The sequence below is a fragment of the Aquarana catesbeiana genome, linkage group LG10 (assembly GCF_042186555.1).
Source record: "Aquarana catesbeiana isolate 2022-GZ linkage group LG10, ASM4218655v1, whole genome shotgun sequence".
Taxonomy (NCBI): Eukaryota; Metazoa; Chordata; class Amphibia; order Anura; family Ranidae; genus Aquarana; species Aquarana catesbeiana.
Genome location: NC_133333.1, coordinates 27,609,561 through 27,753,739, shown reverse-complemented (window position 1 = coordinate 27,753,739; position 144,179 = coordinate 27,609,561). Strand labels below are relative to the sequence as shown.

The window sequence follows — 144,179 nt, the reverse complement described above, 5'->3', positions numbered from 1 at the left end:
CCTCAGATTTAAATTGTGGACAACTGTCAACTACTGAATTAATTAAATCATCTGTAATATCACTAAATTAAAGGGAAGCTAAACCTTCCTATGATTTTCAGCCAAGGAAGTTGCCATCTTGGCCTCTGTTTGATCTTTACCTGCCATGGTGCTGCACATGTGATCAGTTATGTCTCCATCCATTTGATGGTTTGACAGTTTGGTTGAGAGCACAACCAATGTGACAGTTACATTCTCAGCACCTGCTGGGAATGTAACTGTATTTTGAAACTGTTAAATCAATGAGTTTAGTTCCGCTTTAATAGGATATCTGTGATATCATGCAACTTCTAATATTACTGTTGACTCTGCTATATCTGCCTTAAAGGGAATACTTATTTTTTTCTTTTTATATACGTGAATATGATCATGCTAATAAAAAAATATTATTATTATTGAGGCATCTTATTGTTTTAAAAGCTTTGTTTATACTTCTCAACCCTTTATGGTGAACCTTTCAGTAACATCACAGGTAATGTACAGTATCATTTATCATTAAAAAGCTGTTAGATGACCCTTCCTAAATTGAGATGATGATATCTACCTACAACCACCCAAGACTTCCAGGCAGGAAGACCAAGTAAACTGAACTTTCATGGCCTTGCTTGTTCTAGTACCTGTGAGGTCAGAAAATAAAACCTGGCTTGCAGTAACTGGCTCTATTCTTCACAAAGGTGTTCAGTCGGGTTGAGGTTAGGGCTCTGTGCAGGACACTCAAGGTTCTCCACACCAAACTCATCAAACCATGTCTTTATAAAGCAGGGGCTGACCACAGGGACACAGTCTTTCAGGAACAGTAAAGGGCCTTCACCATGGTGTTAGAAGGTTGGCACACAGGTGTCTAAAATGTCTTGCTCTAGATGGGTATGCAGATGGTTTTGGTCATATAGTGTACTTTGCATACATGTCTGCAGCAGGCATTGGTCACCCAACCAAAACAAATGAAAAAGGTACATTTTTTTAAATTTAGGTTTTCATCTATGTGAAGTGGAAACAAGTTAAATACAAAATGGATACACGGAACAACAATGCCCAAAGAGACTTTGAAATTGATACAAAATGATTACATTTTATTAAAGATACATATCTTAAAAAGATTCAAATCTAAAATACTGGACACCTCAGCAATGATACACATGAAATAGAAGTAGTTTCATAAATTTTAACACTGCACATAGTCCATAAGAATGGCGTTCTTGTACATATCTCCCAACACGTTTCGTGAGACAACACTCGCTTCCTCAGGAGAAGTAAAAACTCATATATCTGCAGAGAGAAACCAGGTCATTAGAAATGAGAGAGAGAGAGATAACGAAAATAAAAAGGGGGGAACCATAGATGTACTTATTGGTTCAAGTAAGATATCCAGAAACAACACATGCTGGATATTGGTTCAAACAGTAAAATATGACATGACCCCAACAAACCCAAAAAAAGGGGGGTGCCAACTGATCCACACCGTCCTATCCGGGAGTTGTGAAAAGGGGGACAAAGCCCAAATACAAAATGATCTGATTGAGCAACCAGATATCAAATGATGAAAAACAGTGCATTCTTTTATATATTACATAGAATCAAGAATATGTTGAATCAAGAGACCCGTAAATTAAATTAAAAACAATAGTTGAAGTAGTATTAAACCAAAAAGCAAACATTTATTATATTGACGCTTACCAATTCTTAGATGTGATGGGTGCATTTGTTTTCTTTTTTTAGGCTTTCTTCTCTTTATTTTCATCTACTGATTCAGCCAGCAAGTCTGTTGTTTTTCAAAAGCACAAGCTATCCAGCAGAATGTATTGGTTTACATGGATGAGGCAAACCTTTTACCACTGGCAAGGGTGGTTAAAATGATCAGCTTTTATTTATTCATGCAAAACCTTTATCATAAAAAGAAAAAAAAAATGTTTGGGACACCTATCAGCAAAAGTAGGCAGGCATAGGACACACCCCTGGCCACGCCCCCTTAAAGGAGAATTGTACAAAAAAACAAGGTTGGTTAAACCCACAGGTGTTTTTTTTTACCACTACTATTCCTTTATATTGACTTTTGGAATTACAAATGCAGCAACTTAGAAATTAGATGAAAGGTTTAGCGCTGGAAAACACTTTTTAATAGACAAAAAGTGCATTTTCTATACATCTCTATATATCAGACCAAAATGAAAGACAAATGAGGAGGAATGAGGGACAGAGGTACATTGCTCCAAATCAGGGACAGTTGTAGCTATACAGGGGGTGTGTTACTGGCCAGATCACCAGGTGAAAACAGAGAGGGGAAAAAGCATAAAAAAGAAAACTAATGCAGCCACCACATCTAATGATTGGTAAGCTGCAATATATTACATTTATGGTTTTGGGTTTAATACAGTTTAGCCTCTGACAGCAGGAGCCAAGGTCTAAAGAGAAGACAAATATGGACCCAAGAAACTATTGGTGGTGCAGATTCAGAAATAATAAAATTGTGGGTAAATTGCATAAAAAAAAATTGCAGATTGCAAGAAATGACATATTACGTTGTAGTGGCAAAAATGGTATATAAGGTGTACATAGAAAAATTGCATTAACCACTTGCCGACCGCTCGTCAGCACAATGGCCTAACGATTTCCCTGTTCTGCCTAACGACATGACAGAGATCTACTGCTCCCTGTCATCGGGAGCAGCGATCGCTGTCTTGTCAGTGGTAGCCCATCCCCCCCACAGTTAGAATCACTCCCTAGGACACACTTAACCCCTTAATCGCCCCCTAGTGTTTAACCCCTTTCCTGCTAGTGTCATTTACACCCTAATCAATGCATTTTTATAGCACTGATCGCTGTATAAATGACAATGGTCCCAAAATAGTGTCAAAAGTGTCCGATGTGTCCGCCAAAATGTCGCAGTCCCGATAAAAATTGCAGATCGCCGCCATTACTAATAAAAAAATTAATAATAAATATGCCATAAAACTATCCCCTACTTTGTAGACGCTATAACTTTTGCGCAAACCAATCAATATACGCTTATTGCGATTTTTTTTTACCAAAAATATGTAGAAGAATACATATCAGCCTAAACTGAGGAAAAAAAATGTTTTTATATATATTTTTTGGGGATATTTATTATAGCAAAAAGTAAAAAATATTGCTTTTTTTTCTAAATTGTCTTTTTTTGTTTATAGCGCAAAAAATAAAAACTGCAGGGGTGATCAAATACCACCAAAAGAAAGCTCTATTTAAGGGGGAAAAAAGGACGTGAATTTTGTTTTGGTGTAACGTCGCACGACCGCGCAATTGTCAAAGCTAACGCAGTGCCGAGTCGCAAAAAGTGCTCTGGTCAGGAAGGGCGTAAAATCTTCCGGGGCTGAAGCGGTTAATGCGTCAAGCAGTGGGTGGCGCAGGACTTCTTATATGCTATGGTCGCTGCAACATAATAAATAATTGTCACAATCTGCAACTTTTTTTTACTACAATTTTGCTTATAATGAAAGTCAGGTAAATGGCATTTTAGAAGAGAAAGGTCAGCTATGGCTGCCATCAATATTAGGTTCATGCATACTGTATATGAACACATGTAGACTTACCACTAGGGGGAGCTCTCTGCTCCACTATAGTCATTTATTTCTAGCTTCATAAATCATATCTAAACCCAAAAAGGTATTTATTGCAGTTTACAAGTCCTTATTGGTAGTGGCTGCATTCATTTTAATTTTTCAGGATTCCCCCATTTATTTTCACCCGATAACACTGCAAATAACACATTTCCCCTTTCTGACTCTCTATGCTCATTTCTTCATTGTACCTATGAAGAGAGCCATGCTTGTTCCGCAGGGTGGACCTCAAACATGTCCCCCTTTCTTCATCTCCATCATTATATGGTTGATGAAACTACTAGTCCACACAAGAAAAATGACGGTATTTGTCGTTTTAGTTCATTTTAAACGAGGTGACAAGAAAACTACATTTCTGGCAGGATCATCTATATTCTGTACTTGCTGGAATTAAATTTAGGCTAAAAAAAGAAAACTAATTCAGCCACTGCATCTAAGAACTGGTGAGCTACAATATAATAACATTTTAGTTTCGGGTTTAATACAGTCCAACATTTTTTCTCTAAGGTATTAAACCCAAAATTAAACAATTATTATATTGCAGCTTACCAGTTCTTAGATGTGATGGCCACATTTGTTTTCTTAAAAACAATTTTTTTTAAGTTAAACGTTCTTTTTTTTAAGTTTTAAGCTTTCTTTCTTCTCTTTTCATCTGGTGATTCAGCCAGCAACTCTGCTGTTTTTCTAAAGTTCAAGCTCTCCAGCAGAATCTATCAGTTTACAGGGATGAGACAAACCATTTAACACAGGCAGGGGTGATTAAAATGATCAGCTTTTATTTATTTTTGTAAAAAAATGTTTGCTGAAACTGCTTATAAAGTGTGATCTGGCATTTTGCTTCAATGTGTCAGTGTATCTAAATTTGCTAGTACATCTGCTAGTACATCTAACACACCCCTCCCTCTAGACTGCCAATGCTGTTGTCCAAATGTGCCCCCTGTGCTCCTTCATCCAGAGTTGTGTCTCACTACAGGAGGTGTGTTACTGGCCAGATGTTTTCACCAGGTGAAAACAGAGGAAACAAAGCCAGAGAAAAGAAAACTAATGCAGCCACCACATCTAATGATTGGTCAGCTGCAATATATTACATTTTTGATTTGGGGTTTAATACCATTTGACCACTTCAGCTCTGGAAGGTTTACCCCCCCTTCATGACCAGGCCTTTTTTTGCGATACGGCACTGCGTTACTTTAACTGACAATTGCGCGGTCGTGCAACGCTGTACCCAAATAAAACTGAAGTTCTTTTTTCCCCACAAATAGAGCTTTTTTTTGGTCGCATTTGATCACCTCTGTGGTTTTTATTTTTTGCGCTACAAACAAAAAAAGACAATTTTAAAAAACAAATACAATATTTTTTTACTTTCTGCTATAAAACATATGCAATAAAAAAATGTAAAAAAATCTTATTTCTTCATCAATTTAGGCCAATATATATTCTGCTACATATTTTTGGTAAAACAAAAATCCCAATAAGCGTATATTGATTGGTTTGTGCAAAGTTATAGCATCTACAAACTATGGGACATTTGTATGTTATTTTTTGTATGTTATTTTATTTATTTATTTTTTTACTAGTAATGGTGGCAATCAGTGACTTATAGCAGGACTGCGATATTGCGGCGGACAAATCTGACACTTTTGACACTTTTTTGGGGGCCAGTGACACTAATACAGTGATCAGTGCTAGAAATATGCACTGTCACTGTACTAATGGCACTGGCTGGGAAGGGGTTAATGTCAGGGGTAATCAAAGGGTTAAATGTGTGGCTAAGGAGTGCTTACTACCTGTGTGGGAGGTGCTTGTACTATGGGAAGACAGAGGTTTGTGTTCCTACTTTGTAGAAACATAAGATCACTACCTTTCCCTCTCACAGAACGGCGGTCTGCCTTGTGCCTTGTTTATATTGGCAGACCGCCGTTCTGCCTCTCTCGGGAACAATCGGTGGGTCCTGGCAGACATTGAGTCTGCCAGAACCGCTGATTGGCTCCCGTTTTGTCCAATCACAGTGGGAGCGGGTCGCGGGCATCGCGCTTGCACGCCCCAGACCTGGAAGTGTCTTAACAATTGATATTTGCCGGCTTTGCCGGTGGTCAGGAGTAAGCCGGGTCAGGATCAGAGGTCAAACACAGGAATCAGGAAACAAACACACAGAAGCTGAAAACCAAACAGCCCATAATGTAGCTTGTTTCAATAGCCCGCACTTGCGCCCCTATGCCCACATCCATGCACATCTGCCTCGGCCAGTTGCTGGTCTGTGCATGTGCATATGTATGCACCAGGACACTTTATCTGCGCTATGGACCTGATTTCCCTGACAGTATGATTCTCCTTTAAGGGGGCGGGGCAGGGGGGTGTGTCCTATGCCTACACACTTTTGCTAATAGGTGTTCCTCATTCCCATCAGCTTCCAGGATTTTTGTCAAAGCTTAATTGAACAAACTGAAGTTGGAAGCTGATTGGCTACCATGCACAGCCACACCAGATTTTGTACTGCACTGTTTAAGTTAATCATCCCTATGGTGACAATAGGGTAGGAATTCTTTTCACCTCTTATGCCCTGTACACACGATCGGACTTTCTGGCAGACTAGGTCCAACGGTCTTCCTGACGGACTTACGGCGGACTTACGATGGACTTTCCGGACGAACGGACTTGTCTACACATGACCGGACTTTCCGGCAGACTAGGTCGGCCGGTCTTCCCGATGGACTTTCGACAGAGTTTCGGCGGACTTCTGAATGAACGGACTTGCCCACACATGGACTAAAGTCCGTTCATTTTGAACGTGATGAGGTATGACGGGACTAGAAAAGGAAGTCAATCTCGCGAGATTGACACCTTGCGAGCCCCGTCCCAGAGCATACCAGGCCCTTAGGTCTGGTATGGATTTTAAGGGGAACCCCCTACGCCAAAAAAACAGCGTGGGGGTCCCCCCAAAATCCATACCAGACCCTTATCCGAGCACGCAGCCCGGACGGTCAGGAAAGGGGGTGGGGACGAGTGAGCGCCCCCCCTCCCGAACCATACCAGGCCGCATGCCCTCAACATGGGGGGGTGGGTGCTTTGGGGGAGGGGGGCGCTTTTCGCCCCCCCCACCCCAAAGCACCTTGTCCCCATGTTGATGAGGAAAAGGGCCTCTTCCCGACAACTCTGGCCGTTGGTTGTCGGGACCGCGGGCAGGGAGCTTATCGGAATCCGGGAGCCCCCAGATCCCGGCCCCCACCCTATGTGAATGAGTATGGGTTACATCATACCCCTACCCATTCACCTGGGGGAAAAAAGTGTCAATAAAAAAACATACTACACAGGTTTTTAAAGTAATTTATGAGGCAGCTCCGGGGGTCTCTTCCGACTTCTCCGCTCTCTCTGGTTCTTCTCCCGCTCTCTGGTTCTCCCGCTCTCCGGCCTCTTCTCCCAGTGTCCGGCTCTTCTTCTGCTCTTCTTCTCCGGTTCTTCTGCCAGGCTTCTCCACTATCTTCTGCTCTTTTGCTAGCGGTGGCCCAGTCTTCTCCATCGTCTTGTGCCCTCTTCTCTTCTTCCGATGTTGACACGACGCTGTAGAAATGGGGTAGTACTAAGTAATACCAAAAAGGCGGGCTTTTTAGTCTAAGAAACAATGGAGAAGAGACATACTATAAACAATCAAATTCATTAAGATAAACAAAAGTAGATAAAATATAGCATATATGCATCTAAGCTTTAGTGCAGTGAGCCCTTGTGCGTCTACGCGTTTCGCCGTTAGGCTTCTTCAGGACACAACCAAGGTTCAAAGACGAAAACAGATAAGAGAATGTGTTTCTCTATCTTAATTTGGGATATAGTATCATATATACCCACGGTGGGATGAGCGATGCATATAAAGATTATGAATAGATCGTATAGAGCTGACCCGGTGCCCTGGGACTGTGACATCATAAGGGGCGGGGTCTCCGGATGACATCACCCGGTGACCACGCCCCATGCCTATATAAGTCATTGTGCACCGCTCACACAGCATTACAGCGGGAGAGAGCGTCGTGTCAATATCGGAAGAAGAGAAGAGGGAACAAGACAACAGAGAAGACCGGGCAACCGCTAGCAAAAGAGCAGAAGATAGCGGAGAAGCCCAGCAGAAGAGGGAGAAGGGGCCGGAGAGCGGGAGAACCAGAGAGTGAGAGAAGAACCGGAGAGAGCGGAGAAGTCGGAAGAGACCCCCGAAGTTGGAAGAAGAACCCCGGAGCTGCCTAATAAATTACTTTAAAAACCTGTGTAGTGTGTTTTTTTATTGACACTTTTTTCCCCCAGGTGAATGGGTAGGGGTACGATGTACCCCAAAATCATTCACATAGGGTGGGGGGCCGGGATCTGGGGGCTCCCAGGTTCCGATAAGCCCTCCGCCCACAGACCCCGACAACCAAGGGCCAGGGTTGTCGGGAAGAGGCCCTTGTCCTCATCAACATGAGTACAAGGTGCTTTGGGGTCAGGGGGGCCACAGGGCGCCCCCCTCCCCCAAAGCACCCACCCCCCATGTTGAGGGCATGGTACGGTTCAGGAGGGGGGGTGCTCGCTCGTCCCCACCACCTTTCCTGACTGGCCGGGCTGCGTGCTCAGATAAGAGTCTGGTATGGATTTTGGGGGACCCCCACGCCGTTTTTTCGGAGTAGGGGGTTCCCCTTTAAATCCATACTAGACCTAAGGGACATTGTCGCCTCTCTCTCGCGCTTGCTGCAATAGGAAAATGTGTTTTTCCTATTGCAGCGAGCATGAGATGTACAGTACCTTGTCACCGAGAACCAGCGCGATAGGATCGCGCTGGAAACATTCTCATGGGCAGGTGCTGTAGCTGCCCTAGTGTCGTATTTGGTCCATCGGACCAGCATACAGACGAACAGGCTTCCCGATAGGAACTGGGTCCGGCGCAGTTCTGGCGGGAAGATTTGAAACATTTTTCCATCTGATTTTCGACCGAAAAGGTCCGTCAGAAGTCCGATGAAGCCCACACACGGTCGGATTGTCCGCCGGATTCGGTCCGTCGGACCAGTCCGGTGGAAAAGTCCACTCATGTGTACGCGGCATTAGGAGCACTAATGAGTGGATGAGTTACTGTAGGCTCTAGATTTTACATATTTAGAAGTGTAGGGAAATCTATATGTCCCCACTGTATATATATATATATATATATATATATATATATATATATATATATATATATACAGTGAGGACGGAAAGTATTCAGACCCCCTTAAATTTTTCACTCTTTGTTATATTGCAGCCATTTGCTAAAATCATTTAAGTTCATTTTTTCTTTTTTTCCTCATTAATGTACACACAGCACCCCATATTGACAGAAAAACACAGAATTGTTGACATTTTTGCAGATTTATTAAAAAAGAAAAACTGAAATATCACATGGTCCTAAGTATTCAGACCCTTTGCTCAGTATTTAGTAGAAGCCCCCTTTTGATCTAATACAGCCATGAGTCTTTTTGGGAAAGATGCAACAAGTTTTTCACACCTGGATTTGGGGATCCTCTGTTATTCCTCCTTGCAGATCCTCTCCAGTTCTGTCAGGTTGGATGGTAAACGTTGGTGGACAGCCATTTTTAGGTCTCTCCAGAGATGCTCAATTGGGTTTAAGTCAGGGCTCTGGCTGGGCCATTCAAGAACAGTCATGGAGTTGTTGTGAAGCCACTCCTTCGTTATTTTAGCTGTGTGCTTAGGGTCATTGTCTTGTTGGAAGGTAAACCTTCGGCCCAGTGTGAGGCCCTGAGCACTCTGGAGAAGGTTTTCGTCCAGGATATCTCTGTACTTGGCCGCATTCATCTTTCCCTCTATTGCAACCAGTCGTCCTGTCCCTGCAACTGAAAAACACCCCCACAGCATGATGCTGCCACCACCATGCTTCACTGTTGGGACTGTATTGGACAGGTGATGAGCAGTGCCTGGTTTTCTCCCCACATACTGCTTAGAATTAAGGCCAAAAAGTTCTATCTTGGTCTCATCAGACCAGAGAATCTTATTTCTCACCATCTTGGAGTTCTTCAGGTGTTTTTTAGAAAACTCCATGCAGGCTTTCATGTGTCTTGCACTGAGGAGAGGCTTCCGTCCGGCCACTCTGCCATAAAGCCCCGACTGGTGGAGGGCTGCAGCGATGGTTGACTTTCTACAACTTTCTCCCATCTCCCGACTGCATCTCTGGAGCTCAGCCACAGTGATCTTTGGGTTCTTCTTTACCTCTCTCACCAAGGCTCTTCTCCCCCAATAGCTCAGTTTAGCCGGACGGCCAGCTCTAGGAAGGGTTCTGGTCGTCCCAAACGTCTTCCATTTAAGGATTATGGAGGCCACTGTGCTCTTAGGAACCTTAAGTGCAGCAGAAATTTTTTTGTAACCTTGGCCAGATCTGTGCCTTGCCACCATTCTGTCTCTGAGCTCTTCAGGCAGTTCCTTTGACCTCATGATTCTCATTTGCTCTGACATGCACTGTGAGCTGTAAGGTCTTATATAGACAGATGTGTGGCTTTCCTAATCAAGTCCAATCAGTATAATCAAATACAGCTGGACTCAAATGAAGGCGTAGAACCCTCTCAAGGAGGATCAGAAAAAATGGACAGCACCTGAGTTAAATATATGAGTGTCACAGCAAAGGGTCTGAATACTTAGGATCATGTGATATTTCAGTCTTTCTTTTTTAATAAATCTGCAAAAATGTCAACAATTCTGTGTTTTTCTGTCAATATGGGGTGCTGTGTGTACATTAATGAAGAAAAAAATGAACCTAAATGATTTTAGCAAATGACTGCAATATAACAAAGAGTGAAAAATGTAAGGGGGTCTGAATACTTTCCATCCCCACTGTATATATATATATATATATATATATATATATATATATACACAGTATCTCACAAAAGTGAGTACACCCCTCACATTATTGTAAATATTTTATTAGCTTTTTTAGCAACAAGGCAGTGGTTGTCTTGGAGGTGTGTTTGGGGGCGTTATCATGTTGGAATACTTCCCTGCGGCCCAGTCCCTGAACAGAGGGGATCATGCTTTGCTTCATTATGTCACAGTACATGTTGGCATTCATGGTTCCCTCAATGAACTGTAGCTCCCCAGTGCCGGCAGCACTCATGCAGCCCCAGACCATGACACTCCCACCACCATGCTTGACTGTAGACAAGACACACTTGTCTTTGTACTCCTCACCTGGTTGCAGCCACACACGCTTGACGCCATCTGAACCAAATCAGTTTACCTTGGTCTCATCAGACCACAGGACATGGTTCCAGTAATCCATGTCCTTAGTCTGCTTGTCTTCAGCAAACTGTTTGCGGGCTTTCTTGTGCAACATCTTTAGAAGAGGCTTCCTTCTGGGACAACAGCCATGCAGACCAATTTGATGCAGTGTGCGGCGTATGGTCTGAGAACTGACAGGCTGACCTCCCACCTCTTCAACCTCTGCAGCAATGCTGGCAGCACTCATACGTCTATTTCCCAAAGACAACCTCTGGATATGACGCTGAGCACATGCACTCAACGTCTTTGGTCAACCATGGCGAGGCCTGTTCTGAGTGGAACCTGTCCTGTTAAACCTCTGTATGGTCTTGGCCACTGCGCTGCAGCTCAGTTTCAGGGTCTTGGCAATCTTCTTATAGCCTAGGCTCTAGGATCCTCAGAGAGTTCTTTGCCATGTGGTGCAATGTTGAACTTCCAGTGACCAGTATGAGTGAGTGAAATCAATAACACCAAATTTAACATACCTGCTCCCCATTCACACCTGGGACCTTCTAGCACTAACGAGTCACATGACACCGAGGAGGGAAAATGGCTAATTGGGCCCAATTTGGACATTTTCACTTAGGGGTGTACTCACTTTTGTTGCCAGCGGTTTAGACATTAATGGCTGTGTGTTGAGTTATTTTGAGGGGACAGAAAATTTACACTGTTATACAAGCTGTACACTCACTACTTTACATTGTAGCAAAGTGTCATTTCTTCACTGTTGTCACATGAAAAGATATAATAAAATATTTATAAAAATGTGAGGGATGTACTCACTTTTGTGAGATACTATATATATATATAGCTATATATAGATATATCTATATATAGCTATATATAGATATATATATATATATATATATATATATATATATATATATATATATATATATATATATATATATATATATATATATATATCTATATATAGATATATATAGATATATATAGATATATATATCTATATATAGATATATATAGAGATATATATAGATAAATATATATACAAAACATACAAGGTTGCAGTATAGAGAGACAAAATGTATTGCCTAAGAGCAGTATTGCAACATTTCAGGCAACACTTTATGTTTTTGTTTATTGTTTTGGTGATCTTCAGGGACCCTGGTTACACTCAAAGAAAGCTGTATATTCTAGTACTGTCCATCTTTATGAACATTATATTTTATATAAATAATGTACAGGATGCCAAGGAGCGGTCCAGGCAGAAAATGTACATCTCTTTGGGGTTGTGGGCCCTTCCAGGGTGAAGACATTGTTGAGTACTTAAGGGTTGTTACCCATGCAAGATGAGGGGTGCTGGAGTAGTTGGAGAGGAGAGGAGTGGCTGGCAGTTCAAATTCGGGACCCAGAGTTCAGAGGCTCTGGGATACTTTGAGTGGGAAAGAGCCTCCAATCTCCTTGATTACAGAGATTTTGGTCCCAAAAGGGTTAATCAACCTGCAGAGAATGCTTGAAGAGCAGCAAGGAGGAGTCAGCAAGGGGAGTGTGAGGCAGTTCACAGCCTTTGAGATAAGGTCCATAAAGACACGCATGAGCGAGTTTGGGGTGGAGGAACTTGACTGGCCTGACCTCGACTCGGGCCTTCTTATCCAACATCAGTGCCTGACCTCACAAATGGTGGGCCAACTCAATATTGAGCCCCATGGACTAATGCCCCGTACACACGATCAGAATTTCCGACGAGAAATGTTCAATGTGAGCTTGTTGTCGGAAAGTCCGACCGTGTGTATGCTCCATCGAACATTTGCTGTCGGAATTTCCGCACACAAATGTTTGGGAGCTGGTTGTCAAATTTTCTGACATCAAAACTTGTTGTCGGAAAGTCCGATCGTGCGTGTGCGGCATAAGACTGGGATGTCATTAAAATTCATGTGTGTGTAAAGGTCCCAATACTTTTGACAATATAGTATATATATACTGTATATGTAGCGCTGGTAGATTTACAATCTACCGCAGATTAGGTAAATTTAGTAAATTGTGTGTTAGGAAGGTTAAAAGTTCGCCTCTGTTCCAGCTTGGCTGACGTTGTGCGTGCTTCCGTGCTGACCAGTAGGTGTCGCTGTTGCCACTGGTCAGGGTTGGAGAGGCAACGTGTTGAAGTGTATAGATGCTCCTCTGTCTCGGAGACATGCTCGGTGGAGGTGGTCCTCCCAGTTGCATTCTGGGAAGAAGGTATTTATGGGACAGACGTCATGTTTTAGGGTCGTTTTTCAGCCACCTGCTGGCCCTCCTGGCCGACAGGTATGCGTTAAGGAGCTACCTCGTGGTCCTCCGATCGGGAGGCCCACGATGCTGCGGCGCAGGGGTGGGTCCAGAGTCTTGTCTGGGGCCTACCACCGTGGCCGAGGAATGGTCCTGAGCTGTTGGTCCTGTGTGACGAAGCTGGGCAGCCGAGGAGATCCCAGTGGAGGACCGTCTTGGAGAGATCACGCGGTGAGCTGGTCTATAGAGGGGCCTGGTGACTCGGCTGGAGGACGTATCCAAAAGAAGTAACTATACAGCATAGTGTTGCCGGTTCGGCTTAAAGGTTCAAGCACTGTGACCGACTTTCACTGCAGAAAAATCAGATACATCCTGTGGCAGAGGATCGTATGGATTTACCCCCCAAACAAGTCTGTGGCAGAGACTTTCGATTCGTGCTGCGTGCTGGCTGCTAGACCGGTGAGAGAGGCCTATCCAGACGAGCAAGGAGTGTGTCCCACAAGGGGAGCGCATTCCACCTAATTATCTGAATTCTACCAGAACATTTGCCGCTAAGATTCTATAAGAAAATATTTGAGTTTCTCCTGAAAGTTTCCTTTCCCGCCTCTTTCCTGCTACTTCCTAAAGTTTGTCTGTTCAATAAAGCATTGAAAACGTACTCCAGTGTTGGTGCGTGTGTCGTCCAACGGAACCCTAGACCCGGTGTCGGTGAAACAGAGGGAAGCAAGGTGAAGGTAACAGACCCGCTTAAACCAGCAGCTCCACCGTGAGTTAGTGCTACATATATAATTTATTTTATATTTTTATTGGAAGCAAGCGTTGCTTGTTGCTTTGTTTTTCTTAGGGCAGAAAACTTCAAGGTGAAGTTTCATGCACAAGGAAAACAAAGTCCACCATTCAAACACATGAAAGTTTGCCTTTAGACAGCTAAAACCAGTTGCTATTACAGATACGTTTTTGAATTCCAAATGTAACAACATGGAGGTACTTGGCCTTTCCTCATGTCGCACACTTTACAGTCTGTAAAGAGCTGGAAATTTTCATATAACGTAATTTGTTCCCCACTATCAGATGGTCAGTTTGGATAAAGGAAGTAAAGGCTTCTGCAGCTCCCCACAGCTCTGCACATTTCCTGCTAGGGGTTCTCCTTTTTACACAACCGCTGTTAGCAGTGATTAGACTACGAGGTGTTCCAACTCCAAACCTAGCATGCAAAAGTTGTTTGCATTTGAGATCAGTTTGGAGTTGGTTTGAAGAGAGTTTTAGAAACTTTGTAACTCTTTCTTCTTAGATCAAAGAGATAAACTTCTGTGTGTAAATGTAGGAAGTTTAACCACTTAAAGTCTAAACCTTTTTCTGACACTCAAGCGCAATTTGTTGGGAAAAAATACACTTCAATGACTTTTTTAAAAAAAATGAAACAGTAAAGTTAGCCCATTTTTTTGTTTAATGTGAAAGATGATGTTACACCTCGAGAATCCTGATCTATCTTCTAAGCAAAAAAATCGTGATTCTCATTTTAGCCAGAATCGTGCAGCTCAGCGAAGCTGGCCCCCCTACAATCAGCACAAATAAAAACTCAAGTGTGTTTCTTTAGTGCTACGTTTGTGCTGTTTTATGCCGTAAAAATTTACATTTGTGCTGCTTTTATTTTTAAGATATTAGCAATTGTTTTTTCCAGACTGTGACATCACCTAGCCCCCCTACAACACCCAAATGACACAAAACTGGTCCCGTTGGTTAGTGCTACGTTTGTGCTGTTTTGTGCTGCTAAAAATTCCGTTCTATCTTTTATCGTTTTTGCGTTATTAATGATTTATTAAAGGTCACCAAAGGTCAGTCAGCCCCCCAACAATGCCCAAATGACGCAAAACTGGTCTCGTTGGTTAGTGCTATGTTTGTGCTGTTTTGTGCTGCTAACATTTCCGTTCTATCTTTTATCGTTTTTGCGTTATTAATGATTTATTAAAGGTCACCAAAGGTCAGTCAGCCCCCCTACAACGCCCAAATGACACGAAACTGGTCTCGTTGGTTAGTGCTACGTTTGTGCTGGTTTGTGCTGCTAAAATTTTTATTTGTGCTGTTATGGTTTTTAAGTTATAACAGTTTATTTTTTTTTCAAACCCCACTCACTTTGCTAACCCTACAATCAGCACAAATAAAAACTCAAGTGTGTTTCTTTAGTGCTGCATTTGTGCTGTTTTGTGCTGCTAAAATTTCCGTTCTACCTGTTATCGTTTTTGCGTTATTAGTGATTTATTAAAGGTCACCAAAAGTCAGTCAGCCCCCCTACAACACCCAAATGACACAAAACTGGTCTCGTTGGTTAGTGCTACGTTTGTGCTGTTTTGTGCTGCTAAAAATTCTGTTCTATCTTTTATAGTTTTTGCGTTATTAATGATTTATTAAAGGTCACCAAAGGTCAGTCAGCCCCCCTACAACGCCCAAATGACACAAAACTGGTCCCGTTGGTTAGTGCTACGTTTGTGCTGTTTTGTGCTGCTAACATTTCCGTTCTATCTATTATCGTTTTTGCGTTATTAATGATTTATTAAAGGTCACCAAAGGTCACTCAGCCCCCCTATAATGCCCAAATGACACAAAACTGGTCTCGTTGGTTAGTGCTATGTTTGTGCTGTTTTGTGCTGCTAAAATTTCCGTTCTATCTTTTATCATTTTCGTGTTATTAATGATTTATTAACGGTCACCAAAGGTCAGTCAGCCCCCCTACAACGCCCAAATGAGACGAAACTGGTCTCGTTGGTTAGTGCTACGTTTGTGCTGGTTTGTGCTGCTAAAATTTTTATTTGTGCTGTTATGGTTTTTAAGTTATAACAGTTTTTTTTTTTTTTCAAACCCCACTCACTTTGCCCACCCTACAATCAGCACAAATAAAAACTCAAGTGTGTTTCTTTAGTGCTACATTTGTGCTGTTTTGTGCTGCTAAAATTTCCGTTCTACCTTTTATCATTTTTGCGTTATTAATGATTTATTAAAGGTCACCAAAGGTCAGTCAGCCCCCCTACAACGCCCAAATGACACAAAACTGGTCTCGTTGGTTAGTGCTACGTTTGTGCTGTTTTGTGCTGCTAACATTTCCGCTCTATCTATTATCGTTTTTGCGTTATTAATGATTTATTAAAGGTCACCAAAGGTCACTCAGCCCCCCTATAATGCCCAAATGACACAAAACTGGTCTCGTTGGTTAGTGCTACGTTTGTGCTGTTTTGTGCTGCTAAAAATTCCGTTCTATCTTTTATCGTTTTCTCATTATTAATGATTTATTAAAGGTCACCAAAGGTCAGTCAGCCCCCCTACAACGCCCAAATGACACGAAACTGGTCTCGTTGGTTAGTGCTACGTTTGTGCTGGTTTGTGCTGCTAAAATTTTTATTTGTGCTGTTATGGTTTTTAAGTTATAACAGTTTTTTTTTTTTTTCAAACCCCACTCACTTTGCCCACCCTACAATCAGCACAAATAAAAACTCAAGTGTGTTTCTTTAGTGCTACATTTGTGCTGTTTTGTGCTGCTAAAATTTCTGTCCTACCTTTTATCGTTTTTGCGTTATTAATGATTTATTAAAGGTCACCGAAGGTCACTCAGTCCCCCTACAACACCCAAATGACACAAAACTGGTCTCGTTGGTTAGTGCTATGTTTGTGCTCTTTTGTGCTGCTAAAATTTCCGTTCTATCTTTTATCGTTTTCGCGTTATTAATGATTTATTAAAGGTCACCAAAAGTCAGTCAGCCCCCCTACAACACCCAAATGACACAAAACTGGTCTCGTTGGTTAGTGCCTCATTTGTGCTGGTTTGTGCTGCTAAAATTTTTATTTGTACTTTTATGGTTTTTTAGTTATAACAGCTTGTTTTTATATTTGTGCTTTTTTGTGTCATAATAATAAAAATTCGTGCTGCTTTTATTTTTAAGATAATAGCAATTTGTTTTTTCCAGATGATGACATCACCCCGCTCTCCTGTCACATACCTGGTTAGTGAGCTCCTGGTTAGAAAGCAGCTATGGGAGCACAGTGAGGTATGAGTGCCTGTGATCAGTCCAGTAGACTGCGTGGTGGAAGCAGTCAGCAGGTGGATGTGGCGGCAGAACCAGCTGGTGGCAGATGAGCTGGCACTGAGCTTGGTTGGTGGCAGACTGTGGGTAAGCAGCTGGAAGCAGGAGACAGATGAGACTTTGCTGGGCTGAAGAGCTGTAGCAGGCTGGATGAGTAGGATGCAGGGTCAGATGAGCCGGGTCCATAATGGCCAGGCAGATCAGGCATAGACGGCACACAACAGGATAGTCGGGTCACAAACCAAGTCAGCAACAGGAGGTAGATCAGGCAAGAAGAGAAGGCAGAAGCAGAATCCAGAGACAAGCCAAGGTCAGGGCTGGTAGCAGTCAAACGGAGGTCAGGAGCAAGCTGGGTTAGGATCAGAGGTCAAACACAGGAATCAGGAATGAACACACAGAAGCGGCACACCAAATTGCAGCCTGTTTAAATAGTCTGTCTGGTGCCAGCATTGGTGACAGGCTCACGCTCATCTGCCCAGCCAGTTGCCAGTCTGCGCATGCGCATTTGTATGTACAGGGAGACATCATTTGTGCTATGCGAAAGCCTTCCCTGACACCCCCTACAGCAGCCAAACAAAATGAAAACGGGCTGGTTGGTTAGTGCCACGTTTGTGTTGATTTGTGCCTATTTACTTTCCATTCTGTGACGGCGTCTCTTCGTCTGACGGCTCTTAAATAACTGGGTGGCCCCGCCCCCTCTGACGCACGGGACATGACGGGACTTCCCTGTGGCATTCCCCGTGACATCACAGGGAAGTCCCGTCAAGTCACCGTGCGTCAGAGGGGGCGGGGTCACCGGGTGGCCCCGCCCCCCGTTATTTAAGAGCCGTTAGACGAAGAGATGCCGTCACACAGCGGCGTCACTCAGCCCAGCAAGGTCTCATCTGTCTCCTGCTTCCAGCTGCTTACCCACAGTCTGCCACCAGCCAAGCTCAGTGCCAGCTCATCTGCCACCAGCTGGTTCTGCCGCCACATCCACCTGCTGACTGCTGCCACCACGCAGTCTACTGGACTGATCACAGGCACTCATACCTCACTGTGCTCCCATGGCTGCTTTCTAACCAGGAGCTCACTAACCAGGTACGTGACAGGAGAGCAGGGTGATGTCATCATCTGGAAAAAAACTAATTGCTATTATCTTAAAAAAAAAGCAGCACAAATTTTTATTATGACACAAAAAAAGCACAAATATAAAAACAAGCTGTTATAACTAAAAAACCATAACAGCACAAATAAAATTTTTAGCAGCACAAACCAGCACAAATGAGGCACTAACCAACGAGACCAGTTTTGTGTCATTTGAGTGTAGTAGGGGGGCTGAGTGACCTTTGGTGACCTTTAATAAATCATTAATAACGCAAAAACGATAAAAAGTAGGACAGAAATTTTAGCAGCACAAAACAGCACAAATGTAGCACTAAAGAAACACACTTGAGTTTTTATTTGTGCTGATTGTAGGGTGGGCAAAGTGAGTGGGGTTTGAAAAAAAAAACTGTTATAACTTAAAAACCATAACAGCACAAATAAAAATTTTAGCAGCACAAACCAGCACAAACGTAGCACTAACCAACGAGACCAGTTTCGTGTCATTTGGGCATTGTTGGGGGGCTGACTGACCTTTGGTGACCTTTAATAAATCATTAATAACGAGAAAACGATAAAAGATAGAACGGAAATTTTAGCAGCACAAAACAGCACAAACGTAGCACTAACCAACGAGACCAGTTTTGTGTCATTTGGGCATTATAGGGGGGCTGAGTGACCTTTGGTGACCTTTAATAAATCATTAATAACGCAAAAACGATAATAGATAGAACGGAAATGTTAGCAGCACAAAACAGCACAAACGTAGCACTAACCAACGAGACCAGTTTTGTGTCATTTGGGCGTTGTAGGGGGGCTGACTGACCTTTGGTGACCTTTAATAAATCATTAATAACGCAAAAACGATAAAAGGTAGAACGGAAATTTTAGCAGCACAAAACAGCACAAATGTAGCACTAAAGAAACACACTTGAGTTTTTATTTGTGCTGATTGTAGGGTGGGCAAAGTGAGTGGGGTTTGAAAAAAAAAAAAAAACTGTTATAACTTAAAAATCATAACAGCACAAATAAAAATTTTAGCAGCACAAACCAGCACAAACGTAGCACTAACCAACGAGACCAGTTTTGTGTCATTTGGGTGTTGTAGGGGGGCTGACTGACCTTTGGTGACCGTTAATAAATCATTAATAACACGAAAATGATAAAAGATAGAACGGAAATTTTAGCAGCACAAAACAGCACAAACGTAGCACTAACCAACGAGACCAGTTTTGTGTCATTTGGGCATTATAGGGGGGCTGAGTGACCTTTGGTGACCTTTAATAAATCATTAATAACGCAAAAACGATAATAGATAGAACGGAAATGTTAGCAGCACAAAACAGCACAAACGTAGCACTAACCAACGAGACCAGTTTTGTGTCATTTGGGCGTTGTAGGGGGGCTGACTGACCTTTGGTGACCTTTAATAAATCATTAATACCGCAAAAACGATAAAAGATAGAACAGAATTTTTAGCAGCACAAAACAGCACAAACGTAGCACTAACCAACGAGACCAGTTTTGTATCATTTGGGTGTTGTAGGGGGGCTGACTGACTTTTGGTGACCTTTAATAAATCATTAATAACGCAAAAACGATAACAGGTAGAACGGAAATTTTAGCAGCACAAAACAGCACAAACGTAGCACTAACCAACGAGACCAGTTTTGTGTCATTTGGGAGTTGTAGGGGGGCTAGGTGATGTCATAGTCTGGAAAAAACAATTGCTAATATCTTAAAAATAAAAGCAGCACAAATGTAAATTTTTACGGCACAAAACAGCACAAACGTAGCACTAAAGAAACACACTTGAGTTTTTATTTGTGCTGATTGTAGGGGGGCCAGCTTCGCTGAGCTGAATCGTGCAGCTCTAATTTTATTATATCTTTTCATGTGACAACACTGAAGAAATGACACTTTGCTACAATGTAGAGTAGTGAGTGTACAGCTTGTATAACAGTGTAAATTTGCTGTTTCCTCAAAATAACTCAACACACAGCCATTAATGTCTAAACCGCTGGCAACAAAAGTGAGTACACCCCTAAGTGAAAATGTCCAAATTGGGAAAATTAGCCATTTTCCCTCCCTGGTGTCATGTGACTCATTAGGGTTACAAGGTCTCAGGTGTGAATGGGGAGCAGGTGTGTTAAATTTGGTGTGATAGCTCTCACTCTCTCATACTGGTCACTGGAGATGCAACTTGGCACCTCATGGCAAAGAACTCTCTGAGGATCTGAAAAAAAGAATTTTTGCTCTACATAAAGATGGCCTAGGCTATAAGAAGATTGCCAAGACCCTAAAACTAGGCTGTAGCACAGTGGCCAATACCATGCAGTGGTTTAACAGCACAGGTTCCACTCAGAACAGGCCTTGCCATAGTCGACCAAAGAAGTTGAGTGCACGTGCTCAGCGTCATATCCAGAGGTTGTCTTTGGGAAATAGATGTATGAGTGCTGCCAGCATTGCTGCAGAGGTTGAAGAGGTGGGCGGTCAGCCTGTCAGTGCTCAGACCATATGCCGCATACTGCATCAAATTGGTCTGCATGGCTGTCGTCCCAGAAGGAAGCCTCTTCTAAAGATGATGCACAAGAAAGCCCACAAACAGTTTGCTGAAGGCAAGCAGACTAAGGACATGGATTACTGGAACCATGTCCTGTGGTCTGATGAGACCAAGATAAACTCATTTGGTTCAGATCAGGGCCGTCTTTAAGGCAGGGCAAAAGGGGCAGCTGCCCTGGGCCCTGTCATTGTTGTGGGGTCCAAAGCAGCTGCCTCATACTTGCCAACTATCCCAGTTTAAATTCCCTTGTTCCTTGAAGTTTTAGTCCTGTGCTGTGTCCCGATATCTCAGTGTGAAGTGCTGCTATGAAAGCTGCCCAGCTCTGCCCTATTGTGTACAGATGACTCACCTGCAGACCCTGTGTTTACATGTAAATAACAGTCAATCATATGTAAATAAGGGAAGCATTCATATGTAAATAGCTGAAGCTGGCGGCATTGATATGTAAATAAAGGTGGCATTCGTATGTATATCATGCCCCCCTGCAGTAGGGAGAAGATGTGCTGTAACCTATAGCAACCAATCAGTGAGCAGGATTACTGTACAGTAATCTCTAGCAACCAATCAACAAGCAGAAATCATGTGCTGTACCCTCTAGCAACCAGTTAGTAAGCGGTAATGATATGCTGTAACCTTGGAGAGCAAAATTGCATGGGGGGGCCCCAAGAAAATTTTTGCCCAGGGTCCAATCAATATTAAAGACGGCCCTGATTCAGATAGTGTCAAGCGTGTGTGGTGGCAACCAGGTGAGGAGTACAAGGACAAGTGTGTCTTGCCTACAGTCAAGCATGGTGGTGGGAGTGTCAGGGTCTGGGGCTGCATGAGTGCTGCCGACACTGGGGAGCTACAATTCATTGCGGGAACCATGAATGCCAACATGTACTGTGATATACTGAAGCAGAGCATGATCCCCTCCCTTCGGAGACTGGGCCGCAGGGCAGTATTCCAACATGATAACGACCCCAAACACACCTCCAAGACGACCACTGCCTTGCTAAAGAAGCTGAGGGTAAAGGTGATGGACTTGCCAAGCATGTCTCCAGCCCAAAACCCTATTGAGCATCTGTGGGGCATCCTCAAACGGAAGGTGTAGGAGCTCAAGGTCTCTAACATCCACCAGCTCTGTGATGTCGTCATGGAGGAGGGGAAGAGGACTCCAGTGGCAACCTGTGAAGCTCTGGTGAACTCCATGCCCAAGAGGGTTAAAGGGGTTGTAAAGGTAAAAATTTTTTCACCTTAATGCATTCTATGCATTAAGGTGAAAAAACTTTTGACAGTACCGCCGCCCCCAGGCCCCCCGTTTTACTTACCTGACGCCTCGAATCTTCGCTCCTCGTCCTCGTCAGCTTCATTGCAGCTCAGCCTGGTCGCTGATTGGCTGCAGTGGATGGATTGAAAGCAGCGCAGCCATTGGCTCGCGCTGCTGTCAATCACATCCGATGACGCGGCGCGCCGGGGGGCGGGGTCGAGTGATACAGCGAGCGGCTATAGCCGCCGGCTGTATCACGGGAGCGCGCCCGCAAGCACTCACCACCGTGCGAGGGAGCTCGCATGAAGGTGGTAAATGCTTGCGGGGAGGAGCTGAAACAGACGCCGAGGGACCCCAGAAGACCAGGTTCGGGGCCACTCTGTGCAGAACGAGCTGCACAGTGAAGGTAAGTATAACATGTTTGTTATTTTAAAAAAAAAAAAAAAAATAACTTTACAACCCCTTTAAGGCAGTGCTGGAAAATAATGGTGGTCACACAAAATATAGACACTTTGGGCCCAATTTGGACATTTTCACTTAGGGGTGTACTCACTTTTGTTGCCAGCGGTTTAGACATTAATGGCTGTGTGTTGAGTTATTTTGAGGGGACAGCAAATTTACACTGTTATACAAGCTGTACACTCACTACTTTACATTGTAGACAAGTGTCATTTCTTCAGTGTTGTCACATGAAAAGATATAATAAAATATTTACAAAAATGTGAGGGGTGTACTCACTCTTGTGAGATACTGTATATATATATATATATATATATATATATATATATATATGTGTGTGTGTGTGTGTGTGTGTTCTTTACAGTCTGATCCAGGGCTTTTTTTCAGGGGGAACTTGGTGGAACTCAGTTCCACCACCTCTGGCTCAGACCCTTTATTGCCTGCTCACCACAATCACTTGTAAACACAGAAGCATGGTTTCTGTGTTTACAAGTGACAGCTCTGCACTCTGTATGTAATGCAGTCCTGGTATTTAATGCCCCTTAAGACCCTCCTACTGTTTTCGTGAAATTTGACTGAACACACCCACTATTTGATGTGATTTGGAGGGTGTGTGTAGGGGGAGGGGTTTTGTGGGGCCGTGGTTAAGTTCCAGCACCTATTGTTTGAGAAAAAAAGCCCTGGTCTGATCACTATAGAGTCCCCACCTTGACACCAATCTGAGGCCTTTTTTTTCAATTGTTGAATGATAGGCTGTGGAGTAAGCATGATTTGGCTAAGAGCCCTTGCACACTGGGGCAGGGGGCGGCGTCGGCGGTAAAACGCCGCTATTATTAGCGGCGTTTTACCGTCGGTATGCGGCCGCTAGCGGGGCGGTTTTACCCCCCGCTAGCGGCCGAGAAAGGGTTAAATACCACCGCAAAGCGCCTCTGCAGAGGCGCTTTGCCGGCGGTATAGCCGCGCCGTCCCATTGATTTCAATGGGCAGGAGCGGTAAAGGAGCGGTATACACACCGCTCCTTCACCGCTCCGAAGATGCTGCTGGCAGGACTTTTTTACCGTCCTGCCAGCGCATCGCTCCAGTGTGCAAGCCCTCGGGGCTTTCACACTGGAATACAAGCAGTGGCACTTTCGGGGCGGTTTGCAGGCGCTATTATTAGCGCAATAGCGCCTGCAAACCGCCCCAGTGTGCAAGGGCTCTAATGGTACAGTTGCCAATTTGTGTATTCTTATGGAATCATTCATTTTCTTGATGTTGTCAAATCGTTTATTTAGATTGTGTTTTCTTCAAAACAGTTCTAAAGTACCAGCGGTTATACTCCCCGAAGAAGCCCTTTGGGGCGAAACATGTTGGGAATATTAATGTTGGTGCCGCTGTAAAAACAAAGAATCATAAGATCATGTCATTATGAAAATTGATTTTAAAATGATTTTTTTAGTTTTTGAATTCAATAAAATGTGTACAGTTTTTAACAGAATACTGGTTTGTGTGAGCACCTCAAAAGTCCCAGACTAACTTCCCTTTATATAGTAGCAATTTATATTTTCTTACAGCTGGTTGCATTGCCTTGATACAAAAAAATACAAATAAAAAATGAATATAGTAGTACTGAATTTTTTTCACACATTATTTCAGGCATTGTATATCCTGTATACAAAGTCGTTTAAATGGGTGTGATGTGACATGTAGGAAAACGGACGTCCAAAATATCACTGTTTTAATATGGGAGGGTGGAGGTATCAATACAGAAATAACAGTTTCATTGATTTCTCAATGAATATATATTTATTTGGTATTTAAGTCTCCTTAATCCTTAATACCTCTCTTTTTTATGGTCTTTCCCATTGTTTTTTGGGTTGTTTTTTTTGCAGAAGAATTCCCGCACCTGCCTACAAGTGTGCTGCTTTTCCTTTCAAAGTCCAATCACAGGCTGGGAGAATGACAAGACCTCGAGTTTTTACTGAAGTGCAGCAGAGAAAAATCGGGTCTACCAAAATCCTGTGCAGTGTGGCACAACTTTGTAAACCTCAAACTGCATAGACAGATGTAAAAATCCTTTGGCAGATCTGATAATTAACCACCTCTTTCCCACGCTATAGCCGAAAGCCGAAAGATGGCTACAGTGTGGGCTGACATTGCTGGGAGATCTTCTATAGATGTGCTCCTGCAATCGCACTTCCCGCTTCTATCAATGCCACCCACACTATATTGACAAAAGCATTGGGACACCTGCCTTTACACACACATGAACTTTAATGGCATCCCAGTCTTAGTCCGTAGGGTTCAATATTGAGTTGGCCCATCCTTTGCTGCTATAACAGCTTCAACTCTTCTGGGAAGGCTGTCCACAAGGTTTAGGAGTGTGTCTATGGGAATGTTTGACCATTCTTCCAGAAGAGCATTTGTCAGGTCAAGCACTGATGTGGGACAAGAAGGCCCGACTTGCAGTCTCCGCTCGAATTCATCCCAAAGATTTTCTATCAGGTTGAGGTCAGGACTCTGTGCAGGCCAGTCAAGTTCCTCTACCCCAAACTTGCTCATCCATGTGTTTATGAACCTTGCTTTGTGCACTGGTGCGCTGTCTTGTTGGAACAGGAAGGGCCCATCCCCAAATTGTTCCCACAAAGTTGGGAGCATGAAACTGTCCAAAATTTCTTGGTATGCTGACGTTTTTACTGGAACTAAGGGGCCAAGCCCAATCCCTGAAATACAACCCCACACCATAATCCCCCCTCCACTAAATGATTTGGACCAGTGCACAAAGCAAGGTCCATAAAAACATGGATGAGCGAGTTTGGGGTGGAGGAAGTTGACTGGCCTGCACAGAGTTCTGACCTCAACCCGATCAAACACTTTTGGGATAAATTAGAGCGGAGACAGTGAACCAGGCCTTTTTGTTTAACATCAGTGCCTGATCTCACAAATGCGCGTCTGGAAGAATGGTCAAACATTCCCATAGACACACTCCTAAACCTTGTGGACAGCCTTCCCAGAAGAGTTGAAGCTGCTTTAGCTACAAAGGGTGGGCCGACTCAATATTGAACCCTACAGACTAAGACTGGGATTCCATTGAAGTTCATGTGCGTGTATAGGCAGTTGTCCCAATACTTTTGACAATATAGTGTATCAGTGCAGCCTCAACAGTGCCCCATCAGTGAAGGAGAAAAATTACTTATTTAGAAATTTTTATAACAGAAACTAAGAAAAATATTTTTTTTTTTCAAAATTTTTGGTATTTTTTTCGTTTGTTTAGCAAAAATAAAAACCCAGTGGTGATGAAATACCACCAAAAGAAAGCTCTATCTTTCTCAAAAAAATGATAAAAAATGTTATTTGGGTACAGTGTAGCATGACCGCACAATTGTCTTTCAAAGTGCAACAGCACTGAAAGCTGAAAATTGGCCTGAGCAGGAAGGGGGTGAAAGTGCCCGGTAGGCAAGTGGTTAAGCAACTGGAACCAGAAGGATGAGCAACGCTTTCCGTCTGTCATTACCAATGAATCAACTGTCAATATATTGTTGTCCTCTCACCCAATGAAAGTCAACGCCCCGTACACACGAGCGGACTTTTCGGCAACAAAAGTCCGACGGCCATTCCGGCGGACTTTCGTCAGACTTTTGACGGACTTTTGAACGAACGGACTTGCCTACACACGATCACACCAAAGTCCGACGGATTTGTACGTGATGACGTATGACCGGACTAAAATAAGGAAGTTGATAGCCAGTAGCCAATAGCTGCCCTTTAGTCCGTCGGACTAGCATACAAACGAGTGGATTATTCGACCGGACTTGAGTCCGTCGGAAAGATTTGAAGCATGTTTCAAATCTAAAGTCCGTCAGATTTTCAACTGGAAAAGTCCACTGAAGGTCCGATGATGCCCACGCACGATCGGATTGTCTGCCGGACTCGGTCCGTCGGACCAGTCCGGTCAAAAAGTACTCTCGTGTGTACGCTGCATAACTTCTTCCTCTGCTATTTTTAACTTGTATTTAAATTGTGAAATGCAGGGGTAAGCTTACAAAGCGGAAGTACTGCACTTTACACTGTAAATATACAGTATATACAGTGGGGAGGGAAAGTATTCAGACCCCCTTACATTTTTCACTCTTTGTTATATTGCAGCCATTTGCTAAAATCATTTAAGTTCATTTTTTTTCCTCATTAATATACACACAGCACCCCATATTGACAGAAAAACACAGAATTGTTGACATTTTTGCAGATTTATTAAAAAAGAAAAACTGAAATATCACATGGTCCTAAGTATTCAGACCCATTGCTGTGACACTCATATATTTAACTCAGGTGCTGTCCATTTCTTCTGATCATCCTTGAGATGGTTCTACACCTTCATTTGAGTCCAGCTGTGTTTGATTATACTGATTGGACTTGATTAGGAAAGCCACACACCTGTCTATATAAGACCTTACAGCTCACAGTGCATGTCAGAGCAAATGAGAATCATGAGGTCAAAGGAACTGCCTGAAGAGCTCAGAGACAGAATTGTGGCAAGGCACAGATCTGGCCAAGGTTACGAAAAAATTTCTGCTGCACTTAAGGTTCCTAAGAGCACAGTGGCCTCCATAATCCTTAAATGGAAGACGTTTGCGACGACCAGAACCCTTCCTAGAGCTGGCCGTCCGGCCAAACTGAGCTATCGGGGGAGAAGAGCCTTGGTGAGAGAGGTAAAGAAGAACCCAAAGATCACTGTGGCTGAGCTCCAGAGATGCAGTTGGGAGATGGGAGAAAGTTGTAGAAAGTCAACCATCACTGCAGCCCTCCACCAGCCGGGATTTATGGCAGAGTGGCCCGACGGAAGCCTCTCCCCAGTGCAAGACACATGAAAGCCCGCATGGAGCTTGCTAAAAAACACCTGAAGGACTCCAAGATGGTGAGAAATAAGATTCTCTGGTCTGATGAGACCAAGATAGAACTTTTTGGCCTTAATTCTAAGCGGTATATGTGGAGAAAACCAGGCACTGCTCATCACCTGTCCAATACAGTCCCAACAGTGAAGCATGGTGGTGGCAGCATCATGCTGTGGGGGTGATTTTCAGCTGCAGGGACAGAACGACTGGTTGCAATCGAGGGAAAGATGAATGCGGCCAAGTACAGGGATATCCAGGACGAAAACCTTCTCCAGAGTGCTCAGGACCTCAGACTGGGCCAAAGGTTTACTTTCCAACAAGACAATGACCCTAAGCACACAGCTAAAATAACAAAGGAGTGGCTTCACAACAACTCCGTGACTGTTCTTGAATGGCCCAGCCAGAGCCCGGACTTAAACCCAATTGAGCATCTCTGGAGAGACCTAAAAATGGCTGTCCACCAACGTTTACCATCCAACCTGACAGAACTGGAGAGGATCTGTAAGGAGGAATGGCAGAGGATCCCCAAATCCAGGTGTGAAAAACTTGTTGCATCTTTCCAAAAAAGACTCATGGCTAGAGATGAGCTTCGTGTTCGACTCGAACATCGCCTGTTTGGTCGTTCGCCGAATTGCGAACGATATGGGCCGTTCGCGCCAAATTCGAGTGGCGCATCACAGCCCATAATTCACTGCGGCATCGCAGTGCATTGCTGGCTGATGATTGGCCAAGCATGCACTATGACCCGCATGCTTGGCCAATCACAGCGCCGTCTGAACAGAGAGCCGTAATTGGCCAAAGCCAAGGAGGCTTTGGCCAATTATGGCTCAGGGGGTTTAGTACACACCCCACACTATATAAGGCCCTGTGTACTGTGTTCAGGCGTTCAGATAGAGAGAGAGTGAGAGAGACAGACAGACAGACAGACAGTGTCATTTGATTTAAGTTAGATAGAGAAGGCAGGTCGAGTCAGTTAGCTGCAGTTACAGTGTATTGTGTATATATACATGCATCCCAGGTGTTGTGTATATATATATATATATATATATATATATATATATATATATATATATTTACATTTATGTAGCACTAACTCTCGGTGGAGCTGCTGGTTTAAGCAAGTCTGTTACCTTCACCTTGCTTCCCTCTGTTTCACCGGCACCGGGTCTAGGGATTCCGTTGAGTTTACTTCTGGACGACACACACACCAACATTGGAGTACGTTTTCAATGCTTTATTAAACAGACAAACTTTAGGAAGTAGCAGGAAAGAGGCGGAAAAGGAAACTTTCAGGAGAAACTCAAATATCTTCTTGTAGAATCTTAGCGACAAATGTCCTGGTAGAATTCAGATAATTAGGTGGAATGGGCTCCCCTCATGGGACACACTCCTTGCTCGTCTGGATAGGCCTCTCTCACCAGTCTAGCAGCCAGTACGAAGCACGAATAAAAAGTCTCTGCCACAGACTTGTTTGGGGGGATAAATCCGTACGATCCTCTGCCACAGGATGTATCAGATTTTCTGCAGTGAAAGTCAGTCACAGTGCCTGAACCTTTAAGCTGAACCGGCAACACTATGCTGTATAGTTACTTCTTTTGGATACGTCCTCCAACCGAGTCACCAGGCCCCTCTATAGACTAGCTCACCATGTGATCTCTCCGAGACGGGTCCTCCCCTGGCATCTCCTCGGCTGTCCAGCTTCATCACACAGGACCGACAGCTCAGGACCATTCCTCGGCCGCGGTGGTGGGCCCCAGACAAACCTCTGGACCCACCCCTGCACCACAGCATCGTGGGCCTCCCGATCGAAGGACCACGAGGTAGCTCCTTAACACATACCTGTCGGCCAGGAGGGCCAGCAGGTGGCTGTAAAACGAACCCTAGAACATGGCGTCTATCCTATAAATACCCACTTCCCAGAATGCAACTCGGAGGACCACCTCCACCGAGCTTGTCTCCGAGACAGAGGAGCATCTATACACTTCAACACGTTACTTTTCCAACACTGACTAAATTTACCTAACATGCGGTAGATTGTAAATCTACCAGCGCTATATATATATATATATATATATATATATATATATATATATGTGCAAAATAATAGTATATATAAACAATAAAGTGTACACACACTACAAACAGCGCTATTGTTGAACAAAAACATATAAATAAAAATCATGCGGCCAACTACGCACAAAAGTGATTAAACAGAGAGGTATAGAGTCTGTGAAGTGATCAGGAAAATGTCCATAAGTGATAATACAGCTGAATCATAGTGTGCGCCTTCCACCGGTCAGTAGGACTTCACCCTGTGTTGACACTCTCCCCCTAGGGGGTCAAACTCACCAAATATGCAAGTTAAAAAAGCCTCCAAGAGAAAAAGGATTCCTTAGCACATCTCTCTCAGTACCACTCCAGGGGGTTCAGGGGGGGTCACAACTCCAAACAGATAGATGACAAAAAAGAGAGTATGCACATAGCGTAATTCTGTTTATTAAGATGAACCCCACAATCTTCACAAAACACCCCTCAACCAATAAACGTACAAAATAAAAGCAGTCAATCAAGCAAACAGAAGTATCGCGTATCACCGTTCAGAAGATCAGCCGACTCGGTATCCAGGAGAACAGATCACTTCCTGGTTTGTGGATCAGGCTGAGGTGGAACGCATACCTCACTTCCGGCGTCGTGTAAGCCACGCTCTGACGCGTTTCGTCATATCCTGACTTCGACAGAGGGCGTGGCTACACGACGTAGTGAGAGGTTTATATCGCCCAACCCACTCCAAGTCACCAATCACAGAGCATCAGGCCCGACGTCAGGCGCACGACGTCAGCCAGGGTACTCAGCGGCGGCTCAGCACTAGGAGAAGAGGGGGGCGTACTCAACCTCACTGCACAAAATGACAGTGCTGATGTGTCAGGATCCATGAGCGATCACTCATCTCATGATCCCACACAAAGCACACGTCTATGGAATCATCAGCCGGCATGCGTAATGTTAAACAAACGGATGCCGCTGCAGTTAATTAAAATAAACATAATTACATGCATTATAAAAGCAATATCAATGGTAAGTTCCTAATGGTGCAACCAATGCTTGTAATGATATTAGCAAGCACAAACCGTTGGGCAGTATGCATTAAAAAACACACCCTTATAAAGGGGTATATAGGTCAAATTTAAACCAACTAATAATAAACTAACAAGTGTTTAAAAATATACATAAATAAACATATATCATAACAACATGTCACACACATAAGTGTTAAACATCACCTTGGGGGTCATAATAGAAATTGACATTATAAATAAATGAATAACACAGGTTAAGAGACTCTATTCAGAAGATAGCCATTGCTCATCTAATAGACACTGTCATCTTAAAATTACTAAAAAATAGTAAAAAAATTTTTTTAAAAAGTTAATTTAAGCATCACTGATAAAGCAATTGATGTCTAGGTCAACATTTAACCCCTTTGGCGTTAAAGAGTCCACCAAAAATATCCACTGGGTCTCTCTTTGTGAGAGATCCCGGACCAGATTGGAACCCCTCCATTTGGGCTTAAGATGGTCAATACCCCAAAACTTAAGACCTGACGGGTCCTGATTGTGCATGAGCTTAAAATGGAGAGACACGTTGTGGTCTTTAAAGCCCAGTTTGATATTGGCTATATGCTCTGCAATCCTTATTCTCAGAAGCCTTTTTGTGCGTCCAATATAAATCAGACCGCACGGGCATTGCAGAGCATAGACCACATGTGAGGTATTGCATGTGATGAATTCGCCAATAGCGAATTCCCTACCATTGGAAGTCGACACGAAATTTTCAACGGCCCTCAGGGGCCTGCTGACCTCTCTGCATGCCCGACATCTTCTGCAACTAAAAAAACCTTTCCTATCCCAGAAAGTGGGCAACCTGGACGGAGGGTCAAGTACTTTCTGCACTATTTTGTCAGCAAAGCTAAGCGACCTTCTATAGATAAATTTGGGTCTAGGTGGCAAGACAGAGTGTAGAGTTTTATCCATCAACAATACATGCCAGTGGGCCGAAATGATGCCTTCCACCTCCCTATACTGGGAGTGGAATTCTGAAATAAAGCTCCATTCGTGACTTTCTCTAGCCACTGGACGTGGGGCTTCATCCAGTAAAGCAGATCTTGGTTGTTTCCTGATCACTTCACAGACTCTATACCTCTCTGTTTAATCACTTTTGTGCGTAGTTGGCCGCATGATTTTTATTTATATGTTTTTGTTCAACAATAGCGCTGTTTGTAGTGTGTGTACACTTTATTGTTTATATATACTATTATTTTGCAATCTTATGTCCTTTTAAAACGGCTGCTGCTTTTTGGAACACTTAGTAGATAAGCTGAGTGTTTATACCTACCTCATTCTCTAGTTCTACTCTCTTACCTTTGGGCATTAATCTATCCATTTGGCGCTGAGTGGTGTGCTGCAGGCCCGAGCAAACCCTCCCTTTCATATATATATATATATATATATATATATATATATATATATATATATATATATATATATATATATGTATATATTAGGGATGAGCCGAACACCCCCCGGTTCGGTTCGGACCGAAAATTCGCACGAACATTAGAACCCCATTGACGTCTATGGGACTCGAACGTTCGAAATCAAAAGTGCTCATTTTAAAGGCTAATTTGCATGGTATTGTCCTAAAAGGGTTTGGGGACCCGGGTCCTGCCCCAGGGGACATGTATCAATGCAAAAAAAACTTTTAAAAACGTCCGTTTTTCCGGGAGCAGTGATTTTAATGATGCTTAAAGTAAAAAAAAAAAAAGTGAAATATTCCTTTAAATATCGTACCTGGGGGGTGTCTATAGTATGCCTGTAAAGTGGCTCGTGTTTCCCGTGTTTAGAACAGTCCCTGCACAAAATGTCATTTTTAAAGGAAAAAATCTCATTTAAAACTGCTTGCGGCTTTAATGTAACGTCGGGTCCTGGCAATATGGATGAAAATCAGTGAGACAAACGGCATGGGTACCCCCCAGTCCATTACCAGGCCCTTTGGGTCTTGTATGGATATTAAGGGGAACCCAAATTAAAATAAGGAAAGGTGTGGGGCCACCAGGCCCTATATACTGTGAACAGCAGTATACAGGCGGTGCAAACAAGACAGGGACTGTAGGTTTGTTGTTAAGTAGAATCTGTTTGTAATTTTGAACGGGTACATTTTTAACGTGTTTAGCTCCAGCCAAAAAATCTTTTTTAAGCTTTTTGGAAAACATAGGGAAGGGTTATCACACCTGTGACATTTGTTTTGCTGTCTGTCCTCCTCTTCAGAAGATTTCACCTCACTTTTTGTCCCAATGACAAATGTTTTTTGAAAATTTGGGTTTTTTTGTGGAACAAGGATTGGAAAGCATCAGTGGAAAGGAGAAATGTTTTTCCCATATTAACTCTTACCGGAGAGAATTTCCCTTCCTAGGGGTAGATTTCATCTCACTTCCTGTTGTCTCCTTCCGTTTGCAAGTAGGAGTCGTTTGTAAGTTAGATGTTTGAAAGTAGGGGCCTGCCCTATATACTCAGCAGAAATTTGGGCCTTAGGTGTTGTTGTGGCCACAACACTGTAAGCCCTCACAGGGCCCTGCTGTGAAATATTAGATCAAGAATTGTAATTACATGCCCCTGTTGAACAGGGGCAGAAAAATTGGGCCTTTGGTGGTGGTGGTGGTGCTGGTGCCACAACACAGTAAGTCCTCACTCGCTCTTGGTGGGCGCAGAAATGGGCCCTGCTGTGAAATATTAGATCAAGAATTGTAATTACATGCCCCTGTTGAACAAGGGCAGAAAAAATGGGCCTTTGGTGGTGGTGGTGCTGGTGCCACAACACTGAAAGTCCTCACTCGCTCTTGGTGGGTGCAGAAATGGGCCCTGCTGTGAAATATTAGATCAAGAATTGTAATTACATGCCCCTGTTGAACAGGGGCTGAAAAATTAGGCCTTAGGCACTGGTGCTGGTGCCACAACACTGCAACCCCTCACAGACACTCTAGTTGGAACGCAGGAATGAGCCCTGCTGCAAAGTATTGCATCAAAAATTGTAATTACACGCCCCTGTTAAACAGGGGCTGAAAAATTGGGCCTTAGGCACTGGTGCTGGTGCCACAACACTGCAACCCCTCACAGATACTCTAATTGGAACGCAGAAATGAGCCCTGCTGCAAAGTATTGCATCAAAAATTGTAATTACACGCCCCTGTTAAGCAGGGGCTGAAAAATTGGGCTTTAGGCACTGGTGCTGGTGCCACAACACTGCAAACCCTCACAGATACTCTAGTTGGAATGCAGAAATGAGCCCTGCTGCAAAGTATTGCATCAAAAATTGTAATTACAGGCCCCTGTTAAACAGGGGCTGAAAAATTGGGCCTTAGGCACTAATGTTCTTACAAGCTATCAGCGTGATGATTGAGGAGGAAGAGGATAATTACTCAGGGATAGTCACTCAGCATCAGCATAGGCAGTTCTTTGAAGGGATCTGAGATTTCAAAAAAAATTATTCGGTTACATCAGCATCAGGTGCTTGGTAGCTGGTGGTGATCCAAGACTGATTCATTTTTATGAAGGTCAGTCAGAGAAGACAGAGTTGGTGGAGAGATGCACCCTGTGATCGGTTACAAAGCCTCCAGCAGCACTGAATGTGCGTTCCGAAAGAACGCTGGATACAGGACAGGCCAGTAGCTCAATTGCATACTGTGCAAGCTCTGGCCAGTGATCCATCCTCAAGACCCAGTAACTCAGAGGATTTTCGGTGGGAAAGGTGTTCAAGTCAGATCTTGCCCCTAGGTATTCCTGCACCATGTAAAACAGACGCTGGCGATGGTTGCTGGAACCGATCATACCTTGGGGCTGCGGACCAAAAAATTGTCTGAACGCATCGGTCAGACGGCCACCTTCTCCACCGCTCCTTCTTTGACTGACCGAAGCCTCAGCAACACGTTGTCCAGAAACAGGAGTTTGTAACCTCCCAGTCTCTGGGAACGCGTTGCACAGACCTTTCTGCAAGGCCTCCCGAAGATGTTTCATCCTCTGCTCCCTCTGCGATGGCAAGATAAGGTCCACAACCTTACCCTTGTAACGTGGATCAAGGAGGGTTGCCAGCCAGTATTGGTCCTTCTCCTTGATACCACAAATACGAGGATCCTTACGCAGGCTTTGCAGGATCAGGGAGGCCATGCAGCGTAGGTTTGCTGAGGCATTCGGTCCGGAGTCCTCTGGGTCACTAAGGACGACATGGTCCGCAGCCACCTCCTCCCAGCCATGTACAAGTCCATGTGTTTCTTGGGACTGATCCCTTAAAGACTGCTGCTGATGCTGAGTGCCAGGCTCCACCTCCATACTGACACAATCTTCCTCCTCCTCCTCCTCCTCCTCCTCCTCCTCTTCCTGTGTGATCGGCGGGCACGCAGGAACACTGTCTGCATAAAGGGGGCCTTGAGAGCTAAGGAAGTCCTCCTCTTCCTGCCTCTGTTCTGCCTCAAGTGCCCTGTCCATTATTCCACGCAGCGTGTGCTCCAACAGGTAGACAAGGGGGACAGTGTCACTGATGCATGCACTGTCACTGCTTACCATCCTCGTGGCCTCCTCAAATGGTGACAGGACAGTGCATGCATCCCTGATCATGGCCCACTGGCGTGGGGAAAAAAACAAGCTCCCCTGACCCTGTCCTGGTGCCAGAGTCGCACAGGTACTCATTGATGGCCCTCTACTGCGTGTGCAGCCGCTGCAGCATGGCCAACGTTGAGTTCCACCTGGTGGGCATGTCACAGATTAGGCAGTTTTTGGGCAGGTTAAACCCTTTTTGGAGGTTCGCCAGCCGAGCACTGGCATTATATGACCGTCGGAAATGCACACAGACTTTCCTGGCCTGCCTCAGGACATCCTGTAAGCCCGGGTACCTGCCCAAGAACCGCTGCACCACCAAGTTAAGGACGTGAGCCAAACAGGGCACATGGGTCATTTGTCCCTGTCGGAGGGCAGAGAGGAGGTTGGTGCCATTGTCGCAAACCACCATTCCTGCCTTAAGTTGGCATGGTGTCAACCACCTCTGAACCTGCCCCTGCAGAGCTGACAGAACCTCTGCCCCAGTGTGGCTCCTGTCCCCCAAGCACACCAGCTCAAGCACCGCATGGCATCTTTTGGCCTGCGTACTTGCGTAGCCCCTTGAACGGCTACGGATCACTGCTGGTTCCGAGGACAAAGCACAGGAAGAGGCCATGGAGGAAGAAGAATAGGAGGGGGTGGAGGAGAGAGGTGTGTCACAATCATTAGCATTTTGGAGGCGTGGTGGCGGAACAACCTCCAACACTACTGCACCTTGTCCTGCATCCTTCCCAGCTGCCAGCAGAGTCACCCAATGCGCTGTGAAACTTAGGTAACGTCCCTGTCCATGCCTGCTGGACCATGAGTCAGCGGTAATATGCACCTTACCGCTGACCGCCCTGTCCAGCGAGGCATGGACATTGCCTTCCACATGCCGGTAGAGAGCCGGAATCGCCTTCCGTGAGAAAAAGTGGCGTTTGGGTACCTGCCACTGAGGAACCGCACATTCCACAAACTCACGGAAGGGGGCAGAGTCTACCAACTGAAAAGGCAGCAGTTGAAGTGCTAGCAATTTTGCCAAGCTAGCATTCAACCGCTGGGCATGTGAATGGCTGGGAGCAAACTTCTTTCAGCGGTGCAGCAGCTGGGGCAGGGAAATTTGCCTGGTACAATCTGATGTCGGTGTACCAAAAGCAGATTGCCCACAAGTACTTGGCTGTGACACACCTAATTCTACACCTTCATTCCTCTCAGTGCAGGTCTCAGAGAGGACTGAAGGTATAGTGGGGCTTTGGCCAATTACAGCTCTCTCTACTGACGGCGCTGTGATTGGGTTCGACTCGAACACGAAGCTCATCCCTAATATATATATACTGTATTCAGTTTAGCTAGAACTTGTTCTTCTCTTCCTAATATACTGACAGGCAGGCAGGTGTTTTTATAGTATTTCCAGCTACTGTACTGCAGCATATATTAGTCTGACCTACAGTATAGCAACCTGTAGCCAGTTGCTTGTGTAGGATCATTGAAGTATTTCCATCTATTGTACTGTGTATCTTGCACAGTCTGACCTACAGTATAGCAACCTGCAGCCAGTTGCTTCTGTAGGCTCATTGAAGTATTTCCATCTACTTTACTGTGCGCCCTGCACAGTCTGACCTACAGTATAGCAACCTGCAGCCAGTTGCTTGTGTAGGCTCATTGAAGTATTTACAGCTACTTTACTGTGCACCCTGCACAGTCTGACCTACAGTATAGCAACCTGCAGCCAGTTGCTTGTGTAGGCTCATTAAGGTATTTACAGCTACTTTACTGTGCACCCTGCACAGTCTGAGCTACAGTATAGCAACCTGCAGCCAGTTGCTTGTGTAGGCTCATTGAAGTATTTCCATCTACTTTACTGTGCACCCTGCACAGTCTGACCTACAGTATAGCAACCTGCAGCCAGTTGCTTGTGTAGGCTCATTGAAGTATTTAAAACTACTTTACTGTGCACCCTGCACAGTCCGAGCTACAGTATAGCAACCTGCAGCCAGTTGCTTGTGTAGGCTAATTGAAGTATTTCCATCTGCTTTACTGTGCACCCTGCACAGTCTGAGCTACAGTATAGCAACCTGCAGCCAGTTGTTTGTGTAGGCTCATTGAAGTATTTCCATCTGCTTTACCGTGCACCCTGCACAGTTTGAGCTACAGTATAGCAACCTGCAACCAGTTGCTTGTGTAGGCTCATTGAAGTATTTACAGCTACTTTACTGTGCACCCTGCACAGTCTGACCTACAGTATAGCAACCTGCAGCCAGTTGCTTGTGTAGGCTCATTGAAGTATTTCCATCTACTTTACTGTGCACCCTGCACAGTCTGACCTACAGTATAGCAACCTGCAGCCAGTTGCTTGTGTAGGCTCATTGAAGTATTTCCAGTTACTGTACTGTGCACCCTGCACAGTCCGAGCTACAGTATAGCAACCTGCAGCCAGTTGCTTGTGTAGGCTAATTGAAGTATTTCCATCTGCTTTACTGTGCACCCTGCACAGTCTGAGCTACAGTATAGCAACCTGCAGCCAGTTGCTTGTGTAGGCTCATTGAGGTATTTACAGCTACTTTACTGTGCACCCTGCACAGTCTGAGCTACAGTATAGCAACCTGCAGCCAGTTGCTTGTGTAGGCTCATTGAAGTATTTCCATCTACTTTACTGTGCACCCTGCACAGTCTGACCTACAGTATAGCAACCTGCAGCCAGTTGCTTGTGTAGGCTCATTGAAGTATTTACAACTACTTTACTGTGCACCCTGCACAGTCTGACCTACAGAATAGCAACCTGCAGCCAGTTGTTTGTGTAGGCTCATTGAAGTATTTCCATCTGCTTTACTGTGCACCCTGCACAGTTTGAGCTACAGTATAGCAACCTGCAACCAGTTGCTTGTGTAGGCTCATTGAAGTATTTACAGCTACTTTACTGTGCACCCTGCACAGTCTGACCTACAGTATAGCAACCTGCAGCCAGTTGCTTGTGTAGGCTCATTGAAGTATTTCCATCTACTTTACTGTGCACCCTGCACAGTCTGACCTACAGTATAGCAACCTGCAGCCAGTTGCTTGTGTAGGCTCATTGAAGTATTTCCAGTTACTGTACTGTGTACCCTGCACAGTTGCACCTACATTATATACCTGAAGAAGTGCAGGGGTTATCATTCTAATAATACTACAGGCAGGCAGTAGATTCTGCTAGCTGCAGTATAATCGGTATATATATATATATATATATATATATATATATATATATATATATATATATCCCAGTTTTGTGCAGCTCACTGTAGGCCAATAGTATGTCTGGAATGCCAACAAGGAGAGGCAGACAGTCACAAGCCAATAAAAGAGGACAAGCAGGCTCTGTGTCTAGAGGAGACGGTGCATCCTCATCAGCACGTGGCTGTGGGAAAAGCTTGGCCTTTTTTTCGGCAGCTGGCCGTGTTGAGCCGCAACATGCGGAAGACTTGGTCAGTGGATGACCAAGCCATCCTCATCCTCCTCATCCTCTCTCACCCAGGCTCAGGGTACTTTGTCTGGCAAAGCAGCTGCCAACGCTGCCAACGCGGCCTCTTCCCTCGGCTCAGTGGCATCAGTGACTCCTTCCCTAGCCCCACCATGTCCTGCTGATGAGTCCCTCGAACTGTTTGACCACAGTGTTGGGTACATGCTCCAGGAGGATGCCCAGCGTTTAGAAGGCTCTGATGATGATACTGAGCTAGATGAAGGCAGTAACGTAAGCACGGACAGAGGGGTTGCCCAAGAAGGACAGCAATCTGGCAGTCATGTTCCCCCTGCTGCAGCATACTGCCAGGTTTGCTCCAGTGATGAGGAGGGAGGGGATGATGAGGTCACTGACTCAACGTGGGTGCCTGATAGGAGAGAAGAGGAGGAGGAGGAGGCACATCACCAACGAGGCAGGATGCCCTCCAGGGGCAGCACACTGACTGCATCACACCTCAGAGCTCCGCATGTGCAGGGCACTGCTGTCTCTGCGCGTTATTCCAAAAGTTCTTTGGTGTGGGCCTTTTTTGAGATGAGTGCATCAGATGGCACTGCTGCTATTTGCAACATATGTCTCAAGAGTATCTCGCATGGCCAAAACATCTCCCGCTTAGGCACCACATGCTTGACCAGACATATGTTGACCTGCCATGCAGTTTGTTGGCAAGCGCACCTAAAAGACCCACACCAAAAAACAAAGAGGACCTCTCCTTACTCCTCATCAGCTGGGATCTCCAACCCCACTATACCTTCAGTCCTCTCTGAGACCTGCACTGAGAGGAATGAAGGTGTAGAATTAGGTGTGTCACAGCCAAGTCCTTGAGGGCAATCTGCTATCGGTACACCAACGTCAGATTGTACCAGGCAAATTTCCCTGCCCCAGCTGCTGCACTGCAAAAAGAAGTTCGCCCCCAGCCATCCACATGCCCAGCGGTTGAATGCTAGCTTGGCAAAATTTCTAGCACTTCAACTGCTACCTTTTCAGTTGGTAGACTCTGCCCCCTTCCGTGAGTTTGTGGAATGTGCGGTTCCTCAGTGGCTGGTTCCCAAACGCCACTTTTTCTCACGGAAGGCGATTCCGGCTCTCTACTGGCATGTGGAAGGCAATGTCTTGGCCTCCCTGGACAGGGCGGTCAGCGGTAAGGTGCATATTACCGCTGACTCATGGTCCAGCAGGCATGGACAGGGACGTTACCTAGGTTTCACAGCTCATTGGGTGACTCTGCTGGCAGCTGGGAAGGATGCAGGACAAGGTGCAGTAGTGTTGGAGGTTGTTCCACCACCACGCCTCAAAAATGCCACTACTAGTAATTCTGACACACCCCCTCCTCTTCTTCTTCCTCCATGGCCTCTTCCTGTGCTTTGTCCTCGGAACCAGCGGTGCTCTGTAGGAATTCAATGGGCTACTCAAGTATGCCAAAAGATGCCATGCGGTGCTTGAGCTGGTGTGCTTGCGGTACAGGAGCCACACTGGGGCAGAGGTTCTGTCAGCTCTGCAGGGGCAGGTTCAGAGGTGGTTGACGCCATGCCAACTTAAGGCAGGAATGGTGGTTTGTGACAATGGCACCAACCTCCTCTCCGCCCTCCGACAAGGACAAATGACCCATGTGCCCTGTTTGGCTCACGTCCTTAACTTGGTGGTGCGGCAGTTCTTGGACAGGTACCCGGGCTTACAGGATGTCCTGAGGCAGGCCAGGAAAGTCTGTGTGCATTTCTGCCGGTCATATAATGGCAGTGCTCGGCTGGCAGACCTACAAAAGGAATTTAACCTGCCCAAGAACCGCCTAATCTGTGACATGCCCACCAGGTGGAACTTAACATTGGCCATGCTGCAGCGGCTACACACGCAGCAGAGGGCCATCAATGTGTACCTGTGCAACTATGGCACCAGGACAGGGTCAGGGGAGCTTGTTTTTTTTTTCCCCACGCCAGTGGGCCATGATCAGGGATGCATGCACTGTCCTGTCACCATTTGAGGAGGCCACGAGGATGGTGAGCAGTGACAGTGCATGCATCAGTGACACTGTCCCCCTTGTCCACCTGTTGGAGCACACGCTGCATGGAATAATGGACAGAGCACTTGAGGCAGAACAGAGGCAGGAAGAGGAGGACTTCCTTAGCTCTCAAGGCCCCCTTTATCCAGACAGTGTTTCTGCGTGCCCGCCAATCACACAGGAAGAGGACGAAGAGGAGGAGGAGGATTGTGTCAGTATGGAGGTCGAGCTTGGCACTCAGCATCAGCAGCAGTCATTAAGGGATCATTTACAGTCCCAAGAAACACATGGACTTGTACGTGGCTGGGAGGAGGTGGCTGCGGATCATGTCGTCCTTAGTGACCCAGAGGACTCCAGACCGAATGCCTCAGCAAACCTACGCTGCATGGCCTCCCTGATCCTGCAAAGCCTGCGGAAGGATCCCCGTATTCGTGGTATCAAGGAGAAGGACCAATACTGGCTGGCAACCCTCCTTGATCCACGTTACAAGGTTAAGGTTGCGGACCTTATCTTGCTGTCGCAGAGGGAGCAGAGGATGAAACATCTTTGGGAGGCCTTGCAGAAAGGTCTGTGCAACGCGTTCCCAGAGACTGGGAGGTTACAAACTCCTGTTTCTGGACAACGTGTTGCTGAGGCTTCGGTCAGTCAAAGAAGGAGCGGTGGAGAAGGTGGCCGTCTGACCAATGCGTTCAGACAATTTTTAGTCCGCAGCCCCAAGGTATGATCGGTTCCAGCAACCATCACCAGCGTCTGTTTTACAGGGTGCAGGAATACCTAGGGGCAAGATATGACTTGGACACCTTTCCCACCGAAAATCCTCTGGGTTACTGGGTCTTGAGGATGGATCACTGGCCAGAGCTTGCACAGTATGCAATTGAGTTACCTGCCTGTTCTGCATCCAGCGTTCTTTCGGAACGCACATTCAGTGCTGCTGGAGGCTTTGTAACCGATCACAGGGTGCGCCTGTCCACCGTCTCGGTCGATCGACTGACCTTCATAAAAATGAATCAGTCTTGGATCACCATCAGCTACCAAGCACCTGATGCTGATTTAACCGAATAATTTTTTTTGAAATGTCAGATCCCTTCAAGACTGCCTATGCTGATGCTGAGTGACTATCCTGTTATGCTGAGTGACTATCCTCTTCCTCCTCAATGATCATGCTGATAGCTTGTAAGAACATTTTTGGTTCTGGGCGCCCCCACCAGTGGTTAAGGCCCAATTTTTCAGCCCCTGTTTAACAGGGGCGTGTAATTACAATTTTTGATGCAATTCCTTGCAGCAGGGCTAGTTCCTGCACTCAACTAGAGTATCTGTGAGGGGTTGCAGTGTTGTGGCACCAGCACCAGTGCCTAAGGCCCAATTTTTCAGCCCCTGTTTAACAGGGGCGTGTAATTACAATTTTTGATGCAATTCTTTGCAGCAGGGCTAGTTCCTGCGCTCCAACTAGAGTATCTGTAAGGGGTTGCAGTGTTGTGGCACCAGCACCAGTGTATAAGGCTCAATTTTTCAGCCCCTGTTTAACAGGGGCGTGTAATTACAATTTTTGATGCAATTCTTTGCAGCAGGACTAGTTCCTGCGCTCCAACTAGAGTATCTGTGAGGGGTTCCAGTGTTGTGGCACCAGCACCAGTGCCTAAGGCCCAATTTTTCAGCCCCTGTTCAACAGGGACATGTAATTATAATCCTTGATCTAATATTTCACAGCAGGGCCCGTTCCAACGCCCACCAAGAGTAACTGTGAGGACTTACAGTGTTGTGGCACCACCACCACCACCACTAAAGGCCCAATTTTTCTGCCCCTGTTAAACAGGGGCATGTAATTACAATTCTTGATCTAATATTTCACAGCAGGGCCCTGTGAGGGCTTACAGTGTTGTGGCAACACCAACACCTAAGGCCACAATTTCTGCAGAGTATATAGGGCAAGCCCCTACTTTCAAACATCCAACTTACAAACGACTCCTACTTGCAAACGGAAGGGGACAACAGGAAGTGAGATGAAATCTACCCCTAGGAAGGGAAATTCTCTCCTGTAAGAGTTAATATGGGAAAAACTTTTCTCCTTTCCACTGATGCTTTATCAACAATCCTTGTTTCACTAAAAAAACCCACATTTTCAAAAAACATTTGCCATTGGTACAAAAAGTGAGGTGAAATCTTCTGAAGAGGAGCACAGACAGCAAAACAAATGTCACAGGGGTGATAACCCTTCCCTATGTTTTCCGAAAAGCTTAAAATAGATTTTTTGTCTGGAGCTAAACACGTTAAAAATGTACCAGTTCAAAATTACAAACAGATTCTACTTAACAACAAACCTACAGTCCCTGTCTTGTTTGCACCGCCTGTATACTGCTGTTCAGAGTATATAGGGCCTGGGGGCCCCACACCTTTCCTTCCTTAATTTGGGTACGGGGTTCCCCTTAATATCCATACAAGACCCAAAGGGCCTGGTAATGGACTGGGGGGTACCCATGCCGTTTGTCTCACTGATTTTTATCCATATTGCCAGGACCCGACATTACGTTAAAGCCGCAAGCAGTTTTAAATGACTTTTATTCCTTTAAAAATGTCATTTTGTGCAGGAACTGTTCTAAGCACGGGAAACACGCGCCACTTTACAGGCATACTATAGACATACCCCAGGTAAAGGAATATTTCACTTTTTTTTTTACTTTAAGCATCATACCCTTTCATGACTAAGCCTATTTTTGAAATTTGGTGTTTACAAGTTAAAATCCATATTTTTTGCTAGAAAATTACTTAGAACCCCCAAAAATTATATATATATATTTTTTAGCAGAGAATCTAGAGAATAAAATGGAGGTTGTTGCAATATTTTATATCACACGATATTTGTGCAGCGGTGTTTTAAACGCAAATTTTTGGAAAAGGGACACTTCCATGAATTTTAGAAAATCCAAACAGTAAAGTTACCCCAATTTTTTTGTATAATGTGAAAGATGATGTTACGCCGAGTAAATAGATACCAAACATGTCACACTTTATAATTGCACGCACTCGTGGAATGGCGACAAACTATGGTAGCTATGAATTTCCATAGGCGACGCTTTAAATTTTTTTTACGGTTACCAGGTTAGAGTTACAGAGGAGGTCTAGGGCTAGAATTATTGCTCTCGCTCTGACAATCGCGGCGATACCTCACGTGTAATTTGAACACTGTTTACATATGCGGGTGCGACTTCCGTATGCGTTTTCTTTGCTGCGCAAGCTCACAAGGACAGGGGCGCTTTAAAATTTTTTTTTCTTTTTTTCTTTATTTTATTTATTTTTATACTTATAAATTGTGTTAAAAAAAAAAATGTTTTTTTTTTTACTTTTATTGCTGTCACAAGGAATGTAAACATCCCTTGTGACAGTAATAGGTGGTGACAGGTACTCTTTCTAAAAGACCCCCGATCCCTCCTCTGCACTTCAAAGTATTCAGATCGCCGAAAACGGCGATTCTGAATACTGTATATTTTTTAAAATTTGGCGCCATTGGCAGCCGAGTAAACGGGAAGTGACGTCGCTTCCCCGTTTACATTGAGAAGGCTGGAACGAAGCCGCCCACAGCTTCGTTCCAGCCCGCCCACAGCCGCTGGAGGCAGCCGATTGGACACCGGGCCTCCCGATCGCACGGGATGCCCGGTAAGAGCGGCGGGAGGGGGGGCGTCCCCTCCCGCTCCTCCGGTATAACAGCTGAGCGGCTTTTAGCCGCATCGGTTGTTATATACGGATAGCCGATCTCCCGCTCGAAACAACGGTACCGGGATGATGCCTGCAGCTGCAGGCATCATCCCGGTATAACCCCCGAAAGCCGAGTACGCACATCTGCGTACGGTCGGCGGGAAGGGGTTAAAATCACTGCTCCCGAAAAAAACGGACGTTTTTAAAACTTTTTTTTGCATTGATACATGTCCCCTGGGGCAGGACCCGGGTCCCCAAACACTTTTTAGGACAATACCATGCAAATTAGCCTTTAAAATGAGCACTTTCGATTTCGAACGTTTGAGTCCCATAGATGTCAATGGGGTTGTAACGTTCGTGCAAATTTTTGGTCCGTTCGCAGGTTCTGGTGCGAACCGAACAGGGGGGTGTTCGGCTCATCCCTACTCATGGCTATATTAAATCAAAAGGGTGCTTCTATTAAATACTGAGCAAAGGGTCTAAATACTTAGGACCATGTGATATTTCAGTTTTTCTTTTTTAATAAATCTGCAAAAATTTCAATAATTGTGTTTTTCTGTCAATATGGGGTATGGGGTGTTGTGTGTACATTAACCACTTAACAACCGGCCCATAGCCGAATGACGGCTACAGGGCGGTTTCTTAACTCTGGGAGGGTGTACAGTGACGCCCTCCCAGAATTCCGCTCTCGCGCGCCCCCTGGGGCGTGCACCCGAGAACATCCTTGACCGCCGGGTACAGAGGACCGGCGCATCACGGATCACGGAGCGATCACATGTAAACAAACCGGCGTCATGTCATGACGCCGGTTCCTCTCTCCCCTCTGTGTACCGATCGGTACAGAGGGGGAGGGATCGGATGGCAGCAGCGCTGTGGGCTGGATGTGTAGTGCCCACAAAGCTGCTGCTCAGTGACATGTGCAGTCACATCCATCCATCCATCCATTCATGCTCAGCCATCCCTCCATGCTCAGAAATACCCTGTGCAAAACTGCAATTCCCTGTGCAATACTCTGCAATACCCTGTGCAATACTGTGCAATACCCCGCAATACCTTGCAATACCCCGCAATACCTTGCAATACCCTGCAATACTCTGCAATACTCTGCAATACCCTGCAATACCCTGCAATACTCTGCAATACTCTGCAATACCCTGCAATACCCCACAATACCCTGCAATACTCTGCAATATCCCGCAATACCCAGCAATACCCTGCAATACTCTGCAATACCCTGCAATACCCTGCAATACCCAGCAATACCCTGCAATACCCTGCAATACTCTGCAATACCCTGCAATACCCTGCAATACTCCGCAATACTCTGCAATACTCTACAATACCCTGCAATACCCAGCAATACCCTGCAATACTCTGCAATACCCTGCAATACCCTGCAATACTCTGCAATACCCAGCAATACCCTGCAATACTCTGCAATACAACGCCATACCCAGCCATACCCAGCCATACTCTGCCATACCCAGCCATACTCTGCCATACCCAGCCATACTCTACCATACTCTGCCATGCTCAGCCATACTCTGCCATACTCTGCCATGCTCATCCATACTCGGCCATGCTCTGCCATGCTCAGCCATACTCGGCTTCTGTATGTGGCCAGGCTGTGGAAGTCTCACACATGTGGTATCGCCGTACTCAGGAGGAGAAGGAGAATCTATTTTGGGGTGTCATTTTTGGTATGTACATGCTTTGTGTTAGAAACATTGTATAAATGGACAATTTTGTGTTTAAAAAAAATGCGTATTAACCACTTCCTGCCCGCCATCATATGACGTCCTTCACTTTGTGCGGGGATATCTGAATGATGCCTGCAGCTACAGGCATCATTCAGATATCAGCTTTTTCAGCCAGCGATTCCCTACACCATAAGGATGATCATAGCAGCTGTTCCACTGCTTGATCATTCTTACGGGAGGCGAGAGGGGACGTCCCCCCCCTCCCGCCACCCATGCTTCCCGCCATGCTTCTACCGACTCACCGCTACGATCAAAGCCAGGATCGTTTTTTTCTTTTTTATTATTTCCGGCTTCCCAGCCTAGAGGTGAGATGTGGGGTCTTATTGACCCCATATCTCACTGTAAAGAGGACCTGTCATGCCATACTCCTATTAAAAGGGATGTTTACATTCCTTGTAATAGGAATAAAAGTGATCAAAACATATTTTTTTGGGGGAAAAAAGTGTCAAACTAAAATAAATAAAGTAAAATGAACAATAAAAAAAAAAAAAAAATTTAAAGCGCTCCTGTCCCTGTGTGCTCGCATGCAGAAGCGAACGCATACATAAGTCCTGCCCACATATGAAAGCGGTGTTCAAACCACACATGTGAGGTATTGCTGCGATCGGCAGAGCAAGAGCAATAATTTTGGCCGTAGACCTCCTCTGTAACTCAAAACATGTAACCAGTAAAAAATGTTAAACCGTCGCCTATGGGGATTTTTAAGTAGCGAAGTTTGGCGCCATTCCACGAGCGAGTGCAATTTTGAAGGGTGACATGTTAGGTATCTATTTACTCGGAATAACTTTATCTTTCACATTATGCAGAAACATTGGGCTAACTTTACTGTTTTGTTTTTTTTTAAGCACAAAACTGTTTTTTTTTTAAAAAAACGCATTCGAAAAATTGCTGCGCAAATACCGTGCAAGATAAAAAGTTGCAATGACCGCCATTGTATTCTCTAGGGTCTTTGCTAAAAAACATATATAATGTTTTGGGGTTTTATGTAATTTTCTAGCAAATAAATGATGATTTTTACATGTAGGAGAGAAATGTCAGAATTGGCCTGGGTGCTCCAGAACACCCGAAGGTGCTCCCTGCATGTTGGGTCTCTGTATGTGGCCACGCTGTGTAAAAGTCTCACACATGTGGTATCCCCGTACTCAGAAGTAATAGCAGAATGTGTTTTGGGGTGTAATTTGTGGTATGCATATGCGGTGTGTGAGAAATAACCTGCTAATATCACAATTTTGTGAAAAAAAAAAAAAAAGAAAAAAAAAATCTTGATTTTGCTAAGAATTGTGAGAAAAAAGCTTTTGGACCCTATAACTTTCACAAAGACCAAATAATATACACCAATTTGTACTTATTTTTACCAAAGATATGTAGCAGTATAAATTTTGGCCAAAATTTATGAAGAAAAATTACTAATATGCTAAATTTTATAAGCGAAACAAAGCGAATTTTCAGTCTCTTTTCTTTTATAGCACAAAAAAATAAAAAACCCAGCGGTGATTAAATACCACTAAAAGAAGGCTCTATTTGTGTGAAATAAGGACAAAAAATTCATATAGGTACAGTGTTGCATGACTGAGTAATTGTCATTCAAAATGTGAGAGCACCGAAAGCTGAAAATTGGTCTGGTTATTAAGGGGGTTTAAGTGCCCAGTGTTCAAGTGGTTAATGAGGACAAAAAAATGAACTTAAATGATTTTAGCAAATGGCTGCAATATAACAAAGAGTGAAACATTTAAGGGGGTCTGAATACTTTCCGTCCCCACTGTGTGTATATATATATATATATAGACTCTCCTTCTACCGGTCTAACTTCTGCTTCCTGTTTAATCTCGTACGGAAGAAAAAGAAGCAGAGTATAAAAAACCTCAACGAATGAATTAAATTAAATGGAATGATCAATAAAGGAAGAAACGAAACAGAAGGCATGGACATTTATGGAAAGAATTGTGGAAGAGAAGACCACGTTGAACAATAGCAGGTAATGTGACATATAGAACATAATATTTTATAAAAGAGCAGTATACCATCTTGTCTGTGGTATCTCCACTTTCCACTTTCCTTTTACTCTTCTAGCACTCTTCTCACCATCAGCTCCTTTACCACCACATAATCAAACTGTTAAAAGTTCTGATCTGCCAAGTTTCCTCCAGTCCAGTTTTTTATTATATTTTTTCACTAATTTCTTGTCCTCCTATTATATTTGACTTCTTTCACCGCTCTTTTTACAACCTTCGGGCAGAACAATGGTTTAGTGATTAGCACTTATGCCTTTAAGCAATGGGGTCCATAGTCTGAATCTTTGCCAGTACACTATCTGCATGGAGTTTGCATGTCGGTGTGTTGGTGTGGGTTTCCTCTCACACTCTAAAGACGGGCTGGTAACAGGGGCGTTGCTAGGTGGCAAAAAGACCAGGGGCTTCAGCCCGAAGTCGGAGCCCGGTACCGGGGGGGGGGGTTTCGGCTGGGCGGTGGGGTTGTGTGTGGGGGGGGTGCTGTGCGGCGGGGGTAAGCTCACTTGCTGGTTGCTGCCTGGCTTACCAGTGCCCATCAATGCTGACCACTAAACTCACCTACCTGACACACTGACCTACCTGACCCACACTGACCATTACACTGACCTACCTGACCCACACTGACCATTACACTGACCTCCCTGACCCACACTGACCATTACACTGACCTACCTGACCCACACTGACCATTACACTGACCTACCTGACACACACTGACCATTACACTGACCTACCTGACCCACACTGACCATTACACTGACCTACCTGACACACACTGACCTACCTGACACACACTGACCATTACACTGACCTACCTGACATACACTGACCTACCTGACCCACACTGACCATTACACTGACCTATCTGACCCACACTGACCTATCTGACATACACTGACCATTACACTGACCTACCTGACACACACTGACCTACCTAGCACATACACTGACCTACCTGACATACATACACTGACCTACCTGCCATACACTGACCTACCTGACACACACTGACCTACCTGACATACACTTACCTACCTGACAGACATACACTGACCTACCTGACATACACTTACCCACCTGACAGACATACACTGACCTACCTGACAGACATACACTGACCTACCTGACCAGACTTCATGTGTCCTGCAGCTCAGCCATAGTGTGCAGTGCGCCCATCATCATCATCACAGCAGCCAGCCAGAGCCAAAGGAGGAGAGCCGCCTGCCCGAGCGCAGAGCTTGGATCTCATAGTGACGCAGCCGCATTGTAATTCCCGCCTTCTGGAGCCTGCAGCGCCTATGATGGATGTCACACGTCCAGCGGTCCCGGCATTGGACCAGCGTGACGTTCATCATAGGCGCTGCAGGCTCCAGAAGGCGGGACCTGCTATGTCACTCGGCCGCGCTCCGAGTTAGATCTCCCCCTGCTAGGGCTCTGGGCTAATAATAGAGCTGTGAATGCCTGAGACTCTGCGCTTTTTGGGGGCCCACTCAGGGCTCCAGCCTACCTTAGCCCCCATTCCCGACGCCACTGGCTGGTAGGTTAAATAGCTTCTTTCTAAATTAGCTCTAGTTGTCTGTACAAATTGGCTATGCACTTGTGTTATCACATTCTGCATGTCGATCCCGAGTCTGTGCAAATAGGGAGGGTTGAGAAATGACCCTGAGACCTACTGTACCTTGTAAAAAAAAGATCAAAAATAATTTTTTATAGAAAAGGCTATCAAGCGTATCAGAATTGATACTAAAGAGATGGCCCATAGATACGTGAGAGTGAAAATAAATGAATGCAGCTCCAGGTGAACCATTACTCACTCCTCCCTGCGAGTCTATCACGAGGGTGCTGTACAGCCCGTCTGTGACAGCACGCAAAAAGGAAAAAGTCAAAAAATGTTTGCACTCCTTGATATCTTTATTTTGACATCATAATAGTATCACACGCATGACAGGAACAACAGATAGTAAAGTGGAGGAGGCTTGAGTAAACGCTGTTTTTTAGCATGAAATGCATTTACATCAATTGTTTCTGTCATGCCTGTGATACTGTTAAAATGCCAAAAAAAACATACAGAGGAGTGCAGCAAAGATGGCCCATAGAATCGCAGCAATTTGCATCGGATATCACACATACACCCTTCACGTCTTCCCCAGTGTAGCCACCTCTAAACACTCTGAGGACTTCTCAAAACTGTTTCCCTTTCTCACGAACACTCTTCCTCTTGCCATTTAGCTATTTTCAGTTCTTCAAACCCTCAAACACCCCAAACAATCCATGCATTTGAAATAATATGAATTATGATGCTTCTTATTTCAATCTGTGCCCATGTTGTAGACATGTCCCTTCATCTCCTACATGATTTCCATGACAGAATTTGAATCTCCTCAATAAGCACAAAATCAACAAAACAAGGAAAGAACATGTATCCAGAGCAGACTTTCTCAGCCTTTTCAACACAGAAGAACCCTTGAAATAACTTTTCAATCTCAGGGAACCTCTGCTAAAAATGTCTATACCTACAACTCATGATACATTAGTGTGATGGTCAGTGGGAAGAAAGTTCCTTATAGTTGTGGTCATTGGGAAAAATTACCCCTTACAGATAGCTGAAAGGTTTAATGGTGTCAGTGGAAACTTATCTGATGAACAGAAATTGCTCATTGCTCAAGGAACCCCTAGCAACCTCTGGAGGAACCCTGGGGCTTCATTGAATCCTGGTTGAGGAATCTTGATCTAGAGTTTGGAAGTTTACAACTTCTGTAAGGTTTTTACTGCCCAGTGAGGAGATCTGTCTTCACATTCAAGAATTTTTACTAAAACATTCAAGTTTTTACTGAGAAAGTATTTAATGGGGGAAACGCCCTAGAAGGAACCTGTCAGGGGTTCTAAACCTTCCACAATCTATTAAAAAAAAGCCCAAAAAACGTTTTGTCCGAATTTCTACTGGAATCATATGTATCTTTTGGTATTTGCAAAATATATATTTGTTTTATTTCTTGTATGTTTAAAAATTATACTTTAGAACACTTTTTTTTTGTTTTCTACAGTGTCAATACTACGCAACACTTGAAGTTCCACTTTTCAGGCCTTATCTTATGTTTGGGGGTAAACTTGTGGTCTAAGGCTGGATTCACACCTATGCAGTTTTATTGTTTTTTGCATTTTGCAGATTTGCACTACAGAACGTGTTCCATCGAAAACCATGTTAAATGGACTGTAGTGCAAATCTGCAAAATGCAAAAAGCAATAAAACTGCATAGGTGTGAATCCAGCCTAAATGTGGGTTGGACCTTTTGGAATTTTTTTTTTTTTTTTCTTGTATGTGTAAACTTGAAACTTTAGATTTATTTTTCTACTGTTTCTCTACACACAGTATAATCTCAACAAACCAACATTCTTTTTGTGAATAGAATACCTTTAAAGTGTTTGTAAACCCTCACATATACCCAGTGTTTGTAAACCCTCACATATACCCAGTGTTTGTAAACCCTCACATATACCCAGTGTTTGTAAACCCTCACATATACTCAGTGTTTGTAAACCCTCACATATACCCAGTGAAGTAAAGAGCCTCAGATGATACACAGTGATGAAACAAATCCTCCTACATAGGTTTTATTTGTTTATCTGCAGTCTTCTCTTCCCTACACCCCTTTAAAAGGACAGATCGTATTAAAAATCTTTCATCTGTTAGAAGCACAGAGGAGAGGGCGGAGAGTCTGTGTGTGAGAGCTGATTGGAGGAAAGGAACACCCCCCCTTTACACAGCAGTAGAACTGTGCTGTGAATAGACAAGCTCTGTGCTGAGCTCCCTCCCGGACACAAAGTTTATCTCAAGTTTCGGGAAAACTTCTCAGAAGTGACTCATGCTGATATAACAGAGGAACAAAGCACCAGAGAGAAACGACACTTAGAGCTTTGGAGAGAGATAAGTAAACACTACAGATTTATGTGCTTTGCTCAGATTCCATGACTGAGGTTTACAACCACTTTAAATGCCCTTATACCTTTACCTTCCAGTTAATACTAAGTTTGCATGTGGCAACACCAGTTCCTGAGCATATCTTGGCTAACCTGGGCTTTGATCTAAAATACAATGTGCTATTTATTATCATTATGTAGTGAAGGGGAAGACACAAAACCTATGAGGGTGTTATTTATTATAATCTCTTTGAAGTCATCACCAGGTAGTGACAATTTCATTGTATTCTAGGAACTGTGGACTGTCTAGTACTTTCTAATATGAAAATAAAAAGAAGTAAATATCACCTGAGCTATTACCACATCCTCATTTATATTATATCCCAGCTGTGGAGCGGTGAGTATAATGTGTGTTAGCGTCTGTCTTTGTATAGTTAGAAAATCTTTCAGGGTACACTATGCCATGATAACTATGTTTTTTTAAAATTTTTATGCAGCCACAATGTGGGAGTAGGATAGGGATAGAGCCCCACTGGATAGGGAGAGAGTAGCAGTAACACTAGGGAGAGGTACATTTCGAGGCAGGAGAAAATACATTTCCTATTACAGGGTGTCTCCTCTATGGGCTTCCTTGAACAGTTTCCCACTGGCAGACAGCTATCTACAGGAAAATTTTATTTAGGGATCGCAGTGTAGCCAAGCAATATCATAGCGCCATCCAAGAGAAGTGCTCCTCTGGCATTCTGTGGTATGTAAGTGCCTGATATACACTCACCGGACCCTTTATTAGGTACACCTGTTCAATTACCTGGTAACACAAATTGTTAATTAGCCAATCACATGGCAGCAATGCAGTGCATTTAGGCATCTAGATGTGGTGAAGACGACTTGCTGAATTTCATACCGAGCATCAGACTGGGGAAGAAAGGGGATTTAAGTGACTTTGAACGTGGCATGTCTGTTGGTGCCAGACGGGCTGGTCTGTGTATTTTAAAAACTGCTTACCTACTGGGATTTTCACACACAACCATCTCTCGGGTTTACAGAGAATGGTCCGAAAAAGAGAAAATATCCAGTGAGTGGCAGTTGTGTGGAGGAAAATGCCTTTTGATGTCAGAGGTCAGAGGAGAATGGGCAGACTGGTTTGAGATGATAGAAAGGCAACAGTAACTCAAATAACCGTTCATTACAACCAAGGTATGCAGAATACTATCTCTGAATGAGAAACACATCGAACCTTAAAGCAGATGGGCTACAGCAGCAGAAGACCACAACGGGTGCCACTTCTGTCAGCAAAGAACAGGAAACTGAGGCTACAATTCGCACAGGCTCAACAAAATGGACAATAGAAGATTGGAAAAATGTTGCCTGGTCTGATGAGTCTTGATTTCAGCTGCAACATTCAGATGGACGGGTCAGAATTTGGTGTAAACAACATGAAAGCATGGATCCATCCTGCCTTGTATCACCAGTTCAGGCTGATGCTGGTGGTGGTGTAATGGTGTGGGGCACACTTTGGGCCCCTTAGTACCAATTGAGCATGGTTTAAACGCCACGGCCTACCTGAGTATTGTTGCTGACCATGTCCATCCCTTTATGACTACAGTGTACTCATCTTCTGATCGCTCCTTCCAGCAGGATAATGCACCAAGTCACAAAGCTCAAATCATCTCACCACTGGACAATGAGGTCACTGTAATCCAATGGCCTCCACACCTCAATCCAATAGAGAATCTTTGGGATGTGGTGGAACGGGAGATTTGCATCATGGATGTGCAGCCGATAAATATGCAGCAACTGCTTGATGCTATCATGTCACTATGGACCAAACCAATTCTGAGGAATGTTTCCAACACCTTGTTGAATCTATGCCATGAAAAATTAAGGCAGTTCTGAAGGCAAAATGGGGTCCAACCCAGTACTAGCAAGGTGTACCTAAGTGGCCGGTGAGTGTATATTACCATTGAAAAATGTATCTAAAAAAGTTTTTTTTCATACAGTAAAAAAACACATAGCTATATAATACATTATAAAAATAAGCACGTTAAATCTTCTGAGAAGGTCAACGGGTTTTGCAGATCATCCGCTTCATCAGGACCAACAGAATTTAATATATTAAAACAAGAATTATAATCTGATCAGTACCAATAATTTATGAATAGGTTGTATTGTTTGTTGTTGCTCATGTTTTCTTTTGTTATAGATTTGTTTTTAACTACTTGTGATTTGCTTGTTTCAATATATTCAATTCTGCTAGTCCTGATAAAGCGGATAATCCACGAAACTTGTTGACCTTCTCAGAAGATTTAATGCTCTTATTTTTGTAATGTATTTTACAGACATGTGTTTTTATACTGTATGAAATAAAAGATAAAACTTTTTTAGACAAACTATATGATATAAGAAAAATTCTTTTTGCATGGTGGATGTGAACACTGGGGTATATTTAAAGTTCCAAATACCCATTGTCCCTTTTGCCACTATACCGGGATACTACCCAGGTGTTCACATATTTCAGGCTAATTACAATCCTTCCCACAAATACAAACTCGTGGCTTCTGAATAAACATATATGAAGAAGTGTATGACCTGCAGCTTGTCCCCCTGTCCAGCCATTCTTTAGTTTGAGGGGAACATTTTTGAGGTATAGCCTCTCTTCCCTACAATCCCTAGCGAAATGACCAGGACAGCCCCACCGCCAACAGTGCCGATCCATGTCATGGTTCTTTTGATGGGAACCATTCCCATGTGATGATTGATTGGGGCCTCTTACAATTACAGGCTGATTTTGTGCACCAAGAGACTACCAACGGAACCTTAGAATATGAAGCTAGTATTTAAATCTAAAAATTGAAGTACCACACCAATAAACTAGAGACCAAAGTAAGGTTTTTTTTCTCTAAAATATAAAATTGGCTACAACAGTCAATGTGTTTTAGGGCCACACATTGCCCCCCTCATAAGGACTGCAACATAACAAAAAATACAAAATTATTAAACAAAGACAAAAGAATGAAATGTCTCATTCCTGCATTTTATACATATTTACACATACACCCATAGTTACTTGTATGCAGTAAAAAAGAAAAAAAAATGATTAGAGATGAATATGGATACCCATTTTTGAGTAACTTGAAACCACAAAATGTTATTAATTTGTTAATAATCTGAGCCATTCTAGATGTATATTAGTGAAGGCATGAATAAGGCACATAATAAAGTCAATGGTGTCCAAAAACTCCAAAGCAGCGTCAATAGTAAATTTTAGTAGCTTGAGTTGTACAACACCCATTCCATACACTTGTATTGTAGAGGACAGAATCCAGTGTTTGAAGCGCTCACTACAACCCAACGTAGTTTGAAGGTCGGAGAGTACTGGAATGTGGTGATCTGAGATGATCAGGCAAAACAGGACATCCCAGGGAGAAATGTAGCCCATAAGATCGCAGCGCCTGTAATGAGTTTTGCTGCATAAGACGTGACTTTCTCAAACATACAGTAAAAAAAAAGGGAAAATACCGTGCTAAGTGATTCATTTGATTAGATAAATAAGCAGCAGCTCAAAATGAGATACACACAAAACTGGAAGATATTAAAAGGAAGTCGCGCTAAACAAATTATAACAGTAAAAATGATTAAATGAATAATATTAATAATTAAATTGGTGTATAAAATGAGTCCATAAACCACAAGTGAATGTGCACAGTCCTTCAAAATCTTGAAAAAACTCTCAAACACCACTACAGACTCGTGACCTCCACCACATAAAGTGCCTGCTTCCCGGAAGGCAAGCTATCATAAGCTTGCGGCTATCAACCCAGCCAGGGCCTTTATCCAGGAGGTGTTGAGGTGACGGCTCACAGACAGATGCTTAGCATTATATGGGCAGGACACCAGGAAGACTTGATCGCTGAGTGATCGTGGTCATGGATCAGGCTCTCCTCGATGATCTCTCTGGTAACTTCTAGAATCTTCTTTGTATTTCTCTATTCTATCAGGGAGGGAGGGAGGGAGAGGCAATGTGATGGTCATATGATCACCAGACTTCACAGGAGGAAAACTCTAGATCTCCTCTGCTGCCACTTCCAGCAATGTCTCCTTTCTACGTCCTCCCTTTCTGAAACAGGCTGTGGTGATTGGCCAATGGCAGTCAGTGCAGCTATTTGAAAGTGAAGTATGGCCAAAGTTTATTGGCCATATTTCTCTTGGGGGTCACAGGAGTGCACTTACTTTTGCTCCTCTGTGATACAGATCAGCTGACAGCAGGCTATTGATCACTCTCAGCTGACATCACAGAGCCGCTCTAAGCCCTGGAAGGATCCCAACCATATTGTTGACCTACCTGATTGGCAGCTGGCTTTGCCTCTCAGATTATTGCTGATATCTAGAGCCAGCTATGCCTGCCCTCGGCCCGATACCTCAGTGAGTGCTGGAGGAGCAGAGGGGAGATCGGTGACTGACATTCACTGTTCTCCACTCTGAACAGACCGAGAACTTGATCTCAGTTCTTGGTCTTATGCCGCGTACACACGGTCGGACTTTCCGACATACTTAGTCCGGCGGACACAATCCGACCATGTGTAGGCTCCGGCGGACTTTTTTTTCCCAAAAGTCCGCCGTACCTAGATTTAAAGCATGCTTTAAATCTTAGTCTGCCTGACTCAGTTTCTGATGGAAAGCCTGTTCGTCTGCATGCGTCTGTATGCTGGTCCGATGGACCAGATACGACGCGAAGGCAGAGTACTGCATCTCACACTCGCTGCAATAGGAAAAACAAATTTTCCTATTGCGGCGAGTGTGGGGCATCCCAGGCCCTTAGGTCTGGTATGGATCTTAAGGGGAACCCCCTACGCCGAAAAATCGGCATGGGGTCCCCCCCAAAATCCATACCAGACCCCGATCCGAGCACACAGCCCGGCCGGTCAGGAAAGGGGGTGGGGACGAGCAAGCGGGGATCTGGGGGCCCTCTTATTATAGGGGGCTCCCGGATTCCGATAACCCCCCTGCCCGCAGACCACAACAACCAACGGCCAGGGTTGTCGGGAAGAGGCCCTTGTCCTCATCAACATGGTGATGAGGTGCTTTGGGGTGGGGGGGCCCGCAGGGCGCCCCCCTCCCCCAAAGCACCCCCCCATGTTGAGGGCATGCGGCCTGGTACGGTTCAGGAGGGGGGGGGGGCGCTCGCTCGTCCCCACCCCCTTTCCTGACCGGCCGGGCTGCATGCTCGGATCGGGGTCTGGTATGGATTTTGGGGGGATTTTTCGGCGTAGGGGGTTCCCCTTAAAATCCATGCCAGACCTAAGGGCCTGGTATGCCCCACGATGGGGCTTGCAAGGTGTCAATCTCGCCGATAAAAGCGGCGAGATTGACTTCCTTTTCTAGTCCCGTCGTACCCGAGTCACGTTCAAAATGAACGGACTTGTCCGTGTGTGGGCCGCCGTAACTCCGGTGAAAGTCCGTCGGAAAGACGGGCGGACCTAGCCTGCCGGAAAGTCCGGTCGTGTGTAGGCAAGTCTGTTTGTTCAGAAAGTTCAGCGGTAGTCCGCCGGACAGTCCGGCGGGAAGAACGTCGGACCAGGTATGCCAGAAAGTCCGCTCGTGTGTACACGGCATTAGAGCCAATGTGGGACAACTGCAGCATAGAGGTGAGTATGAAGGTTTATTTTTTTTTACGTACCTTAAACTTTTCCTTTAAAATAAACTCCACACTCTTGATGATTTGCAGTGATGTCATCATCCATACATGGTGGAGTCTCCCTGTGTGAAGCTTTATTTATAAACAACAAAGAACAAGAAGGGTGCACTAGCTTTGCACATCAACTTAGATACCATTTATTAAATGAATACACAGCTAGTTATACTCACAAACCAACGGAATCTCAAGCGAGAAAAATTGGTAGTAAACCAGCTTCATTATAGAAAATGAACTACATGGACCTGGGTGTCATCTCAGACACAAAGGCTAACGCATTTCAAGGGATATACCATCTTCCCCAGAGCTCTCAGCCAGGTCCACCTATTGGTACTGTTCATGTTCTGTATGGTTGGTTTCTAAGATTCAGTTGGTTTGTGAATATAACTATCTGTGTATTGATTTAATCACTTGCCGACCAGCCGCCGTAGTTGTACTGCAGCAGAATGGCACGGCTGGGCGAAACAACGTTCTGTAACGTCACTTTGCCCTGTGGCCACTAGGGGTGCGTGCGCCCCCTGCTCGCCCCCGGAGCAAATGCGAGTGCCCGGCGGTCGTGATCACTGCTGGGCTCCCGCGATCGCTCGTGGCATACCGAAAATCGGGATCTGTGTATACCGAGTATGAACAGACGATCTGTCATCTCCCCTAAACAGTCCCCTCCCCCCTTCAGTTAGAACACACTCTAGGGAACACATTAACCCCTTGATCGCCCCCTAGTGTTAACCCCTTCTCTACCAGTGACATTTTTACAGTAATCAGTGCATTTTTATAGCCCTGATCGTTGTATAAATGCCAATGGTTCCAAAAATGTGTCAAAATTGTCCAACATAATGTCGCAGTCCCAATAAAAATCGCAGATCGCCGCCATTACTAGTAAAAAAAAAAAATAATAAAAATGCCATAAAACTATCCCCTATTTTGTAGACGCTATAACTTTTGCGCAAACCAATCAATATACGCTTATTGCAATTTTATTTACCAAAAATATGTAGAAGAATACGTATCGACCTAAACTGAGGAAAAAAATTGTTTTTTTTATATATATATTTTTGGGGGATATTTATTATAGCAAAAAGTAAAAAATATTGCGTTTTTTTTTTTTTTCAAAATTGTCGCTCTTTTTTTGTTTATAGCGCAAAAAATAAAAAACGCAGAGGTGATCAAATACCACCAAAAGAACGTTCTATTTGCGGGAAAAAAAGGACATCAATTTTGTTTGGGTGCAATGTCGCATAACCGCGCAATTGTCAGTTAAAGCGATTCAGTGCCGAATAAGATCTTCCGGGGCTGAAGTGGTTAATGAACGGTATCTTAGGTAATGAGAGAGGCGAGGCGCACCCTTCTTGTTCTTTGTCATTCAGTTTTGGGGATGCCCCCAGTCTGGAGAGGGTAACAAGGCCTGGAGTCTTCCTGGTTACCTGTGGAAGTATGAAGCCAGCAAGATTGACAGTCATATGACTGATATGCACATTAGCCACCAGCCCTTCCCACTTTAGCACTAATGTAGTGTAGTCTTCAAAGCTTTATTTATACCTCAACAAAGGGACATATCAGGCTGGGATGGACAAGAAAAAAAGGAACATCTGCCGGTTTTCATTAATGTTTTTTTACTGCTAAGATTTTTGAACTGAGTTTTCACCAGGAAAGGAAGTAATCAAAAATCTCCAAAGAGAAAACCAACAGCAATAATAAAAAATGAAGTTTATTCTTTCTGACAGTACAATGGTAGGAACAGACTATATTGAAATATGTAGCCAAATGTATGATTGTGTACATGTGTGACCAAGACATGAAAATTGTTTAACAAAAAAAAAAAAGCACACACTTTTTTTTTTTTTAATCTGTAGGTACTGACAGTGAAGCTCTTCCAGGATACAGTATAAATGCTCCTCGCAGTGTAACGGTCCAGAGAGGTCTGTGTGTGTTCATTCCATGCAGCTTTACTGTGCCTGAGAAAGAAAGATTAACTAGAAGTGCTAAGGGAATTTGGTACAATAAGGATGACGAACCTGTGACTTCTAGAAGGAATTCCCAGTATGAGAATAATGAACGATTCTTTCTGCTTGGAGATGTATGGAGAGGGGACTGCTCTCTCTACATAGAAGATCCGATATATAAAGATGAAGGTCATTATCGTTTCAGAGTTGAAGATAACATAAAATTCACCTACCTAGATATCAAGCCTTATGTAAAAGTAACAGGTAAGGAAAATAATAATGTATCCCAGGAGCTTCCAATCTACAACCATCAAATACAAAAATAAAACAATAGGTGCTGGAACTCAACCACGACCCCCCAAAACCCCTCCCCCCACACACACCCTCCAAATCACATCAAATAGTGGGTGTGGTCATATTTCACAAACAGTAGAAGGGTCTTAAAGGGGCATTAAATATCAGGATTGCATTACATACAGAGTGCAGAGTTCATGGGGGTTACACACAGAGTGCAGAGCTGTCACTTGTAAACATAGAAACCAGACTTCTGTATTTACAAGTGATTGTGGTGAGCAGGCACCAAAGGGTCTGAGCCAGAGGTGGTGGAACTGAGTTCCACCAAGTTCCCCCTGAAAAAAAGCCCTGGTCCCTGGTCTCTATTATATATTATATTATTATATATTATACTATTATATTATATACACAGCCCTGGAGCAAAGCCTTCTCTTTTAGTTTACTTACATTAAATCATGTAAATGGGAGGAGATATCATATAAATAACTGGATGTTGGGTGATCGCACCATCAAAGTTTGAGACATTACTAAAGCTGAACTCTCGGCAAATATAAAAGAGCAAATTATTGCAGCTTTACAGTCATTAATACATCATTAAATGTATTATATTAAACCTCTTATAGAGTACCCCATGCAATTACACTGCAGCAGGGCGGCCCTCCTGTGCTAAATCACGTGCCTGTACATGATTTTGTGTCTGGGTCTGGGGTGTGCACGCCACCGGTGACCCACTCCCGTTTTGACTGGACGCAGGGGGAGCCAATCAGCAGACCCGATGTCCACCGGGACCCGCCAATCGTTCTCAGGAGAGGCAGAACAGCGGTCTGCCTATGTACACAAGGCAGATTGCCATTCTGTGAGAGGGGAAGATGGAGATCTTGTGTTTCTGCTAAGCAGAAACATGGATCTCTGTTTTCACCCAGACAACACCCCCCCCCCCCAGTTAGTAAGCATTTCCTAGGAGCACATTTAACCCTTTGATCGCCCATGATGTTAACCCCTTCCCTGCCTGTGTCATTAGTACAGTGACAGTGTATTTTTTTAGCACTGATCACTGTATTGGTGTCACTGGTCCCCAAAAAGTGTCACTTAGGGGTTGATTTGCTAAAAGCAAATAAACTGTGCACTTTTCAAAATGCAGTTGCTCCAGAGCTACAGTGCCTTGCAAAAGTATTCACCCCCATTTTCGTGTTTTTTTTGCCTCACAACCTGGAATTAACTTGCAATGTTTGAGGATTTGCATCATTTAATTTACAGAACATGCCCACAACTTTGAAGATTTTTTTTTATTGTGAAGCAAACAACAAATAGGACAAAATAACAGAAAAAGCCAGTGTGCATAACTATTCACCCCCCTAAAGTTAATACTTTGTAGAGCCACCTTTTGCGGCTATCACAGCTCCAAGTCGCTTTGGATAAGTCTCTATGAGCTTGCCACATCTTACCACTGGGATTTTTGGCCATTCCTCCTTGCAAAACTGCTCCAGCTCCTTCAAGTTGGATGGTTTGCGCTTGTGAACAGCAATCTTTAAGTCTGACCACAGACTTTCTATTGGATTGAGGTCTGGGCTTTGACTAGGCCATTCCCACACGTTTACATGTTTCCTCTTAAACCACTTAAGTGTTCTTTTAGCAGTGTGTTTGGGGTCATTGTCCTGCTGGAAGGTGAACCTCCGTCCTAGCCTCAAATCACACACAGAATATCCCTGTATTTAGCACCATCCATCTTTCCCTCTGACCAGTTTCCCAGTCCTGATTGCTGAATAACATTCCCACAGCATGATGCTGCCACCACCATGTTTCACAGTGGGGATGGTGTCCTTTGGGTGATTTGATGTGTTGGGTTTGCGCCAGACATAGCGTTTTCTTTGATGGCCAAAAAGTTCAATTTTAGTCTCATCAGACCAGAGCACCTTCCTCCATACATTTTGGGAGTCTCCCACATGCCATTTTGTTTTTTGCTGAAAGTAATGTCTTTCTTCTGGCCACTCTGCCATAAAGCCCAACTCTATGGAGCGTACGGCTTATTGTCGTCCTATGTACAGATACTCCAGTCTCTGCTGTGGAACTCTGCAGCTCCTCCAGGGTTATCTTAGGTCTCTGTGCTCCTCTCTGATTAATGCTCTCCTTGCCCGGTCTGTGAGTTTTGGTGTGCGGCCGTCTTTTGGCAGGTTTGCTGTTGTGCCATGTTCTTTCCATTTGGTTATGATAGATTTGATGGTGCTCCTAGGGATCATCAAAGATTTGGATATTTTTTTATAACCTAACCCTGACTTGTACTTCTCAACAACATTGTCCCCTTACTTGTTTGGAGAGTTCTGAAGGTAATTAGTTGCACCAGAGCTTTTTTGGGCTTCATAACAAAGGGGGTGAATACATATGCACATCCAATTATCAGTTTTTTATTTCTGAAAAATAGTTTTATGTATATATTTCTCAAATTTTACTTCACCAACTTAGACTATTGTGTTCTGATCCATCACATTTAATTCAGATTAAAAAAAACCATTGAATTAAAGGCTGTAATGTAACAAAATAGGTAAAAAGCCAAGGGGGTGAATACTTTTGCAAGGCACTGTAAGTAAATGAGATAAGGCTTTACTTTGCAAATAGTACCCAATCACGTGCTTGCATATGATTGGTTGATGGAAGTCAGCAGAGTTTCTGCTCATTTGCTAAGCCCTGGAGCAACTTCACTTTGCAAAGTGCACAGACTGTTTCCCTTCAGTAAATCAACCCCAGAGTGTTCAACTTGTCCGATGCAATGTTGCAGTCCCACTAAAAATCTGATCGCCACCATTGCTAGTAACAAAAAAATAAATAAATAAAAATTACATAAATATATCCCATAGTTGGTAGACGCTATAAATATTGAGCAAACCAGTCAATATATGCTTATTGGGATTTTTTTACCAAAAACATGCAGCAGAATACATATTGGCCTAAATGTATGAATAAATTCGATTTTTTTACATTTTACATTTTTTTTATTGAATATATTTTATAGCATAAAATAAAAAATATTGTTTTGTTTTTTTCAAAATTGCCTTTTTTTGTTTATAGCGCAAAAAATAAAAACCGCAGAGGTGATCAAATATCACCAAAAGAAAACTCTATTTGTAGGAAAAAAAAGGACATCAATTTTATTTGTGTACAGCATCGCACGACCGCGCAATTGTCAGTTAAACTAACACAGTGCCGTATCACAAAAAATGGCCTGGTCATGACCTTCCGGTGCTGAAGTGATTATTGCGAGCAGTGTATGCAAGTATCTGAAGTTGATCTGTTACCAGCTTCTTGTAGTCCCTGTGCAGTAGAACCAGGGCCGAATCTATCCGAACCAGTGGCGGCCCATCCATGCGCCCAGCCCCCTGATCTACATACAGGGCACTGGACACATGGATTCCAAATAGGGTGGGTGTGTTTTTTGAAGCACGTGATTAGAGCCAAGGCTCTAATTGGCTTAAAAAAAGGGTGGGCTCAGGGCGCAGAGCACTGCGCTCCGAGCCCACCCAGTTGTGTGACAATAGCGAATTAATATTTGTTATTTTCACACTGATTCTCCTCCCAGCTAATCAGGAAGCGGCACGTTTCCGTCTTCCAATTGGCCGAAAGGAGAAACCATCCTATTGGCTGCCAAGGAGGAGATGTACATCTGAAGAGACGCATCCCGGGACACGGAGAGACTTAGGGGTCAGCACAGGGTAAGTGAGCTTGCGACGAGGGGGGGGAGTGGGTTTGGTGCAGGCTTTAGTGACGGGGGGGTGGAGGTGTCAGGTTCACCTGCCTCCCGCCCCTCCCCCCGACCGATGGAGAACCAGCCGCCACTGATCCTAACTGATCTGGGGGTGCATTATAAAAGGTCAGTGGGCACAGGGGTTGATTTACTAAAACTGGAGAGTACAAAATGTGGTGTATCTCTGCTCAAAAACCAATCAGCTTCCAACTTCAGCTTGTTCAGTTAACCGCTTCAGCCCCGGAAGGATTTACCCCCTTCCTGACCAGAGCGTTTTTTGCGATTCGGCACTGCGTCGCTTTAACTGACAATTGCGCGGTCGTGCGACGTTATACCCAAACAAAATTGACGTCCTTTTTTTCCCACAAATAGAGCTTTCTTTTGGTGGTATTTAATCACCTCTGCGATTTTTTATTTTTTGCGCTGTAAACAAAATAAGAGCGACAATTTTGAAAAAAAGCATTATTTTTTACATTTTGCTATAATAAATATCCCCCCAAAATATATTTAAAAAATTTTTTTTTTCCTCAGTTTAGGCCGATATGTATTCTTCTACATATTTTTGGTAAAAAAAATCGCAATAAGCATTTATTGATTGGTTTGCGCAAAAGTTATAGCGTTTACTAAATAGGGGATACTTTTATGGCATTTTTATTAATAATTTTTTTTTTACTAGTAATGGCGGCGATCAGCGATTTTTATTGTGACTGCGACATTATGGCGGACATGTCGGACATTTTTGACACATTTTTGGGACCATTGTCATTTATACAGCGATCAGTGCGATTAAAAATGCACTGATTACTGTGTAAATGACACTGGCAGTGAAGGGGTTAACCACTAGGGGGCGGGGAGGGGTTAATCAGTACTAGGGGAGTGTTTTGTAACTGTAGGGGGGAGGGGCTGTATGTGTCACTAGACTGATCACTGCTCCGATGACAGGGAGCAGTGATCAGTGACACTTGTCACTAGGCAGAACGGGGAGATGCTGTTCGTCCTCTCCGTGAGGCGATCGCGGGCATCCCCGCGGCGATCGAGTCCGCGGGACCCGCGACCCGACTCACGGAGTTCCCGGCCGGCGCGCGCACGCAATGGCACGGCGGGGAATTCAGATGGACGTACAGGTACACCCATTTGCCCAGCGTGCCATTCTGCCTACGTACATCGTCCTGCGCCGGTCAGGAACCGGTTAAGCTTTGACAATAAAACTTGGAAGCTGATTGGTTTCTATGCAGAGCCACACCAGATTTTGCACTCTCCAGTTTTAGTAAATCAGCTCAATAATGCCAACAGTGAGACACAGATGCAGGGAACCAGTATTCCCAATTCACTCAGAACGCTTCTGTATCACCAGTCACAGCCAGGAAATAATGTCTGACAGGCAGGACAGAGGTGGTGCAGGAGTGAAAAGGGAATGCTAGTATGTATTAGGCTATCATTAGATTAGGATGATGAAAGGAAAAATTCAGCTTTGGGAACAAGTTACATGTTTCACCTGTTTTTATGGTTGAACATGCAATACGTTCCCACTCTTGCAGCCACTCCCCGATCCGCTGCCTGTAGTGACAGCCAGCCAGGGATTTTCTCCCCAAACTCGCTGTCACAATTTTTTTTAGAAATCTGTGAATGGGAGAACTATAACTACCGACAGGCTTTGCATGAACTACCAGGGCGCTGTTGAGCTCATTGGGGTATATTTACTAAAGCTGGAGAGTGAAAATCAAGTTCACTCCTGCATAGAAACCAATCAGCTTCTAACCTCATCTTGTTCAATTAACCACTTAAGGACCGCCCGCCGTCGCTATATGTCAGCAGTTTGAAGAGGAATATCGTTGTTATGGCAGCAGCTAGCTGCTATAACCCCAGTATCCTCTTCTTCAATGGGCGGTTCTCTTTCAGATAAAAGTGGTCTCCGCAGTGGATTCGCCACGAGATCACTTTTATTGGGGGCCCCCGTCTCCACCACTTACCGGAGCTGTCAGTAGCGGCGGAGGTGATCGGGTCCTCTTCTGTGACAGGCATGGAGCCGAGTGAGGGAAAGATAGCCCCCCGCTTGGCTCCATAACATTTGAGGGCGGAAGCAACATCAAACGTCACTTCTGCCCTCCAGTCTTAAAGGGGAATTTTTTTTTTTTTTGACATTTCATTTTTTTTTTTTTTATTGCATTTTAGTGTAAATATGAGATCTGAGGTCTTTTTGACCCCAGATCTCATATTTAGGAGGTCCTGTCATGCTTTTTTCCTCTTATGCCGCGTACACACGACCGGTTTTGCGGTCGGAATAAACTCCGAAGGTTTCTCCAATGGAACTCCGACGGAATTCCGCTCAAATGGTCTTGCCTACACACGGTCACACCAAAGTCCGACCGTCCAGAACGAGGTGACGTACAACACGTACGACAGGACTAGAAAAAGGAAGTTCGATAGCCAGTAAGCCAATAGCTTCCGTCTCGTACTTGCTTCAGAGCATGCCTCGTTTTTGGTCCGTGAGACCAGCAGTCGAGCGGTTTTCCTGATAGGAATTGATTCCGTCGGAAATATTTAGAACATGTTCCATTTCTAGGTCCGTCAGAATTTTCGAAAAAAAAATCAGATGAGGCATACACACGATTGGAACAGACGATGAAAAGCTTCCGTTTGACTTTTTCTGTCGAACATTCCGCTCGTGTGTACACAGCTGTACAAGGGATGTTTACATTTACATAGGAATAAAAGTGACCCTAATTTTTTTTTTTTTAAAAGGACAGTGTAAAAAAAAAAAAAAAGTCAAATAAATAAGAAAAAAAAAATGAAAGCGCCCTGTCCCGCTGAGCTCGTACGCAGAAGCGAACGCATATGTAAGTAAGACCTGCATATGAAAACGGTGTTCAAACCACACGTGTGAGGTATCACCGCAATCGAGAGAGTGAGAGTAATAACTCTAGTACTAGACCTCCTCTGTAACTAAAAACTGGTAACCTGTAGAAAATTTTAAATGTCGTCTATGGAGATTTTTAGGGGTAAAAGTTTGTCGCCATTCCACGAGCAGGCGCAAAATTGAAGCGTGACATGTTGGGTATCAATTTACTTGGCATAGCATTATCTCTCACAATATAAAAAAAATGGGCTAACTTTACTGTTGTCTTATTTTTTAATTTAAAAAAAGTGTATTTTTTCCCCAAAAATTGCGCTTGTAAGACCGCTGCGCAAATACAGTGTGACATAAAGTATTGCAATGACCGCCATTTTATTCTCTATGGTGTCTGAAAAAATATATAATGTTTGGGGGTTGTAAGTAATTTCCTAGCAATAGGTGCAAGGCGCAAAGTGCTAAGCAGCATATATCAACCACTTACTTTTTGAAGAACGTTCTGTGGCTGATAAAGAGTCCCAGGTATCATAATATATGCGAGCCACTTCCAACCATGCTCTCTCCTTCTTTGCATGATCTTTGTAACCTGGATCTCTGAGGTCATATATTGCTGGACGTTGTCTGACAACTTCCTCATTGTCATGAACTTGTCGCTTGTTCTTTCTAGCCCTAGGCATGCTTCCTGCTGTCTTCCACACTCACATACATCAATATAGGAAGTGATGTATTTGGGAGGAGCAGAGATCATGTGCTTCCGTAGACTTCCATGGAAGTCGCAACAAAGTCGCGGTGTCAGTCGTGTACATACGACTGCATTGCGACTTAATACCTTTCTATGGAGAACAAGTCGCACCGAAGACGGAACAAAGTAGTGCAAGAACCTTTTTTGGAGTCGCTGCGACTTGAGTCGCACCAATTAGAACGGGGACCATTGAAGTACATGGGTTTTGACTTGTCATGCGACTTGACATGTGTCAAGTCGCAAAACAACTCGCAGTAGTGGAAACAGAGCCCTAAAGCATTTGCTACCCCACGTTTCATGAAGGAATGAATATATGAGAAATTATCCTGTTCTATTTGTATTGCTTCCTTTGTGTGAAATCGCTGGTGTCTCTGCTAGTCTCCCTGCTTTCCTATTAAAAACTGACCACACTAAGCAGGTGAGCACAGCGTGGTCAGTTCTCTAGCTTTGCTGGGAACTCAGCCTGCTCTCCTCCAATGATCAGACTTGTCCTGACACGCCCAACCCCCCCCCCCCCCCCCCCCACAGCCATTAACTGGAAAGTTCAGTGTACAGCTATTATTCAGCTGAGAATAGAGGGAATGTGATCACTTATAAAAAAAGGGAAAAAAGGTATTTATAATGTTATTTTTATATCTATACCGAAATGTTTTGCCTTTCCTTTCTATTTTAAACTGAAAGGGTTGTTTTACAAGGTGAGGTTTACAATCAATTAAACCTTCCTCACATCTAAAGCAAGAAGGAAAAGTTTTTCTGTTTGACATACATTTTAAAGATTCATTTCATATCAGGTGTCCCTGTGTCTTGTACTACTCTCACATACAAGCAGTGGCACGGGTCTCCAGGGTCTCCATTGCCTTGACCCCCCCCCCACCCCTCGTACTCTGCTCCAATCAACTGTGCTACTCGGGGAGCGAGATCATTGTTGAATAGAGCAGTGTGCAGAGAAATGTTTATGGGACCATTGGAGAGACCTGGGCTTCTGCATGTATGTGAGTAGCGGTCAGACTCTCTAATGTGCTGCCATCACACTTTTAGGCTTCATCATCAAGTATCTAAAGAAAATACAAAATAGCAGCATATGTGTGACTATAGTTGCAGCTTAATTTGTTGTCTAATGCCGCGTACACACGAGCGGACTTTCCGGTAGACTTGGTCCGGCGAACCAGACTCCGTTGGACAATTCGATTGTGTGTGAGCTCCAGTGGACTTTTTTTCCCAAAAGTCCGACCGACCTAGAAAAAAAACATGTTTCAAATCTTTCCAACGGACTTGAGTCCGGTCGAAAAATCCGCTTGTCTGTATGCTAGTCCGACGGACTAAAACCGACGCTAGGGCAGCTATTGGCTACTGGCTATCAACTTCCTTAATTTAGTCCGATCAAACTTCATCATGTACGAATCCGTCGGACTTTGGTGTGATCGTGTGTAGGCAAGTTCGTTCGTCAGGAAAATCCGTCGGAAGTCCACTAAAAGTCCATCGGATAGACCGTCGGACCAGTCCGGTCGAAAAGTCCACTCGTGTGTACGCGGCATAATACATTCTGTGTTCTGATTTTGTAATTGTTAATATTGAAGGAGTTTTCTGTGTGTTATCATTGCAGACCTAACAGATAAACCTGAGATCTCACCCATAAAGAGTTGGATTGATGGGGCGACGGTGACACTGAGCTGCACATCTCCTGGAACCTGTGTGAGGAGAACTCCTAAAATCACCTGGACAGGAGATATCCAGAACAGAAGACAGGCAAATTCGCTTAACAATAATGAAGATGGTACAAAGACCCACGTCTCTACAATCACCTTCACCGCGAGGAAGGAACAGAACAACTCTACATTGTCATGCACAGTACAGCTGAAAGGAGGATTGACCACTGTACAACAAATTACTATGAAAGTGGAATGTAAGTCTTCTTCTCATCCTGAAACTACCTGAAATGTGTATTAGAAATGTATGATTTACCAGGATATGGTTTCTAGTACTGAAATTTTAGTCATAGAAATGTATTACATCATCATTTATAGGGCATTCTAGTACTGAGACCTCTCTATACAACATCCAATTTCCTCAATTCCGCCAAGTATCATTGTACTGGCTACAGCAAGAGGATTCTCCTTTATATATTTAACCACTTTATCCCCGTGCTTTAGGTGAAAGACGGCTATAGCATGAGCTTACATTGCCAGGAGGGCGTACATAGATGTCCTCCCGTGCTGGCACTGCCCATGCACCCCCTGTGGTACGCAGGCAGCGTGCTCACTGAGTCCTTGGGATCACAGATCGTAGTAAAAGGCCGATCACGGCCCTTTACCATGTGATCAGCTGTCAGCCAATGACAGCTGATCACGTGATGTAAACAGAAGCTTGTAATAGTTTTTTTTTTCCTCACACTGACAGCATGAGGAGAAAGAAATAAAGCCGATTGCCGGATTCTGTAAAAGGGACATCCATCCCACACAGTGACCACCAGTGCCACCTACCAGTGCTCATCAGTACTGCTAACCAGTGCCCTCCAGAGCCACCTATCAGTGCCCATAAGTGCTGCCAATCGGTGCCCATCAGTGTCTAATCAACAGTGCTACCTATCAGTGCCACCTACCAGTGTCTATCAGTGCCCATCAGTGCCACCTATCAGTGCCCATAAGTGCTGCCAATCAGTGCCCATCAGTGTCTAACCAACAGTGCTACCTATTAGTGCTGCCTATCAGTGCCACCTACCAGTGTCTATCAGTGCCCATCAGTTCCACCTATTAGTGTCATCCAGCAGTGCCCTTCAGTGCCACCTATCAGTGCCACCTATCAGTGCAGCCTCATCAGTGCCTGCTGATCAGTGCCCATCAGTGCCACCTCTCAGTGCGTTCAGTGCCCACCAGTGCTGCCTCATCAGTGCCACCTATCAGTACCACCTTATCAATGCCAATCAGTGCAGCCTCATCAGCGCACATCAATGAAGGAGAAAAATGTGTTTGCTTGCAAAATGTTATAACAAACTGTGAAAACGGTTTTTGTTTTTTTTAATTCGCAAAATTTTCAGGTTTTTTTTTTTTAGTTTAGCAAAAAAAACCCAAAACCCAGCGCTGTATAAATACCACCAAGAGAAAGCTCTATTTGTGAGACAAAATGATAAAAACGTCATATGGGTACAATGTAGCATGTCCGTGCAATTGTCATTCACAGTGTGACAGCGCTGAAAGATATAAATTGGCCTGGGCGGGCAGGGGGTGTATGTGCCCGGTAAGCAAGTGGTTAATCACTTCAGCTTTTTTTACAACCATTTTTACATTTCTACTATGAGCCTGTTTATTTAGCGATAACTTTGAAAATACCTAAGATAACACATTTTTACATATATTATTTTGTTTAACCACGAACAAGGCTTTATTGATTATATTGTCTTGCAGAAAAAAAAATATAATTCATAGACCAAAAAAAAGTAACAAAACTAACAAAATAAACAATTTTTGATCAGTTATAAAAATAAAATAAATAATATCTTTATTAATCTTAAAAAAATGAATGCTACTTTAAAAAAACTATAAATTTTATTCCAAATCTTAATACTAAAATTTTGTTTGTGGTACAATTATGATGTCATCTACCTCTCCTCTACATCTCGGCTAATCAAAGTCCACTTTGTATTTACTGACAAAAATAGTGTTGGTGGAGGGTTGGGAGCGCCCAACTCTCTTATATTTCTGGTAGCAGAGGGAAGTCGCTTCTACCATTCGGAAAGAGTTGATGAATTACTGTATGTAGCCTCAGCCTATGCTATTACTGTGTATTGTGGCATTCCCAGGAGCCGTACAGCATGAACAAGATTAGTTTTTACCAAACTGGCCCACAGAAAGCCTACTGTATGCCACATTATTCCAGGAGATCTGTGCAATAATCTGTGCAAAAATTGCTAAAAAATGTGACTAAGTGCAAAATTGCTAGGTGCAAATATGAGCTTGTGCTCAAATAAAACAATGCCAATGAACGCTCATACTATAAATATATGTAGATTTAGCACTGTGCGGTAATCTGTGCAAAAATTGCTAAAAAATGCGACTGTGCAAAAAAAAAACGCTAAAGATGCTGTGCAAAATTGCTAAGTGCAAATATGAGCTTGTGTTCAAATAAATCAATACCAATGAACGCTCATGGCGCTGTGCAAAATACAAATATGAATCTGTGCACATAAGATGATTTCAGTGCAAAAAAATTATATAAATATCAATAATAAAATTCCTATGCATATGCAATATATCAATGAGACGCATGTAATTTATATAGATGAATGTAGCAATAATCCGTATAATCTCTCTTTATCACACTGTTGACACAACAAATAGTGGGGCTGCAATAGTTTTTTTTTCAAGTGCAGACAGTGCTTCAATAAGTGCTCTTCAATAAAATCGCCCGGTGTGTCACTCTTCGTTTGTATCACTCAGTGTTCACTAGACTCTTACCTCCATATGGATAGTGAAAATCAGTTTAGATGGGTATAGCTGGAGACCTTTCCAAGATGTTGTGATGGTAGATGGCCCTCTCCAGGTATTGTATATTAGATGGTGGCTCCGGCTTAGTCCATACAGATGTTCATTCCCAACAGATATGTACAGGGGATAAAGAAGAATCTCCCATAATGTAGAATGTATAAACTGATTGATTTACCGTATTTATCGGCGTATAACACGCACTTTTTTCCCCTTAAAATCAGGGGAAAATCGCGGGTGCGTGTTATACGCCAATCCCCTGCGATCCTGAGCTGACAGATGCTCAAAATCGCCGACCGCGATTTGAAAATGGCGCCGCCGGCGCCAAAATACACAGAGCCAGTCTTCGGCTCTTCTCGGCCACTTTCGGCTTCACTCGAGCGCCGCCTGAACCTAGCCGAGTGTACTCGGCTAGGTTCGGATAGCTCCGCTCACAGTCACGCCCATCCCGGGCGGGACTACGAGTGGAGCCGAAAGTGAACGAGAGCCGCCGAGAAGAGCCGAGGACCGGCTCTGTGTATTTCGGCGCCTACGGCGCCATTTTTTAAATCGCGGTCGGCGATTTTGAAGCTCAAGATCGCAGGGGATCAAACTGCGAGCTGCAAGGCTGCACTGGGGCAAGGCTCCACTGGGGCAAGGCTGCACTGGAATAAGGCTGCAATGAACACTGGGGAAGGCTGCACTGACAAGGCTGCACTGACAAGGCTGCACTGACATGGCTGCACTGACATGGCTGCACTGGGGCAAGGCTGCACTGGGGCAAGGCTGCACTGAGAAGGCTGCAATGATGGGCATTTAAATGTAAGTTTTTTTCCCTTCAACTTCCCTCCTAAAAGTTTTTTTTTCTTTAAAATTCCCTCCTAAATTGGGGTGCGTATTATACGCCGGTGCGTGTTATACGCCGATAAATACAGTATTTAAAAGCCAAGTGGAAACTTACAACAGAGTAGTGAAAAAACAGCAGATCTGTCATTTGGATGGCGTTACAGGTGCCTCTTACATCACTTCCGGTTCTCGTGTGGTCGGGTCACTTCCTATGCATTACGTCACACCACGCATAATGCATAGGAAGTGACCGGACCACACGAGAACCAGAAGCGATGTAAGAGGCACCTGTAACACTGTCCAAATTGCTGAATGGAGAGGAGCATGGGGTGAGAACAGCCCAGGATGGGGAAGTGTCTGTGCTGTGTGCCGGCAACATGGAATGGTAATTGAGCTCAGTGAGTTAAGAGGAGAAGAGTGCCGTCCTGTAGCCACTATGGGACGGATGTTACTGGTATGGTAAGACACTGCTCAGTGTCTCCTAGTCACCAGCTGGGATTCTTTGTACCCCCCACCCGGAGATGTCTGCTTACCCCACTTCCCTGACAACAGGGGAAAAGACACACACATAGACTTTATTTATCTTCACTTCATGAACTATTGCAGCACCACTATTTGTTGTGTCCACAGTGTGATAAAGAGAGATTATACGGATTATTGCTATATTCATCTATATAAATTACATGTCTCTCATTGATATCTTGCATATACATAGGAATTTTATTATTGATATTTATATATTTTTTTGTGCACTGAAATCATCTTATGTGCACAGATTCATATTTGTATTTTGCACAGTGCCATGAGCAAATTGATATTTGAACACAAGCTTATATTTGCACCTAGCAATTTTGCACAGCGTTTTTAGTGTTTTTTTGCACAGTCGCATTTTTTAGCAATTTTTGCACAGATTATCGCACAGTGCTAAATCATCTATATTTATAATATTAAGGTGCGCTGATCACTTATTTATTTTATACCAATTTAATGCGCTCATACACTTTAGATCTAGCTGCAATTTATCAGAGTACTATATTATACATTCACTTTGATAGCGCAAAGGACCTTACTTACATTCCAGGAGATCTGGTTCGATAAGAAGTTAAATAGAAAAATATTTTATTTATACATTTTTTTATGATGTAGCAAAATTTAGTTTTTGGCTCCTTCTGTATTTAAGGGAGCAGTGATTGTTTGCCCTGGTCTGTTTAGGGTTTCAAGGGCTGGGAGTTTGATTGAATCCCCTTGCCTCTGGAAGAAGCTTCCAGAGCTTAGGGAGGGATATGAAAATTGCCAGCCTAAATATTTATCACGCTCCAGCCAATCCCTGGAGAAAAGAGCCCAATGGGGGCTGGAAAGGTGATAAATAGTCTGAAGTACTGGAGAGCTGGGTTCTCTCTCCCAGGAGGGTTCCAAGCCTTAGGGACTGCCGCCATTAGACAGCCCATGGTCTGTGAAGCTGTTTTTGAGGCCTCAGTGGTTTCAAGGCTGAGGGCCTGGATGAACCTTGTGGGAAGCTGATTGCAGGGCCTCATCACAAGGGATCTGGACTGGAGGAAGACTGTTCCACTCATTGGAACATGTCTGTAGGAAGCTGGAAGGTGGCAGCTGTCCTGGGGACTTGTGAGTATAGACCCTAAACTGATCCCTATGACTGTGCAGTGCTCAAAAGACTTCATCGGGTACCAGCAGTTTTGCATTGGTGCTAGGTAACCAAAGACACTTGCCTTATATTTTCAGCTATGAGACCTTAGACTGCTCAGAGACTTGTCTCATGGTGTTCAAATGTGTGGTATTAGACTGCTCATGGTCCCTAGCTCTAAACTAACTTTTGCTTGACTGTTGTAAGTTCCAAAACCTGTGCCAATTATTTTCCTACTGGTTGCCGCATATTGTTATAATTGCTTTTAGCACAGCTTTTTTTTTTTTTTTTAAATCTCTATATATTTTAATTTGATTCTCAAGGGATAAGGCATAGAAGTGTTTGGACACATTATGATCATTCTCTGGGTCAATCATATGATATGTGCTGGTTGGTTGGTTGGTAGGCTGGTTAATCAATTGATCATTGTGGAAGTAGATGGTGGAGTGTTAGATTTCAAGTTTGAAGGTTGTGAATACGGTAAATAAAACTTAGCAGCTATATATTGCCTGTTGGATCATCAACAAGAACCCCTCAGTGAATCAGCTTGTATGGAGGACAGTTATGAGAGCTCCAACGCAGAGGGATCTGTCCACATATTTATTTTTATTTGTCACAATAAAAAAGGTCTTATCAGGACTTTGTGATGTTAAGAATTTTGGTCCTGTAAAAGCATAGGAAATTTGGTGTTTTAGACACTGGAAGTATTGGGTATAAATAAATGATGTAATTATGTTAAATGACCTTTTTTTCCCTCTTTTTCTTTTTCAGAAGAAATGTAATGTTGGTGGAGGGTTAGCATGAAGGAGAGTAATAGGAGAAAATTTGTTGTTATAGGCCGGGATAGGGTTGAGGGAGTGTTTTTTGAATAAATTGTGGGTGGTCTGGTTGTTTTTATGTAAATATATGGTATTGTGGATGTGGGTGGGTTAAGTGGGATGGGAGGGTGAGGGTGGGCTTTGTGATCACATGTAAAAATTGTTGTTTTGATTTTTGTTTGTTTTTGCTTTTTTGTATTTCATGTAAAAATGTGAATGTTTGTTGGACTATGGATTTTTTGCTTCATTTTAATAAAAGAAATTAAAAAAATATATTTTTCAGCTGCCCCTGATATCTCCTCTATGTTATCTTATCAGTACATGTACACAGGTTCGTTTCTAGTAATTTTTAGGCAGTTTAGTTTAGAAGCATTTTTTGGAATGCAAAAAAATGCCTTCAGGACGGATGTTTAGAGGCATTTGAAATGCCAAATGCCTGTAACAGTTTGTAAAAGAGTGTAAATGTGGTAACTCAAGTTTAGCTGGGTTTTGGTTACAGGCTACATTTACTATGGATTTACTGTGCAATGTTGTATATTACTATGGATTGTAAATGTATAGTTGGGCCAATTTGTTTGGCAACATGGAACCCTTTTTCAGATGACCTTATTGGTAATACATTAAATAAATTTATACTTTGTTTTTACTGGCTGTTCCACACTTCATCTAAAGTCCCAAGGGCAAAATTCTGTATTTTTGTATACATAACAGGGATGAAGGTGCTTCACAGGGTACATTCAGCCTTATTTTGGTTCTTAGCTCTATATATTTGATTCTCAAGAGATAATGCATTGAAAAGTGTTTGACACATTTTGATCACTCTCTAGGTAAACCACATGATACGTGCTGGTTGGTTGCTGGTTGCTTGGTAGATTGGTTGGTTAATTAATTGATTATTCTGGAAGTAGATGGTGGAGTGCTAGATTTCAAGCCTGGAGGTTGTGAATGAATCAAATGTGTCAGCTCTCTATTGACCAGTGGCGCCCAACAGGGACCATGGGCTAATCAGCTTGCATGGACCATTATAAGAGCTCCAAGGCTCAGTCCACACATTCATTTTCCAATGTTTAGTGATTGGTCCACATATTTATTTTGTATTTGTCACAATAAAAGAGTCTTAGCAAGAGTTGGCAGTCAATTTGTCCTTGCACTACTTTGGTCCGACTTTGATGTGTCTTGAGGTCCATAGACCTCAAGATTACACAGGCATTGCTTCAAAACATGTTGAAGTCGTGTAAATTTCAGGTCATACAAGTGTGAAAGGGGTCTCAATTCCATACAAGGTAATTGATTAGGCAGCCAATGTTATTGCCATGATGATAATGATGAGATTATTTTTATTCTTGTGTACAGAATCTCTTCTGAGAAAAACAGAACATTTTGGGTACCTCATGTTCTTTTAAAAATGTTGTTACAGATCCCCCAAGAGCACCGGAGATCAAATGTTCCATAAATACCAAAGAGCCAAACATACCTTCTAGTAGAGGTTGCACCATGGATGCCAATACCATTATTTACCCTCCAGACGAGTCACAGCTCTCCCTGATCTGCTCTGCTGACAGTGTACCAAAATCCTCCTTGGTGTGGAAATCCTCCACTGGAACATTAAATTCCTCCTTTACAGGAAAACTAATCTTCACCAATTTGTTACTCACCGATGATGGAATTTATACTTGCCAAGCCACAAACCCTCATGGCAGTAAGGAGACTTCAGTCACCATTAAGATAACTTGTAAGTAAATGTACATGTTTTTCTTGCATTTATAATGTTATGATCTCCTTAAACAGGGTTGGGCAATTTACTTGATATAGGGGCCTCAAGTGAGACCCTTGACATCACCAAAATGTCACACTCATTCAGTGAGTCTAATGCTACAGAAAACCGTCAGAGTCTGCAGACATATAACAAGAGATGGCCAGAGACTGCAGACATATAACAGAAGATGGTCAGAGACTGCAGATATATAACAGAAGATGGTCAGAGACTGCAGACATATAACAGGAGATGGTCAGAGACTGCAGACATATAACAGGAGATGGTCAGAGACTGCAGACATAACAAGAGATGGTCAGAGACTGCAGATATATAACAGGAGATAGTGAAGTAAAATAACAAAGTATCGAACCAGGCAGGACCTCAGTGATGCAGGTTTATTCACAGCTGGGAACATACAGGATTATCTTCAAAGTATTACAAGATACAGGTCTAATTTATACCGTTTCTTACAATGCAAGCATATTAGATATAGGTACAACATGATTGGTTGCTACGATCTATGTCAATGTAACTAGCCATAAATCTGACACCTGTTCTACAACCAGACAAACTTAATTCCCAGAATTCCTATATGTTCATTAAAGTGATTTATAACTGGTTTTGTCCAATTAAAAACACCTGTGTAGAGACAGTCTGGCACCCAGCTGTGTTAAATCAAACCCTCCTCATCTTGATAAGATTTAACTAACTTCAAGAATTACAGATTTACGACTTTGAGAGAATGAACTTTCAATAACCCCGCCAGATGTGTTATATGTGTCACTATATCATAGTTGCCAACATTGCAAAAAAAAAAAAATGTGGGACACTTTTTTGGTTGTAGGCGGAGTCATACAATAATTAGGGGGCGGGGCATTCCTTTATAGGCGTGGTTTAGCAAAAATACAAGTGCGGTGCGCGAAAAATGGGTGTGGTTTACGTGAAATAGTGGGCAGGGCTTAAATGGGCGTTGCTCAAGAGGGTGTGGTTAGAGTCTGAGATGAATGAGGGATGGAGGGGGAAAGGGGGAGAGGGGGAAAGGGGGAGAGGGGGAAAGGGAGAGGGGGAAAGGGGGAGAGGGAGATGGAGAGGGAAAGGGGGAGAGGGGGAAAGGGGGAGAGGGGGAATGATGGGACAGCAGCCCCAGAGCCTACACAATAAAAATATGTGTATTCTAGAAAGTTTAACAATCAGCAGATAAAGATACTCCAAACACCTGGTGTTGGCTTTCAATCATCCCGGCACCATGGTTGTTATGGTGTCAGGATGATTGAATCGCATTATTTCTATTATTACATTGTAATATAGAATTAAATCATTCACTCACCATAATGCTGAATCAGTGGGATCCCTGAGCGTGTCACTAGCCACGTCGCCTGCCACCAGCAGAGTCTGTCCTTGCATCAGGTGTCCCCAGCAGAGTCTGTCCTCGTATCAGGTGCCCCCGGCAGAGTCTCTCCTTGCATCAGGTGCCCCCAGCAGAGTCCGTCCTCGCATCAGGTGCCCCCAGCAGAGTCTGTCCTCGCATCAGGTGCCCCCAGCAGAGTCAGTATAGACCCCCTCAGTGCAGACCCCCCTCCATCAGTGCAGACCCCCCTCAGTGCAGACCCCCTCCATCAGTGCAGACCCCCCTCTATTAGTGCAGACCCCCCTCTATTAGTGCAGACCCCCCTCAATTAGTGCAGCCCCCCTCTATTAGTGCAGCCCCCCTCAGTGCAGCCCCCCTCTATTAGTGCAGACCCTCCCTTCATCCAGGAGCGGCCGGTGTTCTGCCGAGAAAGTTCCCCCTTCGCAAGTAAGGACCCCCTGTACTGCGCAGGCGCAGCGCTTGCGCAGTACAAGCCGGCGGAAACAGCCAAGCTGGGGAACTTTTCGGCAAGACACCGGCGCCGTGTGTTCAGTGGAGAGGGGAGGGGCCGATCCGTGCAGCTAAAGAAGCCGATTCATTGGCTGCACGGATCGAGCCCCCTTCCTCTCTCCACTGAACACTAGGGGGAAGATCGAGCGGCGGCGCCGGAGGCCATTTTACTGGAGCCAGCTGCTCCAAAAATTAAAAAAAAATCAACATTCCCGATTTTCCTCATGGAAATCCCGATTCGGGACAGCCTCCAATCGGGACGAGGGTCCCAAAATCGGGATTATCCCGGGAAAATCGGGATTGTTGGCAACTATGCTATATGTATGTATTTTAACAGTTTTAATGAGGGCACAAACAGACCTTTGTTTGACCCTGTCAAAATTTATTAATGTACTGTACATAACTTTCCCTTACTCCACATAATTATTTTAACCACCTGTTTTCTTATCTTATCTGTCTGATTTATATGCATTTCAAGGACTTGAGAAAATTCTATATAACTTGAATCTATTCTAATGAACTTTCACCCAGTAAACTATCTTATAAAAAGTATGAGAAAGAAGCAGAGAGGTCATCTAAAGTTCAACATTTAAAATGAAATCTTTCTAAATCAATGGTAAACACAGTATACATTATTAAAGATAAATAATTGTTGGTTTACTTATTGAATAATAATATTGATAAAACCACTACTATATAATATAATGAATAATAATATGAATAACATAAAATATATATTGGTTAACCACTTGACCAATGGGCACTTAAACCCCCTTAATAACCAGACCAATTTTCAGCTTTTGGTGCTCTCACATTTTGAATGACAATTACTCAGTCATGCAACACTGTATCTATATGAAATTGTTGTCCTTTTTTCACACAAATAGAGCTTTCTTTTGGTGGTATTTAATCACTGCTGGGTTTTTTATTTTTTGCGCTATAAAAGAAAAAAGACCGAAAAATCTGTAAAAAAATGCATGTTTCTGTTATAAAATTTTGCAAATTAGTAATTTTTCTTCATATATTTTGGCCAAAATTTATACCGCTACATATCTTTGGTAAAAATAACCTAAATCGGTGGATATTATTTGGTCTTTGTGAAAGTTATAGAGTTCAAAAGCTATGGTGCCAATATCTGAAAATTGATCACACCTGAAGTACTGACGGTCTAATTTCTTGAGACCCTAACATGCCAGAAAAGTACAAATACCCTCAAATGACCCCTTTTTTGGAAAGAAGACATTCCAAGGTATTTAGAGTTTTTTCAAGTTGTAATTTTTCCCACAATTCTTTGCAAAATCAAGGTTTTTTTTTTCGTTTTTTTTTCACGAAATTGTCATATTAGCAGGTTATTTCTCACACACAGCATATGCATACCACAAATTACACCCCAAAACACATTCTGCTATTACTCCTGAGTATGGCGATACCAAATGTGTGAGACTTTTACACAGCGTGGCCACATACAGAGACCCAACATGCAGGGAGCACCTTCAGGCGTTCTGGAGTGCCCAGGCCAATTCTGTCATTTCTCTCCTACATACTAGAAAATTACATAGAACCCCAAAACATTATATATGTTTTTTTAGCAAAGACCCTAGAAAATGCAATGGCGGTCATTGCAACTTTTTATCTCGCACGGTATTTGCGCAGCAATTTTTTGAACGTGTTTTTTTCTGGAAAAAAAACAGTTTTGTGCTTTAAAAAAAAAACAAAACAGTAAGGTTAGCCCAATGTTTTTGCATATTGTGAAAGATGAAGTTACGCTGAGTAAATAGATACCCAACATGTCACCTTTCAAAATTGCACACGCATATGGAATGGCGCCAAACTTTGCTACTTTGCTACTTAAAAATCCCCATGGGCGACGCTTTAAAATTTTTTACTGGTTACATGTTTTGAGTTACAGAGGAGGTCTAGGGCCAAAATTATTGCTCTCGCTCTACTGATCGCAGCGATACCTCACATGTGTGGTTTGAACACCGTTTTCATATGTGGGCAGGACTTCTGTATGCGTTCGCTTCTGCATGCGAGCACACGGGGACAGGGGCGCTTTAATTTTTTTTTTTTTTATTGTTCATTTTACTTTATTTATTTTAGTTCCAAAAAAAAAAATTTCAGCACAAGGAATGTACACATCCTTTGTAATAGGAATATGGCATGACAGGTCCTCTTTACAGTGAGATATGGGGTCAATAAGACCCCACATCTCACCTCTAGGCTGGGAAGCCTGAAATAAAAAAAAAAAAAAAAAGATCCTGTCTACGATCGTAGCGGTGAGTCGGTAGAAGCACCGGAGGGTGGCGGGAGGGGGGAACGTCCCCTCTCGCCTCCCGTAAGAACGATCAAGCAGTGGAACAGCCGCTATGATCATGACTGGGTATGGCTGGGTATCACCGAGTATTGCAGAGTATGGCTGGGTATGGCAGAGTATTGCTGGGTATGGCAGAGTATTGCGGGGTATGGCAGAGTATTGCGGGGTATGGCAGAGTATTGCAGGGTATTGAAGAGTATGGCGGGGTATTGCAGAGTATGGCTGAGCATGGCTGAGTATTGCACGGTATCGCAGAGTATGACTGGGTATGACTGGGTATGGCTGGGTATTGCAGAGTATGGCTGGGTATTGCGGGGTATTGCGGGGTATTGCAGGGTATTGCGGGGTATTGCGGGGTATTGCAGAGTATTGCGGGGTATTGCAGAGTATTGCGGGGTACTGCAGAGTATTGCGGGGTATTGCAGAGTATTGCAGGGTATTGCAGAGTATCGCAGGGTATTGCAGAGTATTGCAGAGTATTTCTGGGTATTGCAGGGCATTGCAGAGTATTGCAGGGCATTGCAGAGTAGTGCAGGGTATTGTGGGGTATTGCAGAGTATTGCACAGTATTGTGGGGTATTGCAGAGTATTGCACAGTATTGTGGGGCATTGCAGAGTATTGCACAGTATTGTGGGGCATTGCAGAGTATTGCACAGTATTGTGGGGCATTGCAGAGTATTGCACAATATTGTGGGGCATTGCAGAGTAGTGCAGGGTTTTGCAGAGCATTGAGGAATGGCTGAGCATGGATGGATGGATGGCTGGATGTCACTGAGCAGCGCTGTGGGCACTACACATCCAGCCCACAGTGCTGCTGCCATCCATCCATCCCCCTCTCCGCTCACACTGTACCGATCGGTACAGAGAGGGGAGGAGAGGAACCGGCGTCATGAGATGATGCCGGTTTGTTTACATGTGATCGCTCCGTCATTTGACGGTGCGATCACATGGTAAACGGCCGCGATCAGCGGCCATTTACCGGGATCCGTAATGCGCCGTGTCCTCTGGACCCGGCAGTCACGGATGTGTTCCAGGGGGCGTGCGAGAGTGGAATTCTGGGAGGACATCATAGTACGCCCTCCCAGAGTTAAGCAACCACCCTGTAGCCGTCATTAGGCTATGGGCCGGTTGTTAAGTGGTAATATGAAATTCTACTACAATGGTCAGAGACTGCGGACATATAACAGGAGATGGTCAGAGACTTTAAAAATATAACAGGAGACGGTCAGAAACTGCAAACATATAACAGAAGATGGTCAGAGACTGCAGACCTGCTACAAATGATGATCAGTCATTACAAATATACTATAGGAGTTGTTTTGGACTAGGGGCGTGCTCCAGAAGACAATCATACACTGAACATTCATTATATAAGACTGAAAGAGGTTACTGCTATTACAGCCCCTAAATAAATCAAAATGTGCTTTCTACAGATCCCTCAACACCTTCATGCCCGGAGTCAAAACAACCTCAATGCCCAAGCCCAATTTTGCAATTTTGACATGTGTTAGTATAACTGTACATATCATCGCAACTACTTGGTGTATCTCGGTGAATTATATCTTGCTTTTTTTCAGGATAGATTGGGCTTTCTTTTGGTGGTAAATGTTAATTGATATCTCCTGATTTTGTTTTATTATGAAAGGAAAACTGACCCAAGATAGCTTTATCTGTATATTTTAATGTCAATATCATGTACCACTACCAGAAAAAAACTTGTAAAATAAATTCTCCTACTCCTGATGATCGCGACAATACCACATATGTGTTAGTTATTTTTTATTTGTACCCGTGGGGCCAAGAAACAATATTACACATTTGTTTTTTGTTTTTTTTTTCATACCTAAACACATTGACACTTACACTAATGCCCCGTACACACGGTCAGATTTTCAGACGGAAAATGTGTGATAGGACCTTGTTGTCGGAAATTCCGACCGTGTGTGGGCTCCATCACACATTTTCCATCGGATTTTCCGACACACAAAGTTTGAGAGCAGGCTATAAAATTTTCCGACAACAAAATCCGTTGTCGGAAATTCCGATCGTGTGTACACAAATCCGACGCATAAAGTGCCACGCATGCTCAGAATAAATAAAGAGATGAAAGCTATTGGCTACTGCCCCGTTTATAGTCCCGACGTACATGTTTTACGTCACCGCGTTTAGAACGATCGGATTTTCTGATAACTTTGTGTGACCGTGTGTATGCAAGACAAGTTTGAGCCAACATCCGTCGGAAAAAATCCATGGATTTTGTTGTCGGAATGTCCGATCAATGTCCGACCGTGTGTACGGGGCATAACACTTGCACTGACATTAAATATAAAACCTTTTTTTCTTACCTGAAACATACAGTGACCCTAACACTGTCAATAACTGCCACTAACTGCCACTTACACTGCTACTAACTGACACTAGCTGACATTTACACTGACACTAAAAACTATTGACACATTGACACCCACACTGACACTAAAACCTACACCTACACTGATACTTAGTGATAGTAAAGCCTTTTTTTTGTTTATTTTTTTAAATAACAACCATGTTATACTTACCTGCTCTGTGTAGTGGTTTTGCACAGAGCAGCCCCCATCCTCCTCTTCTCGGGTCCCCGGCAATGCTCCAGGCCCCTTCCTCCTGCCCCCTGAGCAGACTCACTCCCAAGCCACAACTCTGCATGTCCATTCACACACAAAGCTGTGGCTCGGCCCTGCCCCCTCTCACTTCATCGGCTCATTGGATGTGATTGAGAGCAGCGGGAGCCAATGGCCAATGAGAAGTGAGAGTTCCCAGAGAGCCAAGGCTGTCATGTACATTGCTGGATAGTGATAGGGCTCAGGTAAGTATTAAGGGGCTATGGGGCACTGCATACAGAAGACTTTTTACCTTCATGCATAGAATACATGAAGGTAAAAAATCTTCAGCCTTTACAACACCCTTAACATTCACTAAATTAGATCAAGCACTGACCTAGTTAATTTTTTTTTTGTACAAACTTCTCTAGCAAGGAGGTAAAGATATGCTGTATCTTTTTATCTGTCTGGCAGTCTGTTCTCTCTTATTCACAGATGAAAAAACAACACCGAGATGGGCTACAGAAGGTTGTGGGCTATCACAGAGATCATGTGATCAGGATCTGGTTCCCCCCAGTCCTCAATTTTTACCTAACCTGAATATAAGCCCTACTGTGTCTTTTGTTGCCAAAATTAATATAAGACCCGGGCTTATTTTCGGGGAAACACGGTACTAAGGCAATAATCTATTAACCCCTTTTTCTTTTGTGCTTCTGGTCTCTGTCTTGCAGTAATTTAAAACTTTACATAAAGTCTCAGAAATATTTCATTAAGGTCTTCATGTTATATAGTTTGAATACCATGTCACAGATATATTACTTATTATTGTAAAAGAACATATTCCACACTTTTTTTATTTTATTTTTTTCAATTTTCCAGAAACCCCCCAAAAAACGCTTTGAAAATCATAAAAAAAAATGTTTCCCCCCAATTTTATAGTTTTTTTCTTCTGGGCCTTCCCATCTTTGACACTTACTTTTTCACCTATTTAGGGTTATATTGCAATGAAATACCTACATTTTTTCTAAATCGCTAATATATGTGGGAATAACTGCTGTTCATAGTGTAATTGGGATCTGATGCAGTGGTGTACCTAGCATATTTAACCACTTAGGGACCAGCCTTGTTTTGGATTTTAGGTGTTTACATGTTTAAAACAGGTTTTTCTGCTAGAAAATTACTTAGAACCCCCAAACATTATATATGGTTTTTCTTCTAACACCCTAGAGAATACAATGGTGGTCATTGCAATACTTTTTTTTGCACCGTATTTGCGCAGCAGTCTTATAAGCGCACTTTTTTTGGAAAAAATTCACTTTTTTGAATAAAAAAATAAAACAACAGTAAAGTTATCCCAATTTTTTTTTATATTGTGAAATATAATGTTACGCCAAGTAAATTGATACCCAACATGTCATGCTTGAAAATTGCGCCCGCTCGTGGAATGGCGTCAAACTTTTACCCTCAAAAATCTCCATAGGCGACGTTTAAAAAATTCTACAGGGTGCATATTTTGCGCTACAGAGGAGGTCTAGGGCTAGAATTATTGCTCTCGCTCTACCGGTCGCTGTGATACCTCGCATGTGTGGTTTGACCACCATTTTCATATGCGGGCGCTACTCGCGTATGCGTTCGCTTCTGCGCGCGAGCTCGTCAGGACAGGGGGGTTTTAAAAATTTTTTTTTGATTTTTAATATTTATTTTACAATATTTTATTTATTTTTACACTGTTTAAAAAAAAAAAAAAATTGTGTCACTTTTATTCCTATTACAAGGAATGTAAACATCCCTTGTAATAGAAAAAAGCATGGCAGGACCTCTTAAATATGAGATCTGGGGTCAAAAAGACCTCAGATCTCATATTTACACTAAAATGCAATAAAAAAAAAAAAAAGTCATTTAGAAAAATTACATTTGAAAAAATATGCCTTTAAGAGGCGTGGACGGAAGTGACGTTTTGACGTCGCTTCCGCCCAGCAGTGTCATGGAGACGAGTGAGCACCATCTTGGCCTCACTCGTCTCCAGACACACCAGAGAGCAGGACGCGATCGCCTCCGCTGCTATCGACGGCTCCGGTAAGCGGCAGAGGGCACCGGATTGCGGCGGGGGGGGGCCCTCTCCCGCCACCGATAAAAGTGATCTCGCGGCGAATCCGCCGCAGGGACCACTTTTATCTGAAAGCCGGCCACCGCACGAAAACGGGGATACCGGGGTTATGGCAGCTAGCTGAGGCCATAACAACGATATCCCCGTTCAAACTTAGGACGTACATCGTCGTGCGGCGGTCGGGAAGTGGTTAAGACCCCAGGCAGACTATTTTCTGCAATAATCATGAAATTAAAGGGACACTAAAGGTTCCCTTTTTTTTCTTTTAAAATAACAAACATGTCATACTTACCTCCACTGTGCAGTTGGTTAAGCACAGAGTGGCCCCAAACCTCCTCTTCTGGGGTCCATCCGTGGCGCTCCTGGCTCCTCCCTGCATCGAGTGACCCGCTTGAGAAGCGCTCTCCTTGGGTCACCCATGTGGGCGCCCTCTCGTGTCCTGCTACTGCATCCATAGACACAGACAGCGTGACTCAGCACCGCCTCCCGGCGCCCGCGTCTTTGGATTTGATTGACAGCAGCAGGAGCCAATGGCTGCGCTGCTATCAATCTATCCAATCAAGAACCGAGACACCGGCCGCAGAAGGTGTGTGCGTCTGGGAATGAAGGGGCTCAGGTAAGTGTTTTGCTTGCGTCTATATAGCAAGGTTACTTTGTGGTATAAGCAAGGAAGCTGAGACTTCTGTGCTTTTAGTATGCAAAGATGCTGTACATACAAAACTATTACAATATTAGGAATACAATACAAGACTGACAGATAGGGATGAGCTTCGTGTTCGAGTCGAACCCATGTTCGACTCGAACATCGGCTGTTCGATCGTTCGCCGAATTGCGAACGTTATGGGCCGTTCGCGCTAAATTCGTGTGGCGCGTCACGGCCCATAATTCACTGCGGCATCGCAGTGCATTGCTGGCTGATGATTGGCCAAGCATGCACTATGACCCGCATGCTTGGCCAATCACAGCGCTGTCAGTAGAGAGAGCTGTAATTGGCCAAAGCCAGGGTGGCTTTGGCCAATTACGGCTCAGGGCATTTAGTACACACCCCACACTATATAAGGCCGCCTGCACGGCGGCCCTGTGTAGTGTGTGTTCCGGTGTGCTGAGAGATAGAGAGAGAGAGAGACAGTGTCATTTGATTTGAGTTAGATAGATTAGGCAGAACAGTCAGTCAGTTAGCTGCACTTACAGTGTATTGTGTATATATATGCATCCCAGGTGTTGCATATATATATATACACTGTATTCAGTTTAGCTAGATCCGTTCCTGTTATCTTCTATCTAGACTATTTACATTTAATGCAGTGCGTCCTGCTCACAGTGTTCAGCTAGATCCGTTCCTGTTATCTTCTAGACTATTTACATTTAGTGCAGTGCGTCCTGCTCACAGTGTTCAGCTAGATCCGTTCCTGCTATTTACATTTAGTGCAGTGCGTCCTGCTCACAGTGTTCAGCTAGATCCGTTCCTGTTAAATTCCTACTGACCGGCAGGCTTGTCTGGTTACAGTATATAAAGCTACCTGAAGAAAATTACAGGTGTTCTATTTGATCCTATTAGTACCACGGTCAGGCAGCTAGACTATTTACATTTAGTACAGTGTGTCCTGCTCACAGTGTTCAGCTAGATCCGTTCCTGTTATCTTCCTACTGACAGGCAGGCTTGTCTGGTTACAGTATATAAAGCTACCTGAAGAAAATTACAGGTGTTCTATTTGATCCTATTAGTACCACGGTCAGGCAGCTAGACTATTTACATTTAGTACAGTGCGTCCTGCTCACAGTGTACAGCTAGATCCGTTCCTGTTATCTTCCTACTGACAGGCAGGCTTGTCTGGTTACAGTATATAAAGCTACCTGAAGAAAATTACAGGTGTTCTATTTGATCCTATTAGTACCACGGTCAGGCAGCTAGACTATTTACATTTAGTACAGTGCGTCCTGCTCACAGTGTTCAGCTAGATCCGTTCCTGTTATCTTCCTACTGACAGGCAGGCTTGTCTGGTTACAGTATATAAAGCTACTTGAAGAAAATTACAGGTGTTCTATCCCAGCTTAGTGCAGCTACAGGCCATTAGTATGTCTGGAAGGCCAAGAAGGAGAGGCAGACAGTCACAAGCCAATAAGAGAGGGCAAGCAGGCTCTGTGTCTAGTGCTGGTCGTGGAGACGGTGCATCCTCATCAGCACGTGGCCATGGGACACGCTTGGCCTTTTTTTCGGCAGCTGGCCATGTTGAGCCGCAACATGCGGAAGACTTGGTCGAGTGGATGACCAAGCCGTCCTCATCCTCCTCATCCTCTCTCACCCATGCCCAGGGTGCTTTGTCTGGCAAAGCAGCGGCCTCTTCCCTCAGCTCAATGTCATCAGTGACTCCTTCCCTAGCTCCACCATGTCCTCATGAGGATTCCCTCGAACTGTTTGACCACAGTGTTGGGTACATGCTCCAGGAGGATGCCCAGCGTTTGGAAGGCTCTGATGACGATACTGAGCTCGATGAAGGCAGTAACATGAGCGCGGACAGAGGGGGTGCCCAAGAAGGACAGCAATCTGGCAGTCATGCTCCCCCTGCTGCAGCATACTGCCAGGTTTGCTCCAGTGATGAGGAGGGAGGGGATGATGAGGTCACTGACTCAACGTGGGTGCCTGATAGGAGAGAGGAGGAGGAGGAGGAGGAGGAGGAGGAGGAGGAGGAGGAGGCGGCAGCACATCACCAACGAGGCAGGATGCCCTCCAGGGGCCAGCCTAAGGGCAGCACATTGACTGCATCACACCCCAAAGCTCCACATGTGCAGGGCGCTGCAGTCTCTGCGCGTTATTCAAAAAGTTCTTTGGTGTGGGCCTTTTTTGAGACGAGTGCATCAGATCGCACCGCTGCTATTTGCAACATATGTCTCAAGCGTATCTCGCGTGGCCAAAATATCTCCCGCTTGGGTACCACATGCTTGACCAGACATATGTTGACCTGCCATGCAGTTCGTTGGCAAGCGTATCTAAAAGACCCACACCAAAGAACAAAGAGGATCTCTCCTTGCTCCTCATCAGCTGAGATTTCCAACCCCACTAGACCTTCAGTCCTCTCTGAGACCTGCAGTGAGAGGAATGAAGGTGTAGAATTAGGTGTGTCACAGCCAAGTACTTGTGGGCAATCTGCTTTTGGTACACCGACGTCAGATTGTACCAGGCAAATTTCCCTGCCCCAGCTGCTGCACCGCCGAAAGAAGTTTGCTCCCAGCCATCCACATGCCCAGCGGTTGAATGCTAGCTTGGCAAAATTGCTAGCACTTCAACTGCTGCCTTTTCAGTTGGTAGACTCTGCCCCCTTCCGTGAGTTTGTGGAATGTGCGGTTCCTCAGTGGCAGGTACCCAAACGCCACTTTTTCTCACGGAAGGCGATTCCGGCTCTCTACCGGCATGTGGAAGGCAATGTCCATGCCTCGCTGGACAGGGCAGTCAGCGGTAAGGTGCATATTACCGCTGACTCATGGTCCAGCAGGCATGGACAGGGACGTTACCTAAGTTTCACGGCGCATTGGGTGACTCTGCTGGCAGCTGGGAAGGATGCAGGACAAGGTGCAGTAGTGTTGGAGGTTGTTCCGCCACCACGCCTCCAAAATGCTGATTGTGACACACCTCTCTCCTCCACCCCCTCCTCTTCTTCTTCCTCCATGGCCTCTTCCTCGGAACCAGCGGTGCTCCGTAGGCGTTCAAGGGGCTACGCAAGTACGCAGGCCAAAAGATGCCATGCGGTGCTTGAGCTGGTGTGCTTGGGGGACAGGAGCCACACTGGGGCAGAGGTTCTGTCAGCTCTGCAGGGGCAGGTTCAGAGGTGGTTGACGCCACGCCAACTTAAGGCAGGAATGGTGGTTTGCGACAATGGCACCAACCTCCTCTCTGCCCTCCGACAGGGACAAATGACCCATGTGCCCTGTTTGGCTCACGTCCTTAACTTGGTGGTGCAGCGGTTCTTGGGCAGGTACCCGGGCTTACAGGATGTCCTGAGGCAGGCCAGGAAAGTCTGTGTGCATTTCCGCCGGTCATATAATGCCAGTGCTCGGCTGACGGACCTCCAAAAGGAGTTTAACCTGCCCAAGAACCGCCTAATCTGTGACATGCCCACCAGGTGGAACTCAACGTTGGCCATGCTGCAGCGGCTGCACACGCAGCAGAGGGCCATCAATGAGTACCTGTGCGACTATGGCACCAGGACAGGGTCAGGGGAGCTTGGTTTTTTTTCCCCACGCCAGTGGGCCATGATCAGGGATGCATGCACTGTCCTGTCACCATTCGAGGAGGCCACGAGGATGGTGAGCAGTGACAGTGCATGCATCAGTGACACTGTCCCCCTTGTCCACCTGTTGGAGCACACGCTGCGTGGAATAATGGACAGGGCACTTGAGGCAGAACAGAGGCAGGAAGAGGAGGACTTCCTTAGCTCTCAAGGCCCCCTTTATCCAGACAGTGTTCCTGCGTGCCCGCCGATCACACAGGAAGAGGACGAGGAGGAAGAGGAGGAGGAGGAAGATTGTGTCAGTATGGAGGTGGAGCCTGGCACTCAGCATCAGCAGCAGTCTTTAAGGGATCAGTCCCAAGAAACACATGGACTTGTACGTGGCTGGGAGGAGGTGGCTGCGGACCATGTCGTTCTTAGTGACCCAGAGGACTCCGGACCGAATGCCTCAGCAAACCTAGGCTGCATGGCCTCCCTGATCCTGCAAAGCCTGCGTAAGGATCCTCGTATTCGTGGTATCAAGGAGAAGGACCAATACTGGCTGGCAACCCTCCTTGATCCACGTTACAAGGGTAAGGTTGCGGACCTTATCTTGCCATCGCAGAGGGAGCAGAGGATGAAACATCTTCGGGAGGCCTTGCAGAAAGGTCTGTGCAACGCGTTCCCAGAGACTGGGAGGTTACAAACTCCTGTTTCTGGACAACGTGTTGCTGAGGCTTCGGTCAGTCAAAGAAGGAGCGGTGGAGAAGGTGGCCGTCTGACCGATGCGTTCAGACAATTTTTTGGTCCGCAGCCCCAAGGTATGATCGGTTCCAGCAACCATCGCCAGCGTCTGTTTTACATGGTGCAGGAATACCTAGGGGCAAGATCAGACTTGGACACCTTTCCCACCGAAAATCCTCTGGGTTACTGGGTCTTGAGGATGGATCACTGGCCAGAGCTTGCACAGTATGCAATTGAGCTACTGGCCTGTCCTGCATCCAGCGTTCTTTCGGAACGCACATTCAGTGCTGCTGGAGGCGTGGTAACCGATCACAGGGTGCGTCTGTCCACCGACTCGGTCGATCGGCTGACCTTCATAAAAATGAATGAGTCTTGGATCACCACCAGCTACCAAGCACCTGATGCTGATGTAACCGAATAATTTTTTTTGAAATCTCAGATCCCTTCAAAGACTGCCTATGCTGATGCTGAGTGACTATCCCTGAGTAATTATCCTCTTCCTCCTCAATCATCACGCTGATAGCTTGTAAGAACATTTTTGGTTCTGGGCGCCACCACCAGTGCCTAAGGCACAATTTTTCAGCCCCTGTTTAACAGGGGCGTGTAATTACAATTTTTGATGTAATACTTTGCAGCAGGGCTCGTTCCTGCATTCCAACTAGAGTGTCTGTGAGGGGTTGCAGTGTTGTGGCACCAGCACCAGTGCCTAGGGCCCAATTTTTCTGCCCCTGTCTAACAGGGGCGTGTAATTACAATTTTTGATGCAATACTTTGCAGCAGGGCTCGTTCCTGCGTTCCAACTAGAGTGTCTGTGAGGGGTTGCAGTGTTGTGGCACCAGCACCAGTGCCTAAGGCCCAATTTTTCTGCCCCTGTCTAACAGGGGCGTGTAATTACAATTTTTGATGCAATACTTTGCAGCAGGGCTCGTTCCTGCGTTCCAACTAGAGTGTCTGTGAGGGGTTGCAGTGTTGTGGCACCAGCACCAGTGCCTAAGGCCCAATTTTTCTGCCCCTGTCTAACAGGGGCGTGTAATTACAATTTTTGAAGCAATAATTTGCAGCAGGGCTCGTTCCTGCGTTCCAACTAGAGTGTCTGTGAGGGGTTGCAGTGTTGTGGCACCAGCACCAGTGCCTAAGGCCTAATTTTTCAGCTCCTGTTCAACAGGGGCATGTAATTACAATTCTTGATCTAATATTTCACAGCAGGGCCCTGTGAGGGCTTACAGTGTTGTGGCCACAGCAACACCTAAGGCCCAAATTTCTGCTGAGTATATAGGGCAGGACCCTACTTTCAAACATCTAACTTACAAACGACTCCTACTTGCAAACGGAAGGAGACAACAGGAAGTGAGATGAAATCTACCCCTAGGAAGGGAAATTCTCTCCTGTAAGAGTTAATATGGGAAAACAAGTTCTCCTTTCCACTGATGCTTTCCAATCCTTGTTCCACAAAAAAACCCAAATTTTCAAAAAACATTTTTCATTGGGACAAAAAAGTGAGGTGAAATCTTCTGAAGAGGAGGAAAGACAGCAAAACAAATGTCACAGGGGTGATAACCCTTCCCTATGTTTTCCAAAAAGCTTAGAAAAGATTTTTTGGCTGGAGCTAAACACGTTAAAAATGTTCAAAATTACAAACAGATTCTACTTAACAACAAACCTACAGTCCCTGTCTTGTTTGCACCGCCTGTATACTGCTGTTCAGAGTATATAGGGCCTGGTGGCCCCACACCTTTCCTTATTTTAATTTGGGTGCGGGGTTCCCCTTAATATCCATACAAGACCCAAAGGGACTGGTAATGGACTGGGGGGTACCCATGCCGTTTGTCTCACTGATTTTCATCCATATTGCCATGACCCGACATGACATTAAACCCGCAAGCAGTTTTAAATGAGATTTTTTCCTTTAAAAATGACATTTGGTGCAGGGACTGTTCTAAACATGGGAAACACGCGTCACTTTACAGGCATACTATAGACACCCCCCAGGTACGATATTTAAAGGAATATTTCACTTTTTTTTTTTTACTTTAAGCATCATTAAAATCACTGCTCCCGAAAAAACGGCCGTTTTTAAAAGTTTTTTTTGCATTGATACATGTCCCCTGGGGTAGGACCCGGGTCCCCAAACCCTTTTTAGGACAATACCATGCAAATTAGCCTTTAAAATGAGCACTTTTGATTTCGAACGTTCGAGTCCCATAGACGTCAATGGGGTTCTAACGTTCGTGCGAACTTTCGGTCCGTTCGCGGGTTCTGGTGCGAACCGAACCGGGGGGTGTTCGGCTCATCCCTACTGACAGATATCTATAACCAGCAAGATGCCTAGCAAATGAACAGCCTATGGTCTATAACAGTACAAATACACTTAAGAGTTACTTAACTTCGGTAACTGTATGTTTGTGATCTCCATTGGCAACGATTCTCCTTGAGACCAGGCACCTTTCTTGTATCATGAGTGGCTTCTGATCTTAAAGCATGATGATGTGTGTCTGGCTTATGCCTGAATTCCCCTTTTTATGTGTCAGGCTGTTTACCACAGTTACCAAACAACAGAAAACATACCTGTTTACTGCAGCTGTATAAACACTGGACTGTTGAAACTGTCAATTGAATTCAACAATGGTATCTACGTACCCATTGTATGCAGCAGCATTTGTTTGAGAAATCTAGCCAAAACCTGACAGTAATCTATGAGCAACCACTATTGTGTAATGTTATGTCTGATTAATATATAAAAAAAATCATATTTTAACAAACGCAACACAGTGAGTAAAACAGGGGGGCTGGGGGGTTGGTGCACTACAATAGGTTTTTCACCTCAGTGCATAGAATGCATTGTGAAAAACCAGGAGGGTTTACAACCCCTTTAACCGCTTGCTTACTGGGCACTTAAACCCCCCTCCTATCCAGACCAATTTTCAGCTTTCAGTGCTGACGCACTTTGAATGACAATTGCGTGGTCATACAACACTGTACCCATATGAAATTTTTATCATTTTTTTCACCACAAATAGAGCTTTCTTTTGGTGGTATTTGATCACCTCTGCAGTTTTTCCTTTTTGTTAAAAAAAATGTAAAAAACTGAGTTAAAAAAAAAAAAAAAAATTTATTTTTTTATATTTTGTTATAAAAAATTTTAAACGGTAATTTTTCTCCTTCATTGATGTATGCTGATGAGGCGGCAGTGATGGGCACTGATAGGCGGCAGTGATGGGCACTGATGGGTGGCAGTGATGGGCAGCTCTGGCAGGGGGCACTGATTGGCACTACAGGTGGGCATTGATAGGTGGCACTTGTGGGCATTGATAGGTGGCACTTGTTGACACTGTTAGGTGGCACTGTGGGCACTGTTAAGTGGCACTGTGGGCACTGTTAGGTAGCACAGTGGGCAGTGTTAGGTGGCACTATTAGGTGGCACTGATGAGGCAGATGTGCCTCTTGCACTTGGGGACCGATGTCCCTGACATCCGATCCGGTGATCGGCTTTTTTTTCTACTCACACTGTCAGCGTGAGTAAAAAAAAAAACGATTACCGATCTTTTGTTTACATCATGTGATCAGCTGTCATTGGCTGACAGCTGATCATATGGTAAGGGGCCGGGACCGGCCCCTTACTCGGATCAGTGATCAGCTGAGTCTCAGTGACTCGGTGATCACAGTGCGCCCAGTGCATGCCCTGCAGGGCGCGCGCGTGGAGCGTGCACAGGGGAGGCCGTCATATGACGGCCTCCCAGGAATTATGGTCCGCGCTGTGGCCGTCATTCGGCCATAGCGTGGATGTGTAGTGGTTAAATGAATACCTTTCTGTATCTGAACATTGCATAGATTATCATAGAGAGGGGAAAAAAAATATATAATTTATAGTATTTTTTTTTTATTTTGGTTCAGGGTTCCCTTTAATATTCATACCAGACCCCAAGGGCCTGGTAATGGACTGGGGGGGGGGGACCCATGCTGTTTTTTTCAATGATTTTTTATCTATATTGCCGAGACCCGACAATTCATTACAGTCGTGAACAGTTTTAAATTACTTTTTTCCTTTAGAAATGTCATTTTGCTGCGGTACTGTTCTAAACACGGGAAAAATGCGCCACTTTACAGGCATACTGTAGACACCCCCCAGGCACGATATTTAAAGGAATATTTCATTTTTATTGTTTTACTTTAATCATTATTAAAATCACTGCTCCCAAAAAAAACAGACGTTTTTAAAGCTTTTTTTTGCATTGATACATGTCCCCTGGGGCAGGACCCGGGTCCCCATAAACTTTTATGACAATAAGACCCCTTTCACACTGGAGGCGTTTTTTAGGCGCTACAGCACTAAAAATAGCGCCTGCATAGCGTCTGAAAAAAGCCTCAGCTGCAAACCCAGTGTGAAAGCACTCGGCTACGCTGGCAGGGCATCACAAAAAGTCCTGCCAGCAGCTTCTTTGCAGCGGTGGAGGAGCAGTGAATACAGCACTCCTCCACTGCTCCTCCTCCACCGCTCCTGCCCATTGAAAACAATGGGACAGCGCCGCCATACCGCCGGCAAAGCGCCGCTGCAGCAGCGTTTTGCGGGTTGATTTAAGCCTTTTTCGGCCACTAGTGGGGGTTAAAACCGACCCGCTAGCGCCAAAATAGCGCTGCTAAAATGACAGTAAAGTGGCCCTAAAATAGCGCTGCTTTACCACCGACACCTGGGCGCTTTCAGTGTGAAAGCACTCTTAATTGCATATAAGCCTTTAGAATGAGCACTTTTGCCACGAACAGCGCATAATGTTCGCTTACGTTCGACTCAAACATCGGGCTCATCCCTAGTCATAATTAAACCATCCTAATCCTCAGAAATTCTTGTATGCCTCCAATACATGTTGAAAAAGTCCACAACAGAATTCTGGGTGTTTTTCACCCAGAATGCTTGCATAAATTGTGAATGACTGAACAGTGCCATCTTAAGAGCATTATAGGCCCCCGGGCAATACAGTGCACTGGGGCCCTGTCTACACAATCATGCACGATTGCGCAAAGTTTGCACATTTTCTCTTTTTCCTCTTCTGTGCTCCACTCAAAAGATTATGTTTCATTTCTGCTCTAAAGGTTATTTTCATCAACACGTAATAAAGTTTCTTTTTCCTCGCCTTTCTTACACTTCCTCGAACTACTGGCAACTCTAAGATTGATATATAAGGGGGACACATAAGATACTACAGTCAAAACTTGGGGGGGAGGGCGGGCACTAATAACTTTCACCCCTAAATCATACAACTTAAAAAAAACAAAATAAATATATATAAATGCACACACTCACACTCTGGTGCTGCTGGTGCTGCCTGGTGGGTATTGATGCTGGCGTGGGTACTGCTGCCTGGCTCCTCTGAGACGTGGAAGTGTTACAGTAAGCTGCAGCATGCGGCTGCAGTAGAGAGCAGAGCCAATGCTTCCTGTATCTGTCACAGGTGGAGTGCATTTCATATCACTCCGCCTGTGAAGAGCCGAAACTACACAGACAGCATCGGCTCCGTTCTTCACAGTGACAGCTGACTCACACTGCACACTGCCCGCCGCTGAGTCACTGACTGATATCGGGACTGATCGCACGGCACTCTGTCTCTGTGAGGGAGCTGCACCGCACAGCACTGGCACAATGCGGTGACGTGACGTGTCGTAACGCGTAGGGATTGGCTGGAGCGGCACAAGCTGAAGCACAAGTGAGAGGGCGCTGAGAACGCCAGACTTTTCACCTATTTACTCTGCCTGTTTTTATTGTATTAAATGTAAGAGCATTATCCAAATAAATACCCCCCCTTTGATTTCAAAAACGTTATCACACTAGTGGAGCCTTTCTTCTCTCCCCCCCCCCCACTTTTATCTCCCCTGATATTGAGTTCCACCAGAGCGGAGTGACAGAGAAATAAGTATGGAGAGATAACCACAAAGAAGGAGAGGCTCCCAGACACTGCTTCCACGCCTTAAAGACATAATTACCAAAAGCCTGATTATTGCAATTCTAAGGTGAGAGTTCTGTGAGACCACACTAGGAGGCACCACTATAAGAATATTTTACCCAGCATACAAAACAGAATAGATCTGAGTAGAAGAACCATTTATAAATACCTTTCTAATATCGCCATCTATCTATTGTTTCAAGAACTTTACATTTATAATTTTGCAATGCTATCACCTGCACCTTTAAGGTTACATGTAACTGAATTGTGATTGCACTTATTGTATAGAATATTGCTGGCACCTTTCTGTGTAAAATTCATTTTTTATGAAGGGTTGCACTTAAAATTATTTATTTAAAAAATTATTCATTTAGAATTTTATAAGGAATATTTCACTCACCAAAATTCATTTATTCACGATAATTCATTCATGATATTCTAGCCTGCCTTTATTCATGGCATTTGTATCACATTATTTTGCTAGATACCTGCACGTTTTCACTTTATTATAGCACCATCACTTCACTGAAAAATAGTGGGAATTGCTATATGTTGCAACACACAAATATGGAAGAATAAGCTTCACAATCTGAAAGATTGATGGTGCAATCTCTTACTGAATTGGTCCGTTCCACATTTATCGGTTGATAAGCCCACTTCTTGTTTGGGTTCGCTAAAGCCTCCTCAAGTTGTGCATGCCTTTCCTGTTCATTCATTGCTGGAAAATCTAATGTATTCTGAGTGGGATCACCCAGATAAGCATTTTTTTTCTCCTAAAAAGTTTTCAACACTTTATCCTATGGAGGAAAAGTTTACTAAAAAATGGGAGATACCAGCAATTGACACTGCTATATCCTCTTTGAATAAAAGCTTGACTTGTCCGGTAGACAATGCTCAAATGCTTAGGGATCCAATGGATAAGAAGTTGGAATTCCTATTAAAAAACGCATTTTCTCTGGCAGGTTCAGTGACTCAGCCTGCACTGGCAGCGATTGGTGTATGTCAATCCTTGAGAGACCAGTTTAAACAAATGCTCAAGGTTGTTCCTGATCAGCAGGCCCAGGATTTAGCCGAGCTACCAGCGGCGCTATGTTTGCAATAGACGCCATGAGAGATTCTATTCTTCAGGCCTCGCGCCTTATGCTTGGGCTGGTGCATATGAGTAGAATACTATGGTTGAAAAATTGGTCAGCCGAATCGCCATGCATAAAGCTCCTGGCTAGTTTTCCTTTTCACGGTGAATGGCTGTTTGGGGATGATTTGGATAAATACATCCAAAAAAAATCTAGTGGAAAAAGTACCCTTTTGCCAGTTAGGAAAAGGAGTAAACATATTTTATTTAAACAAGCTCCTTCTCCAGTGCCGGGGGCATCAGCCTCCAGGCAGTCCCGACAGCCTCCACCATCAAGTTCAAGAGGTAAACCTCAGGGTCAACCCCAGGGACAAAAGAAGTTATGGGGAAGGAAACCTACAAAACAAAATACTAAAGCCTCCTTATGAAGAGGCGCCCCCGCTCGCTCAGTGGGGGAAGACTTCTGCAGTTCTCAAGGGTCTGGCAGGAAGAGTGTCGAGACAGATGGGTGACTTCCTCAATAACTCTAGGGTACAAACTCGAGTTCCGAGAGTCCCCGTCTCCTCGTTTTCTCAGATCAAACGTTCCCAGGGATCCAGAGAAAAAGAAGTCTCTCTTTCAACCATTGGACCATCTTTTGTCTCAAAAAGTGATCTCAGTGGTCCCCATGGAAGAGCAGGGATTGGGGTTTTATTCAAACCGTTTCACGGTAACATAACCAAATGGAGATGTCAGACCCATTCTAGATCTCAAAGATCTAAACCGGTTTCTGAATATCCGCTCTTTTTGCATGGAGTCAATCCGATCAGTGGTCTTCATCCTACAAGGTGAAGAACTTCTGGCGTCAATCGACATCAAGGATGCATACCTCCATGTGCCTATTTTTACCGCGCACCAGAAATATCTATGTTTCGAGGTAGAAAATCTTCATTTTCAGTTTGTAGCTCTGCCTTTTGGTCTAGCTACTACACCTCAAGTGTTTACAAAGGCCCTGGCCCCTTCTCTAGCCAGATTAAGTGCCCAAGGTATAACGATTATAGCTTACCTAGACAATCTGCTCTTGATAGACCAGTCGGTAGCCTGCTTAGACCGAAGTATGGTCACCACAGTCAACTACCTGGAATACCTAGGTTGGATTCTCAACCTAGAGAAATCTTCCTTAAAACCATCAAGGAGATTAGAATACTTGGGTCTGATCATAGATACAGCCCAGAAAAGGGTATTCTTGCCCCAGGCGAAGATCCGTGCCATAAAGGAACTGATTCAGGCGGTCAAGGCAAAGAAGAATCCTTCTATTCGACTTTGCATGAGGTTGTTGGGAAAGATGGTGGCTTCATTCAAGGCCGTTCCTTTTGCTCAGTTTCATTCGAGGCTGCTGCAAAACAGTATCCTATTGGCTTGGAACAAGAAGGTCCAAGCTCTAGATTTCCTAATATGTCTGTCTCCATGGGTGCGCCAGAGCATCGGTGGTTGATAACCAAGAATCTGCAGAAGGGAAAATCCTTCCTACGAGTTACCTGGAAGGTGGTAACAACAGATGCCAGCCTATCGGGTTGGGGGGCAGTCCTGGAAGAGGCAACCGTCCAAGGGAAATGGTCCAGATCAGAAATGACCTTGCCCTTTGACATTCTATAGATTCGATCATCGCGCTTGGCCCTGAGGGCCTGGGCATTCAGGTTACGGAATTGTTCTGTTAGGATCCAATCTGACAATGCCACAGCAGTGGCCTATATCAATCACCAAGTGGGCACAGTCGTGCGGCCCAGAGAGAGGTGAATCATACCCTAACTTGGGCAGAAAACAATGTACCTTGCCTATCGGTAGTCTTGATTCCAGGAATAGAAAATTGGCAGGCGGACTACTTGAGTCGCCAGCAGTTGTTCCCGGGAAAATGGTCCCTGCAGCCCGATATGTTCCTGACAATATGCCAAAGATGGGGGATCCCAGATGTAGATCTGTTTGTGTCCAGGTTCAACAAAAAGATCGACAACTTTGTGTCAAGAACAAAGTATCCTCTATTATGCGGAACAGATGCCTTGGTGTTCCCATGGAATCAGTTCTCACTGATTTATGCATTCCCTCCTATTCTGCTGCTTCCACGACTTCTTCGCAGGATCAAGCAGGAAGGGAAGTCGGTGATTCTTTTGGCCCCGGTGTGGCCCAGAAGATCTTGGTATGCAGAGATCATGCACCCTACCACCACGTCCAGACCTTTTCTCGCAAGGTCCGGTATTTCATTCTACCTTACAAACGCTAAATTTAACGGTTTGCCTATTGAGACCCACATTCTGAAGAAGTGTGGGCTGACAGGTTCAGTGGTATCTACCTTGATTAATGCAAGGAAGCCGGCCTCCAGAATCATATATTATAGAGTATGGAAGACATATGTCTCCTGGTGTGAATCCAGGGGTTGGCCCCCCAGGAAGTATGTCATAGGTAGGATCCTTGACTTTCTGCAGATGGGGTTAGATATGAAGCTGGCCTTGAGTACTATCAAAGGCCAGGTCTCGGCCTTATTGGTATTATTTCAACGACCACTTGCTTCACATTCTTTGGTGCCTAGCTTTATTCAGGGGGTAACGCAGCTTAATCCTCCAGTTAGGTCACCCCTGAACCCTTGGGACTTGAATTTAGTTCTGTCGGCATTGCAGAAACAGCCTTTTGAGCCGATACAGCATATTCCCTTTATCCTTTTGACAAGGAAACTAGTTTTTCTGTTAGCCATATCTTCTGCAAGAAGGGTATCAGAGTTGGCTGCTCTTTCTTGTAAAGAGCCATATTTAATTATTTACAAGGATAAGGTAGTATTGCGTCTTCATCCTAACTTTCTACCGAAGGTAGTGTCAGGTTTTCATCTAAACCAGGATATTGTTCTACCTTCATTTTTTCCAGAACCCTGTTCTACCAAAGAGAAGTCACTACATTCTCTTGATGTGGTGAGAGCACTCAAAGTCTACTTGAAGACGCCTGCTCAGATTCGAAAAACGGATGTTATTTTTGTGTTGCTTGAAGATTTTATTAGAAGACAGACATCATCAAAATCTACTATTTCTAAATGAATTCAGCAAGTAATTGTTCAAGCTTATGGTTTTAAAAGGAAGATTCCACCCTCTCAAATCAAAGCGCACTCCACTAGGGCTGTTAATGCTTCATGGGCAGTGCATCACCAAGCTTCCATGGCTCAAATCTGTAAGGCCGCAACTTGGTCTTCAGTCCATACATTTACCAGATTCTATCAGGTGGATGTAAAAAGGCATGAGGATATCGCCTTTGGGCGTAGTGTGCTGCAGGCAGCAGTATAAGTCCTATAGTCTCATGGTGCCCTACTTTTGTTGTGTCTCCCTCCCCTCCCTTGGCATTGCTCTGGGACATCCCACATAGTATCTACTACGGCTCTGTGTCCCGTGATGTACGATAAAGAAAATAGGATATTTATAACAGCTTACATGTAAAATCCTTTTGTTGGAGTACATCACGGGACACAGAGGTCCCTCCCCTCTTCTAATACACGTATATTGCTTTGCTACAAAAACTGAGGTACTCCCAGTAGTGGGAGGGGTTATATAGTGAGTGGACTTCCTTTCTTAAGGTGTGCCAGTGTCCATCACCTGAAGGTGGCCTATAACCTACATAACTACTATGGCTCTGTGTCCCGTGATGTACTCCAAGAAAAGGATTTTACAGGTAAGCTGTTATAAAAATCCTGTTTTCCTCTCCCTAAGGAGTTGAAGTGTAGCCTCCCTGGAAGTATGATTATTTCAGATTTTTGATTGTCAAAGCGGTACATTGTTTTGCATAGAAATTTGGCGTTTTATATTGTAGGCCTGTAATTCTTAGTATAAACACACCTAAATCTGTCCAAACAAGAGTCTAGTAGACATCCTGGGTATGATAAAGTTTTAAACACAAAATAATAAATTATAATATAATAAATAACTATAAAAAAATTATAAAAAATAATAATAATAAAATGCATTTCCCCACAATTCACTATCGCTCAATTCTGCAAGTGTTCTAATTTACTATCTCTGTTTTCTAGCTTGTCTAAAACCGCTTTTGACGTAAAGGGACACTTTTTGGTTGCTATAGATAATCTCAAGTTTCCAGGTAGAAAGAACAGTATACATAATATAACAGTGCATGCAGGGAACTGGACAAAGCACTAGGGACAAAAGGGATGTAAAATGATTTGATACATTAATGTAATTTGTAAGATTACAGTGTACTGTATGTGTTATGTATTTTGTACTTTTTGAATTTTCTGCTGGGCTCCGCCCCCATGCGTCACAACGCCCACAGGGAATGGTGCCCCGGCGCACAGGGCATCGGGTGGAGGATCCGGCGGTGGACACAGCGGGAGGACATCGCAGGATCCTGGGTATAAGGTATGTTACCTGGACCAGGATTCTGCAATGCCATCCCCAGTGTGGCTCAGGCTTACCGCTAATGGTACTGAAATTTAACCCTGAGCCACACTTGGGATTACCGCTAGGAGGGTTAGCTAAAGGCAAAACTTTTTTTTATGTAGTGCCCACCTACTTAGGTGTGTGCTAAATAGTTAGGAGGTTTAGTGTTAGGTGAAAATTCCAGGCATTACCCTGTTTGGTTTAAGCCTGGTTGGGTTTAATTTGGTGGGGAAAAGTGAAAGAGTAGAATTGGGGGTGTGACCACCTGCATTCTGTCGAGAGTGATGCCTTGTTTGTTCAGTGAGAGGTGCTGGAGGGCAGGTAAATTTGGAACAGGATACAGTTAGTTGTATAGATCACCCTGAACCGATCATTAATTTGAATGGGCAGGGGCTTTTAGGCCTATATAAACTGTGGGCCACATGCTCAAGGGGAGTCTGGCTGATGGGAAAAAAATGGCAGAGGAAGACAGTATGTAGTACCTGGTGCAGCTCAAGAGCTCTCCCCTCCGGCGAGGGGAAGGTACCTTAACAGGAGAAGAGATGGAGGAGATAACAGTAGGAATCTGCAACATCTAACAGGAGGAGGCTGCTACTACCAACAGAAGAAGGACTTGGAGAGGACCCTCTATGGCAAGCATGGACAGTTGCTTAGAAGTACACGTGAGTGTATACCCAAGGGAACAGTAATTCCAAAGACTGAGGGTGTTAAGGAGCTGACCGTGGAGTCTTAAATAGTTATCACCTGGGAGAAATCCTAACAGTCAGTCTAAGGACTCTTTTCAGTGTATTGTTCTTAGGACTTAAATTTGGAAATGCTGTGCGGTTAGGAAGTAGTAGTAAAAAGGAGGAAGAAGATTTGCAGACCATTACAGGAACCAAGTTGATGAAGGCAGCTCATATTTCTGGATGATCTACTCACATTCTTTCTGCATGCATTCATGGAAAGAATAAAGTTCATGTTATTCGTTTAATACTGTCTGCTGGGTGATCAGTGCAAGGAAGGGGGGTAATAGAACCACATTGGCAAAAAGGAACAAACGAATTAGCAGCTCCTATGGGGGTAGTGCGCTACATTTAGTTTTGGATAGAGTGGAGAGGGATTAGAACTCTTGTCAGTTTTTATTGCTGTCTATGCCCCCATTAAGGAGGCCCCCCTCTCTATTTGTTCGGTTTACCATTCTCATTGAAAGTGTGAAAGTAAAAGAAAATTCCATATTTTGCATTGTACCCAGAGAAGTAATAGAGGGGAAATCTCCCAATGGGGACACTAGTTCTGGTGACCTGGGGGTCCTCAAGGAATTCCCTTAATTTGAAGGGATCTGCTCTCACTTCTTGTTTTGGCTATGGGTCAGAAAGTGAAGGGAAATCACATCAATGGGACACAGATTGAGGGAAAAAATCTGACAGGGGTTATATCCCTCCCTTGCTTTTTTTTAAATAAAAAAAGTTTTGCCTATAGTTCTACTTTAAAACTTTAAAAGTCAAGCTACCTTCCCCTACTAACCCACCCTGAGGCCCTCTGATTTTTTATTTTTATTTTTACACATCTCCTGGCCAGCTATGTGACACACAAGGTCCTCTTCCTTTTAATTTGAAGGGATCTCCTCTCACTTCCTGTTTTGGCTATGGGTCGGGAAGTGAAGGGAAATCTCCTCAATGGGACACAGATTGAGGTAAAAAAATCTGACAGGGGTTATATCCATCCCAAGTCAAGCTACCTTCCCCTACTAACCCACCCTGAGGCCCTCTGATTTTTTTATTTTTATTTTTACACATCTCCTGGCCAGCTATGTGACACACAAGGTCCTCTTCCTTTTAGCCTCTTCTCCGGCACTGGAACACAATCACCAGCAAACACTTGCTGCATCATTGTACTGTTAGTGCAGGACACCATGGTGGTGTGCCCATCATGGATATGTGATGCCTTGGGTATCCAGGAAGTGAGCTGAGTGATGCTAAACCCACCAGAGGGTGCTAAATTGCAGACTATTTTGTCTATGGAGACAGCACCAGAGAAAGGGTGAGTATTTCAGTGAGAAACACCTATGGAGGAGTGATAGTAAAGAGACCACACTGTTTGGATTGGAAGGAAAAAATCTACCCATTTTCAAACTAGAATAGTATTCCATTTTAAGGTGGAAAACAGAGAAAAGGCAGAGCCTAGAGCACTGACCCCAGAAGAGAAGATTTGGGGGTGTTTTATGCAACACAATTGCACAGAGCATGTAAGTATAATATAGTTATTATTGCAGTGTAAAAAAAAATTACCTTACAACCACTTTAAGCAAAAACTGCAGATAAATTTGAAACCATTAAAACTCTTTTGAGATTGTTGTTGATTGCTGTCTTTTTTTTAGCTTCTAGGCACATGGATAAACAAATAATTATTGGGATTGTAATTGGTAGCATCTTTATTTTGCTTTTGCTTGGACTGGGAGTCTTCTGCTTCATCAAGAGACACGTGGAGAAGAAAAAACACAGTAAAATAAACTTTATTTTTGCCCTTATCTCTAATGCCGCGTACACACGAGCGGACTTTACGGCAGACTTTGCCCGGCGGACCGGATTTCGCCAGACAATTCGATCGTGTGTGGGCTCCAGCGGACTTTGTTTTCTCAAAAGTTGGACGGACTTAGATTTAAAACATGTTTCAAATCTTTCCGACGGACTCGAGTCCGGCCGAAAAGTCCGCTCGTCTGTATGCTAGTTCGACGGACAAAAAGCCACGCTAGGGCAGCTATTGGCTACTGGTTTTGAACTTCCTTGTTTTAGTCCGGTCATACGTCATCACGTACGAATTCGACTGACTTTGGTGGATTGTGTGTAGGCAAGTCCGTTCATTCGGAAAGTCCGTCATAAAGTCCGTCGAAAAGTCCGCCGGGCAAAGTCTGCCGTAAAGTCCGCTTGTGTGTACGCGGCATAATGCTTTTGTTCAAACTCACCCAAAGAAATAGATATGCAGTTGAATAGATGTTGTACTAATGACTGTAAGGGCCTGAGGGAGGTAAGGAGGATTGATAATTATACAGATCTCCTTTTGAGAAATATACAGATTTTCTTTCTGATGGGGATATATTTATTGGGGGGGGGGGGGCATTACAATATAACTCACGACTTGAATAATTTTGTAAGGTTGCAACACGTGTATGTACGTGGTGGATGGAAGATGGTTGGATGGGGGAAAAGAAGAGGGTAAGGAAGAGGTAGGTAGGATAGGTTGTGTAGGTAGGAAGGTCTAGTAAGTCTAAATAATAAATTTCTTTGATTTTTTTAAGTGAGTTCTCTTGGATAAGCATAGGTTTAACATCAAAAGTTTAAAAAGCAGGGGCTATCTTCTTTTTAAGGAGAATGAACAGTGTTGTTACAATAAAAAGACTAGGGGTTTTTGGAAATACAATTTTTGCATGTATGTTTGTTAGTGTCTTGTCTGTGTTTTTAATGTATTAAGTATTTTGTATATTTAATGTTTCCTTTTATTTGTTAGTTTTATCTATTTTACCTGGTTTGTATCATAAATCAATAAAATAACATAGATGTTTTATTTAATAAGGCGGCAAAAAGCGGGTAATTTACAGAGGCTAAATCTAAAATATTGTTGCTATTTTCCAAACAAGCCAAAAATGAGTGGGGAATTTTTAGTGTGATTGTCAATAGGTGGGAATCAGTATTTTGTACAAAAATAAGTCAAAGCATTGATTTTCATATCAGCGCCAATATAAAGCCAACTCTTTATTTAGCACTTATATACATTGACTACTTATTTATAGAATGGGGTAGGTTTTTATCACCTTCTCTCTTCAGGTTTTTTACAGTTTCTTGTCTCAATAACAATGGTTGTCTGGATAAGAATTGAGTATGAATCTCCCTAATGGGGATAAAGACAGCAAAAAAAAGCCTTATGCCGCGTACACACGAGCGGACTTTACGGCAGACTTTGCCTGGCAGAATTTTCGACGGTCTTATGACGGACTTTCTAAATGAACGGACTTGCCTACACACAATCCACCAAAGTCCGTCGAATTCGTAAGTGATGACGTACGATCGGACTAAAACAAGGAAGTTCATAGCCAGTAGCCAATAGCTGCCCTAGTGTGGGTTTTTGTCCGTCGAACTAGCATACAGACAAGCTGACTTTTCGACCGGACTCGATTTCGACGGAAAGATTTAAAACATGTTTCAAATCTAAGTCCGTCCAACTTTTGAGAAAACAAAGTCCGCTGGAGCCCACACACGATCGAATTGTCCGACGGGCAAAGTCTGTCGTAAAGTCTGCTCGTGTGTACGCGGCATAAGATTCTAACCTTTAGCATTCTGTCAAAATTTAAGGAGAAAAAAAAGATTGGGTGGAATTACTCTTCAGTAATCACCAGTGCTTTTTGTATTCGCCTACGGTATTTATTGCTATATCTTGTATATAGATTTTCAAATGTATACTACAGAAAAAAAATCAATTAAGGGTTTTAGAAACTTTTCTTTGGTATTTTAGGAACTGAAAGCAATGATTTTCAACTCCATGATGCAAAAGGAACAGAATCTGTATACCAGGTATGATTGCAGATGTATAGGTCCACTAAGAGCTAATATTTCAGCTATGGGTGTATGCTTGTGTATCATTTTATCCTTGTGATGCTCATTTCTCTTTAAAAGGCAACCTATAGTCTTTTTTTTTTCAGTTAAGATTGTATAATATAATATTATTTAATATAAAAGAGACAACTTTGATGACTTAACAAATAGCTTGAATGAAAAATACCAACCTATTGAATGAATAATACACACCTACTGAGTTTTTTTAAACATAAATAATAAAAATGTAATAAAATTGCACAAACAGTTGTTCTTTAATTTCATTTTTTTTCCTTAAAGGATCTTAATAGACCCTCAGATTCCATCTATCACAGCATCCAAAGTGCACAACAATGAATCTATCATGAGAGATGACTGGTCTACACTGGAAGAATGATTTTCTGTTGTGCTCTGCAATACCAAAGACACAGTAACCTCAATCATTTAATACATGTTATACACTAAAGATGGTTTCAGATTTTCCTAAAATATTATAGACTGTTTTTCTTTTTTTTTTTCATAGTAATGTTATTGTAAACACCGGGGTTGATTTACTAAAACTGGAGAGTGCAAAATCTGGTACCGCTGTGCATAGAAACCAATCAACTTCTAACTTTAGCTTGATCAATTAAGCTTTGACAAAAAAACCTGGAAGCTGATTGGCTTCTATCAAGAGCTGCACAAGATTTTGCACCCTCCAGTTTTATTAAATCTTCTCTGATGCTTCTCATCCATGCTTTGGATAATGAACAATAAGATTTAATATTATAAAAAAGTGCACAGGTATAATTAAATGACACCATGTGAGCTAGGAGGAGTCTATTTTATGTAATTTAGAGCAAAACAAGTATATAGATTGACTTCTTTGAGCAGTTGATATTTTAATATTTTATTTTTATCTATATGCTAAAATTTATTTTTTAAATTACAATTGTGTAGTAGCAGAATCTGTGTACCCTGAATGTCCCTTTATTTTTTGTTTGTAGCAATAACTATATGCTGTGGGATGATGGTGCCCACAAATCAAGGCTACTCAACGTTCATATATTAAGTTTTTACCAGATTGAAGTAGAATTGCAGCATTTAGTTTGGATAACGTAGGGACATCTGTTACATCATTTTTCTGAGGTTTGTGTTCCTACTGGAGAGATTTGACCCTAATTTCTGCTCTAAAAATCTTACAGGAAGTAAGGGTAAAGTAAATCTCCCCCCGAAATGAATAGAAATGTTATCTTTGACTGTTGTCACCAGAACAGCTGTCCAGATTGGGAGATTATTCCATGTCTTATATGTTTCTAATAACAGCACCACATATAATGAATGTATTTGTATATACTGTAGCTTTTACACTATCTATATTATAACAACAGTAAAAAACAGTTATTGAATAATCTGTACCACTTTTTATTTTTATATACTTTCACTATTATGACATATAGTATCTTTTAATAATTCACATGACTTTATGATGGATCTGAAAATTATTATTATAATAAAATTATGCTTTTTGACATTTTAGGTTTTGGCTTCTGTGTGTTTTGATATTATGAGTGAATATTTGAAGTTTATTTACTAAAGGGATAAAGGCTGTTCACTTAGAAAATAAGTTGACACCTCTAAAGGACCCTTTACTTTACAATACTGTATTGCAAAATTGTACATGCCTCGCACTAAAACTATTTGGTTCCACCAGTTATCCCATTTTTCAAATTCCATATATTTGTGATTGGTATCACTTTTCCCCTATGAACAATAGGGCTCCAATGATAAAGGCCTGAGATGAGGTATTTCTTTGATTTATGGGTCGCCCCTTCAGTCCCCAACTAAATGACCTTACATGGCAGACTGGGATAGGGACCTTTCCACTGATTCTGATCTTGGAACCTTTTTTACTTAATGCACTGAGTTTTAGGTATAGATATCCCACAGCAACCTCAGTATGCTTTGCTAAATGAACTGATCCCTGCACTCTCCTGCAGCAAACAAAGATAAGCCTCGTTCATGTTTTTTACGGTTAAATGCACAATAGCTGGAGCATGGAAAACACGGGCTGTCTCCATGGCCCATAACAAGCATGAAATCTTTTGGATTATGACCCATGAAAACTTATCCAGCAAGATACTTGACAAGGTTAAACAGCTTACCAAAACATGGACTACTTGAGCCACATACATGAAGATTCCCTTGGATGACAAGGCTTGACCACAAACCTTGTGCTTCCTTTTCCTTCCTTTTCCTTCCTTTTCCTCCCTTTTCCTTCCTTTTCCTTCCTTTTCCTTCTTATTCCTCTTTCTTTTTTTATGGATTTTATGTGACTATCAGGGGTCTATGTGACCCCTGATGTCTCATTATTGAGAACCTGTCACAAAAATGCATCACATAGGATACTTTTTTTCTCCTATGTGATTAAAAAAGTTTAGAAAACAAAAACTTAGAAACGTGTAAAAAATTATAGTGACACCCAAGCACTTAAAATCCCCTCCCCAAAAAGTTTTCAGGCCACCACCCCCACATATATGCACATAAAAACATAAATGCACATGTCAGGGGAGCCTATGTAGAAAATGTTGATTCCACTACACAAGTATTATTTGTTTTTGTGGGTTTTTTTTTACTTTTGTGTTCCTTTACTTCCACAACAGGAACTGAAAGGAAATCTCTTTAAAAAGAGGGGAATTCCCTTCTTAGACGATCGTCACTAGAACAGGATTTTGTTGTCTTTCCTTATTTTCAGTCCCAAGAACAATAGCCCCCAGGACAAGCAGAGTAAATAATACCGATTGAGGACAAAGACAGCTACAAAAATCCAACCAAGTGTTTGTAATTCTTTCTATCCAAAACTAGAAAAAAAGTTTTATTTTTTTTTATACTTTATTCATTTTTTTTCCTGAAATATTTTTAGTAAAGAGGAAAATCAATCTGACACAAAAAAGAAAAAACAAAACAGACAGACATTGTGTGTAAAAGCATGCAGGAAATTTCAGAGAGATAATTCTTAAAATCAGACAGGATTAAAACATTTCAGGACATACTTATTATGAATAAAATATAACTTCTACCAAACATAAAAAACATGCACCTGTAATAGTCATCTATGATTCGGATTTATTGCTTTAAAAACATATCATATGTGAAAGTATGCCGGAAATTGCAGTAAGTTTTACATGTACATTTAGAAACACACTAAGTAGAACTTAATGCTATAAAATGAGAAAAAAAAAACATTCTCTAGAAAAAAGGCCCGTACACACGATCGGACTTTCTGCCGGGAAATGTTCGATGTCAGGCTGTTGGCGGAAAATCCGACTGTGTGTATGCTCCATCGCACAATTGTTGTCGGATTTTCCGCCAACAAATGTTGGTTAGCATGTTTTCAAATTTTCCGCCAACAAATGTGTGTTGTCGGATTTTCCGATCGTGTGTACACAAGTCCTTCGGACAAAAGTCCAAAGTACAAACATGCATGCTCGGAAGCAGAAGCGGTCGGTCTTGTAAACTAGTGTTTGTAATGGAGAATTAACATTCGTGACGTGGCAAATTATGAAATCTCGAAATGCAGCGCACAATTCTCTTCTTCTTTAATGGGATAATAATGAAGCTGCTTTGCTGGTGATACTGATGGAGTTATTGCAAACAAATTTTCAAAGGCTTTTTTTTCTAGTGATATCAAGAATAATATTATGTTTTTTTTTTTATTTGTGCAAGTTACCACAACACCATTATCCTGTAGTTTTTAAGATCAATGATACAACTATGTTGGTGTCCCTTGTTAATTTTACATTGTATTTTTTTTAAATGTAACTGCCTACTCCCAAACTGTCATTTGAAGTAAAACACACAGCCAAGTATTATTCTACACTCTACACAATTTTTTTTATTGTGCATTAAAAAAAAAAAATTAGACATGCTCTCTGCCAATAGAACTTAACCAAAAAGTGCATTCTATGCATCCAAAAATATAGAAAATATACTAAATCAAATCATTATTTAACCAAAAAAATAATGTCAAAGCAATAACTGCAAGGCCAATAATAAATAGCATGTTATCTCCTCCGATTCTGCAACATGTCTGGTTGACGAACGGCTGTTCAGAAACTAACTGAAAAACACGAAATGAAAAGCGCTAAATGAAAAACTTGAAAAGAAAAGCGCGAATCAACACTCACCAAACTTCTGCTAACACAAAATTAGCAGAAGGAGCCCAAAGGGTGGCGCCAAAGAGCTGAAAAACCACGTAGAATGTCTAGTACGTCACTAAGTATGTAATTGTTGGGCAACATTTGTGTGACCGTGTGTATGCAAGACAAGTTTGGGCCAACACCCTTCGGACAAAATTCCACGGTTTTGTTGGTGGAAAGTCCGATCGTGTGCAAGGCAAAAGAGTTTATGAGAGTAAAGTTGCAAAGAACCAGCTAGCCAGTCTGAGGTATACACAGGAGCAGGGGCGGACTGATCATTGAGCCACTCGGGCACTGCCCGAGGGCCCTGGGCCACTAGGGGGCCCCATCAGGGTTGCCAGCCTCAGTAAAACCAGGGACAGTATGTATAAATCTGTGTTTTTTTTACATCTATCTGTGTATACTGTGTGTACATGTATGTGTATACTGTGTGATTGTATACTGTGTGTATGTGTATACTGTGTGGCCCCATAATCTCTGATTGCCTGGGGGCCCCATAATCTCCTATTGCCCGGGGGCCCCATGAGTTATCAGTCCGCCCCTGCACAGGAGGACACACATTCTCAATATTTTCTAGGACCAGTACCAAGACCATTACTAAGACTACGACTATATTGACACAGTTAAAGGCAAAGTACAGATCAGACTCCAGGTATGTCTATACTTTTAAGACATTTTTGTAGTGATTACGTTTGTAAGATGCAAAAAATATCTTACAGTTTGGCCAGCCCTTAATTGTCTTGTTGGGTGGCTACAGAGGAATGGGGCGGCGGTGGAAATGTTTGAGTGTCCTAAACTGGCCTTACACCTGAGCTGGCCTTACACCTGTACAGTTTTGCTAGAAAATCATTGTTATTGGAACATTCATTCAATTATCCAAGAGTTAAAGGGGGTGGTTCAACAATTGGTTTCAACAACCGCAAGCAAAAAAATCAAAAGACAAGAATGGAAAATGTTTGTGGAATCTAATGGGAACTAAAAAAAATTCTAACATTTGAATTATCTTCCTGCCAAGAGCACACTTGTCATAATAAATCCTAGACTGTTTGTTGTATGAAAATCAAGACATTAATATGGTACTTGGATGAAAAGTTATTCAAATAAGTGAAGTACATGAAAGCACCATTGAATGGTCAGACAAAAGATTGTAATACTTTCTCATCTGAATGTGCAAATAAAATTCTACAGGTGTAAGGCCAGCATTAGAATGAGACTTCCCTGGTGAGAACAAGAAGCAAATTGCCAGGATTACAATTTCTGCAACAGACCACACACCATAAACAATAAGGAATATTGGAAGAGAGTGTTTTCCTTTGATATGACTGTTGTATGCATCCTTCAGGATAGGCATATATGTTCTTGCTATCTAATTGGTCGATACAGGTTCAAACGACACCAGAGATGTCCAACCTTTTGACCTTCCTGGGCCACATTAGAAGAAGAGAAATTGCCTTGGGCAACACATAAAATACACTAATAATAAGGATAGCCAACGGAAATTAAAACAGCACTAAACAGCACAAAAGTAGCACTAACCAACGAGACCAGTTTTGTGTCATTTGGGTGTTGTAGGGGGGCTAAGTGACCTTTAATAAATCATTAATAATGCAAAAACTATAAACGATAGAACGGAAATTTTAGCAGAAAAAAACAGCACAAGAGTAGCACTAACCAACGAGACCAGTTTTGTGTCATTTGGGTGTTGTAGGGGGGCTGAGTGACCTTTGGTGACCTTTAATAAATCATTGATAATGCAAAAACGATAAAAGATAGAACGGAAATGTAAACAGCACAAAATATCACAAACGTAGCACTAACCAACAAGACCAGTTTCGTGCCATTTGGCTGTTGTAGGGGAGCTAGGTGATGTCACGGTCTGGAAAAAACAATTGTTAATATCTTAAAAATAAAAGCAGCAAAAATGTACATTTTTGCGGCACAAAACAGCACAAACCTAGCACTAAAGAAACACACTTGCGTTTTTATTTGTGCTGATTGTAGGGGGGGCCAGCTTCGCTGAGCTCTGTGAACAGGGGAACCCCACTGACAGCTGAATGAGTCATCGGTTGTTAAGGATGCGTCAGCCCCGCTCCTTGGCAACCGATATTTGATGGCTTCTTTATTTCACATTTCAGCTGTCAGTGGGGGGAAAAAGTTAAAGATGTCTCACTGACAGATAAAAGAAAGAGCCTGAAAGTATCAGTTTCAGGTATCGGAACATTTGCACGAGTACTGATACTCCTGCAATTTTTTTTTTTTTTTAACATAAACTTTATTTAAGTTTCAAAACAAACATAAAAACAGTGATACAATTTCATCGACCATACATCGAGCACCCCTTGATATCACAATCCAAACAGCAGTAATAAGGCGCATTGTTTCTAAAATATTCCAGCAGGAAAACCACCATCAGGAGCATATTAAGGTATAGTTAGGAGCACCTGGGAAGAGGGGGGTACCACCCCAGACACTTGGGGGGGAAGAGAAGGGGAAGGGAGAGGGATGCAGGGAGGGAGAGTTCAACTTCAATTGTATATGAGAATTACCATTTTTGAGCCCTTTGCATAATTCTGCCTATCATAGATTATCAATACTGCTGCACTGCATTCCGAGCCCTAATCCAGAGGTAGCCGCCGCTCACGAACCCATGCCGCCCATATTTTATCAAACTTTTTTGGGCAGTTTCATCCCATGTATGTCAGCTTGTATAGGGGGAGTGCCAGGTCTATCAGAGTTTGCCATTGTTGGAGCAAGGGGGGAAGGGGCTTGTTCCATTGTAGAAGGATTGCTTTCCTTGCATAGAAGGCTGTGTACAATACAAATAGTTTTTTTAGATTGGGGGGCCTCTAGTGTGTCGCAGATACCCAGTAGCAAAGGTATTGGGTGACAGAGGAGCCTCAGTTTACCTATGGAGTTTATAGTCCCCACCACCTTCACTCAGAAGGACCGCAGCTGTGGGCATGACCACACCACATGGAAAAAGGAGCCGACCGCTGCACCACATCTATGGCAGGCTGGTCTTCTGTCAGGGTATATTCTAGCCAGTCTCTCTGGGGAGTAGTAGACCCGGTGTAGGAACTTCAGTTGGGTAAGTCGGTCTCTGGCCGAGATCATTATTGGGATGTACTGTTGGATACCCTCTTCCCAGTCGTCATCGGCCAGTTCGGGAAATATCTGATTGCCATGCCGAGAATAGCTGTGAGACCTTAGAGGTATCCAGTCCTGCCAGAATAGAATAAAGAGCTGAGAGAACTCCACCCGCCCCGGAGGCCCTCAGTAAGTTTTCAACATCTTGAACCGCTAACCTAATAGCTTGTGGGAATTGGACCTGGAACGCGTGACATGGCTGTAAGTAACTAAATAGCATGCAGTTAGACAAGGCTCGGATCCGCTTGAGGTCATCAAAGTTAAGCAGTCTTCCATTGGACACTATGTCACCCAAAGTTTTAATTTCAAAACTGAGCCCATATCACTGGGTCTGGGATGGTTTCAAAATGGGGTTATCGGGGGTTACCCCAAAGTGGGGTGTGTGGTGTTCACCAACTTGGATCGGACCACATCCCATACCTTTAATGTAGTACCCATCGGGGTGGTAATTCGGGGGTTGGACCGGGGTCCTCGGTGAATGAGGTTCCTCAGTTTGGCATAGGAGCCCAGCAAAGCCGCCTCTAAGGTGGTAGCCGGATTAGCCGGTTCTTTCCGAGAGCCACCACCGAACCGTGACCAGGACCGTGGCCCAATAATATTTAAAAAAGCAGGGCCAGTCCTCCCAAGGAGGTCGGGAGCTGGAGTGTCGCTTTTGCTATCCTGGGTGTACTACCATGCCATATAAATGAGGTGATTATACTATCCAGTTTATTAAAGAAGGTTCTTGGTATAGGGATCGGGGTCTTCTGCCTAAAGAGATACAAAAATTTAGGCAGTATTGTCATTTTGATTAGATTAACCCTGCCAACCAAGGTAAGTGGCAGTGTTTTCCAGACAGCGCATCTCTGAGTCAGGGAGGAGACCACCGGGGTCAGGTTGAGAGTAATATACTGTGACAGATCTCTGTGTATTATGACATCTAAGTGCTTAAATTGAGAAACTTGCTGCAGCAGAGTGTTGGTTGGCAATGTGTCATCCGCAGGGGACAACGGAAAGATAACCGACTATCCCCAGTTAATGCGGGTGCCAGAATACCGACCAAATGTGTCAATAATGGATAAGGCCGCACCCAGAGAGTCGCTGTCGTTCCTCAGATACAGAAGGGCATAGTTGGCATAGAGGGAAATTTTCTCCTGCACCGGGCCTATGGGTATAACACATACTGCATCTGAGGAGCGTAGAAGAATTTTAATCGGTTCAATGACCAGAGCGAAGAGGGCTGGAGACAGATATCCCTGTCTCGTGCCTCTATGAAGTTGGAAGGGGGACGAAAGGGTTGGTCCAGTACGCACTCTAGCCAATGGAAAACTGTATAGGGCCTGTACACAAGAAAATAAATTAGGCCCAAAGCCAAAGTGTCCACGGCTTACTACGCATGCACCAATGGCGTGTTGCCGCAAGAGTAAATCCGTGCCAACTGAGCATGCACTAAAGGCGCCTCAGGCCGCCAACCCGCACCTGTACAGAAGACTTGATGAAAAAGGGCAGGAAAATGCCCAGGACGTGCACAGGAAGTGACCTCAACATAATGGAAAAAGGCGGGAAAATACCCAGGAGGTGCACAGAAAGTGACATCAAACTTTCCTATATAAGCCCAGCCCAGACACTGCCAAATTGCTGGATTATCTTCAGTCCCCCCTTGTTCCTGTGCTAGTGTGTGATCTGTCTGAACCTGTTTTCTGATTGTTGCTTGCCTTGTACCTTAACCATTCTACTTCTTTGCCTCTTTTGTACTCAGCTGCCAGATTGGAACCGACCCCGGCTTGGATCTCCACCAGTCTTCTTCTGATTAACCCTTTTATGCTTCGTTGCCCAACTGGGCTTGACCTCGGCTCGGATCCCGGACTAAGGCTTGCAAGGTTTCACATCAGGTACATGGCCCTCATGACACAAAGCGATGCAGAACCTCCCACAGATAGATCCATTCTATTGAATCAAATGCTTTTTCAGCATTGAGGGAGGCCACTGCGTCCGATCGGGTGATACAATCTGTGGTTGCCAGAACCGTGTATAGTCTCCAGAGGTATTGTCTCCGTGCCCCATCCACAGCCAGCCAATTGACCACCACCAAACCAAGCCCTGCCACCCCAACCCCCCCACCCATCTCTTCATCGCTGCTTCGCTCGCTTACCTTCATCCCTGCGTCTGTCTCCCCGAGTCCCGGCGGTCTCCTCCTGCCCAATCAGGAGTCCTGGAATCCAGCCAATTGGGTCTTAGGACTCCCGGCCAATCGGGTCTCAGGACCCGCTCCCTGATTGGCTGGGAGGAGAAACAGGAAGACATTAGCGAATATAAATTTGCTAATGTCACACAACTGGGTGGTCTCCAGGCGCAGTGTTCTGTGCCCCAAGCCCACCCTTTTTTGAAGCCAATTGGAGCCTCAGACTCTAATCATGTGTTTCCAAGAAAAAAAAACCTGTTAAAATCCATGTCTTCGGCGCCCTGCATGTAGATTAGGGGCTAGCGCATGGATTAGATGGGGCAGCTCCGTGCTCCCTGCATTCGTGCCTCCACTGTATAACTATGTGATTATGATCACCAACTCCATCTACTGTCCCTAGAGCAGCATTTTCCTGATTCATTCTTCTGTATAAAGGCATAGCATTCAGCCTAGAAAGAGAGCAGCCCAATATTATCTGATTTTGCCCCCATTCATAATTCAGATTTTATAATTTATTGTTGCAGTATTTCAAATCTATATACTGTGTATATAACAGAGAAAGAATCAAAAAGACCTCAGCGCAATCACTACAAAGGAGAGCGTTGTGCTTAAACTTATGTACAGATCTACTAATCACCTCTATGTGACCAAACTATAAAAAAAAAATGCATGGTAAAAAAATATATATATATAAATTAGTGTAATGCCCCGTACACACGGTCGGATTTTCCGATGGACAATGTCCGATCGGAGCGTGTTGTCGGAAATTCCGACCGTGTGTGGGCGCCATCGGACATTTTCCATCGGATTTTCCGACACACAAAGTTGGACAGCAGGAGATAAAATTTTCCGACAACAAAATCCGATCGCGTCAATTCCGACCGTGTGTGGCCTGTTCCGACGCACAAAGTGCCACGCATGCTCAGAAGAAATTCCGAGACGGGACAGCTCGTTCTGGTAAACTTAGCGTTCGCAATGGATACAGCACTTTCGTCACGCTGCAATGTAAAAAATGGTTTAATACAGCGCACTCTCTTCTTCTTTATAATGTGACAAGAATTAAGTAGTTTTGCTGCTCATATTCACACACACTTCTCACAAACTTTTATTTGTGTTTTTTTAGTGGGATTCCCTCAATATATTGTTATTAGTTGTCACATCTGACAGTTTTATATTTTTTATGTTTTTTTTATTTTGTTTTTAAGCCTTTTTTTTTCTTTAATGTTTGGATTTTTTCCAAGGCTGATCTTTGTTCAATGTTATTTTTATTTTTACTCCAGAATATTTTTGTGTGTGTTTTGTGTGGCAAGTTACCCCAACACCATTGATATCTTTTATTATTTAATCTCAAGGAGATTGTTTGTTGTTGGTGTCCCTTGTTCATTTCACATTGTATATTAGAAATGTACCTGAATCCTTACAAACAAACTGTCATTTTTTAAGTAAAACACATAGGAGAGTATAATTCAAAACAAAAATCCTTTATTAAGGGATCAGAACCAAACAAAGAGGGAGGCAACACTGGATCAACAGGAGAAATTAGCGAAGCCTGGGACCCCCACGGCAGACATCAATTCTTGAACATCAAAATTGGTGGCCTGAGGAGTCCATATGTAAGGGAGTGCAGTCTGGTCCGGGATTCGCAGAGATCCGGATAGCAGCAGATGACATCTGTGTCCCCAGGCTGTGGTACCACAAGAGGCTGCATTTTTTGGCCGACCAGACTGGACCCAGGGCAATCACTGTCTGGTCTTCCTTTCACACTTCCTTCCGGGCTGTGGCTGTGCAGTTGGAGATGTGGCAGGAGGAGGAGTAGGACCTGGAGGAGGAGGAGGACTGGGGGGACCTGGAGGAGGACTGGGAGGACCTGGAGGAGGACTGGGAGGACCTGGAGGAGAGGGAGGAGGAGGAGGACCATCCCAAAGCTGTGTGTGAGGTGTAATTTGGCCCCTCATACCTTTCTCCAGAGCCTCTGATATGAGGGCCTCACACATGGCTTTTTGGCCCTCCTCCATCCTCTGCATTTTATATGCTATGAAGGCAGCAATGTTCTCCTGCCTGGTGTGGGGTGCTCCCAGGACCTCTGTAGCCCTCCAAAAGAATCTGATAGCCGCCTCCTCTAGGGCACTCGTCCTACTGCCACTTTCTCTTTTCAGGGGGGGTGGAGGGACCTGCAGATCAGCCAGCCGGCTCGGCCCGGCCACCTCCTGGCTGAGACTTCCCTGTGTATGAAAAAGGGACATAGTTGTAATGTTTTGCATCATCAATCACAATCCTAAATTAGTACTCCAAACTAACATCTAGTTAACATCATTGATTGGACAAGCAGAAATATTTAGAGGAATGCTATACCTGGCTCAATCTGGGCTCCTCCACATGCGGCCTGGAAGGCCCAGGTTGGGCGTCAGAAGCCTCAGCCAGGGGGGAAGGAAGCGTGGAAGGAAGACTGGAGAGTGATGACCTGGGTTCAGTCTGGCCTGCCAGAAAGTGCAGCCTGTCGTAGTACAACATCCTGGGGACATAGATGTCATCTGCTGCTCCGGATCTCTGTGAATCCAGGACTTTCTTGCGCTCCCTCAGATATGTGCTCCTCAGGCCACCAATGAAAATCTTTAAATAAGTGATGTCTGCCGTGGGGATCACCTGCTTCACAATTTCACACAATTGCTCCAGTGCTGCCTTCCTCTTTGCTTGGTTCTTGAAATGGGGGTGGGTAATCTCCCACAGACAGGGCAGCTCACTTAGCATATCAATGAATAGTGACATGAAGTCAGTATCTCTCATTAAGATATCCATGTTCACTGCAAGACACAACACAAGACAAAGCCTAATATCAGACAAAACTCTCCTAATCTTGTTACAATATAGGCCTCAATCTAGAAGCAGTATAGGCACAAGTTTGTCTCTTACCTTCGTTCTTACGATCGGCGCGTCCAATGCTCCTTCCTCCGCTCACAGATCGTACGTAATACGCACGCGTGTTACGCTTTATACACACTGCGCATGCGTGTAACTCCGCCCGCCCCTGACGTTCTTTCTAGTGTATTCCCCGCCCCTTTTCGTTCGGCGCAGTGGGTGAAGAGCATGATGGCAGAGTTACAGCAGGTGCATGCTAATTATAGCAACGAGGAGGAGGAGGAGGAAAGGCCGGATCCAGGCATGTCCCGATCCAGAAGGAGACGTTTTAAGGCCACAAATATGTCGTTTGGGGAGATGTTGGAGATGGTACACATCATGAGGAAGTCCGACTATGACGGAAAATATGGGCCTTACCCCAACCCCAACATCCGAAAGGCAAAAATCATTGGTAAAGTGGTCAGGAGTCTAGAGCGGAATTTCGGGGTACGAAGGTCTAAAGATCAGCTCAGGAAGCGGTGGTCGGACCTGAAGTTGAGAGAGCCAGAGCAGTACCGAAAGATCCGGAGAGTGCTGCAAAAAAGTAAGTAGTTGTGCTGTGTTCCTATTCTTTCTGTCTTTATTACGTTCGTTCTGCTCCATATGCTTTTATTAATTGTAACGTTTAAAAGGGCAACTTTAATGTTCATGGGCCCATTATTCGTTCGTATCAAACATTTTTATTTCGGCCTCTAGAACACCATTGTTTAGGCCATATGCATTTTCACACATTTTTTGGGGCCTACTTGGATGCCAAAGATTTGTTTGTGTAGATGGGTTTGTTACTAGAATGAAATGACAACTAGATTGTGTGTAAAGAGAGGACACTGAGCAGCAGTTTTCATATCTGGACACTGGAGCACTAGTGTGGGACCCCAGAACACCATTTTTATTAGGGGGGCACACAGGTGCTCCAGTGTATACTATAGGGGGCGTACATCTGTGAAGCTTGTACCAAACATGTAAAGTATTGCAGCTTGACAAAGGGCAATAAAAAAAAATATACATCTTGGAACTCGGCTAAAATAGACAATTGTACCCCACTTCCAAGCAATGTTTCCTATTTCTAGTTCTGCCATCAAATATCTGTGTGCTAATTATACCATTTTTGTTTTACATAGGGGAGAAAAGACTCGGAGGACAGCCCTCATCCGAGGAGACCACAGACCCCCCACCTATGGAAGAAGGTGAAATACCCCCAAATGAAGAAGAAGAGCAGGAGGAAGAAGAAGACGTGGTGGAGACTGGCACCACAACAGGTGAGTGTCTGCGACCACAGGCTCAGGTAAAAGAGATGGATGGTGGCAGATTTTTGAGACCTTTTTTTTGTTCTTTATCTCTTTTTAGGTGATCGTGATGTGAGGGATCCTGAACGCTTTACTTCAGAAAGTGCCCAGATACTTATCGGGGAGATCATGGGGTGTAATCTCCAATTGCAAAACATCCAGAACCAAATCATTGATGTTATTAAAAAAAAATAATAACATCATTGATGTTTTGGGGCGAATTTAAACCCCACAAAATCACCTGTTTTATTAATGTGGTCCAATCTTCCAAAAATTTTTAAAATGTTTAGAAAAGCCAAATTTGGAGGATGCACACAGTGTGCCAACATGTGCTATCTGCCATCACGGGAGATCAATGGACGCGTTTTGGGGGTGCAACACCTTCCTCAATTATAAAGTCGCATTGAGGAAAGGCTTTCTCCCCCAAAACACGTCCCTTGATCCCCCCTGATGGCAGATAGCACATGTTGCCATTCGTAAATTGGTGTGCATCTTCCAAATTTGGCTTTTCCAGGGGTGATTTCCCCCCATCTGAACGCTAGATCAAACCCAGTTCCTAAATACTGATGTCTGATCTAGCCTTCAGTTTTTACCTAATGTGATCTTTGTAAGTTCAAGTTTTTTGGCTTTCTTGTTGGTTTTACACAGGCCTGTTTTATCTGAAATGGATATTTTGATTTTTCATAATGCTACTGCAAACATTGTTATACAACAAACATGTTGGTTTGTTTTAAAAACCTTTGGTAAATGCGCAAGTGATTGTGCAGGTATAAAAAAGTGCCTTACTCAAGAATGTGTGGATTATTGTCTCAACACTACAACACTTTTGGGGTGATGTAATTGTTGTTTTATGCACAAATGGGGGTTATTTCCTAAGGGCAAATCCTCTTTGCACTACAAGTGCAGGTTCAGTGCAGTTGCAAGTGCACTTGTAGTGAAATGTGTTTTTGCATTTAGGAAGTACCAGCCAACACTGTTTTTTATAAGGTTACCCAATCACGACATTTTCTGCACTCAACACATTTCTGTCAGGGTCAGCTAAAACAAACACAAGCAGTAAATGTCCACCAAGAATTTCTTTTGGTTGTTTTTTATTTGAAAAAGGTGTCACAGATTGTCTGGCATATTGATAGTCCCCCTACCCGCAAAGAACTCCAGGTATCGTAACCGGACATCACGGGCATTCAGGGAGGGCAAGCCAGGACGGCCGCTTTCAAGTGCCGTCATTGTTGATGTATTTGGGATTCCGGCCTCAGGCCCAACTGAGCCAGCATAGTTGGCTGAATGTTTTTGTAGAAAATTATGGAGAACACAGCAGGCAAGTATTATATGGTTCAGTTTATACTCCGCCATATGGATGGGTGTCATAAATAATCGGAACCGGCTGGCCAGGATTCCAAATGTGTTCTCCACCACTCTTCGGGCTCTGGCCAGCCGGTAATTAAAAACCCTCTGTTCCGGGGTGAGGGTCCTCATCGGGAATGGCCGCATCAGGTGGTCCCCCAGCGCAAATGCTTCATCAGCAACGAACACAAATGGGAGACCTTCAACATTGTCCTCTGGAGGTGGCAAGTCCAAGCTGCCATTCTGGAGACGCCTGTAGAACTCCGTCTGGGCGATGACTCCACCATCGGACATCCGGCCATTCTTCCCCACGTCCACATACAAGAAGTCGTAATTAGCCGACACCACCGCCAACATCACTATACTATTAAACCCCTTGTAATTATAATAGTACGACCCCGAGTTGGGTGGTGGGACGATGTGGACGTGTTTCCCATCAATTGCCCCTCCGCAGTTAGGAAAGTCCCACCGCTGGGCAAAGTGGGAGGCCACAGTCTGCCATTCCTGTGGCGTGGAAGGAAACTGTTGAGGAAAAAACAATAAACATTACTATTTTTTCACAGAAACCTGGCAAGCAGATTAGACACAAACATTATGGGTCAACCTCCAGATAGCATTTATTAAGGGGAATTTAACAACAACAAAGTATAAGGTACACCTATCATATTCCCCCTCCCCCCTCATGGGCCATTTCTAACATTATAGGGGGGGGGACTCTTGGACAGGTAACCCTCTTCACTTCATTGAGAGATGAATGCCTAAATACAGGGTATTACTTGGAACAGCCCCTCCTTAGTTACACTATTGGCAGCCCACTGGACAGGTAAGAAGTGTCATAATACAAAGATATAAATACACACTGTACACATTTGAGCACATTTGGACATTCTGCTATTACCTATCAAGATCATAATAGGATACAAGAACTTTAAACAGTACCATTGGAAAGTATACAGGCAGGCCCTTGCACTACATGCTTTGGGGAATTAATCCATAAATCTGAGCACTAAAGAGATGGGTATAGTGTGTATGGGTTTGGCAAAGTCAGCAGATAGATGATTGAAGATAGAGAATTGGGATCAGCTGACTTAGCAGTTGGGGGAGGGAGGGTTACAAAAAATTTGGGGACACCACAAAAAAAAGCCTCTGCCACTCTGCCTGAATTTAAATCAAAAATAAAATTTCAAAACATTTTAGGGGGTGTTTGGGGTAAAGCACTACTATGGAGCTGATAAAATACATTGTTAAGTGACTACATGAGGTGAATATAGGGCAGGAGACACCATGCTGGGGAGGTTATTGAAGGGCAAATATGTATGAAGGACCTAAAATAATAATTACATAAAAATCCAGCATGCATGAGGACAAAGGGGACATTCACAGCATATTACAATCATGGTAATTATGGAATGAGGGAAGAAATACAATATATTATCAAACATTCAATACAATAAAATGTGATATAAAAGGATAAAAATCTTACCTTCATATACTCCTTCTGCAGGACCTGGATGATGGCAGAACAGGTCTCTGGGATAATGATCCCCAGAGCCTGGGGGAAAATGCCTGTCAAGAACTTCAAGTCCTGCAGGCTTCTCCCTGTGGCCAAATACCGCAAGGTAGCGACCAACCTCTGCTCCGGAGTGATGGCTTGCCTCATGCAGGTATCCTGCCTGCTAATATAGGGGGTCAGCGAAGCCAACAAACGGTGAAATACGGGGTCCGTCATCCGGAGAAAGTTCCTGAAATCATCAGGATTATTCTCACGGATCTCACGGAGCAAAGGCATATGACAGAACTGGTCACGCTGAAGCAACCAATTCTTGGTCCATGAACTCCTCCCCACCCTGTTCATGGACTGGACTTGTGTCAAGGTCAGGACCCCAACACCAAGCCCCCGCACAGCACGAACTCTACGAGGAGTACGCATACGAAACATGGCTAGAAAACAGTCAGCTGCTCAGAACGAAGTAACAGAACGCACTGAAGAACAGCAAGGCCTGTGAAGAGCGACCTGAAAAACAGCAACGAGCGGACAAGATCGCACAGAAAACTCCAATACGAACTGACTGCACACACTGAAGAGCAGATACAAACCCACAAGCACAAACTGAACGGCAGAAAACGATCTGAAAGCCACGAGTCTGAAAAAGCGCGAATCGTCTCTCACCAAACTTTTACTAACACGAGATTAGCAAAAGGAGCCCAAAGGGTGCCGCGCTTGGTTCTGAACTGGCCTTTTCTAGTCTCGTCGTACGTGCTTGACGTCACCGCGTTCTTGGCGATCGGAAATTCCGACAACTTTGTGCGACCGTGTGTAGGCAAAACAAGTTTGAGCCAACATCCGTCGGAAAAAATCCTAGGATTTTGTTGTCGGAATGTCCGAACAAAGTCCGACCATGTGTACGGGGCATTAGTGTGCTACCTCTTTAAAATATCAATCATAGACTAGTGTCAGTACTGCTGCCCCACACCTCCTGTGTTCCCACAAGTGTAAAACATGTATAAAAGAGTTGAATCAGTGCCACTCAGTACTATACACATAAGACAAAACTCATACTGTATATCTGAAATACCACCATAAGAAAAATATAAACTCACCGGCCACTTTATTAGGTATTAGCTATTAGGTTGGACTCCCTTTTGCCTTCAGATCTGCCTTCAATATTCGTGGCATAGATTCAACAAGGTGTTGGAATCATTCCTCAGAGATTTTGTTCCATAGTGACATGATAGCATCACGCAGTTGCTGCAGATTTGTCAGCTGCACATCCATGATGCGAATCTCCTGTTCCACCACATCCCAAATGTGCTCTAATGGATTGAAATCTGGTGACTGTGGAGGCCATTGGAGTACAGTGACCTCATTGTCATGTTCAAGAAACCAGTGGTGAGATGATTTGATCTTTGTGACATGGTGCATTATCCTGCTGGAAGGAGCCATCAGCAGATGAGTACACTGTAGTCATAAAGGGATGGACATGATCAGCAACAATACTCAGGTAGGCCGTGACGTTTAAACGATGCTCAATTGGTACTAAGGAGCCCAAAGTGTGCCAAGAAAATATCCCCCACACCATTACATCACCACCACCAGCCTGAACCGTTGATACAAGGCAGGATGGATCCATACTTTTACACCAAATTCTGACCCGACCATCTGAATGTTGCAGCTGAAATCGAAACTCATCAGACCAGGCAACGTTTTTCCAATCTTCTATTGTCCAATTTTGGTGAGCCTGTGCTAATTGTAGCCTGAGTTTCCTGTTCTTAGCTGAGAGGAGTGGCACCCGGTGTGGTCTTCTGCTGCTGTAGCTCATCTGCTTAAAGGTTCGATGTGTTGTGTGTTCAGAGATGGTATTCTGCATACCTTGGATGTAACTAGTGGTTATTTGAGTTACTGTTGCCTTTCTATCGTCTCCAACCAGTCTGCCCATTCTCCTCTGACCTCTGACACCAACAAGGCATTTTCCTCCACACAACTGCCGCTCACTGGATATTTTCCCTTTTTCGGACCATTCTCTGTAAACCCAAGAGATGGTTGTGTGTGAAAATTCCAGTAGATCAGCAGTTTTTGAAATACTCAGACCAGCCCGTCTGGCACTAACAACCATGCCACGTTCAAAGTCACCTAAATGCGCTTTCTTCCCCATTCTGATGTTCAGTTTGAACTTCAGCAAGCCGTTTTCCACCATGTCTAGATGCCTAAATGCATTGAATTGCTGCCATGTGATTGGCTAATTAGCAATTTGTGTTACCAAGCAATTGAACAGGTGTACCTAATAAAGAACAGTATACATGACTTTTCGACCGGACTGGTACAACGGACTTTTCGACGGACTTTTGACGGACTTCCGACAGACTTGCCTACACACGATCACACCAAAGTCCGATGTATTCGTACGTGATGACGTACGACCGGACTAAAATAAGGAAGTTGATAGCCGGTAGCCAATAGCTGCTCTAGCGTGGGTTTTTGTCCGTCGGACTAGCATACAGACAAGCAGATTTTTCGACCGGACTCTAGTCCGTCGGACAAATTTGAAACATGTTCCAAATTTAAAGTCCGTCAGATTTTTGCCCGAAAAAGTCTGCTGCAGGTCCGATGAAGCCCACACACGGTCGGATTGTCCGCCCGATTCGGTCTGTTGGACCAGTCTGGTTGAAAAGTCCACCTGTATGTACACGGCATTAGTCTCTACTAACAATTGGGAGCTGGCGGGACCAGCTTCCGTTCATGTGACCTCTGTAGCAGCCAATCACAGTGGTATAGTGACTGTCCAGTTCTTCCCGTCCCCGAGGTGTAAAGACCTTGTTAAAGGGTTTCCTGGGTTTGACAGGCAGGGGTTAACAATCTTTTTTTTGGAATAAAAAAAGAGTAATAAAAGATTTGTAACACTTTCCTTCCCTGGAGAAAAAGGTCTATTGGCCTGGTCAATGGTCTAACCATTTTGGTTATGTGAGATGCACTGGACAGACACTGGAGCAGCATTTGCTCCAATTATTTATTCACATCCCTTTATTGATTCAGCAAAACCTTTAAAGTAGATGTAAACCCTAAATGAATTACATGATGGCTGTATTGATCATGCCTGTGCAATGTGAGTTAAAATAGCCACCTCCATAGAAAGGTCATGTGTCAGGGTGACAACAAGGAGGCACCATTGGTAGACAGGTGTCACCCCATAACAGGAGTGCCTGAAAGTAGAAGTAAAGGCAAAAAAAAAATTGGATAGAGTAAAGAAGGGTTATAACCCCTGTCTAGCTTGTTTTTGTCATCTTCATTTTCCTTCACTTTCTGTTCCATAGGAAGTGAGAGGAAGCCTCTACAAAGTGAGGCAATCCCTGGTTGTCACCAGAACTAGTGTCCCTACTGGAAGATCTTCCTTCTATTACTGTTCTGGTGTCAACCCAAAATTCAGGATTTTCTTTTACTTTCACATTCGATGATAAACAGGAAAAATAAAGAGTGTGAATATATTGTCCCCACTGGATGATTTTCAATCTGTTACTGTTCTGGGGATAACCAAAAATGTGGGATTTTTTTTTCACTTTCAGTGATAATGATCAACGGGACAAATATGTTGGCGGCATGGGGGAATTGCATGAAATCCAGCAAACTGTTATGTTTGCTTACTGAAAGTGATTGTAAAGGGAATAACAAATATGTCATACTTACCTGCTCTGTGCAATGGGCTTGATCCTCCTCTTCTCATGTCCCCTGCCAGGGCTTCTAGCTCCTTCCCCCTGCTGATTGTCCCCATAGCAGAGACACACAGATCATGGCTCAGCCCTGCTCCCTGTACTGTGATTGACAGCAGCTGGATCCAATGGCTCCCATTGCTGCCTCCATGGCCAGTGAAGAGAGAGAGAGCGGCTGCTCCTGTGCTCAGTGCTGGATCGAGATTGGGTTTAGGTAAATATAAGGGAAGCCCCAATACACTATGCAAGGCCTAGCACATTTGTGGTCCAGGCCCAATCTATGGAAAGCTCCATTCTGCAGAGCGTCCTAAGATAGGGTCCCAACTGTTAGGAAGGGCAGATCAAACAGTCATCAGTCCACTCCTTCTGTCACTGACCACCATCGCTCCCTCTACCAAATTGGCTGCTCTTTCGTCTTTATGCAGATGTTACTCTTTTTTGCTTACTTCATTTTAACACTCCATTCCCCATTAGCATTCACTGTAAAGCACACATCTGATTCCTCCATATAGTGACCAGACCGGAACTTGTTTAATGAAATTAGTTCTTGACATGTAGGAGTCAGGCAGAGGCGTAACTAGAACTTTCAGGGCCCCGTTGCAAGAAATCAATGAAGGCCCCCCCCTGGCCCCTGACCAGGGCCCTTCCTACTGATCCCAGGGCCCTTTACTCCCACTGTGGGACCCTCTATTATGGTCCCGCAGCGGGCCACCTTCCTGCCATCTTGGGGTCCCCCCATGGTGGCGGAACGCCAGAGACCAGTTGCAAGTGTGACTCTGGTAGTTCCACCACTGGTGTCAGTAGTTTTCTTTTTATGTTGTTGTTGTTTTATCACTTTTTTACCATTTTACTTTATTTTGACACATTTATTTTATGACACATTTACCGGCCCCTTCTCCGCTCTTAAATCTGACAGATCCCCTGCAGCATCCGGCAGGGGGGGAACCCAGCAGCGCTGCATGACACCCAGAGGCAGAGGCATGATGAGACTTGTAGTTTTACGACAGCTGGCGGTCCGCTAATTGCATATCCCCAATGTAGAGGAACCAATGCCCTCCATTTCCCTTCTGCAGCTTCTGAATGTCTGCGGAAGGGAGGGGGAAGAAGCGGGCATTCAGCAGCTACATGGAGGGATTTGTTCCTCTACATCAGCCTTTCTCAACCTTTTGAAGACAGAGGAACCCTTGAAATAACTTTCTGATCTTAGGGAACCCTTGCTAAAAATTACTATATCTAAAATTCATTATACACTAGTGTGATGGTCAGTAGGAAGAATGCTCCTTACGCTTGTGGACATTGGGATGAATTAGCACCTTACAGCTAAAAAGATCAATGGTGTCAGAGGGAACTTATCTGAGAGTCAGAAATCGCTCAATGCTCAAGGAACCCCTAGAAACCTCTGGAGGAACCCAAGGGTTCCATGAAACCCTGGTTGAGAAACCCTGCTCTACATTCTCCCACTGCCCTCCTACCCAGTTGTAATGTACAGGGGGTGCAAGGGCCTCATGGGGCTGGGTCGCAATGATGACCCCTGTGACCCTTGTGTGTACGCCCCCTGGTGTCAGGTTCCATACAGTTCAATAATGCAGCATTTGAGACATATTCAATGACTGTTAGCAAAGCATCTTTCTTAGTGGTCAAACACACATGAATGGAACAGTGGTAGCAGTGGTGCACATACCTGTAGCTTGGACACTTCCTCAGTGATAGTAGTCTTTTACTTGAATGATAGTAGTCACTCCTTTTCCCATACTCAGGTCCCATAGGTTCGGATGATTACTCCTCACTCAGCAGCGACTACATCATAACATGTATTGCTTCCTTCTGCTTCCCATGGAAAGAACCTCAGGGAACAACTTCCTCTCCTCTATATATCTTGCGATGGGAAGTGGCTCAACTTCAGGCTGACACATGGATGTCCTCAACATAGGCGTGCGCACAGGGTGTGCTAGGTGTGCCTGGGCACACCCTAATCACCCCATGTGCATTAGCATTATCCAGAGACAACACCAGGTGGGTAGTTGGGGGCACCAGTGGCCAGTGTAAATGCCCCCATTATATTAAAGGCTAGGTTCAACAGTAGGAAAACGTTACACCCGTATTTAGGGTGTAACGTAATATGCTCCCAATCAACTGTCTCCCACCACCAGAGACTCCTTTCTGCGATAGCAGGTGGCGTTCATGTGTATTTGAGATTTGGGGTGCACACCCTAATGCAATAGGCTGCGCAAACCTATGGTCCTCAAGTAACCCCACAGTACCCAAGAATTAAAACATACAGTACAACACTGTAGATTCTGCCTAGAAAGAGAGGGTGAATCTCCCTATCGGAGACACAGACAGCAATAAAAAACGGTCAGGGGTTCTAATCCCTCTCCACTCTATCCAAAGCTAAAGAAAAAGTTTCGTCTTTACTTATACTTGAAGGACTATAATGACAGAGACACCAGGTATTATTTATTTGAAGCTGCAGAATTAAAAATACTGAAAAGGGCTTTTTTAATTACTATAAAAACTTAAAGCTTATATGAGATTTTAGCCTTTGGGTTTACAAATACTTTGGCTTTATTATAGGTTTATGCTAATATTTGAGGACAGGTCTGCTTTAGGAAGGTCTTCCAAGCAAAATGTAGGCTTTTCATTTTGCTTTTGGGTTCCTATTGGCTGCTAAAAAGTAGGTTGTATATATTCTCTTGTATATTACATAGTTATTCAGGTTGAAATAAGGCACAAGTGCATCTAGTTCAACCAATGTATGCAATATTCTATTAACTAAGGTTGAATCAGAATCCTTAAAATTGTACAAAAAATGTTGATGTCATAGACAGGGGTACCAAGGGTAAATGAATGATCAATATGCGGGATAACGTTGTCCGTTGCATGTCCTCTGATACTGACCGGCACGTTGGCAAATTATCATGGTTCAGTGGTCTCCAAACTGCAGCCTGGGGGACGGATGCGGTCCTCTGCTTACCTTTATCTGGCCTCTGTGGCATTATTCCCCCCACTGTCAGCAACAGTGGGTCCTTGTCACTAACATAGACAACGGGACACTATTCCTCCCACTGACACCAAAGATGGGGCACTGTTTACTCCCACTGGCGCCACTATCTTTTCTACTCCCAATGGCCACAGACCCCTGCTCTAGTTCTCCAATCTGGATACAGGTAACAACTGTACAAAACATATACAATCTAATATCCCACTGCTGCCACCAGAAGCCAATGAAATCACCCTCATGGCTTCTCTTTAATTGGAGTGAGAACCTTGTTTGAAGGAAGGAGAATGAGGATAGAACCTACCTTGGCAAAGTAAAACCAGCTGTGATAAAGTTATAACAGCCTGCAGTACCACTAGCTGCCTCTAGAAGGACTTATCCAAAGTATAGCTGGCTGGACACACATAATGCAGTTACACATTTGCCTACAATCTGGAGCACTGTAAGGACTTTGGAGCAGCCAAGTAATTACTAAAATATTCTAAGTAATCCTATGAGCTACAATCCTTGTGTTATCACATTTTCCATTGCCACACACACCAAACATGCTACCTACATAGTCTTGGCTGTTTTGTTTTCATAATTCCTCTGATCTGAAGAAAATGAGTGCTGCAACAGACAGTCTGGTGCTCAGCCACCTTCTAATTCTGGGACTCCAGACTGATGCATCCCTTTGAGGGCTGGTGAGGCGAGAGCTGTCTACCCCTTATCTGCACAAAAGGTCCTACAACACTTGTCAGGAGGTCTTTATCAGCTCAGTTAAGTTCCTCCAATCTCCAGGCCCAAACCCTCAGATTTAAATTGTGGACAACTGTCAACTACTGAATTAATTAAATCATCTGTAATATCACTGAATTAAAGCGGAACTAAACCTTCCTATGATTTTCAGCCAAGGAAGTTGCCATCTTGGCCTCTGTTTGATCTTTACCTGTCATGGTGCTGCACATGTGATCAGTTATGTCTCCATCCATTTGATGGTTTGACAGTTTGGTTGAGAGCCCAACCAATGTGACAGTTACATTCTCAGCAAGTGCTGGGAATGTAACTGTATTTTGAAACTGTTAAATCAATGAGTTTAGTTTTGCTTTAATAGGATATCTGTGATATCATGCAACTTCTAAAATCTAATGTTACTGTTGACTCTGCTATATCTCCCTTAAAGGGAATACCTATTTTTTTTCTTTTTATATATGTGAATATGATCATGCTAATATTTTTTTTTTTTTGAGGCGTCTTAATGTTTTAAAAGCTTTGTTTATACTTCTCAACCCTTTATGGTGAACCCTTCAGTAACACTACAGGTAATGTGCAGCATCATTTATCATTAAAAAGCTGTTAGATGACCCTTCCTAAATTGAGATGATGATATCTACCTACAACCACCCAAGACTTCCAGGCAGGAAGACCAAGCAAACTGAACTTCCATGGCCTTGCTTGCTCTGGTACCTGTGAGGTCAGAAAATAAAACCTGGCTTGCAGTAAGTGGTTCTATTCTTCACAAAGGTGTTCAGTAGGGTTGAGGTTAGGGCTCTGTGCAGGACACTCAAGGTTCTACACACCAAACTCATCAAACCATGTCTTTATAAAGCAGGGGCTGACCACAGGGACACAGTCTTTCAGGAACAGTAAAGGGCCTTCGCCATGGTGTTAGAAGGTTGGCACACAGGTGTCTAAAATGTCTTCCTCTAGATGGGTATGCAGATGGTTTTGGTCATATAGTGTACTTTGCATACATGTCTGCAGCAGGCACTGGTCACGCAGCCAAAAAAGAAAAGGTACATTTTTTTTTTAAATTTAGGTTTTCATCTATTTGAAGTAGAAACAAATTAAATACAAAATGGCTACACATAAAAACAATGCCCAAAGGGACTTTGAGAGACACATTGAAATTGATACAAAATGATTACATTTTATTAAAGATACATATCTTAAAAAGATTAAAATCTAAAATACTGGACACCCCAGCAATGATACACACAAAATAGACGTAGGTTCATAAATTTCAACACTGCACATAGTCCATAAGAATGGCGTTCTTGTACATATCTCCCGACACGTTTCGTGAGACAACACTCGCTTCCTCAGGAGAAGTAAAAACTCATATATCTTCAGGGAGAAACCAGGTCATTAGAAATGAGAGAAAGAGAGAGAGAGAGAGATAAAAAATAAAATAAAAAGGGGGGAACCATAGATGTACTACTACTTACGGGTTCAAGTAAGATATCCAGAAGAGAGAGATCTACTGCTCCCTGTCATCAGGAGCAGTGATTGCTGTCATGTCAGTGGTAGCCCATCCCCCCCACAGTTAGAATCACTCCCTAGGACACACTTAACCCCTTGATCACCCCCTAGTGTTTAACCCCTTCCCTGCCAGTGTCATTTACACAGTAATCAGTGCATTTTTATAGCACTGATTGCTGTATATCCCTTTCATGACTAAGCCTATTTTTGAAATTTGGTGTTTACAAGTTAAAATCTGTATTTTTTGCTAGAAAATTACTTAGAGTTCCCAAACATTATATATATTTTTTTAGCAGAGAATCTAGAGAATAAAATGGTGATTGTTGCAATATTTTTTATCACACGGTATTTGTGCAGCGGTGTTTTAAACGCAAATTTTTGGAAAAGTGACACTTTCATGAATTTTTAAAAATCCAAACAGTAAAGTTACCCCAATTTTTTTGTATAATGTGAAAGATGATGTTATGCCGAGTAAACAGATACCAAACATGTCACCCTTTATAATTGCACGCACTCGTGGAATGGCGACAAACTACGGTACCTATGAATTTCCATAGGCGACGCTTTAAAAAATTTTTACGGTTACCAGGTTTGAGCTACAGAGGAGGTCTAGGGCTAGAATTATTGCTCTCACTCTGACGATCGCGGCGATACCTCACATGTGTGGTTTGAACACCGTTTACATATGCGGGCGCGACTTCCGTATGCGTTTTCTTCGCTGCGCAAGCTCGCGGGGACAGGGGCACTTTAAAAAAAAATTTTTTTTTTTATTTATTTTATTTATTTTTTTACTTTATAAATTGTGTTTAAAAATTTTTTTTTTTTTTTTTACTTATATTGCTGTCACAAGGAATGTAAACATCCCTTGTGACAGTAATAGGTGGTGACAGGTACTCTTTATGGAGGGATGGGGGGTCTAAAAGACCCCCCATCCCTCCTTTACACTTCAAAGTATTCAGATCGCCGAAAACGGCGATTCTGAATACTGTGTACTTTTTTAAATTCGGCGCCATTGGCAGCCGAGTAAACGGGAAGTGACGTCATGACGTCGCTTCCGCGTTTACAACGAGAAGGCTGTAACGAAGCCGCTCACAGCTTCGTTCCAGCCCGCCCCCAGCCGCCGAAGGCAGCCGAATGGACACCGGGCCTCCCGATCGCACGGGAGGCCCGGTAACATCGGCGGGAGGCAGCGGGAGGGGGGGGATGTCCCCTCCCGCTCCTCCGGTATAACAACCGAGCGGCTTTTAGCCACATCGGTTGTTATACACGGGTAGCCGATCGCCCGCTGTAAACAACGGTACCGGGATGATGCCTGCAGCTGCGGGCATCATCCCGGTATAACCCCGGAAAGCCGAGTACGCATATCTGCGTATGGTCGTCGGGAAGGGGATAAATGACAATGGTCCCAAAAATGTGTCAAAAGTGTCCGATGTGTCCGCCATAATGTCGCAGTCACGATAACAATCGCAGATTGCCGCCATTACTAATAAAAAAAAATTATTAATAAATATGCCATAAAACTATCCCCTATTTTGTAGATGCTATATTTTGCGCAAACCAATCAATATATACTTATTGCAATTTTTTTAACAAAAATATGTAGAAGAATACATTTCGGTCTAAACTGAGAAAAAAAAAATCTTTTTTTATATATTTTTTTGGGATATTTATTACAGCAAAAAGTAAAAAATATTGCTTTTTTTTTTCAAAATTGTCTTTTTTTTGTTTATTTTGTTTATTTTTTTGTTTATAGCGCAAAAAATAAAAACCACAGAGGTGATCAAATACCACCAAAAGAAAGCTCTATTTGTGGGAATAAAAGGACGTCAATTTTGTTTTGGTGTAACGTCGCACAACCGCGCAATTGTCAGTTAAAGCGACGCAGTGCCGAATCGCAAAAAGTGCTCTGGTCAGGAAGGGGGTAAAATCTCCCGGGGCTGAAGCAGTTAATGCATCAAGCAGTGGGTGGCGCAGGACTTCTTATATGCTATGGTCACTGCAACATAATAAATAAATGTCACAATCTGCAACTTTTTTTTGCTACAATTTTGCTTATAATGAAAGTCAGGTAAATGGCATTTTAGAAGAGAAAGGTCAGCTATGGCTGCCATCAATATTAGCTTGATGCATACTGTATATGAACACATGTAGACTTACCACTAGGGGGAGCTCTCTGCTCCACTATAGTCATTCATTTCTAGCTTCATAAATCATATCTAAACCCAAAAAGGCATTTGTTGCAGTTTACAAGTCCGTATTGGTAGTGGCTGCATTCATTTTAATTTTTCAGGATCCCCCCCACCATTTGTTTTCACCCGATAACTCTGCAAATAACACATTTCCTCTTTCTGACTCTCTATGCTCATTTCTTCACTGTACCTATGAAGAGAGCCATGCTTGTTCCGCAGGGTGGACTTCAAACATGTCCCCCTTTCTTCATCTCCATCATTATATGGTTGATGAAACTACTAGTCCACACAAGAAAAATGAGAGTATTTGTCGTTTTAGTTCATTTTAAATGAGGTGACAAGGACACTACATTTCTGGCAGGATCATCTATATTCTGTACTTGCTGGAACTGAACTTAGGCTAAAAAAAAGAAAACTAATTCAGCCACCGCATCTAAGAACTGGTAAACTACAATATAATAACATTTTGGTTTCGGGTTTAATACGGTCCAATATTTTTTCTTAAAGGTATTAAACCCAAAATTAAACAATTATTATATTGCAGTTTACCAGTTCTAAGATGTGATGGCCACATTTGTTTTCTTAAAACTATTTTTTAAGTTAAATGTTCTTTTTTTTAAGTTTTAAGCTTTCTTTCTTCTCTTTTCATCTGGTGATTCAGCCAGTAACTCTGCTGTCTTTCTAAAGTTCAAGCTCTCCAGCAGAATGTATTAGTTTACAGGGATGAGACAAACCACTTAACACAGGCAGGGGTGATTAAAATGATCAGCTTTTTTTTATTTATGTAAAACCTTTATCATAAAAAGAAAAAAAAATGTTTGCTGAGACTGCTTATAAAGTGTGAGCTGGAATTTTGCTTCAATGTGTTAGTGTATCTAAATCTGCTAGTACATCTAACACACTCCTCCCCCCAGACTGCCAATGCTGTTGTCCAAATGTGCCCCCTGTGCTCCTTCATCCAGAGTTGTGTCTCACTACAGTAGGTGTGTTACTGGCCAGATCACCAGGTGAAAACAAAGCCAGAGAAAAGAAAACGAATGCAGCCACCACATGTAATGATTGGTCAGCTGCAATATATTACATTTTTGATTTGGGGTTTAATACCATTTGATCACTTCAGCTCTGGAAGGTTTACCCCCCCCCCTTCATGACCAGGCCTTTTTTTTCGATACAGCACTGCGTTACTTTAACTGACAATTGCGCAGTCGTGCAACGCTGTACCCAAATAAAACTGAAGTTATTTTTTCCCCACAAATAGAACTTTCTTTTGGTGGTATTTGATCACCTCTGTGGTTTTTATTTTTTGCACTATAAACAAAAAAAGAGCGACAATTTTGAAAAAAAAGCAAATTTTTTCCTCAATTTTGGCCGATATGTATTCTTCTACATATTTTTGGTAAAAAAAAATCACAATAAGCGTATATCGATTGGTTTGCACAAAAGTTAAAGCAAAAAAAAAAAAGACAATTTTGAAAAACAAATACAATATTTTTTACTTTCTGCTATAAAACATATGCAATAAAAAAATGTAAAAAAAATCTGTTTTCTTCATCAATTTAGGCCGATATGTTTTTCTGCTACATATTTTTGGTAAAACAAAAATTCCAATAAGCGTATATTATTGGTTTGGGCAAAAGTTATAGCATCTACAAACTATGGGACATTTTTATGGTTTATTTATTTATTTTTACTAGTAATGGCGGCAATCAGCGACTTATAGTGGGTGTGCGATATTGCGGCGCACAGATATGACACTAACTGACACGTTTCACATTTTTTTGGGGGACCAGTGACACTAATAAAGTGATCAGTGCTAGAAATATGCACTGTCACTGTACTAATGGCACTGGCTGGAAAGGGGTGATCAAAGGGTTAAATGTGTGCCTAAAGAGTGCTTACTACCTGCGTGGGAGGTGCTTGTACTATGGGAAGACAGAGGTCCGCGTTCCTACTTAGCAGAAACACAAGATCACTACCTTTCCTTCTCACAGAACAGCGGTCTGCCTTGTGCCTTGTTTACATTGGCAGACTGCCGTTCTGCTTCTCTCGGGAACGATCAGCGGGTCCTGGTGGAAATCGAGTCTGCCAGACCCGCTGATTGGCTCCCGTTGTGTCTAATCACAGCGGGAGCGGGTCACTGGCATCGCGCTTGCGCTCCCCAGACCTGGAAGTGTCTTAACAATTGATATTTGCCGGCTTTACCGGTGGTCAGGAGTAAGCTGGGTCAGGATCAGAGGTCAAACACAGGAATAAGGAAACAAAAACAAAGAAGCTGCAAACCAAACAGTAATGAGCCCATAATGTAGCTTGTTTCAATAGCCCGCACTTTCCCCCCCTATGTCCACGTCCATGCACATCTGCCCCAATCCGTTGCTGGTCCGTGCATGCGCATACGTATGCACCAGGACACTTTATCTGCACTATGGACCTGATTTCCCTGACAGTATGATTCTCCTTTAACCATTTACTTACCGGACACTTAAAACCCCCTCCTATCCAGACCAATTTTGAGCTTTCAGCGCTGACGCACTTTGAATGACAATTGCGCGGTCATACAACACTGTACCCAAATGAAATTTTTATCATTTTTTCACCACAAATAGAGCTTTCTTTTGGTTGTATTTGATCACCTCTGCAGTTTTTACTTTTTGTTAAAAAAAAAGTAAAAAACTGAATTTTTAAAAAAAAAAATTTTTTTTTTATATTTTGTTATAAAAAATTTAAAACAGGTAATTTTTCTCCTTCATTGATGTACGCTGATGAGGCGGCAGTGATGGGCACTGATGGGTGGCAGTGATGGGCACTGATGGGTGGCAGTGATGGGCAGCACTGCTAGGTGGCACTGATTGGTACTACAGGTGGGCATTGATAGGTGGCACTTGTGGGCACTGTTAGGTGGCACTTGTGGGCACTGTTAGGTGGCACTATTAGGTGGCACTGATGAGGCAGATGTGCCTCTTCCACTTCGGGACCGATGTCCCTGACACCGATCTTTTGTTTACATCATGTGATCAGCTGTCATTGGCTGACAGCTGATCACATGATAAGGGGCCAGGACTGGCCCCTTACTTAGATCGGTGATCACCTGAGTCTCAGTGACTCGGTGATCACAGCGCGCTCGGCCTACCATATGACGGCCTACCAGGAATTCAGGTCCGCGCTGTGGCCGTTATTCGGCCATAGCGCGGATGTGAGGTGGTTAAGGGGGTGTGTCAGGGGGTGTGTCCTATGCCTACATGCTTTTGCTAATAGGTGTCCCTCATTCCCATCTCAAAAAGTTGGGAGGTATGTAATACTGGCTGTTAGATCGTTTGTTGGTTGTTGATTGGAGTATATGATTGCTTGGAAGTTCCTTCTGGGAAAGTCTACCTTCAAATCTATTAACCGTCTGGGAGCACCATTTGATATGATATTATCCATCACTGACTGATTAGTTCCGAGATCTGTTTTCTAAGGTTTGAATATATTTATTCTTCCCTGGTCAGAGAGAAAAAAATTTTTTTTTTGTTGATTCTTTGAGCTTGAGCTTACAATGTATCCCTTTACAGATAATACTCTGCCTCATGGGGCCTGTATGTCCTTCTCTGTGATACACCAGATTTCTCTGCATCTTTCAATGTCCTCGAGGCATCAGGGTCACGACCTTCATAGATAGGTCATGTTCCACATTTCAGGTGGGGAACACTCTTGGTCTAGTTGTATTTGCGAGAAAATTAAATTTTTGTTTTAATTTGTTAAAAAATGTTGCTCTGATTATTAAATATTGATTTTAATATACTGTTTTTCACCTATAGCTACCATGTTATGCAGTGCTTGTTGGAAGTCTCCTGAGGAAGCCATTGCATGCGAAACATGTAGAGCAAGAAGTTACTGCTGGTTACTCATATTATGGTTACTGTATGATGATACTGTGATATGTTTTAGAAATTTTGTTTTAATAAATTCAATATATTTTTATATATTTGACTAGTAAATTTTTCTTGGGCACCCTAAAAATCCTATTCCCTTCATTCTACCAATATACGTATTCATAGGGTTGTGGTGCCCCTTTGACTATCCAACTTCCAGCAATTCACAATACTGGCTGTAACATTGATCAACAAACTGTTACCTAAACAGGACAAGACACATGGGGGGTTGATTTACTAAAACTGGAGAGTGTAAAATTTGGTGCAGCTCTGCATAGAAACCAATCAGCTTCTAGGATTTTTGTCAAAGCTTAACTGAACAAACTGAGGTTAGAAGCTGATTCGCTACCATGCACAGCCGCACCATATTTTTTACTGTTCAATTTTAGTTAATCATCCCTATGGTGACTATAGGGTAGGAATTCTTTTTACCTCTTAGGAGCTCTAATGAGTGGATGAGTGACTGCAAGCTCTAGATTTTACACATTTAGAAGTGTAGGGAAATCTATATGTGAAGTTAGCTTAATCCTTCCATAGAGTAAAGAGGGTAATCAAAGCACTTCCCTGCTTCTGAAGACGTCGCTGTTTGATGACAAAACGCATTAAGCGTCTGTTCCCGTGCGTCACTTCCGGCTCACCGAGCTTAACACATGTCAGCATCTAGGTGGGGTCCATCTTTGGAATGCAATAGTGGGCAGTTTTTACAGTGTATTACATTGTATGATTGCAAAAGTGGCCTTTTATAAAATCTTTATCTAAAAAATATATCCTAAGGGATTTTATACTAGGAGAGGCTCCCTCTCCATTTTTATTTTTACTTTTATTATATTGCCTGCCCATTAAACCCTCTGGATCACCACTGGGATTACACAGAGGAGAAGTAAGGATCTGCATTAGGAAACCATCAGGAACACCGGGACAGGTCTCCCTAAACACCTTCAAGCCTTTATGACTTCCCTTGCTATACAATAAGGAAGTCATTAACATCTGGTGAGTGTGGTGAGTAAACTTGTAGCACGAGGTGGAATATTCTCTACAGGGAATATCCTGGGAACCAGCCACCCAAGCACTCAAGATTGCATAATCTATAAAGACTTTTTGCACTATTTTCACTTTAAGAATTTTGCACCATTGTATAATATATGTATTTATATTCACATCTATAACGGCATTTACAGTTTGGTACTTGTGATTTATTGAGGCACTAGTTGGATTTCTATACGTTATAGCAAGCACTGCCTATCTCACTTCCCTTGTGCTGCCATCACCACCCCCAAAGGGTTTCAGTCTTCTAACATTTTTTTTAATTGAAACTCCAGCTATACAAAAAAGTCAGACACTTCTTATCTAGTAAAGTTATTAACATAATCAAACCAAACTCAATGAAATTGCTATGAGAAATTACGTGGAAAACTATTACCCCTAAGAAATTGGTGTTAACCTAAATGTACTGTATCCAAGTTTATTTAAGGATAAAGCAATGCCTTGTGTTAGGCTAGATTGTTTCATTTTTTATTAATCTGTATCTGCTGTTTGTACTACTTGTATCTATAGTACAATATATATATGTATATATATGTATATATATATATATATATATATATATATATATATATATATATATATATATATACAAAACATAAAAACATACAGGGTTGCAGTATAGAGAGCCAAAAAACCTGGAAAGTGCAAAATCTGATGCAGCTCTGCATAGAAATCAATCAGCTTCCAGGTTTTATTGCCAAAGCTTAAATGAACAAGCTGAAGTTGAAAGCTCATTGGCTATGCCCAGCTGCACCAGATTCTGAGTCCTCCAATTTTAGTAAATCAACCCCCATATGTTTTTGTTTATTATTTTGGTGATCTTCAAGGACAACCCAACACTCAAAGAAAGCTGTATATTCTAGTACTGTCCACCTTTATGAACATTATATTTTATATGAATAAACAAGAAAATTTACATCTCTTTGGGGTTGTGGGCCCTTCCAGGGTGAAGACATTGTTGAGTACTTAAGGTTTGTTACCCATGCAAGGTGAGGGGTGCTGGAGTAGTTGGAGAGGATAGGAGTGGCTGGCAGTTCAAATTCGGGACCCAGAGTTCAGAGACTCTGGGAGACTTTGAGTGGGAAACAACCTCCAATCTCCTTGATTACCGAGATGTTGGTCCCAAAAGGGTTAACCCACCTGCAGGGAAGGCTTGAAGAGCAGCAAGAAGGAGTCAGCAAGTGGAGTGTGAGGCAGTTCACAGCTATGAGATAAGGTCCATAAAGACATGGATGAGCGAGTTTGGGGTGGAGAAACTTGACTGGCCTGCATAGAGTCCTGACCTCAACCCAGGCCTTCTTATCCAACATCAGTGCCTGACCTTACAAATTCTCATAAACACTCTTCTAAACCAGGTGGACAATCTTCTCAGAAGAGTGGAAGCTGTTATAGCTGCAAATGGTGGGCCTACTCAATATTGAGACCTACGGACTAATGCCCTGTACACACGGTCGGACTTTGTTCGGACATTCCGACAACAAAATCCTAGGATTTTTTCCGACGGATGTTGGCTCAAACTTGTTTTGCGTACACACGGTCGCACAAAGTTGTCGGAATTTCCGATCGCCAACAACGCGGTGACGTCAACCACGTACGACGAGACTAGAAAAGGCCAGTTCAGAACCAAGCGCGGCACCCTTTGGGCTCCTTTTGCTAATCTCGTGTTAGTAAAAGTTTGGTGAGAGACGATTCGCACTTTTTCAGACTCGTGGCTTTCAGATCGTTTTCTGCGGTTCAGTCTGTGCTTGTGGGTTTGTATCTGCTCTTCAGTGCGTGCAAGCAAGTTCCGCATGACTTTAATTAGTCATTGTGTTCTTGTTCGTTCGTTACTGTTTTTCAGGTCGCTCTTCACAGGCTTTGCTGTTCTTCAGTGCGTTCTGTTACTTCGTTCTGAGCAGCCGACCGTTTTCTAGCCATGTTTCGTATGCGTACTCCTCGTAGAGTTCGTGCTGTGCGGGGGGCTTGGTGTTGGAGTCGTGACCTTGACACAAGTCCAGTCCATGAACAGGGTGGGGAGGAGTTCATGGACCAAGAATTGTTTGCTTCAGCGTGACCAGTTCTCTCATATGCCTTTGCTCCGTGAGATCCGTGAGAATAATCCTGATGATTTCAGGAACTTTCTCAGGATGACGGACCCCGTGTTTCACCGTTTGTTGGCTTCGCTGACCCCTTATATTAGCAGGCAGGATACCTGCATGAGGCAAGCCATCACTCCGGAGCAGAGGCTGGTCGCTACCCTGCGGTACTTGGCAACAGGGAGAAGCCTGCAGGACCTCAAGTACTCGACAGGCATCTCCCCCCAGGCTCTGGGGATCATTATCCCAGAGACCTGTTCTGCCATCATCCAGGTCCTGCAGAAGGAGTATATGAAGGTAAGATTTTTATCCTTTAATATCGCATTTTGTTGTATTGAATGTTTGATAATATATTGTATTTCTTTCCTCATTCCCTAATTACCATGATTGTAATATGCTGTGAATGACCCCTTTGTTCTCATGCATGCTGGATTTTTATGTAATTATTTTTTTAGTCCTTCATACATATTTGCCTTCAATAACCTCCCCAGTATGTTCTCCTGGCCCTATATTCACCTCATGTAGTCACTTAACAATGTATTTTGTCAGCTCCGTAGTAGTGCTTTACCCCAAACACCCCCTAAAATGTTTAGAAATGTGATTTGTGCTTTAAATTCAGGCAGAGTGCCAGAGGCTTTTTTTTTGTGGTGTCCCCAAATCATTTTTATTAACCCTCCCTCCCCCCAACTGCTAAGTCAGCTGATCCCAATTCTCTATCTATCCTCAATCATCTATCTGCTGACTTTGCCAAACCCATACATACTATACCCATCTCTTTTGCGCTCAGAATTATGGATGAATTACCCAAAGCATATAGTGCAAGGGCCTGCCTGTATACTTTCAAATGGTACTGTTTAAAGTTTTTGTATCCTATTATTATCTTGACAGGTAATAGCAGAATGTCCAAATGTCCTCAAATGTGTACAGTGTGTATTTATATCTTTGTATTATGAAACTTCTTACCTGTCCAGTGGGCTGCCAATAGTGTAACTAAGGAGGGGCTTTTCCTAGTAATACCCTGTATTTAGGCATTCATCTCTCAATGAAGTGGAGAGGGTTACCTGTCCAAGATTCCCCCCCCTATAATGTTAGAAATGGCCCCATGAGAGGGGGGGGGGGATATGATAGGTGTACCTTATACTTTGGTGTTGTTAAATTCCCCTTAATAAATGCGATCTGGAGGTAGGCCAAGAATGTTTGTGTCTAATCTGCTTGCCATGTTTATGTGCAAAAATAGTAATTTATTTTTGTTTTCCTCAACAGTTTCCTTCCACGCCACAGGAATGGCAGACTGTGGCCTCCCACTTTGCCCAGCGGTGGGACTTTCCTAACTGCGGAGGGGCAATTGATGTGAAACACGTCCACATCATCCCACCACCCAACTCGGGGTCGTACTATTTCAACTATAAGGGGTTCAATAGTATTGGTGTGATGTTGGCGGTGGTGTCGGCTAATTACGACTTCTTGTATGTGGACGTGGGGAAGAATGGCCGGATGTCCGATGGTGGAGTCATTGCCCAGACGGAGTTTTACAGGCGTCTTCAGAATGGCAGCTTGGACTTGCCACCTCCAGAGGACAATGTGGAAGGACTCCCATTCGTGTTCGTTGCTGATGAAGCGTTTGCGCTGGGGGACCATCTTATGCGGCCATTCCCTATGAGGACCCTCACCCCAGAACAGAGGGTTTTTAATTACCGGCTGGCCAGAGCCAGAAGAGTGGTGGAGAACACATCTGGAATCCTGGCCAGCCAGTTCCACCTATTTCTGACACCCATCCATATGGCGGAGTATAAACTTAATCATATAATCCTGGCGTGCTGTATTTTCCATAACTTTTTACGGAAACATTCGGCCAACTATGCTGGCTCAGTTGGGCCTGAGGCCGGAATGATACATGAAACAACACTGACGGCGCTTGAATGTGGCCGTCCTGGCTTGCCCTCCCTAAGTGCCCGTGATGTCCGGTTACGATACCTGGAGTTCTTTGCGGGTAGGGGGGCCATCAATATGCCAGCAAATTTGTGAAGCCTTTATCAAATAAAAAAACAAAAAAAAGAAAATCTTTGTTGACATTTACTGCTTGTGTTAGTTTTAGCTGACCCTGACAGAAATGTGTTGAGTCCAGAAAATGGCGTGATTGTGTAACCTTATACAAAGCACTGTTGGGTGTTATTTACTAAAGGCAAAGACACTTTGCACTACAAGTGCACATGAAACTGCACTGAAACTGCACTTGTAGTGCAAAGAGGATTTGCCCTTAGGAAATAACCCCCATTTTCACAGAAAACACCAATTATATCACCACCAAAGTGTTGTAGCGTTGAGACAATAATCCACACATTCTTGATTAACAATCTTTTTAATACCTGCACAATCACATGTGCATTTAGAAAAGGTTTTTCAAACAAACAAACATGTTTGTTGTATAACAATTTTTGGGGTAGCATTATAAAAAATAGAAATGTCCATTTAAGATAAAACAGGCATGTGTAAAACCAACAAGAAAGACACAAATCTTGAACTTACAAAGTTCACATTTGGTAGAATTTGAAGGCAATATCAGACATGAGTATTTAGGAACTGTATTTGATATTGCGTTCAGATGGGGTGAAGTCACCCCAGGAAAAGCCAAATTTGGAAGATGCACACAAATTTCCCAATGTCTAGCTGCCATCACGGGGGATCAAGGGACGTGTTTTGGGGGAGAAACCCCTTCCTCTCAGCTACTTTATTATTGAGGAAGGGGTTGCACCCCCAAAACCCGTCCATTGATCTCCCCTGATGGCAGATAGCACATGTTGGCACACTGTGTGCATCCTCCAAATTAGGCTTTTATAAAAATCGCTAAAACATTTTGAACATTGTAGCACACAAAAAAACAAAGGGATTGGGAGGGGTTTTAAACTCGCCCCGAAACATCAATGATGTTTTTATTTTTTTAAATAACATCATTGATGATTTTCTTGAGGTTTCCCAATTGTAAATTACACCCCATGATCTCCCCGATCAGGATCTGGGCACTTTCTGATGTGAAAGGATCTGAATC

The 144,179-nt window shown here is 43.5% G+C and overlaps 1 protein-coding gene and 1 long non-coding RNA gene across 2 annotated transcripts; both read left to right on the top strand.

Moving 5' to 3' along the window:
- The first annotated feature begins 47,818 nt into the window (after positions 1 to 47,818).
- On the top strand, positions 47,819 to 102,809 carry LOC141109816 (sialic acid-binding Ig-like lectin 13). The gene is made up of 7 exons (XM_073601082.1): positions 47,819 to 47,952; positions 52,197 to 52,301; positions 59,447 to 59,800; positions 68,763 to 69,062; positions 76,340 to 76,654; positions 76,711 to 76,782; positions 102,697 to 102,809. The coding sequence occupies exons 2-7, from the start codon at positions 52,226 to 52,228 to the stop codon at positions 102,807 to 102,809; spliced, it is 1,230 nt and encodes a 409-aa protein (XP_073457183.1). The 5' UTR covers positions 47,819 to 47,952; positions 52,197 to 52,225.
- A 1,447-nt stretch (positions 102,810 to 104,256) lies between these two features.
- On the top strand, positions 104,257 to 107,983 carry LOC141110499 (uncharacterized). The gene is made up of 3 exons (XR_012236299.1): positions 104,257 to 104,379; positions 106,386 to 106,444; positions 106,766 to 107,983. It is a non-coding gene; the product is annotated as an uncharacterized lncRNA (long non-coding RNA).
- The last annotated feature ends 36,196 nt before the right edge of the window (positions 107,984 to 144,179 follow it).

Bases quoted from the DNA above. Each gene is read 5' to 3' on its own strand.
- LOC141109816 (XM_073601082.1), top strand. From the start codon at position 52,226: ATGAAAATAAAAAGAAGTAAATATCACCTGAGCTATTACCACATCCTC. The intron at 52,302-59,446 runs GTGAGTATAATG...TTTAATCTGTAG, and splicing joins TATATCCCAGCTGTGGAGCG to GTACTGACAGTGAAGCTCTT. The intron at 76,655-76,710 runs GTAAGTAAATGT...CTCCTTAAACAG, and splicing joins AGTCACCATTAAGATAACTT to GGTTGGGCAATTTACTTGAT.